We start from the raw sequence: 129,406 nt of genomic DNA, 5'->3' as shown, positions 1-129,406 counted from the left end.
GGATGCTGGGAGACCACCTGCTGTCCTGCGCCCACAGTCCCCTGCAGCTCTGCCTATGTTACTGCCCGGGGGATCACGGCTTTACCACTTTGCAGAAGAGCCTCAGTGAATGTGTATTACCTCTGAAAAGCAAGGAAGCCTGAACTGTTGGCACCAGTGCCACGGGATCCAGCATGAAGACTGGGGGTCAGGAGGGGTCTCTCTTCCGACTCTGTTAGGCAACACATACATGGGTCAGCCAGATACTTTATAAGAAGTACCGAGCAGCCAACAGCGGTCACACCACACCTCAGGCCTGGGGAAGTCAGGACAGGTGCTGTTGCCAAAGATGAAACATTACCCCTCTTTCAGTTGTCTGAGGTGGCCTGTGGGGATGAACATGTTTCTCAGGCTGCCGACGCCGATCATCAGACGGGAACTTGGAGAGAGCACTGTGGCTGCAGACTTGAAACATTCCATTTCTCCTCTCTCTAGCTTGATGAAGGTTTCCAGGGTAAAGTATGGTGCAGTATTTCAAATCAATTCTATCGTCTGGAGGACCGAGGCCATCAAAGGCTTCTTGCTCATGCCACCTAGCGGTCAGTTTTCACCTGCCTGGAAAGAGCCGCTTGGATCCTGACAGATAGCTCTCAGGGGCCTGTCTGGCAGGGTGGGAACTCAGCTGTGCTGGGGGTGAATCAGCGCCTGGTTCTGTCCTAAGAAAATGGGTGGAAAGAGGGGCCTGAGGCCCAGGAGTCCCTACCAGCAAACAATGTATTGGGAACAATAATGCATTCAGTTTTCAAAATCTCATGAGGAAGATGTATTCTTTGTTTTATGCCCAACTAACTAAATTGGGGCTTGGTAGTTAAGTAACTGAGGTCACTCAGCTAGAGGTAGTTGTGTGCTATTTTAATAACCAGCTCACTGGAAATGAATGCATTTAACTTACAAATGTTTCTAATAAAGGATGCATAGAACACAACATAGAAATAATAATAAAATACAGAATACTCTATTGTCAATTCCCTCTAATGATTGATTCTTACAGACAACTTTGTTTTTTTTAAGGTTTATTTTATTTATTTGAAAGAGCCACAGAGAGAGGTAGAGACAGAGAGAGAGGTCTTCCATCTGCTGGTTCCTCCCCAGATGGCCGCAACAGCCCGAGTTGCGCCAATCCAAAGTCAGGAGCCTCCTCTGGGTCTCCCGCATGTGTGCAGGGACCCAAGCACTCGGGCCATCCTCCACTGCCCTCCCACGCCATAGCAGAGAGCTGCATCAGAAGAGAAGCAGCTGGGATTTGAACCGGTGCCCATATGGGATGCCAACATTTCAGGCCAGGGCATTAACCCACTGTGCCACAGTGCCAGCCCCAAGAACGGCTTTGTTGATTCTCCTCAGAGCCAAGTTGAGATGAACAAAAGGGGGAGATTCTGGTGTGAATATTGTTGTTTTATTGCAGTAATGATTAAGATGAAATCAGAACAATGAAAGTATCTGTCAGAACATAACTCTTTGATCAGTCAGGGAGTCAATTTGCTGAATCACACTGCCATGTTTGAATGTGGGAAGAAAACTTCCCCAGTTTTTTGTGTTATTTGCGAAGTAACCACTCCAGGCATCATATTGCTTTAAATTCAGTCTGCATGATTGTTTTCTTCATCACTTGCTTAAATCTAAAAGATCACATGAAGGCCTGACTTGTAGCACTTTGCTCTTCTCACGGTCCAGATGTTCGCATTGTGGCCGATACCGAGCAGCTCTGGAGAGATCGCTGCACAGGGAAGTTAGGCAGAGGTGCACAGTGGCACACAGATCCTTTCTCCCCAGTAGAAACCACAGAGGTAAATAACCTCAGAGCACAAAGAATCCTAGAATGTACAGTAGGTCCTAGTGATTTGTGGGTTCCATAACAAATTACCTACTTGCTAAAATTTATTTGCAACCTCAAGGTCGCTACTCACTGTGTCTTGCAGCCATTTGTGGAGATGCACCAAATAATAAAACATTTGGGGCTGGTGCTGTGGCGTAGCAGGTAATGCCACCACCTGGGAGGTCACCATCCCACACTGGCACCAGTTCGTGTCCTGGCTGCTCCACTTGCAATCCAGGCCCCTACTAATGCACCTGGGAAAGCAGCAGAGGATGGCCCAAGTGCTTGGGCTCCTGCATTCATATGGGGGACCCTGATGAAGTTCCTGGCTTTGGCCTGGCTCCACCTGGTTGTTGTGGGCACTTAGGGAGTAAACCAGAAGTTGGAAGATTCTCTCTCTCTCTCTCTCCCTCCCTCTCTCTTTCTCTCCCTCCCTCCCTTCCTAACTCTGGCTTTCAAATAAATAACTAAATCTTGACAGGAAGGAAGGAAGGAAACATGTGAGGAGCAGCATTGTGGTACAGCAGGTTAAGCCGTTGCCTGCAGTGCCAGCATCCCATATGAGCACCAGTTTGGGTTCCAGCTGCTGCACTTCCAATCCAGCTCCCTGCTAAGGTGCCTGGGAAAGCAGTGGAAGATGGTCCCAGTACCAGGGCCCCTGCCACCTACCATGAGAGATGCAGCTGAAATTCCAGGCTCCTGGCTTCATCCTGGCCTGGCACCAGCCCCCTGGCTATTGCAGCCATTTGGGAAATGAATGAGCTGATGGAAGACTCTCTCCACCCCCCTCCTTTGTGTAACTCTGTCTTTCAAATAAATAAAATAGATCTTTAAAAATATATATTTGAATTGCCCAACATACATGTTCCCACATTAAGTCAAGCCAGGAAAGCCTCTGCCCTCTGGTTTCAGCTCTCCTGTAAACGTGTATCTCTGTTGCACTCTGTCTGCATCTCTGTGCTTCCTGTTGGCCATCTTTCTGTCCAAGCGGTCTCCAAGCATGGTGTTGCAATGCCGTCTGAATTCCTAAGCCTGAACAGACTTAGGTAAACTTTATCCAGACATAATTCAGAGTACTGTTGACTGTAAGTTTAATGATAATGAGTTGACAATATGTATTATATATTAACTATATAAATTAAACATATTAAATGTTAAATATACACTGTATACAAGAACGTCTATTAAATGAGATGTCATTGAATAGAAACACAAGAAACTAGGCTGTGTGTGGAAGAGCTGGTGGCAGTGTTGTGGCCAGAGGCATACAAGAAGCTCCTGTGGATAGGAGCAATGGCTCAGGATTGCACTCGATAGCACATGACATTCCAGAATTCGCCTGGAGGAACTAATTAGGAAGTGATTCATTTAAAGTAATTATCACCTTTGTTCTTAATACAATCACTGAATTATAAATCGGCAAAATCTAATTCTTAATAATAGCTTAAACAGCTGACCTGCAAAATCCCTGAAGCTCTGGGGCATCACTCATCACTCCACTCCAATGTACCCCTGGCTCAAAGAGAGCAATACTTGAACAGCAGTCTGCCTGACTACAAACCTGGTCTCTTATTTTTTTCCAAGCATTTTTATTTTGAAGTCATTTTAGGTTTACAAATTGCAAATATAGAATACACTTCTGTACCCTTTGTCCAGCTTTCTTAATGTCACTATCTTGCAGAACCAAGGGTCAGAGTGTGAGCTAAAGCAAACCTTATTCCCTCTCTCCAGCTTTTCCAATAAGTATATATTTAATACGAGCTTACGTTCTTTGTTCTTTTAAAAATTAGAAAGTGCAACTATAAAAAGAGGGAGAAATTCATGATTACAAAAGCTACCATCTAGACATAACTACAGCTAATGTTCTGTGGTTTGTCCTGAAATACTGGAGTAGCTAATTCCAGACAGAGAAATGCTTATGTCTAATTCTCTCTAAATTCTGCATTGTAAGTGGCCTTCTCCATGAACAGTTATGGCTCCAGCTCATAATTTTATTTCATTAAGATTTTTTTATTTATGAAGCTTCAAATGGAAACCTCTAATTTAGACAGAAAAATCTAGGTGAAATTGCTCACCAGAGGGCAGGCACCTGGCACAGCTGCTGAGTCACTGATTGGGATGCCTAAATCCCTTACCAGAGCACCTGGTTGCCTGGTTCATGTTCCAGCTCCTCTGCTTCAGATTCAGCTTCCTGCTCGTGTTCACCCTGGGAGGCAGCAGGTAAGTACTTGGGACCCTGCCACCCATGCAGGAGACCCAGTTGGAGTCCAAGGCTCCTAGCTTTAGCCTGGCCCAGCCCTGGCTGCTGCAGGCATTTAGGAATGAACAAGTAGATGAATGATATTGCTTACTCTCTCACTCTCTCTCATCTCTCTGCCTTTCAAATAAAAATGAAAATAAATAAATTTTCTAAGTGTAACGAATATGAAAAGTGAAAGTCCAAGAGGGCTATATGTTTCAAAAAGAGAAAGAAAAAAATTGCTTGCCAGATTTTAATGGTAACCCAGGTGCAACATGGGCATTGTTCACTGGCAGAAGAATCAGGTACCTTTTCTTGGTGCAGACCTAGCCACAAGATTTGGGGAGAATTTATGAAATTGTGCCTGCAACCATGCCAGGAGATATGCATCGTCATTTAAGCGACGGTGAGCCTGGGCATAGTAAACTGGCACAGATACATGGAAAAGCAGTAAGATAGAGCCCCCAAGAAAATGAGAACAGAACCAAAGAGAGAGAGCGCGCATGCTCATGGAAATGGAGCCCCAAGTAAGACAAACTCCATAGGAGTGCCTGTGTTGCTCCTCCTGGACGTGTTGCTTTTACAAACCTCTGTAACTGGAGGACAGGAGGATACAAATGATTGAAGTAACAGTAATAGAAATATGTGAGGATGTTCTTACCATTTTGAAATTCCATGATTTGGGCATTTGCTATTTTCATACAATAAAACAAATTGAAGTTCTGTGTGGGGGCTTTTATGACAAGTCCTGGCATCACAGAGAGCCAGTTGAAGTGAGCTTGATAGTTGTCAGGATCCATGAAATAGGAGAAGGCAGTGGCCATAACACATGGGGGAGGGAACCAGCTAAACCTGTCCAGAACTGTTTTTAAAGTTGTAAATATAAATATGTGCAAAAAATACCTGGCCAATGTTTGCATCCGTGTTGGTGTTGGTGTTGGCGTTCTGGTACCTGCAGAGAGGCTAATAATTCATGTAAGACCATTTGCGTCTCAGGATGAACAGGAACTGCAGAGTCTGAGAATTTAGGACAGGAAAAGCTTTGATCTCACACTGGAGGGAACTGAAGCCTGAAGCCACAGTCATTGAGATGACCTCTGCTGCAGGCAGTGGTTGACCCCAGGGAAGGGGACCCCATCTCCTGGCGCTTGGCCCTCTGTACCCTGCTTCTCCACCCCCTCTCCGCCAGCATCCACATTCTGCATACAATGGACACTCTAGCATTAAAGTCTAAGGTATTGAAAGGCACTGTAATGATTTACGATTCCAGAGTTGTACAAAGTACCCTGGACTTGGCAGGAGACCTGGCTGCCAGAGGTGGCCCTGGTGATCAGACCCTGACCTCTCAGTGCGCAGGGAGGAGCGTGGAGTTCCTTGCTCTCCACAGCCTTCTGGATGGCTTGAGTTCAAATAAGACAATATTATGTTTCCTTGTAAACCATAAATCACAAGTAGAATTTCATACTTATTTATTGTTTGCATCTGAAAGTTCCCTAATCCTGTGGCTACAGGGTTAACAGTGGTCACATTTTTTGGGTAATGCCAGCTGCTTCTCAGCTTTTTCAGAATAGTAGACAAAACAGTAGAATCTTATTTCCGCATTCTGATTGCCTTCTACAATCAGAACTCAGCTGACTCACAAGTGGGAGGTTTTGCCAGTTGTTGGTGGCCACCCATTAGGCTCCATGTTGGTGCTGCCTCCTTACACACCAACCCAGAAACATATGCAGTAGTCCCCCCCCCCCCATTCTTAGCAGATATGTTCCAAGGCCCCTAGTGATGCTGGGAACCAGACATAGTGCCAGATCCTTTATAAACTATTGTTTCCTATACCTAAATACCTATGATGAAGTTTGTAAGTTAGGCGCAGGTAGAGATTAACAACAACTAATGATAAAATAGAACACTTACAGTAGATTTGATAGCCAACGCAGTTGCTAAGTGACGAATGGGCAGGTAGTAAGTCAGGACACAGCAGGATGGCACAGGATGTCATCAGGTTACTCAAGGGTGCACAGTTTAAAACTTCTGAGTTTATTTCTGGATCTTTCCATTTCATATTTTTGGGCCACAATTAGTAGCGGGTAAGTGGACTAAGGGGTGGGGGAGCCACTGTAAATACTTACAAGGCTTACCACATGCTAAATAGCTTGTGATTGCATGTGGTCCAGTGTCATTATTATGGGAGATGGGGGAGGTGGGGAATGCCAAGTGTGATAATTTATGTGTGGATCTGTCTGAATCAGGTGTTACCAGATACCTGGCCCAACGTGATTGCAGGCTGTGTCTCTGAGGGGGTTTCTAGACGAGATCAGCATTTGATTCCATGGTGCAGTGCAGTAGGTGGTCCTCCCCAGTGCGCATGGGCAACATCCACTCCATTGAGAGCCTGAGTAGAGCGAGACACAGAGAAGGAAGGAAGGAGGCCCCTTTCCTCTGCCTCGTGCTGGAGCTGTGCGTTCTCCACTCATCTCCTGCCCTTGCACTGGGGTTTTCAACAGCAGCTTCACTGGTCCTCAGCCTGCAAACTCACACTGAACTCACCACCAGCTCTCCTGTGTCTTCAGCCTGAAGATGGCAGGTTATGGGACTCCTCAGTCTTCCTTATGAGGTGAGCCAATTCCTAAAATAAATCTCCTTTTACACAGGTGACCCACTGGGTGTGTTTCTCAGAAGAACCTTGACTAGCAAAACTAAGAAGTGAAACAAGGGAACCAATCACAAAGGGCAGAGTGAAGTGGTAACCCCAGCAATTTTCATAATTTTTTTTCATAATTCAGGGTGTTGCTTTCTCACAGCTGCCCTGTTTATGCAGCTCAGGGAAGTGTGTGAACCCACTTTGCCTACAAAGGCACTGCAGGATGGGGTCTCACCAGGATTTACACCACAATCCCAATGCTTTGCCCAGAAATGTGATGTTCTCTGTGCTGCACCAGCTGCTTCAGGGAGGTTAATTCCAGAGATGGTAACAGCAGTTAACACTTACACATCCTGTGACTCCGTGGGGCTATGGATTTCCTTCTCACTGTAACTAGTGAGATCAGTACTTGTGTCATCTCACAGACAAATGCTCTCTCACTCTCTCTCTCTTTCAAATAAATAAAACAAATCTTTAAAGAATGTAAAAAAATAAAAATTAGTGTTATTGTGCCATTTTCTTATAAAACTAAAAAAAGATTTCCAAGAATGCTAACATTCTAACAACTAATATAACATTTATAAAATTTTTCTCGGGCCCGGTGCCATGGCTCACTTGGCTAATCTTCCGCCTGCGGCGCCGGCATCCCATGTGAGCACCGGGTTCTAGTCCCGGCTGCTCCTCTTCCAGTCCAGCTCTCTGCTGTGGCCCGGGAAGGCAATGGTTGATGACCCAAGTGCTTGGGCCCTGCACCCACATGGGAGACCAGGAGGAAGTGCCTGGCTCCTGGCTTCGGATCAGCGTAGCTCCGGCTGTAGCAGCCATTTGGGGAGTGAACCAAAGGAGGGAAGACTTTTATATATATATATATATATATATATATATATATATATATATATCTCACTCTCACTGTCTAACTCTGTCAAATAAATTTTTAAAAAATTTTCTGAAATGTGATAATAGTTCCTGCTGTCCTAAATGACCTCATGAACCTCAGAAAGTTGACCTGATGCCTACTCCCTGTGGGAGTTTTGAAATTCTATGACATAGGTCACTCTTTGAAGCCAGAGAAGATAGGAAAGTTGATTAAAATAAGGTCAAATGTCTGGAAGTGAGAAATTTCGTGTTTGATACCAGGAGACATACAAAGAGGCATAACAATGACGACTTGGAAGTAGATGATAGCTCAGATTGCATTGGACATCAATTACACTTTTCTTTAGAAGATGCCAGAAAGATCCTCATTTTGCAGGCCCTACCGAAGGAGGAGATTTGCCTTTTTCTGAACTGGATGGTAAGCAAAACCTGAAGAGGTGGATCTCGGAGAAGGAGCAATGTGGAACAGAAATGATTCTTGGCCATGAGGAAATGTGAGTCTGATTTGAAAGAGTTGTTAAAGAGGTCATTATTCTACAATATTGCAGCAAGGGCCTCCCAATCATTAGTGGAATAAGCAGCCAAGGATAGGGCAAGCTTTGACCCAGTGGTTAAGACTCCCGTGTCCCATTTTGCACTGAGTGTGGTACCCAGCTCTGGCTCCTGGCCAGCCTTCCACCAGTGCAGACCTTGGGAGGCAGTGGTGATAGCTCAAGTGGGTCCTGCCTCTCCCACTGAAGATCTGGATTGAATTTGTGGCCCCCAGCTTTGGCCCTAGCCCAATTCCAGCTCTTGTGGGCATCCGGAGAGTGAACTAGCAGATACGAGTGCACTATCTCTGTGTGTCTTTCTCTGGCTCACTCTCTGCCTCTCAAATGAAGAAAGAATTTTCTTTAAGAACCCAAGGAAGTCATCATGAACTATAATTTTAAGTTATGTGAGCATCAGTTTTCCTTCCATATGAAGTATCAAATTACAGTCATTCCTTGTACTCTCTCAAGAATACAACACGTGGTTTTAAATTTTCTTATTGGGCTAATAGAAGAAAATTTGGACCTTCAGGAAAATGTTACAGGTGGAAAAGTAAAACAGTCAGATATATTCTCAGAGACACATCTATCGAAGAAGTGACACAAGTGTCCAGCTAAAGTGTCAGCACACTGAGGGTGAACACCAAAAAGGGAAAAGCAATTGCTTCTAGGGAGAAACTCGGTCTTTCATTCTGGTCATATTCTGAGACTTGCACAGCTGGAGATGGGAGAAGAGGAGGACAGAAAGAGATGATGTGCTGCGAGATCAGTAGGAATACCAGCTGAAAACATGAATTTACAAAATTAAAGGAACAAGTTACTCCCCCATGTGGTGACTTTGATCTTTCCTGTGTTTACAAAACAAGTAAGGAGCAGGCATTTAGCCTAGCCTTTAGGGTGCCCACATCCCATTTCAGAGTGTCTGGGTTCAATGCCTGTCTCCAGCTCCTGACTCCAGCTTCCCAACAGTGCAGACCCTGGGAGGCAGCAGGTGGTGGTTGAAGTAACTGGGTTCCTGCCACCCACATGGGAGACCCAGATGGAGTTCCAGGCTCCTGGATTCAGAGTGGTCCAAGCCATGCCACTGGAGCATTTGGAGAAAGAACTGGTGGGTTAGAGTTTCTATCACTCTCTCACTCTCTTGCTCTCATTTTATGTTAAAGTCAGGTATTTCATAGACGAAAAGCTGTTAAGTTTTCTCTAATCTCTTTTCCTTTACAGTCTTACACATGCTACCAAAGTGATGTTTCTTTTCATGTGTTTAAAGAGAAATGTGCTATGCCTCTTTTTGGCAAAGAATTCCAAGAAATGAAGGTACCCACAACAGCTGTGTTTGTTACCATGGCACCCTAGCTGCAATGATTGGCTCAAGAAGCAGCCAGAGTTCTTTTCCTTAAGCTGGAACTGAGAAAGGTAGGGTTGCTGGTACGTGAATGTCCAGAGTTCTTGGCAGTCATACCCTCACCATTATCTGTGCTACCATAGTAACTTCCAATGATGGTCCTATTGGGCTCAGGGTAGCCATGAGTAGGCACGTTCCCTGCAGAGCCGATGGGAGCCTCCTGCAGGGGTCAGGACCCTGGCTCTAATTGCTTCAGTAGCACAGCACTGCAGCTGTCGTTTTTATAATTTTAGTATTCATTCCCTCCTTCCGTTACTTAAAATGCCTTATTAGGTGGCCTTCCAATAAAGTCCGCTTTGTTTTCAGCTACTTCAAGCTTGCTACTAGTATCTAAAAGAGCCCAGAAATAAAACATTCTACTAGCCCAGTGTAACCCAACGATAAGTTTCTTGTTCCTGGTTACAAGCCTCTCGGCGGGGACAGGTATTTGGCCTGGCAGTAAGAATCTGGCTAAGATGCTCCATCTCATATTATAATACCTGGGTTCAATTTCTAGCTCCTGCTCCCAGTTCCAGCTTCCCACCAGTGTAGACCCTGGAAGGGGTCCCTTCTACCCAAGTGGGAGACCCTACCTGGGTTCCTGACTCCTGGCTCTGGCCTAGACCCAGGCCTGGCTGCTATGGATATTTGGGACATGAACCAACAGATGGGAGCTCTCGTGGCTGTCTGTCTTGCTGTCTGCCTCTCAAATAAACAAACAAAACTATCTGATTTTATTTTTCAGGTGCAACCATAAGCAATTGCAAATGCTTTCCCTGCATGCCTCACAAGGGAGGCTGCCTCCCTGCAGCAGTCTCCATGCACAGCCCCCCTTACCCCCCAACCTCTGCAGGGAGCTGCAGTCAAGGCCTCTGGCCTTTGCCTGAGAGCTCCTGGCTGTCGCAGGCCTCTAGGGAGTGAGCTAGCTGACATGAAATCTCTGTCTCTGTAGGTATCTCTGTCTTTCAAATAAAGAAAGTAACTACACAAAAAATTAAAATGAAATGGACGGGGCCTATTGTTCAGGGATCCCTGGGTAAGGTAATCCCCACATCCAAGCTGATCCACCCGATCCTCACCTGGCACCATTCCAGGAGGAAAATGGAACCTGGAGCCGGTGCTGGTTCCAGTTTAGCCTCCTGCTATACCATCTGAGTAAGCAAGGAAAGGCTCTCCGTTCGCTTGTGTCCAGTGACTCCTTAAGCCCTGGCACTCAGCTCTCTCCAGCTCAGTTCTGGAAGTAAGCAAGACAGTGAAAATGAGATAGTTATTTGCTTGTGCTTGCAAAGGCAAAATGCAGTGTATACTTCTAGAAGTTTTAAACCTGACTGCTGTAGAAGTAGATGAATGTTTTCATCATAAAGTCCTATGTAACGCTTCTGCCCAGTCATTACACTCACCGTAACAAAACCAGATATGTTGCTGCACTTTTTATGTGCTCCACTCTAGCAATGAGGACTAAAGTGCATTCTTGACTTCTCTGCCTTTGAATTACCGTATTTTCTCATGGTAGATATAGGGAAGGTACAAAAGAATCCTGAACTTTACTGCTGAACGATAATAAAGTCATTCTCTAACTCAGTTCATTAAAAACAGATGAAGAGATCCTCTGATTAACAAAGAGTGAGTTTTTAATTCATTAGTCTTTCAGGTCCTTTATTTGTGTTAATTTGGTTTTTGTCTTTAATTCATTTGAGAGAGCAAGACAGAGAGAGAGAGAGTGCCCTGGAGCTCCCATCCACTGATCCACTCCCCGATGCCCACATTGTGAGGGTTGGGAGGCTCTCAGAGAAAGCCAGTCCTGGGAACCCGGCCTATGTCTTTCACAAGGGTGGTAGGAACGCAACCACTTGTGCTGTCACCACTGCCTCCCAGGATCTGCATTAGCAGGAAGCTGGAATCAAGAGCCAGAGGCCCGCATCAAACCCTTGTACTCCGATGTGGGAGTTGGATATCCAACCTGGTGGCTTAAGAACAAGGCCATATGCCTATTATAGGTAAGGAGATGTTCAGGAATCAGAGAAAGAGCAAGAAGAAACATGTCACCACACTCTTCCCCAGGGCTGCCCCAAAACTCCCATTGCCAGCTAGCCACCACCCAGAACCAGTGCTGGCCAAAAATATCCAACATGGCTGCTAACTACAACCCTGCAATGGCCTAAAGCCTATTTTAATAAAATCACCATGGCCAACACTCCCACCCCCATCATGCACCTGACACCATAATGCTTCTGAGACTTCCTTAAAAGGCCAGAAATTGGGCAGTCATCAAGTTTGTGGAAATCCCTGCGCCTCCTGGAAACCTCTGTCCAAAGTGCCAACTCCTGTGCCTCGAGACCACATGAAGGGATGACCCTGTAACTTGTAGGGTACGGCGCACTCTAGGGTCTGCACACATGCTATCCTGGCTGTGCACTTTCACTTTGCTATAAACCTTATTCCTCTGCTAACCTTTATCTCCATCTTATCTTTGAATCCCTTTGTGTGTCAAAGGTAAGAACCTAGACTCGCCCATCCCACAACCCACCCACCCCCATTTAATAGTTTTTAAACTATTTTTACTTTCTTTTTTCTTTTTTCTTTATATAAAGGGGACAGTTTTAATATACTTCATATATAGAGTTTTAAGAGCATAATGATACTTCCTACCCTACCCTCCCTTCTCTTTCTTTTTCTTATTTTTCTTTTAATTTTTGCAATGACATACTTTCAATTTATAATCACAAGCATAATCCTCTATTAAACAAAGAATTCAATAAGTAGTAAGTAGGAAAAAAATTATTCCTCAGAGTATAGACAAGGGCTTTCAAAAATAAATCTCATAATGTCAATTTCACTCATATACATTACAGCTTTGTAAATTAATTTTTAAAAATCTCTTTTTTTCAGTCAGTGCTGGCTCACTAGGCTAATCTTCCACCTGCGGCGCTGGCACCCCGGGGTTCTTGTCCCAGTTGGGGTGCCGGATTCTGTCCCGCTTGCTCCTCTTCCAGTCCAGCTCTCTGCTGTAGCCCAGGAAGGCAGTGGAGGATGGCCCAAGTGCTTGGGCCCTGCACCCGCGTGGGAGACCAGGAGGAAGCACCTGGCTCCAGGCTTCAGATCAGTGCAGCATGCCGGCAGTAGCGAACATTTGGGGGGTGAACCAATGGAAGGAAGACCTTTCTCTCTCCCTCTCTCACACTGTCTAAATCTGCCTGTCAAAAAAAATCTTTTTTTTCTAGCTTAGATTCTTAGGTTCTTTTAAGCCCTAAATAAAGTCATGTGTATACTTTGGCAGGTACTTCCACAAACCTGGTTAGAGAAAAATCCATTGTGATTCTCTGATTGCATCTTGCCTTATCTTACAGCAATGTTAGCCCTAAAGACAGAACAGAAACATACAACCAACTCACCTGACCCAGGCATCTGTGGATGCCAGTCACAACTCCTATGTTACCAACCCGTGCCTTCTCTGCTGCTACAAAGCCCAGGCTGACTTTGACCTCAATCCATAGGTAAATAGATGAGTTATACAATGGTGGTCAAGAAAGGTTCAAGGACGAAGTGAGGCTTGGACTTGTTTTACAAAGTCAAGTCTGGGGACTGGCAGTGTGGCATAATGGGTAAAGCTGCCCCTGGCAACACCAGCATCCTATATGGGTACTGGTTCAAGTCTCTGCTGCTCCACTAACAGTGCAGCTCCTTGCTAATGTGACTGGGAAGGCATTGGAGGATGGTCCAAGTGCTTGGGCCCCTGTACACACATAGGAGATGCAGAAAAAGCTTCTGGCTCCTTGCTTGAGCCTGGCTCACCCCTGGCTGCTGCAGCCATTTAAGGAATGAACCAGCAGATGGAATCTCTCTCTCTCTCTTTTTTTTTTTTTTCTTGCTCTCTCCATCCCTCCCTCCCTCTGTTACTCTGACTCTCAAATAAATAAAGAAATCTTAAAAAAAAAAAAAAAAGTCAACATTTTTGGAGACAAGTGAGGAGAAGAGGCATCAGGAACTCAGAGTACAATGAGGTTGTCATTCAATCTTATTTGTCAGAACTCAGATATCCAATCCCAAGTAGGATTTCCCTGAATGTCTGCTATTTTTACCTAAGACACTAGAAAGATAGACCTAGATGGAGAGCTGAACTGAACCACACATGCAACTCAGATTTTTCAGCTGAACTCCAGTTATTACAACTGAATTGTATTTTATTTTATCCTTGGGCCATTAGCTATTAGAGGATGGTGTCAATTGTGTGAATCAGAATCTCTTGGGTTCTGGAAATACCATATTAACAATGATTTTTTTACTTTGAGAATAATCTCTAGACTAATTAGAAAACATGCCTTTTGATCAATACTTTTGCTTCCTTCTCTGTCCTCAGAGGCCTGTGACATTGACCTGCCTGAAGAACTCAGGATTCTGGAAACCGAGTTTCCCTGCGGTGGATGAAGTCACCACATTCTCAGTGAGATTATTCACAAGAACGATTGTCTCTTCTGTTCCTTTGACAAAGTCACTCCCGGTTGTTTCAGTATGTGCAGCTCTAGATGAAATCTTATCATTGTACTTTTGGTATTATTCATGTAGATAGCGTGCTAATTACTTGTGATTCCAAATGTAATCAACCCAAATATCAGGTCTGTAAACTGCTGAAACGGATGTGGGAGCCTGCATGTGGCCTAACAGTTAAGATGCCAGTTGGGACACTCACATCCCATAGTCAGTATCTGGGTTCCAGTCGGGCTGCACTCCAGACTCCAGCTTCCTAATGGAGTGGACCCTGAGAGGCAGCAGGTGGTGGCTCCAGAGGTGGGAGACCTTGACTGAGCTCTTGGCTTCAGCCTTTTGTGGGGGTGGGGGAACATTTTATCTGCCAAGGGCCATTTGGGTATTGATGACAACATTCATGGGCCATACTTAAAAACTAGCCTGCTATAGATTTATTGAATTTCAAGTCTCACATGTGACTGCCTTGGCAGGGCCACACCGAATGGTTTCACGGGTCTTATATGGTCCACGGGCCAGATGTTCCCCACCGCTGGTTTAGGGTATTTGGGAAACAGTAGATAAGAGCTATCTGTATCTCTCTCTGTCTTTCTCTCTCTCAAATAAATAAATAAATCATTTTAAAATAAAGAAAATGGATTTGAATGGAAAATTCTATCAAGAGCTTTCTATTCACATTCTCCATTTAAAAAAAAAAAAAAGGAGGAAGGAAGGAAGGACGGACAGACATTCTTGGTTAGGTTGTGGAATTCCTGACCTCTCCTTGTAAGCAACCAGTCCTGTAGCTTTGTTTCCAGTTAGAATTTGGCCTTGGACAGCCAGTACACCAGAGACAAGAGCTGACGCCAGGAGACAGATTTACTCAAGAGGCCAGCTTAGTGAGGGCAGAGCAGACGTGCTTAGTCTCGGAAATGCTTTTCCCCTTTTGCAAGTTGGCAGGAAGACTTTCAACGAGAGAGGGGAACCAGGGCAGCTTGTCAGGTTTCCAGGATTGGTTCTGGTAGGGATCCACTTAGGTGGAGGCTTCTCTGATATGAAGCTTGGCTGTTCGGGGCTGGTGGCTTAAATTCTTTCCTTCTCTGAGGTTAACCCCTGACATTCTTAGGTCAGCATCTGCTGAACAGTTAGCTCTTGTTCATTGCAATGTGACAAGGAAAGGAGGATGCATTTAGTACGGTCATAGCTGCAGCGTTTGCTTCTGTGGAAGGTATCCCAACCACTGCACCAGGAAAGCTGCCGACGTCCAAGGGGAGCTGGCTCTGGGACTCAGTCTGGCCCCATCAATGGTTTCAAATCGGAGTAATGAGGACAAGGTTTAGCGTTTATTCTATCGCTAGAATGAGGGGGTAGCAGATAGATGTCTCAAGAACTGCCATCCTCCCAGATGAGGATGGTTCAGAGTTTTTAAGAAGTTCAGAAGGGGAAGCTGACTAATAACACATCAGCAATTAGAGATAGGGGCTCAGGAGTTAACAGCCAAACAATCAAACTGGTTACAAGACTAATAGCAGGATTGTTTTATAAATCCCAAACATCAGAACAATCTCTAGATAAATATGCTGAAGGAGAATTGATGGCTTGATCTTAACATGGGTGAAACGGAACAGCATGTTCTGCATGAGTGAATGCTGCAAAACAGTGTTTGGCTGGCATCTGAATGAGGCAGAGCACTGTTAAGAGGTTCTAGTGTTTCATTAGCCATAGTAAGGCCTGCCTCCCAGAAAGCCCATGACCAGTGAGGTTTACCATGCCCTTAGTCACCGACACCCCTCTATACGCTGTTTAGTTCCCTGCACTCCGTTACACCCTGCCACAATTCCTTCCCACGGAAAATAAGACTGCCATCCTTGATTCACCTAATAAGCATACAGTTTTACCAAGGATATGGAGAAATTAATGGTGCAGGTAGATAAGACAGAAGACCTCAAAGCCTGTATATGAAACTCTTCCTACCCTAGAGGATGACTGAGTTTAGGCTTAATTCACACTGGAAAACAAGAAGGGAAAAGAACATTCTAGCTTTCACTTAGGATTGGATACTAAATTGATGCAGACAGGCAACATGCTTCTCCCTTTGAACTGTCTGGGATCACACATTTGAGATTAGAGAGAGCATCCTTGAAAGACAAATCTCACTGTTAGAGAATATTATGCCACGGAAATAATCAAAGGAGAGTATCAGCTATTTCTATGCCAAAGAGGCAACAACACACAGAGTAGGGATGCCTCTTGCTAAGAAACATTGGTGCCACACATGGCAGAGTTCCCAGACCTGGTGGAGGCCAGATGCAGATTTAACTACAAGCTTCTGCCTTCACTCTTAAGAATGAGTTAGGGGGCTAGTGCTGTGGCGTAGTAGACTAAGCCTCTGCCTGCGGTGCTGGAATCCCATATGGGTGCAAGTTCAAGTCCTAGCTGCTCCTCTTCCAATCCAGCTCTCTGCTGTGGCCTGGGAAAACAGTGGAATCTGGCCCAGGTGCTTGGATGGCGGGCACCCAACCTGGATGGAGTTCTGGGCTACTGTCTTGGCTGGGCCCAGCCTCTGCCATTGAAGCCATTTGGGGAGAGAACCAGCAGATGAAAGATTTCTTTCTCTCTGTTCCCCCCTCTTTCTCTATCATTCTGCCTTTCAAATAAATAAATTTTTATTTATTTATTTATTTATTTTGACAGGCAGAGTTAGATAGTGAGAGAGAGAGAGACAGAGAGAAAGGTCTTCCTTCCTCTGGTTCACCCCCAAATGGCTGTGACAGCCAGCACGTTGCGCGGATCTGAAGCCAGGAGCCAGGAGCTTCCTCCTAGTCTCCCATGCGGGTGCAGGGCCCAAGGACTTGGGCCATCCTCCACTGCCTTCCCAGGCCACAGCAGAGAGCTGGACTTTTTTTTTTTAAGTGGGGGAGGTAGGGGCAGCACTGTGGCATAGCAGGTAAAACCACTGCCTATAGCACTGGCATCCCATAAATCTGTTAAAAAAAAAAAAAAGATCTAATGGAGAATCAGACATGATCACCAATCAGACAGGCCAGAGACTGAACTTTTCACCAACTTACAATTTTAGAATTATAAGATTAGGGGCCAGCACTGTGGCATAGCGGGTAAAGCTGCCGCCTGCAGTGCCAATATCCCATATGGTCCCCCTTTCAAGTCTCAGCTGTTCCACTTCCAATTCAGCTCTCTGCTCTGGCCTGGGAAAGCAGTGGGATATGGCCAAGTTCTTTGAGCCCCTGCACCCACATAAGAGACCCGGAAGAAACTTCTGGCTCCTGGCTTCAGATTGGTCCAGCTCCAGCTGTTACAGCCATTTAGGGAGTGAACCAGTGGATGGAAGACCTCTCTCTACCTCTGCCTCTCTGAACTCTGCCTTCCAAATAAATAAAAAATCTTTTTTAAAAAATTACAAGATTAGATTTTTGTACTTTTAAAAACTTTTTTTCTTCCTGGAAGTATGCATTCAGAGTAATTAAAAGACCTGAGTATATTTGTCTTTTAAAATGTAGGAAAGGATTTTGAATTTTTTTTACCATAAAGAAAGGCTAAATATTTGAGCAGATAAATATGTTGACCCTGACTGGCCATTATGTGAGTGTTTGCATGTCTATGAGCATTGTGTGGTACCCATAAGTATGCACAATTTTTAGGTGTTGATTAAAAATAAAATAAATATTTGCAAAAGCGAAGCATTGGTTTGGCTATAAGCAATCATTGTAAACGTTGTGAATAGTGAATTATTTTCCTGGAAGTAGGAGGACACAGCCAACATTGTGAAGGTATCATATGCATGTCCAGAGTCCAAAGCATAGGCACAAGTGATGCGATTGCTCTTTGGATTTGCTCTGAGGATCCTTGCAGCCAGTGGTGAGGCAGGAAAATCCATTCCTTTACAACTGTCATCAGTTAGGGAAAAGGATGCCAGTACTTCTGGAAAGCCCATTCAGGAGAGTGCACTGGATTCCAGAGGAAGTTTCTCATTTAGCACTTTTATAGAGAGCCTATCGCATCACTTAGGGAAAATACACTTAACAATAATCAAATAAAGTGACCAGCAAAAAAAAAAAAAAAAAAGGGAAAACTATAGACGTGGGTGGGATGGCAGACATGATGTCATAAGGTGTCCTTTAGGAAAGCAGAGGTTACCAGCAGGCATCTGGCCCAGCTGTGAAGACACTGGGTGGGACACAGGCATTGCATGTTACAGGGCCTGGGTTCAAGTCCAAGCTCCACTCTCCGTTCCAGCTTCCTGCTAACACAGACCTGGGAGACAGCAGGTGATGACTCAAGGAATTGGTTCCTGCCATCCACGTGGAAAACTCAGTTTGGGACTCCTCACTCTGACCTGGCCCAGACTTGGCTATTGTGAGTATTTGAGGAGTGAATCAGTGTGTGTGGGGGGGGGGGGGGGGAGATCTCTGTCTCTCCTTTCTAATAAATTACATAAACAAACAAACAAACAAAATCAAAGACCAGGAAAGAATAAAGCCCAGCTGGCAGAAGGATCGTTCCAGATTAAAACACGGTGCTAGGCATGCTGTCTGAATTTGTTTATAAGCCAAATGATAATGACTTTATTCTTGGTGTCCTTAAGTAGAGTTTGATGTTCTACATTTCCTTTTCATTATTCTTCTGCTTAGATCTTATTCTGTAAAGATACAATTCTGTGTGACTCAGTTTTTGGCTTCCTGCTCCATTTATTTTTTTCCTTTTTGATTGACCCAGGTCATGATGCTTCCATAAATATGAGTGGGGAGATGAAAGAACTCAGAAAGAGCTGTGTGAAAAGCAGGCCCAAGATGGTCACTTCCTTTAGCGCACATTTGTAACATCTAAGGAACAAACAGATGGTTTTCAATGATGCTTATTTTCCCCATAATTTCTTTTCAAAAAAATGTATTGTGAAGCAGTGAGTTAGGCTACCAGCTGCAGTGCTGGCATCCTATACGAATGCCTATTTGAGTTCTGGCTACTCCACTTTCAATCCAGCTCCCGCTAATGTGCCTGGGAAAACAAAACAGTATAGCCCAAGTGCTTGGGCCCCTTTCACTCACATGGAAGACCTGGTTGAAGTTCCAGGATCCTGACTTTGGTCTGTCCCAACCATGGTCATTGCAGCCATTTGGGGAATGAATCAGCAGATAGATGATTCTCTCTCTCTCTCTCTCTTTCTCTCTAACTCTGCCTTTCAAATATATCAGTTTTTTTTTAAAGAATTATTTTATTTCTTTGAAAGACAGAGTTACAGAGAGAGGTAGAGCCAGAGAGAGAGAGAGGTCTTCCATTCGGCTGGTTCACTCCCCAAATGACTGCAATGGCCCGTGCTGCGCCAATCCGAAGACAGAAGCTTCTTCTAGGTTTCCCACGCGGGTGCAGGGGCCCAGGACTTGGGCCATCCTCCACTGTTTTCCCAGGCCATAGCAGAGAGCTGGATTGGAAGAGGAGCAGCTGGGACTTGCGCCGGTGCCCATATGGGATGCCAATGTTGCAGGCTGGGGCTTTAACCCATTGCACCACATTGTCGGCCCCATAAATCAGTTTTTTAAAAACATTATTTGAGAGACAGAGATCCTCCATCTGGTGGGTCACTCCCCAAATACCTGCAATAGCCAGGACTGAGACAGGCTGAAACCAGGAGCTCTGAGATTAACCCAGGTTTCCCACGTGGGTGACAGGGACCCAAATGCTTGGGCCAACACCACGACATCTCAGGGTCCACATTAGCAGGAAGCTGGAATTGGAAGCAGAGCTGAGATGTGAACTCAGGTAGTCCAGTATGGCTTTGGGCATCCCAAGACTCATCCTAAGTGTTGTCCATCCCCATAATTTTTTTTTTATTTCATTTATCTATTTGGGAGGCAAAGCGAAAAGGAGATGGAGAGACATAACAGACAGGCAGACAAACCAAGAAAGCTCCCATTCGCTGGTTCACCACCCAAATGCCCACAATAGTGGAACCTGGACCAGGCCAAAGCCAGGAGCTGGTAACTGGCTTGCAGCTGGAACCAATCACTTTGAGTCATCACCACTTCCTCCCGTGGTCTGCATTAGCAGGAAGTGGGAGTCAGGGATCTGAGCTGAGAAATGAACCCAGGCTCTTCAGTGTGCAGTGCACTAAGCTAAACACCCACTCCTCCATTATTTCTATTGTGTCAATAATCAGAGCAGCTGGCTTTAAAATTATTCTGAAAAACATTGGAGTCTGTGAGCGGGGAAGCCAAGCAGGCCAGGCAGAACCTTCCAATCTTTATTGATTTATACAAAAGTACTTTTTAAAAGTTCCCAAGAAAATGGAATTAAAAGATAAACTTATTTTGGTACAAAAAAAATTGAAATCGTATATATGAGTATATTGCAAGTTTGCACAACCACAGCTTTGAAAATGACCCTCCCCCCCCCTTAAAAAAATTAGGCAGGAGCAGGGCCAGCGCTGTGTCACAGTGGGTATAGCCATGACCTGCAACACCGCCATCCCATATGGGCACCATTTCGATTCCTGGCTACTCTGCTTTTGATCCTACTCCCTGCTAATGCTCCTGGAAAAGCAGTGGAAGATGGCCCAAGTCCTTGGGCCCCTGCACCCACATGGGAGACCTGGAAGAAGCTCCTGGCTCCTGGCTTCAGCCTGGCCCAGCCCTAGTTGTTACAGCCATTTGGGGAGTGAACCAGTGGATGGAAGACCTCTCTCTCTCTCTCAACTCTGCCTTTCAAATAAATAAAAAATAAATCTGTAAAAAAAAAAAAAATAGGCAGGAGCAATAGAGAAGGGCAACAGAGACTTGTTCTTAACCAGTGACCTAATTATGCTTGGGATAAAAAGTATCTAAAAGACAGAAATGGGAGGGGGTGGAGGATGATGGACACACACCTAAAGCAGAGCCATTTCCCAGCATGGGCTGTGGGCTTCCTGGGAGAAGGGGGAAGGGGTGGGGAGCCTGGGTTCACTGGTATCTTCTGAAGTAGCAGCAGGATTCTACATTGGTTCTCAAGGTTAGGGTTCGAGAGAGTGACCTTTCTTTTTTTTGTTTTTTCTTTTTTATTTTTTAATAGGCAGAGTTAGACAGTGAGAGAGAGAGAGAGACAGAGAGAAAGGTCTTCCTTCCATTGGTTCACCCCTCAAATGGCCTTTACTGCCGGCGCGCTGTGCCGATCCGAAGCCAGGAGCCAGGTGCTTCTTCTGGTCTCCCATGCGGGTGCAGGGCCCAAGGACTTGGGCCATCCTCCACGGCACTCCCAGGCCACGGCAGAGAGCTGGACTGGAAGAGGAGCAACCGGGACAGAATCCGGCACCCCAACTGGGGCTAGAACCTGGGGTGCCAGTGCCGCAGGCGGAGGATTAGCCTAGTGAGCCGCAGTGCCGGCAAGAGAGTGGCCTTTCTGAGGCTGAGCCCTTGAAGGGATTCTAAAAATTAACCTCAGCCACTGCTCTGAAGGCTGGAACCCGAGGACTGGGGGGAAAGCCATAGAGAGAGGGAGTCACTGCTTCCAGATCTGGGTCTGATGGTTTGGTGTCATCCCAGGGGGCCAGAGGCCCTCTGAGGGCCCTGATCCAATCTGCTCGTTGGCAGATTCAGTGTACGGTTAGACCGAGGCTGGGTTCACTGTCACTATATGGGCGACCTTCAGCAGGGCCCAGCCCAAGTGGAGTCCTTTCAAAATGGATATTCTCCTCTAAAGAATTACGCTGAGAACCTATAAACTCAGAGGCTCACAGGATGTAACAGGTGGATTTTTCCCATTCTGTTTGCCCCACAGACGAATTCTCTGGCACCGTCTGTCCAAAGCACTCAACACTGAAGGTAATGGGGGGAGGGGTGGCTGAAGAACATCTCTGCACAAGCGACATGTTGCTGTTTTTAACACGAATTTGCATGGCCTATTCCCCATTCCCTTGACTGGAGAACGTGGGTGAACTCTGATAAGATACTTTCCTGTTGAGGAAGGGTTAAGGGTAGTCCGTCTTTAGCCTCCTTGTTTATCTTGCCTTCTCTTGCTCAGATCTTCAAAGGCTGAAGTAGCCGAGGAGAAAGTCTATAATAAGAGTGCAGGTTGTTTTACTTTATTCACTATCACTTGCTACTTAACAGTAACTTCTCAAGGACCAACTATGCAATAAGCGCTAAACGAAGTCCTAGGGATAGCAAGGTAAATGGTAATTTTAAGTTCTGTTTGTGGCTATCTCGCCTCATTGGGATCATGAAAGGGGAAAGTATTTCATGCTGTAAATTGCTATGGCCAGGCTGATGTTTAGCACTCAGAAGAGAAATGTGTTCAGACGTTCCCTGGACTGGTCTGGTTGGCACAAGGCATTCCGAGCACTGTGCTGAGGCCCAGGAGGGATGAGCATTGCACTCGTGTAGAAAAAGGAAAGGGGGGTGAGGACAGGCCGTTCCGTCCCCGTCCGCAGTGACAGCCCTGGAGGCCCAGTGAGAGTCCCTGAAGGAGGAAGAAGACGAGTTCTCTGGGGGGCCGGGATCCAGGTGGGGCTGCTGTGCTGATACCCTGCTCACTCAGGCCCAACCTGGCCCTTCGGGACCTCCCATCAGGACCAGAGAGCACTGAGAGTGGAGACGCGCAGCCAGCCGGGACCTGACTTCAAGTCCCTGGCTTTGCCACCCCCTTCTCGGGTCACATCGTTCCTGGAGAGAAAGGTCTAGCATTGGAGAACCTTCTACTGGAGGCCAGGCCTATGAAATCAGAGTTGGCCAATGTCTGCATTTGCAGCTTTTATGTCTTCCCTTTATTCACATACTTAATAAATAGGCCTTAAAAAAAAAAAAGGCTGATATTAAAAGGTGCTTCATTTGATTCAGCCACCTGGGTATAGGAAAGGACTGAAACTGAATGTTTGCAGATTATTCACATGAGTCCCCAGAAGTCACCTCCAAGGCACTGCTACTCTGAGGAATGCCATAACAGAGCTGTGTGGCGTGCGCTAGGTGATGGCTCACTCTGTCACAGTTATTTAAAGAGAGAGGGAGGTGTGATTTGAGCTGTCGCTACAACAGGTAATTTAGAAAATGTTGATGAGTGTAAACCTTCTTTCCCCATCTCTAATTACCTACAGCACAAAGGATTTGTTCCACTCACAGCCAGACACAAAGAACACTCTCTTCCTGGTGGAACAGAGGGTGTTTAAAAATAAGACTTGGGACTGTGGCGCTCTCAGGTCCTGGGGATGAGCCTTGGGTCTCCCTCTGCTGGAGAATGGCAGAGAGGAAGGCAGTATCAGATGCACAGAGGTGCCTGATGGGGCAGAACTCAAACTTTTTATAAAGACGGAAGCTGCCATTCGAATAGCCTGCCTGCTTGTGGGGGCAAACATTTAGCTCAGCTATGAAGATGTTGGTTCAGGCGCTCTTGTCCCACATGAGTGCCTTGGTTCCAGTCCTGGCCCTGGCTCCTGATTCCAGATTCCTGCTAGTTGCAGACCCTGGGAAACAGCAGTGATGGCTCAAGTAGTTGGGTTCCTGCCACCTAAGTGGCGCTGACCCCTGCCCAGCCCCCACTGCTGCAGGCATTTGGTGACTGAGCCAGTTGATGAGAGGTGCGTGTGTGTCTCAAATGAATAATAAAAATAAAATAAAATAAATGTCCTTCTTCCTTACAGTGACTAAGTGCAGAGATCCACCTAGGCTGTTTTAGTTCTTGGAAGAATTTAAGTTATATAAATAGTTTTCATTGTCTTGGGAGAAAAGTCTGGTAGGACTTTTCATCTTTGCCTTGACAAAATTGTCTTCCCAGGGAGTGGTCTGACCTACGTAAGGTGCTTCAGGCCCATTGGAGAGTAGAGACCCACAGCCCGGGGCCCTTCTCCCTGGTATTTAAAGTGAGGGAAGCCTAGAAAACAACCACCTAGCAGTACAAGGTTGTAAGATCCGTGAAGTGAAATAACTATGATCACTGAAAGAAATGAGCCCAGTGAGGAGGCCATGGCCCTGCGTCAGGTAGTCGAGTTCAGGCAGGAGTGGTCTGTCCAGGAACTGGCAGAATCTGTGTGAGGCAGACACACACCCGGGAGTGGTTGCCTGGGCAAGTTCTGACTGTGGCCCCTTCGGTCAGCAACAGTGGGGAAGAACAGAATTCCCCCACGGCAGCTGTGACCCACAATTCCTGCTCTGAGAGCAGAGAGGGCTGTTCCGAAGCAACCAGCTCCCAGGAGGTATGGAAATGCTCTCCAGCACCAACGTCTAAAATGTCCTTTTAGCATGGTGGGGTGGTAGTGGACGAGTCTGGGGCCTGGGGGTCCTGGCCTCACTGGGGCACCAAGGGGTTCAGAGAGGGTCACAGGTTAGACTTGCTCCTACCTGTCATATGCAGGGTGGGATAGGGACCAAGACTATTGTTTCGTCAAGCTGGATGAAAACGTACATTTTCTGCAACTCCAGAGACATAGAGCGGGAGATGTACAGTGTGTATTGTCTCTTACGTAATGCACACCTGGAAATGCGGGATGCGAGGAGAGGGCGGGAGCAGATGCAGGCTCAAGCTCAGCCCTTCTTTGCAGAAACATAAAACCTGAGGCACCATGAGCAGAGAGAGCTGTCATTCCCAGCCCTAGATGCCTGTCTGGGAGCAGAAAGATGACCTTCACAGGCTGATGCCACTGTGCAAGTGGCAGCCGGGCTACTCCCCCTGTGACACCTTCTTTTGCATGGGCTTCTGCTATAGTGCTAGACATTCATGAGTCTCCCCAGGGACTCATTTGTGACCGGGGACAGCACTGGTAGGATGACTCACCTGGAGGAACCAAGGAGACTAGATCCTAGGAGGCCGACTGCACCTGCTTGGTAATGTCCAGTCGCCAATGGCAGAGAACTTGAGGACCCTCACACTAACTAAGGCCCCACTTAGGATTCTTGGCCCTGGCCTATGAGAAACCAAGGTTGAGAATCCAGAACAGCAAGGGGGAAAATAATCTAAGATAGAAGATAGAAGAAAGGAGCTAGGATCAGGTTTTGATATCCAGAATAAAAGTTAGATGCCAGCTGCCAGATGAGGGTAAAGAGAAAAGCAAGCAGTTCAGAGACAGGAATGAAATGGCCTGATTTACTAGTGCCAATTCAAGGAGTCAAGGCTGAGCCAGGGCCTGGTTAGGAGACCTGACTGCTCAGGCAGGAGGCCAGACCACAGGACTGGCTGACCTGCAGGCGGGAAATTGGAGCCAGCATTTCTGTTGACCTCAGCAGTTCAGTATTCTGTCCATTACTAACCTGAGAATCAAGGACAGCTCAACCCAAGGTTTGAAAGATGTCATAGTCTATTTTGTGTTGCTGTACCAAAATATCTGATGCTGCTAATGTATAAAGAAAAGAAGTATTGACTAAATTGATCCGAACGTGGCTGGAGAGTGAAAGTTCATGTTCATTGAGCTAGCCAAACTGAGGATTTAAACCTGGAAAACAGCAGTCAGTTCCCTGAGTTTGATTATAGATTTTATGTTTTTCTTACACAGTGGGTAAATGCATTGAATCAGATGTAAACAATGCAGGTTCATGTGGTTATCAATTACATGGAAAATCAAAGAATACCTGGTAGTAGTTAGCAGACTTGATTATTGATTAAAGGGGACACACTGTCTTCCCACAATCAGTGCTGTCTACATCCACGGAGAGGCAGAGCAGGAGGTCATCAGTCACTCCTCCTATCTGGTCCTGCGGTGTGAAGTTTACGCCCTCTTAACAAACAGTGAACATTTCTTTGGTCTTGTCACCTGGGAACCAGGTGCAGGGCTTCTTCACAGCACGGACAGCAGCCCAGTTGACGTGGGTCTCTGCACTCACCAAACCATTCCAGTCTTTACCTGACAAGTGTCTCCGGCTGTATCACAGCTTCGTGGAGAAGCAGACCTATGCAGAAATATCATATGGAAAGATGGAATGCAAGAGAGCAGAGGGATAAGGATTGCTCTTTTTTATCTTTTATTTGATAGACAAAGAGACTGGGGCAGGGGAGAGCATGGCTCCTACCCGCTCTTCATTCCTCTAGTGCCTGCAATGGCTAGGGCTGGGCCAGGGCTAAAGCAGAGACCAGGAACTCAATCCAGGTCTCCTGTGTGGGTGCTAGGAACCCAATTACTTCAACCATGACTGCCGCCTACTGGGCTCTTTAAAAAAAAAAAAAAAAAAAAAAGATTTATTTATTTATTTCAAAGTCAGAGTCACACAGAGAGAGAATGAGAGGAAGAGAGAGAAAGGTCTTCCATCTGCTGGTTCGCTCCCCAAATGGCCACAATGGTCAGAGCTGTGCCAATCCGAAGCCAGGAGCCAGGAGCTTCTTCCAGGTCTCCCACATGAGTGCAGGGGCCCAAGGATTTGGGCCGTTTTCTACTGCTTTCTCAGGCCACAGCAGAGAGCTGGATCAGAAGTGCAGCAGCCGGGACTCAAACCAGTGCCCATATGGAATGCCAGCACTGCAGGCGGCAGCTTTACCCGCTGCACCACAGCACCGGCCCTCTGGGGTCTTTATTGAAAGGAAACTGGGGTCAGAACTCAGAACCAAGAATCAAACTCAGGCACTCCAATATGGGATATGAAATAATGGAGATACAGAAAAATTGATCCAAGATTGACTGCTAAATCTGGGGGGTGGGTTATCTTGACATGTACACCCCCAATAACTATTCTGCCATGCCCCCAAAATGCCCAAACTAAGGTAGGGTGAAGGTATGCACTCCAATCCTTTCCACAAAGTATATGCAAATAACAAATATACCAACCATCAACTAAATACAGAAAGATGTGTGACATCATCAAGAGAGATAATCTTAAAGTAAAGTAAAAATAAAAAAGCTGCCTCCTTCTGTTATATCATTAAGGGAGGTACAGACGACACATACACACAGAGGAAGGAGCAGATGGGGAATGACTCTCCAATGCCCACACGCCCCATGCTTCTGGCTTGCTGAGATTGCTATGAAAACTCTAAATGTCTCAGCAGTCCTTTTCAAACATCACTGTTTCCGTGGACAGATGTGGGGGTGGGGGGCATGTTGGGGAGGCTGAGAGATGGCATGTTGACGTTGAAGATGGTGGAAGGTGGGAGTGTGGTGGCCTTTAAGCTTTGAATTTCTTAACATTTAGAGAGCAGTTCATTTTATCACATTATCTAAGTATTTTCCTTAAGAGTAGGCGTGGTTTTCAATACTTCCTCTAAGGAGTTGCATGTAGTTGAACATGGGGACTTTTGTGTTATTCCTTTTTGAAAATACAGTATTCTTGGGGTTTTCTCTTGAGAGATATAAGAAAATTCTAGAATTGTGCTTCACTTCTGAAAGGCCGAAGTGCTATTCTGATTGGGATGGTCATCTGGCTCAGACCTTCCAGAGCTCTCCGATGGTCACGGTGCTGGATGGCTCCCTCTGCCCGCGCTGCAGTCCTGGTCTCCTCACTGCCTTCTGGACAACTGAGTCTCAGACTCAGATCCCGAGGCTTTCTGGCTGCAGTGCCCTCCCTCACCTCTACTCCCCAGAGTCTCGAAACAGACCAGCCACAAGGGCCACCTCGTGTCCCATCCCTTCTTGAGCCCTTAGTCTGCCTGCTGTTGCTCTGAGGCGGGGTCATTTAAAAAGAACCAAGATTTGCTTCTTACACTTCTAGAGGCTGGGAAGTCTGAGATCATGGACCCTACTTGGTTTTTTTTGTTTGTTTGTTTTTAATGAATGTTTATCTTCATCTGCTTGGATGGTAGAACCAGAGTGGGTGAAGGTGAGGGAGTGAGGGGGAGAGAGATCTTCCATCTGCTGGCTCATTCCCCAATGCCTGCAACAGCTGGGTCTGGGCCAGGCTGAAGCCAGGAGCCCAGAACTCCATCCAGGTCTCCCATGTGAGCAGCAGGGGCCCAAGCCCTCGAGCTTTCATCCACTGCCTCCCCAGGAAGCCAGGAAGCCAGATCAGAAGCAGAGCAGCTGGAACTTGAACCAGCACTCTGATATGGGATGCAGGCATCCCAAGCAGTGGCTTAGCCCGTTGTGCCACAATGCCCACCCCAGGGCCTATATTTGGTGAGGATCTTCTTGCTGCATCATCCTATGGCAGAAGACAGAAAGAGAAGAGTGCATGGGGGTGGGGGCAGGATGCACACTCGCACTTTAACTGGAAATCCACTCTTGCAATGAGGGCACAAGGTAGAACCCTGATGATCCCATCACCTTTGAAAGGGTCTGCTTCTCAACACTGTGGTGTTGGGAGTTAAGTTGCCATCCCATGGTATTTAGAGATGCATTCAAACCATCTCATGCCCCTTCCATACTTATTGCTGGGCTATTTCCCTGCTAAGCTGCTTTAAAAATATACAAGAGTACTTCAAAAAGTTTGTGGCAATGCATATTGTGAAAAAAAAAAAAAAAACCTATACATGGATTTCAAACATTTTTTGCACCAAAACAAACATCTTTTAATTCCATCTTTCCACAAACTTTTAAAAATACCCTCTTATTTCTAACTGTGTGTCCTGCCACCATAACAAGATTACAGGCCTAGAAAGCAAGCCATGTCTCATTGTTCCCTTCCTTGTCCCTCAGTATACAGCTGCAATGTCCAGCATTTTATTTGGTGATTAGAAAACTTTGGTTAAAATCCTCGCCCTGCTATTTCTTCCTTTTTAAATGTTCATCTATTTATTTTTCTTTTATTTGAAAGATACCGATCTTCTATCTGCTTGTTCATTCCCCAAAAGCCTGCGACAGCCAGGGCTGGGTCAAGTCACAGTTCCATCCACGTCGACCATGTGGGAGGCAGGCACCCAAGCCTCTGAACGGTCATCGGCTGCCCTCCAGGATGCATTAGCAGGAAGCTGGAGCAGAAGCCTAGGTAGGTGCTGGGACTTGACTCGGCCTCCAATACAGGATGCAGGCATCCCATGCAGTGGCTTCATCACGAGCCTTACACCCGCCCCTAGCACTGTCATTTCACCCATGCCCTCTCTGGACTCGCAGCTACTGGACATTATGGTTTGTCAGGGTCAGGACTGTGCATGGATGGGGAAATGAGAAACTGATTCAGGTGTGGCTGCCATTTTCAAGGTGCTGTGGACTTAATGGTGCTCCTCCCTCCTCCCAAACTCATATACTGAAGTCCTAGCCTCTAATAGAGCTGCATTTGGAGGCAACGCCTCTAAGGAGGTTGTTAGGTACAAGAGGGGTTATGCTGGTGGGCCCTGGTCTGATAGGATTAATGTCCTTACAAGAAGAGACACCAGAAAAAAAGGAAAAAGGGGGAAAAGAAAAGGCAACAGAGCTCCTTCTCCTTCTCCTTCCTTCTCTCCCTCTCTCCCTCTCCCCCCGACCTCGCCCCGAGTCCCCCTAATGTTCACGCACATAGGAAAGACAGCAAGAAGGTGGCTGACCACAGGCCAGGAGGGGAGCCCTCACCTGCAGCTGACCCCGGTAGCATCTCCATGTTGGACCTGCAGCTCCCAGAACTGTGAACAGTAAATGTGGTTTAAGCCACCATTTGTGGTATTTGTTTTAGCAGCCAGAGCTGACCAAGCCATAAGCAACAGAGGCAGGTGAGTTGTGTTGGGCAGGGGTTTGGCCTGTAGAATGCATATCAGCCGGCCAGGAAATGACCCAGCCCCATCCGCGAGGAAGAGCATTAGGCTGCTCCGAGTTCCCCACGTCCCTGGCCTCAGTACCAATCAGCTCTCGGGGCTTTTTCCAGAAGACCTTAGGAAGCCCCTAAATCAAGGCCTGCCCTCCGAAGTTCTTCCACGCTTTAGGAGCCAACCGCAGGCCTAACCTAGCAACACCTGTAGCAAGTCAGTCCTCCCCAGAAATTCAAAATAGAGAACGGAGGATCACAAAACAGCAGAGTTCAGCCAAGGGAGGCGCTGAGGCCTCAAACCTGCACCGTCCAGCAGATCTCCAAGGTACAGGGAGCGAACAAGAACAGCTGGGCCGCACCGTGGTCCCTGACCTCCGCTTGTCCGGTCTTGCCTTAGGTGTCAGGAGATTGGGGATGGATGTTCACTGGAGTGTCTGCTCCACCTGGATATGGCTTAGCTTTTCTCTAAGCCTCTTTCTCGTGCGCTTGCTTTGATTTTCAATTTCTCTTTCTTCTGCTGAGCGAACCACAAAGGCCCTGTGTTGCTAGGTCCAATCCCCAACAGAGAGAATCTGATTTGGCCTTTACCCCCTCTTTGGGCCTGCTTTCCCATGGGGCCACTTGGAGGTCCTGCCAGCTTGTAGGCAGGCAGCCCTGGGGTCTGTGGGCAGGACCTTTTCCCTCCATGGAGGTAGTGAGAATCCCCGGGGAACCTACCCTAGCTACACTGTCTCAGCCGCAAGGCACAGAACGTCCACCTAGGGACCCCAACACTAGGAAGTTCTTTTCCCCACATTGCAAGACGCGTGCAGGTGCGTGGTCAGAGAGCTCCAGAGCTCTGTCTCCCCATTTAAGACTTTCCCTTCTGCCAACTGGCTGGACCGTGGTCATGTTACCGGAGAATGGCAGGGTTCTTGTCTTGCGCAAGAAAGAATTCAGGCATGAGACAGAGAGTAGTGGGAGGTAAAATAGCAAGGTTTATTAGGGAAGGGACATCCGTAAGAACGGATGGGCATCTCTCCAGACAGAACCTGAGGGAGAGTGCCCAGTTGCTTGGACTGGGGGTTGGGGGGGAAGGAGCGAGGTTACATGGTTGAGTAGAGAGAGTACACCTGACCAGGCCAAGTGGGCGGCTCAGCAGAGAGGCTGAGGACTGAGCGCGCAGTCCGGTTGAGGCCGGGGGGTCTTTAAGGAGATGGGTCTTGCTTCCCCACCTCTGCTCCTCTTGGAACAAAGGACTTTTTGGGTGTAAATAGAAAAGTTTCTGAGTTTTCCCCTGAAGGTACCAGACGGGAGGAAGGCTAGCTGGCGCTGCCCTGGGTTTAGAGGAAGGGTGAGCAAGACCCCCTGGAGAATCGGGATCAGAGTAGGGTGTTTGAAATGCAGATCCTGGGCTGCATCTGGAAGGTTATCAGGCAGAAGGGGTGGGCGGGGACCCCCACCTGGCAGGTTATCGAGTGGGAGGGGGCAGGGCAGGATGCAGATACTGGGCTGCCCCTGAAACATTGTCAGGATGACTTTGAGATGCAGATGCGTATGCTGGACATAGATGTCTTCTCTTTAGGCCTTTGTCACACACATAAGCTCATATCTGACTTCCTACCTAATAGTCACAGCAGTTGGACGGCCAGGTCACATTTTGCAATTTTCCTCATAACCCCTGGATGCCGTATTTTTGTCTCATCAACCAAAGGAAAGCACAGCTTCATCTCCAGGTGTGAGAGGGGCTGGGAGAGTGAGCAGCTGGCATTAGCAACAGGGTAAAGTGTTGCTTACCTAATGACGAAGTAGAGGTGGAATGTTGTGTAGGCAAGTGTTGGCTCTAATAAATCAACAGGCAGCCATGATGCAGTACTGGGAGTGCTATGATAATTTGCTAAGATACTATTTTGGAGGAATTACATAACCTCTGTGAGGCTTGGAGTCCTGAAATGCAGAATGAGACTGATAATACCTACATCACAGAGCTGTTACACGGGTTACTATGAAATCATCTGTAAGAAAGTCTGCTTCCATGCTTGATACATACTCAGTGTGCACTTGCTTCTTCCTCCCCCTGCTCCCATCCCCGACAGAGTAAATGAGCGATAAATACTTGATAACCATAAACATTGCTCATCTGGAACACTAGCCTCTTGAATTTTGTTGGATATTTGTCAAAAGGAAAAAAAAAATCAATTGAACATGCCAAAAAAAAAAAGTAAACATGAAGAATTCCAAAGCTGGCACGCTAGGAATTAATTTCAAATGCAATCATGCTTCATTGTATTTAGAAGAAAGCACAGTAACAGCATGTAAGTATCTGATTGCCCATTGTTACCCTCCCTCAGGCATTCCTTCCTGCAAGTGGAGCAACTCAGACGTTGTTTGTGTTGTTATGTATTTGCTACACTGCAGTGTCCTGAGGGATGGTTGGGGTCATTTCTCACCTGAAATAAAACCCAAAACTGGTGGTTTACTCCCCTTCTTACACATGGTACCACACACTGTAGTTAAAATCCATTTCTCTCACCTGCCTCTTTGACAGCAACATCAGCAGGTGCTTCTGCAGTGGATTCAACATGTTCACAGACGATTTTGAGACTCTTCATCAAATTATCCCTGATTTTGCCACCTCCTAGTTCCATTTATGGATCTTTTCCCTGCCAATTATGCAAAAGATCTTTGGTTTCCTTCTTTCTCCTGCAGCTTCTCACTGGAGGCACCTGCTCTGTAACCCCCAAGATCCAAGAATTCTTCCTCTAATTCAAAATCCATCCAAGAGCCTGCCTCCTCCAGGAAACTCACACCAGCAATGGTGTGAATTCGTGTCAGTCCCACATAACAAGACCATCTGAACGTTTGGTCTTCACCAAGGCTGAGAACCCAGGAGACAGTGATGAGCCCTTGTCCCTGGCTTGGAAGCTCTTCCATGCTTGGTATGATGCCTGGGCTGGACTCACCCTATACCTCTATGATGTACCTGGAAAGAACTCCTGCAGAACAGCCTCTCCAAACTAGTTGGAGGTGTTGCTTTAGAACCCCCAAACCTCAATTCACTCACCCTATACACAGAAGTCAATCACTGATGTCAGGTGGTAGAAAAAAAAGTGTATTTGTTTGCAATACACATATCAAAGAGTCAGGAAGTTATTGTTTAATTCCCGCCTCTCTGAGGAGTTGGTGTTGAAGGTTCTTCTAGATTGAAACTGGGGCTGAGAGGTGCATGTTCAGTTCACATCCAAGTTCCTGGTCGGTCAGTGGTCCCCATGACCTGCTTTTGATTGCTTGGTGACGCCGTGCTGTTCAGGGAATTTATGATGGGCAGGTGGGCTCCAGTTGGTCCAGGAGGTTACATGCAGGTGGTGGTTATGTTCTGTCCCAGACCCAGAATCCCCCGACACAAATCCCTCCTGACACTACAGGCCAACAGGGTTCTCTCTACTGGAGAAGCAAATGAGTCTGGTGATTAGAACCTTGTAGGGCCAGCTGTTACCACTCCCTTAGTTCAGTGACTTCCTTTTGATCAATGACAGGTAAGGACACATTGGGCTAAGGGAGACAGAGAGGCTGGGTCCTTCTTTTACTTTATGGGGTCTTAAACCTAAAGTACTTTCTCTGGCATTGTTACAGAATACCCCCAAAACAGGTTGGAGAAGTTGCTATAGAGCCCTGCAAGCTGGGCCCACTTACCCAACACTCAGTAAGCCAGCTACTGACACTGGGGTGGTTGAAAAAGGTTCATTTATTTACAGTGCACAGAGCAAGGAGTCAGGCAGCCATTGCTCAATGCCTGGACTCCACAAGGAATCAAAGGCAGAAAATCTTACAGTTTGAAGTGGTTGAGCAGTGCATGGTCAGCTTGTGTGTGGGCCTCTGGTTCGCCCACAGTGTATGTGGCCTTCCTAGGATTGGTCAGTGTAGGGGCCATATTTCCTTTCAAGTGGCAAAGGTGGTCCCTGGTTTGTCTGGGTCTAGGGGTAGGTTGGGAATTACATCAGTCAGGTCCTGTGAGTTCCTACAGAGTTCTCAGAGAGAGGTAGCACTGAGATGTTAACTATAGGGGCATTTGGAGCCTTTCTGACTTAGGACCTTGGCTCTAGCTTTACCCTTGTGTTGCTCCCTTAATTTAATGAGTTACCCTTTACAGAAGGACTGCTAGTTGAGGAAGCACAGTGAATTATGTGCAAAGATTCTGAGTTGTAAAGCCACGTGGAATCCTTATCACAGAAATGCAAAGAGCTGGATAAGCTTTTGGCCTAGTGGCTAAGACACCACTTGGGTTGCCTGTATCCCTTATTGAAATGTCTGGATTGGAGTTCTAGCTCCACTCTTGATGTCAGCTTCCTGCTAATGCATACCCTGGGAAACAGTGGAGATAGCTCAAGTAATTGGGTCCCCACTACCCACAAGGGAGACCTGAATTGAGTTCCCAGCTCTTTGCCATAGCCTGGCCCAGCCCTGACTGTTGTAGGCGTTTGTTATATAGAATGGACAAGTGGATGGGAAATCTCTGTCTCTGTCTGCATTTCAAATAAATAAATTTTAAAAGTAAAAATAGGGCAGGCAAGAAATAAAGGTCAAATTGGGTCAGAATTGGATGATTTGTTTACCAGGCTATGGAGTTTGAGTTTTGTCCTGTAAACAATGATGAACCATTGAAGGATTTAAGAGAGTAAAACTATCAAGAGCAATAAAGCAATAAAGGTTGAGGCAGGTGTTTGGCCTCCAGAAGTTAAGAAACCAATTATGACACTTCCATCTCATATCAGAGTGCCTGAGCTCAGGTCCTGGCTCCACTCTTGGTTCCAGCTTCCTGCTAATGTGGACCCTGGGAGGCATTGGTGATGGCTCAAACCATTAGGTTCCTGCCACCCATGTGGGAGACCCTGGACTGAGTTGTGGGCTCCTGGCTTTAGCCTAGTGCCATGGTTGGGAGCACATGCTCTCAGTCTCTCTCTCTTTCTCTCTCTCTCTAATAAGTATAATTAGGGTGATTTGGAAAGTAAATTGGGTGGGAATGAAGAAGGTAAGAGATGACAGAAACTGGTGGAAGTTAGCTGCATTTGCTTTGGGTGCGGAAAGAAAATACATTTGAAAGATTTAAGTGGCAGGCTCAGGAAAACTTGGTAAATTGTTGGTTTGGGTTGTAAAAGTAAGCAGGTAGCCAAGAAAATCTGGTTTTTTTATTTTAAATGACTAGATGGATAATGTGCTACTGATATTGAAAACTAAGGTGAAGAAGGAGGTACATATGTTCTCTTGAGGTTGGGCTAGGTGGGATCTGTGAGTGATGCACAGAGGTTTTGGACATGTTGATATAGGTGTCCACAGGATATTCAGAATGGAACAGGCTGATGGGAAGACAGACGAGGTAGCACATGTTAGGTGGGGGGATAAGTGGACACGTGTGCCTAGGAGAGGAGGGCTGGCTCCCGGGGCCATGTGGACTTGAAGTGGAGGAGGCAGAGCCCTAGTGGGCACGCATGCCTCCCCAGGACCAGCAAAGGATGGAGGGATAGAGAGAACTCGAGGCTGCCCCACAGCAGCCATTCTCTCTGAGGAAGGACAAAGCCCTTTCCCTAATCCTCCCCCAAACCCTCCAGCCTCAGCAGCTCCCTCCCAGCTCTTTCCCCACCCAACCCATTAACCCATTAAGCATCTTTGATCTTGTGAAAAGCAGACATTTCTCCCTCCAAACAAGTGCTCCTGTCTTTCCTCTCCACTTGTTCAAACCCTCACCTCCCAGTGGCACTTTGTCTCACATAATCAGCCTTGGCTTCCATGCCCTTGTGATTCTACGCCTACACTGACAGGTGGACCCTTCCTGTAAACTCTGTCCTCTGAACCATGCAGTATTTTCCTTCTTCTCTACCAGGCACCTGGGTTTGCCACTGTCACCTCCTAGGCCACCACTCTGCCCACCCCTTCAATTCTGTGTTTTCCAATGCTTCATCTTTGTTCTCTCCTACCTGTCTCTCCTCTCCTATTCGGTGGTAATCATCCTCAAAGAGCCTCTTGAGAAAATAACATGAATATTACGCAAAGAACTGTATGTGTGTGCTTAGAGTCTTTTTTTTTTTTTAAAGATTTTATCTATTTATTTGAGAAGCAGAGTTGCAGACAGTGAGAATGAGAGACAGAGAGGTCTTCCATCCACTGGTTCGCTCCCCAAATGGCTGCAACGGCCAGAGCTGGGGCAATTGGAAAGCAGGAGCTAGGAGCTTCCTCTAGGTTTCCCATGTGAGTGCAGGGGCCAAGCACTTGGGCCATCTTCCACTGCTTTCTCAGGCCGTAGCAGAGAGCTGGATTGGAAGAGGAGCAGCTGGGTCACAAACTGGCACCTATATGGGATACCAGTGCTGCAGGCAGAGGATTAACCTACTGTACCACAGCGCCAGCCCTGAAGAGGAGCAGCCGGGACTCGAACCAGCACCTATATGGGATACCAGTGCTGCAGGCAGAGGATTAACCTACTGTACCACAGCACTGGCCCCTAAAAGGTGTCTTAAAAACCATATTGTTCCCTTCTTTTCAAGGTAACATCTCTATGAATAGCCATACACTTGCTCAATGACTTTTCTTTGTTTACTTGGCCTCAGCTGGATCCTTTAGGATGAGATTATTTGCAGCAGCTCTATATTTGGAACCTGCTGCACTGATCAAGAACACGTTGGTAATTAGGTTTGAAATCACAATCAAAGCTTATAACTAGTAGAGATTTTGTAAATCTTAGAATATCAACATACAAGACTTTTTGATCTTTATTTATTTATATTTATTATTTGAAAGGCAGAAAGACAGAGACCAACAGAGATCTTTCATTTTCTAGTTCACTCCCCAAATGTCCCCAACAGCCAGGACTGGGCTCAACTGAAGCTGTGAACCAGGAACTCCATTTGGGTCTCCCAGCTGGGTGACAGGGATGCGTTAGCAGGAAGCTGGAATTGGAAGCAGAGCTAGGACTTGAATGCAGGCATTCGAGTAAGACTTCTTGTATCAGTCAGAGTCTGTTCGGAAAAGCAGAATTTCTAGAGTGAGTGTAATGGACAGGAGTAAGACCGTACATAATTGTGAATGCTGAAATTCTTGGGGAGCAATCTATGTAAGTTCTTGCAGCTGCATTGATTCTTGAGCCAGGAGTGGCTGCAGGTCAGTCAGCACTGCAGACAAGAAGGGAAGGTGGGTGGGGGTCAGGACACGCTGGGGGCCTGCAAGGAAGAGCTGGAGCCCATGCAGGACACCTGGAATAACTAACTGGAACGAGCATCTCTCTCCCATGCCAGTCTTGCTGCCATAGCTGGCATGCAGAAGCTGACACCCCTCTCAGCACAGCCACACATACACCTGGCCCGGGACTCTCGGAGCTGATGGAAGAGGTCTGGCCAAGCTGGAGGAGGTGTGGCTCTGTGTCCTATCCCCTTGCCTAGAAGGTGAGCCTCAAGGTGATCAACAGCACGCTTGAGCTGCCCGATGGCTGGCGCCCTCAGCCAACTGTGCTGTCTTACTTCCACTTCCGAATTTCATACAAAATATCTTTTGGAGCCAGAACAATATGGAAGGGAAGTCTGGGAAGTGTAGTTGCAGCTTCGCTAAGTTGACTCAAGAAAACTACTGCCCCTCTGACTGGAAGAAGCCTGGGCGTCAGCCTTGCTTCCTCCTTTTCCTGTCCACCCACACCCAGCACTCCAGTACACCCGCAAGTTCTATCAGATTTCTTGGCACACAGGAAGTACTCAGTAATATATAAATGTTAGAACCTTTTTTTTTTTTTTTTCAAAAGATAAGAAGAAATATAAGCACACAGAGTTAAGGTAATTGTTTTGAAGTTACACCGCTAAAAAGTGGCTGGGCCAGAATTGACTGCCAACCTGGTGCCCCCAACCACAGCCTTCTCCAGGTTTCCTGAGGGAGGCTCTGTTTATGTTGACATATGCTTGCTAAGTAAAAATCCAAACACCGAGAATGTGCGCTGCTTTATGAGCTGTTTGAGGTAATCTACAGGAGGCAAGGGGACCTGTGTCACATGAGAGATCACGAAGGGAGGAAATACTAGGAGGGGACTTCAACAAGTTTGTAGAAAATGCAATTGAAAGATAAGTTTATTATGGTGCAAAAAAAAAAATGGTAACAGGACATTTTGCTCGAATATCTCTACAATTAGACTATGAGAAAGTGTTGGGTTGGGGCAGGCACTGTGGCACAGTGGGTTAAGTCACTGCTTGGGACACCCATGCCCTGTACTGCAGTGCTTGGGATCGAGTCTCGCCTTTGCTTCCTGGTGATCGTGCCTGGGAGACATCAGATGATGCCCAAGTGCTGGGCCCCTGCCACCATTGTGGGAGACCCAATAGAGTCCCTGGGTCCTGGCTTGAGCCTGGCATTGCCCCAGCTTTTTCAGACATTTGAGGAGTGAACCAAAGGAAGGAAACTGTCACTCTGCCTTTCACATAAATGAATCTAAAAAAAAAAAAAAAAAAAAAAAAAAAAGTTGTTGAGCTTGTCAACACAGGGAGAGATGGGGTGTAAGATAGATTCATTCATTCATTCATTTAGCAGGTTTCAGTGAAGGGGCCCCTGAATTCCAGGCACTGGGGACGCAGATATACGTAAATGATTTATTCAGGAGCCAACAGCTTGGTCACGAATGATGGAAAACAGGGAACTGCTTGACCAAGAAGATGACATTTGGGCTGTGTCATGGATGAGGGAGGGGAAAGCAAGGAGGGTTTTGCAGGCTGAAGACCAAGTGATACTAAGGAAGTGCCTGGTGTATCCGGAGACTGGAGAAGAGATCCCAGGGGAGAGCAGAGGGCTTGGGGTGTGGGCAGTGGATTGGATTGCTCCAAAGCTAGCATGGTCTCTGACTCAGTGCAGCCCTCTTTGCTTGCTTCTCCTTGTCTCCCCACTCTTCTGTCTCCTCCTCTCTTGGTTTTCCTCCATTTCCTTCCTCTTCCTTCTCATTGTCATAATCCACTCTCTGATGCCATCACAAAATACTTAAAACTGTGCAATCTATAAAGAATAGAAGTTTGTCTGGGGCCCGGCACTGTAGCACAGCAGGTTAAAGCTGCTGCCTGCAGTATTGGCACCCCATACGGGTGCCAGTTTGTGTACCAGCTGCTCCACTTCTGATCCAGCTCCCTGCTAATGTGCCTGGGAAAACACAGGAGGATGGCCCAGGTCCTTGGTTTCCTGCACCCATGTGAGAGACCAGGAAGAAGCTCCTGGCTCCTGGCTCCTATCGGCTCAGCTCCAGCTGTTGAAGCCATTTGGGGAGTGAATCAGCAGATGAAACACTGCTCTCTCTTTGTCTCTACCTCTCTCTGTAGCTCTTTCAAGTAAATAAAATTTAAATTAAAAAAAAAAAAAAAGAAGTTTGTCTGGCTTGCAGTTCCAGAGGCTGGGAAGTCCCAAGAGGATGGAGCCAGCATCAGGTAGGAGCCTTCCTGCTGCACCCTAATACAATGGAGGGCACCACACAGTGAGAAAGACTCTACATGTAGTTTGCTTTTCTTATAAAGCCACCATGCTCACATTGAATCCTAATGACCTCCCAGGGGCTTCACCTCCAAATACCATTAAAATATGAATTGAGGGATTAGGTTTGCAACACATGAGTTTCAAACCATAGTTCTTCACTTTTATTACTATTTCCTTTCTCCTCCATCTTTTCTTACTGGAAGGCCAAGAAGCCCTAATCCTGGACAGGCTACATATAATAGATTCTTTCTTGCCTCCTCTAGTACTTCTAGTAAAAAATTCTGATGAAACCGTGTGCTTACATAATATATGGTGGTTGTTAATAAAAGAACTAATAGAACTAATCTGTCCCTTTTTTCCAAGATTTATTTATTTATTTGAAAGGCAGAGAGAGAGAGAAAGAGCAGGAGAGACTGAGAGAGAGAGAGCGATCTTCCATCTGCTGGTTCACTCCCCAAATGGCTCCAACAGCCTAGGCTGGGCCAGGCTGAGGTCAGGAACCAGGAGCTTCTTCCAGGTCTTCCATGTGGATGCAGGGACCAAAGGACTTGGGCTATCTTCTGCTGCTTTCCCAGGCACATTAGCAGGGAGCTGGATCAGAAGTAGAGCAGCTGGAATATGAACCGGCACCCATATGAGATGCCAGCACAGCAGATGGCGGCTTAACATGCTACACCACAGCAGCAGGCCCCTAATCTATACTTTAGAGATCGCATAGTCTCAGGTATTTCGTTATACCAACAGAAAAGTGGACTATGGCAATAGGTAAGAAAAAAGGAGGAAGAGGAAAACCAAAAGAGGGAGGAGAGTAGGAAAGTGAGGGGAGACAAATCTTTTTTTTAAGACTTATTTTATTTTTTGGTGAAAGTGACAAAGAAAAAGGAAGGGAGATCTTGCATCCCTTGGTTCACTCCCCTGCCTGCAGCAGCAAGAGCCAGGAACTCCGCCTGAGTCTCCCACATGAGTGACAGGAATCCAAGCACTTGTGCCATCGTCTACTGCCTTCCCAGGGGTGTCAGCAGGAAGCTTGATCAGAAGCAGAGAAGTCAGGACTCGGACTTGCACTCTGATGTGGAATGTGGGCATCCCGAGTGGCAACCTAACTCACTGTGCCACAGTAGCCTCCCCAAAGTTAATGAACTTTGGTAATGTACTATCCAGTATTGCCTTGGAAACAAAACTTGTATCACCACTGCCTCCCAGGGTCTACGTTAGCGGCAAGCTGGGATCAGAAGCCAGAGCCAGAAGTTGAACCCAGATACTATGATGTAGGGCATGGATATCTTGAATGGAAATCTTAACTGCTAGGCCAGATGCCTAACCCAAATGATATCTATCTATCTATCTATCTATCTATCTACCTACCTACCTAGCTACCTACCTATCTTCTTAAATGTTCATTTTATTTGGAAGGTAAAGGTGGGGGCAAGGGGCAGATCTCCCATCTTCTGGTTCACTCCTCAGATGCCTGCATCAGCCAGGGTCAGGCTGAAACCAAAAACTGGGAACTCAATCCAGGTCTTCCACATGGATGGCAGGGATCCAATCACTTGAGCAAACATCTGCTGCCTCCCTGGGTACTCATTAGCAGGAAGCTGGAATTAGAGGCAGAGCCAGAACTCCAGCCCAGGCACTACAATATGGAATGCAGGCAACCCAGATGGCATCTTAACCACTGTGCCAAATGCCCATCCCGAAAGCCTCTCTCCACATAAGAAGTTTGTCAAGCAGTGTGTTTTCAAGGTGACTATCTAGAATTAAGGCACTTTTCAACTTCTAAGACTCTTTTAAAGTTTATTTATTTGAAAAGATTGTAATTTGAAAAAATGATAGAGACAGAGGGAACTCTTCCATCTACTGGTGCCTGCAATAGCCAGGGCTGGACCAGGCCAAAGCCAAGAGCCTGGAACCCATCCAGGTCTCTCATGAAGGCGCCAGGGACTCAACCACTTGAGCCACCACCTGCTGCCTCCAGAAACACATTAGTTGGAGCTGAATTGGGAGCAGAGTAGAAAGGACGTAAACCAGGCTCTCTGATAAGTGACGCAGGCATCCCAGGCAGGAGGTTAACCTGCGGTGGCCACCCTGCTTCGAGCTTCTAAGTGAATATGCTTCTCCCTGTGATTGCAACAGCTCTGCATCTCTAGTATTTTTGACTGGCATCACCCTCAAGCTCTAACTTGTCTTAGGGCAAGACAGACTCACCAACCCTGAAATTGATACTGCAGCTAATCTGCAGTGCTCACTGTGGTCCCACCCTGCTGGTCCAAACAAGGATGAAAACCTTTCAGCAGAGTAACCTGAGCAGAGGGTGAAGATTACCCAGAGTAACCATGAGATGTGCTTTTCAAATACATGGGTTTAGTTTATTTTTAAACTTAAAACATTTGTTTTTTAATCTTTTTTGAAAGGGAGAGAAAGAGACAGATCAATCATTCTCTCTACTGATTTGCTCCCCAAATGCCCCAAGAGCTGGGACTGGGCCAAGCCAAAACCAGGAGTCCAAAACAGACAAGGTCTCTTGTGTGGGTGGCAAGGACCCAAATATTTGATCCATTACTGCTGCTTCCCAGGGTCTGTGTTAGCAGGAAGCTGGAATTAGAAATGGAGTGGGAACCAGAACCTAGGCATTCCTATGGGATTCAGGCTTTCCCCAAGTGGTACCTTAACTTGGTATCAAGTGCCTACCATTATTTTAAAGTTTTTATTTACTTGGGAGGGAGAGAGAACTCCCATCTGCTAGTTCAATCCCACAAATGCCTGCAGAGGTCAGGGTTGGGCCTGGCTGAAGCCAGGACCTGGGGACTCAATCCACATCTGCTGTGTGGGGCGAGACCTAATTACTTGAGACATCAGTGCTGCCTCCCAAGGTTTGTATTAGCAGAACACTAAGTCTGGAGCTGGAGCCAAGTATGGACCCCGGGTATTCCAGTGTGAGACACAGACATCTTAACTAGCGTGTTATCTGCCCAGCCCAAATGCACAATTTTAAAGGAAAGAGTATAATTACAGGGTTCCTCAACAAGTAGAAATGGAGGCTTTTTTTTTTTTTTATAAGATCAAGTGAAACATAAGTCTGAAACAGATGGGCTGCCAGGAATAGTCAGTACTTTGTAAATGCAATGGTTTTTGGTTTTGTGAGCGCACAACAGAAACTGCAAACCACTGGCTTGCCATGGGTCTTTTTCACATCTACTCAGGTAAACAGACAGTAGTCACAATTGCTAAAAATGACTCAATCTTTAAGATTTTCTTTTGGTCTTTGCTTTTCCCTCAGTTTGTCAGTTAGTTACTGCTGCATAATAAAATACTCTGAAATGTAATGACCTAAAACAATGACCACTTTCTACTTCTCACAAGGATCGGGTGGACTGGAGGCTGATCTTAGCAGGGCTCCTTGTCTGTCTGGTCGGTGGTGACTGCAGACTGAGAGTCCAGGGCCTGGGCTGGCAGGCTCCACTCTGCTGCACATCTGGCCAGCAGGCTAAGCCGGGCTCGGGCTAACGGTTGGGAAGTGTTTCAAGAGACAAAACAGAAGCATTCAAGGTCTTGTTCTGTCACCCATATGTCTTAATCTCTCTCAATTTCCCATATTTTTATTTCTCTGAACTGCATTCTGGGCCATTATGTTCAAATATTCTTGAGATCAAGTACTATGTAGTATCACTTTACAGCTAATGTGTAGTACTCCTCCAATGACAGACTGTCTTATGTAATTTTTTTTAGTACAATTAAGACATTTGCAAATTTGTCAAAGCATAGTCTATTATGGATAACAGTAATAAAGTCTATCCCTGTATTATATGTGGCTTTAAAAAGTTTATTATTGTTCTGGCCTGAAACATGTACTTTCTGGGGCTGGCATTGTGGTACAGCGGGTTGAGCCATGCCACTAGCACACTGGAGTGCTCCTTGGAGTCCTGGCTGCTGCCCTTCCCATCCAGCTTACGGCTGGCGCACCTGGCAAGTCAGAGGAAGATGGCTCAGTTGCTTGAGTCCCTGCCACCCTTATGGGAAATGGAGCTCCTGGCTCCTGGCTTTGGTCCGACCCAAACCCAGCTATTGTAGCCATTTGGGAAGTGAACCAGCAGATGGAAGACCTCTCTCTTTCACCATCTGACAATCTGCCTTTCAAACAAATAAATACATCTTTTAAAAAATCAGATTAAAAAATAAAAATGTACTTTATAAGCAGAAACAAGAGTTAAATGTAAGTCTCTGGTTATGTATTTTTAATCTATCTATTTTACTTGAAAGTCAGAATTAGAAAGAGAGAGAGAGAAAGAGAGAGAGAGAAAGTCTTCCATCCACTGGTTCACTCCCCAACTGGCTGCAATGGCCAGAGCTGCGCCAATCCAAAGCCAGGAGCCAGGAGCTTCCTCTGGGTCTCCCACATGGGTGCAGGGGCCCAAGGACTTGGCCATCTTCTACTGCTTTCTCAGGCCACAGCAAAGAGCTGGATCAAAAGTGGAGCAGCCAGGTCTCAAACTGGCACCCATATGGGATGCCAGCACTGCAGGCGGCAGCTTTACCTGCTACGCCACAGCGCCAGCCCCTCTCTGGTTATATTTTAATTTTAGTAAAATTATATCAGCTCAGACTCATTAGTCTTGCTGCTATAAAAAAAAAAAAAAGAGAAAATAGCAAGTGTCGGAGAGGATATGGACAGACTTGTGTAAAGTTGGTGGGAATGTAAAAATGCTGCAGCCATTATGGAAAACAGGGTGGCAACTCCTAAAAAAATTAAGCATAGGATTATATGACTCAGCAATTTCACTTCTGGGTACATATCCAAAAGAATTGGAAGCAGGGTCTTGAAGGGATATTTCCACATCAGTTTTCCTAGCATTGTCAATGGTCACCAAAAGGTAGAAGCAGTCCAATGTTCATCAGTGGATGAACGGATAAACAAAATGTGGCGTGTGTATAATGGAATATTATTTAGCCTTAAAAGGGAGGGAAATTCTGACACATGCAATACTGTAGTTGAACCTTGAGGACCTATGTTTCGTGAAATAAGCCAATCACAGAGGCCGGCGCCGCGGCTCAATAGGCTAATCCTCCGCCTTGCGGCGCTGGCACCCCGGGTTCTAGTCCCGGTCGGGGCTCCGGATTCTGTCTCAGTTGCCCGTCTTCCAGGCCAGCTCTCTGCTGTGGCCAGGGAGTGCAGTGGAGGATGGCCCAGGTCCTTGGGCCCTGCACCCGCATGGGAGACCAGGAGAAGCACCTGGCTCCTGGCTTCGAATCAGCACGGTGTGCCGGCCGCAGTGCACCGACCGCGGCGGCCATTGGAGGGTGAACCAATGGCAAAGGAAGATCTTTCTCTCTGTCTGTCTCTCTCACTGTCCACTCTGCCTGTCAAAAAAAAAAAAAAAGAAAAAAAAAGAAAAGAAAAGAAAAAAGCCAATCACAGAAGAGAAATACTTTATAGCAGCCATCTAAAAGAGTCAAATTCATAGGAAGTAGAATGGTGATTGACAGGAGGAAATGGAGAGGTTAATAGGTTGTAGTTTCAATTTTGCAAGATGGAAAATTTCCAGACACTGGTTATCCAACAATGTGAGTAGGCCAGTACATAACACTACTAGATGATAAAATAAAAAATGGGTAGGGTGGTAAACTTTATGTTGTGTATTTTAGCACAATTAAGAAAAACAAAAACGTGTTCCAATATTATGCTTAAATAAAACAAGGCCAATAATATACAAACAAGGCCTTACATCTGTAATGGAGACGAGCCAGGCAGACTAGGAGTTTCCCAAGGGGCTCTTGAACATACTGGCAAGCACTTTTCAGTATTCCTTTCCCCCAAATAAACTTGGATCTGAGATTCTGGAAGATGCCACTTGGTTCCAATTCTCCAAACTCTGGGAATAAGCCAGGGAAAGAAGCATAAATACTTAGGAACAGAGTGAGCTCTGTCAATGACAATAGGATTTAGGTCATCTGTACACTCTTTCTTCCTTCAAAAGACCAGTGCTGAGAAACATTTGTATCATATAACACTTCAGCCCAGGACCATACAGACGTCTGGATTAACTTCTTTCTATCCTGGGGAGCAGATGCTGGCTGTTTGGTTTCTCCTGTTTAACTGGTTCTGAAGCCTTCATTTTATTTCTCCAGGATTATTTGTTTTCACATGCTTTTGTAAAAAACAAAAAAAGTGGCTCTTGGTGAAAGCTGCTGGAAAATTCAAATAAAGATGTCTCCTGACTTGCCCTTGCCTTGTATTTTTGAAACTCTTTCATCAGGGGACCCTTGTCACACGTTACAGAGGCTGAGCTGACGCTTGCTCCTGGTCAGGTTCCTGGTTGCAGTTACCCAGTTTCAGTTCCTGGAGAAGGACTGCAGTAATCTCACTGACCCGTGTTCACCTTCATTAAAAGTTTAAAACCAAAGGCCATGCGTACCTTTGTGCTTCAGAAATTGCTGCAAGTGCAGCTGGTGCTGTGGCCCAGCAGCTTAAGCCCTGGCCTGGGACTCTGCACTCCAGCATCCCATATCAGAGTGCTGGTTGGAGTCCCTGCTAATGTGCGTGGGAAGACAGCTGAAGATGGCCCAATATATTATAAATAATGTATATTATTATATGATAATAATATATTACCTGCGCCCCAGCCACCCACGCATGCAGGAGATCAGATGAAATTCTTGGCTCTTACCTTCTGCCTGGCTCAGCCCTGGCTGTTGCAGCCATTTGGAGAGTGAACCAGTGGATGGAAGATCTCTGTCTCTCCCTCTCTCCTTCTGTCACTGGAGCATTAAACAAACAAATAATAAAGTCTTTAAAAAGATTCAATTGTTCAGAAACAGAACAACTGCGATTTTCAAGGATAAAATTGCTTTCCCATCGTGCATTGGCTCCATTTGCACTTTTTAAAAAAGATTTGTTTATTTGAAAGACCCAGCACCAGAGAGAGGGAGACAGAGAGCTCTTCTGTCTGTTGGTTCACTCTCCAAAAGGCCACAAAGACCAGGACCCAGCTAAGCTGAAGCGAGGAGCCAAAAACTCCATCAGATCTCCTGTGTGGGTGACAGGGACTGCAGTCCGTGGGCCACCCTCTGCGGCCTTCCCAGGCACATTAGCAGGGAGCTGGCTGAGAAGGGGCCAGCCTGAACTTGAGCCTGCATGCTGTGGGCGTGTTAGCCCCTGCTCCTCCCACCACCTGCACATCTTACAGAACCTTCTCTGTGCTCAACAGCAAACAGCTGAAGGCTTTAAAATCGCCCTGTAGTTTCCATTTTCAGGTGTTTCCACTTCATTGCATTTCAAAGGCATCGTTTGGGGGAGGGGGAGGGCCTTGGGAGAATCACAAAAAGCTCCCAATATCTCTGCAAATAAGGGACCCACACAGAACATTTCAGGTGGCTTTTTTTTATTATTATTTGATAGTGTGAGAGAGAGAGAAAGAGAGAAAGGTCTTCCTTCCGTTGGTTCACTCCCCAAATGGCCGCCACGGTCGGCGCTGTGCCGATCCGAAGCCAAGAGCCAGGAGCTTCCTCCTGGTCTCTCATGCAGGTGCAGAGCCCAAGCACTTGGAGCATCCTCCACTGCACTCCCGGGCCACAGCTGAGAGCTGGCCTGGAAGAGGAGCAACCGGGACTAGAACCCGGCGCCCACATGGGACGCCGGCGCTGCAGGCGGAGGGTTAACCACGTGAGCCACGGCACCGGTCCTCAGGTGGCTTTTGAAAGTCTCCTTTTGCTCCCCAGCAGCTCCTGAGAGCCATCTCACCACCGCCTTGGAGAAACCACCACGCAGACTTCCGGGGGCCTGCCAGGGCCTCTGAACGCTGCGCATCTCCGGAAAGCAACGCTGCGCGCAAAACGCAGCCGCCAACGGGCGTCCGCGCTTCCCGGCCGTGGACTCGGCGGTCCCTCGTGGCGCGCTTCCCTCTGCGGCTCGCCGTGTCCAGGAGGCCCTCCGCGCTCGCTCGGAATCCAGGTCATGACTTTCACTTAAAACCCTGCAGCCCCCGGGAGCGGACACCGTCCCCTTCTCCCTCGGGCTGCCTTTTTGCGTGGCGTCCGGCGAAATAACGGGCAGCTCCGGACTTTTCCGGCTGCATTTTACAGGGCTGCAAGGCGGGTGGGAAAGTCCGGAAGCGCCTCGTTTGGACTTTTTGGTTTAAGAACGTTTTAGATGTCTTCAGATAAATGAAACGGAATTCTTAAAAAGCGAGGGGGCGGGGAGAGCTGGAACTCACTGACCGCGGCACGCCTACGCCTGATAACAATCCCTGCCCAAGGCCTAGAGCGCTCCGGCCCTGCGGACATGGAAAATCGCGTGGGCTCCACGAAGATGTCCAGAATGCCCACGCACAGGACTGCGCGCCTGCACGCTGCAGCCTGGCGTGCAGAGCCCGGGACCCAGGAGGGAGGCCACCGCTCGGACGCGCCCCGCCCCCGGGCCGGCTGTGGGGGCGGGGCGGGGGCGGGGCCGGCCGGTTCGGGGCGGGGCCGGGCGCGGCGGGCGCGGCTCCCGGGCTCCGGAGCCGAGCAGCACCGCGAGCTGCACTAGAGGGAGCTGCCGCCGCGCCCGCCGCCCCGAGCGCCGCCTCCCCAGCCCGCGCCGCCGCGATGGCGGAGGACAGCGAGTCTGCAGCCAGCCAGCAGAGCCTGGACCTGGACGACCAGGACACGTGCGGCATAGACGGGGACAATGAAGAGGAGACTGAGCACACCAAAGGGTAGGAGACGACGCATGGGCGCCCCAGGGTGAGACCGCGCGCGCTGAGCCGCTCCGGCTCCCGGGGTGCGGGGGACCCTCGGCCGCTCTGGCCCGCGATGGCGTCGCTTCGGCCCCAAGACCATTGTGAGGTCTGCGTGGCGTGGCTCTCAGGGGAGCGCGCGGTGCGGGCGAGGCCCGGGGTGGGCGGGGAGGCTGGGGCCCCGAGCCCGGGACCGGCGCCGCGGCTGTCACCTGCCGCGCGCCCCCGCTGGCGGGCTCGCCCATCCCCGCCGGCGGTCCGGGCCCCGTGGGGGCGGCGCGCCGCCCCCGCCCGCGGGTGGCTCCGGGTGCGAACGGCGGAGAGGCGCGCCGCCCTTCCCTTTGTGGCAGCCGCGGCGCGTGGGATGCAAGTCGTCTTCCTCTGATCCTTGCCATCCCTCCTGAAGTCCTTTCACGCCCTCCCCCTCCCCGCAGCCGCCGCGGCCACCTGGAGAGAAAAAAAAAAAAAATACGTGCTGGGGAGTGGCGTGGAGCGGCGCCCCTGGGGGCTTCGGGTCTGCTGGCGGCGAACTGTGCAAAGTTCTGCGCCCCTGGCCCGGCGAGGGGCGCCGCGGGGCCCCGGGCTCTGCGCGCTCCTGGGCGCGGTGGCCTTCGCCGCCGCCACGCGGGTCCGCCGAGCGCCCCGGAGCTGGGCTGACCCGCCGAGCCGTCCGGCTTTGCCTGGCTGGCGATTGATCTCCGGAGTCAAAGGCACCAAGTGTTTTAACACTTGATCGGGTTTCTTAACGCTTTGCGCCGGCCCTCCTTTCTGCGCGGCGGACTTGGCTCTCCTGTTGGAGAGAAAAGATTGCTTCAGGTCCAGGCCGGTATTGAAGTTGCCTTTGTAGAGGCAGGGGGTGGTTTTAAATAAAGACTGGTGTCATGTTATCGGTGGTGTTGGCGTCGCCCTGCTGGACTGAGACGGTGCGCTGGTGCGGAGCCGTTTCTGCTGCCCCCTTAGAAGTGAGATTTGGCAAACCTGGTGACCGTGTCGAAGTGGGTCATCCTAAAAACATTAGACGGAGGCCTGAGTCACAGGGAGCTGATTTGTTCCCTTCACTGAAGAGATTCTTAAATGATTGAGGATTGGTGGCGTCGAGTATTTGCATTCTGTTTAGTATCTACTTTAAGATTTATTTTAAAAAGGAACATTTATTGACCTTTAACGTGCTATAAATTATTAAATAAGAGATAAAAAAAAGCTGACTGCATGTGTCTGTCGTTTGCAACGGCTTTTTAAAAAAATTTCTGCATTGATTACTTCAGTGGCAGCTGCAAGTACTGAATGTTATTCAAATCTAGAAATTTTTTTTTTTTGAGAGGAAATTGTGCAGAAATCTGAGCCCAAGTTCCGTTTGTGCAATGATGGAGATTTGCCTGTGATACGTAAATATAAATACATGGGAACTTCAAAAAGTTTGTGGGAAATGGCACTAAAAGATAAGTTTATTCCGGTGCAAAAAATTTTGAAATCCCTGCATACGTGTTTTTGAAACAATAGCTCCATTGCTGGAAATGGGCCCAGATCCAAGTATGATAAATTACCGGGATAACTTCAGCACAGGTCTGCTAACCTTTCTGGTGAGACCCTGCATGTCTCACATCTTCCTGCGATTTGTGCTTATTGTTCTTCGTGTGATTGACATTCTAGGTTAATTAGGGCTCCATTTTTGTGCAAAACAACAATGTCCGTGGTACAAAGAATTCATCATGAATGCACATTGATCGGGCACAGTTCCCTGCTGTCTTGCTTGAGGCTGTTGGAAGTTCCCAGAGTAGCACCCATAGGCCTCTTTCGAGGGTTACAGTTTTGAACATCGCTCGTTAATTATGTGTTAGCACAGTTACTCACAACTTAGAGATGCGTAGTGGACTGCGTTGTTGTAACCAAGACTAGATAATCTGGTGGCAATTTCTAATGGGAAAAGGTTATTAATGTATTTATGTGGTCTATTTAAATGTAAGGGAGTTAGTAAAACTCCAAGCTGCTGCTCTTGTTGGATTGCTTTTTGGGATTTGACAATCGCAGTGTTTTGTAGAGTGATTTTATTTGGCTCATGTACTGATGATAGTGCTTGGTAGAAACTTCCGGTTTTGTTTCAGTACTTCAAGTTGGAAAGTGTTAGAATGTGAATGACTTCTCTCTCCTACAGGTGGCGTCTTCATTGTCCTCTAACTTGAGCGAGTAACAGATAGTGAGCTTCTGGAGAAATGAGTGGGCGTTACCCTTCACCTTTGCAGGGCACACTGTCCGGCCACGCAGCTAGCTCAGCCGTTAAGATGCTTCTGGAGTGGCACAGGGGTTAAGCCACCACCTGGGACAGTGGTATCACTTAATGTGCTTGGGAAGCAGAAGAAGATGACCCAAGGACCTGGACCCCTACATGGGAGACCCAGATGGAGTTCCTGGCTCCTGGCTTCTGCCTGGCCCAGGCCTGGCTGTATGGGCACTTGGGAAGTAAACCAGCAAATGTATCATCTCTCTGTCTCTGTCTCTCTCTGTCTCTCTCTGTCTCTCTGTGTCTCTCTGTTGCTCTGCCTTTCAATTAAATTAATAAATAAAATCTTTTTTTTTTTTTTAAATGATGCCACTTGGGATGCCTGCATCCCATTATCTGAATGCTTGGTTTGAGTTCTGGCTCCTTTGCTTCTGACCCAGCTTTCTGCTGATGTGAACCCTGGGAGGCGGCAAGTGATGGCTGAAGTACTTGGGGCCCTGCCACCCATATGGGAGACCAGGATTGAATTCTAGGCTCCTGGCTGGAGCCTGGCCCAACACTGGCTGTGTGGGTATTTGGGATGGAAGATCTTACTCTCTATTTCTGTCTCTCTCTCTCTCTCTCTCTCTTTCCCTGCCTTTCAAATAAAATGAAAGTAAGTAAACAAAAATTTAAAAGGAAGGTTGTTGCTTTGAGGCCACTGGTTAGTGATTAGCACATAGAGTAAGAATTTTCTGATTAGTACCCTGGTGGTTTGAAATAATTAATTTACCATACCATTCACTGTAGTATACTTGCTAGCTGTTTTTAGACACACATAAGTTAAAAGTAGAGCCTCAAGTAACAGGAGGATATCTAATTCTTGCTTTGCACCAAAATGTAAAAATTGCATATGCTTTTGTTTTCATAGTTTTCTTTATGGATTAAAAAGGATATGTTGTCTTAAGGAAAACGGCAAGTGTCCATTAATGAAATATGAGTTATTTTATGTTTCATTGAGAGCAATAGCGTAGGCATTATAAAATCCTTGGCTCTCACTATCTTTATGTGTTATTTTTGATGGAAAATGTGCTCTTTGCTTAACTTTTTGGCTCACCCAAGTGTGGAAGTGGCATACTGTTATAAGAATTCCATGAATCCCCTTGGGCCAGCGCCGCGGCTCACTAGGCTAATCCTCCGCCTTGCGGCGCCGGCACACCGGGTTCTAGTCCCGGTCGGGGTACCGATCCTGTCCTGGTTGCCCCTCTTCCAGGCCAGCTCTCTGCTGTGGCCAGGGAAGGCAGTGGAGGATGGCCCAAGTGCTTGGGCCCTGCACCCCATGGGAGACCAGGAGAAGCCCCTGGCTCCTGCCATCGGATCAGCACGGTGTGCCGGCTGCAGCGCGCCAACCGCGGCGGCCATTGGAGGGTGAACCAACGGCAAGGGAAGACCTTTCTCTCTGTCTCTCTCTCTCACTGTCCACTCTGCCTGTCAAAAAAAAAAAAAAAATTCCATAAATCCCAAAAAACATAGTGGAGAGGAAGGATTGCCAGTTTTAATCTGTGGGACTGTATTCAAAAAAATAAAGTTTTGTTGTTTTCAAACAATGTGAAACAATTAGAAGCAGGCTGACCGAGGATTCTCTAGAAAGAGCTTTTCTAACACTTGATTTACAGGAATAAGTACATTCGTCTTTGTAGAGAGCTTGAGGGAGCTGGAAAACTTACAAGCAAATGAAAAGTTGTAAGATTTATACTTTCCTTTTTTAAAAATTAATGAATGAATTTGAGAGGCAGAGAAAGAAAGAAATCTCCCGCCCACTGGCTCCTCCCCAGTGCCCACAACAGCTGGGATTGGGCTCTGCTGAAGCTGGGAACTGGGAACCCTGTCCAGGTCTCCGACACCGGCAGCAGGAACCCAGGGAAGCTGGAATTGGGAGCAGAGCTGGAACCCGAAGCCGAGCAGTCTGCTGTGGATGCGGGTGTCCCAGGCGGCGTCGTTTTTGTTTTTTTTTTTTTTTTCCTTTTATGATTTATTTGTTTATTTATTTGAAAGTCAGAGTTACACAGAGGAGAGGCACAGAGAGAGAGAGAGAGAGAGAGGGAGAGGGAGGGAGAGAGGGAGGTCTTCCGTCCGATGATTCACTCCCCAATTGGCTGCAATGGCCGGAGCTGTGCTGATCCGAAGCCAGGAGCCAGGAGCTTCTTCCAGGTCTCCCACGCAGGTGCAGGGGCCCAAGGACTTGGGCCATCTTCTACTGCTTTCCCAGGCCATAGCAGAGAGCTGGATCGAAAGAGGAGCAGCCAGGACTAGAACCAGCGTACATTGGGATGCTGGTGCTTCAGGCCAGGGCATTAACTCGCTGTGCCACAGCACCGACCCCCCAGGTGGCGTCTTAACCACTGTGCCCGACTCCCAGCCCATTTATGTTGCTTCCTGGCAGAGACAACTTCTTAGATGAATTATTAGAAAGAGTCCACACTACTGGAGATTTTTGTTCCACTATAGGTAGCCAGGTTATTTACAAGATGAATCTCCTAGGAGCTTAGGTAGATATGGGTGGATCTTTAATATTTAATACTCTACCCATTATCATTATTATTTGAGAGACAGAGTTCCCATCTTCTGGTTCATTCCCCAAAATGCCTGCAACAGCCCAGGCTGGGCCAGGCAAAAGCTGGAGCCAGGAACTGCATCCTGGTCTCCCACCTGGGTGGCTGTCACTGCTGCCTCCAGGATCTGCATTAGCAGCAGCAGGAATAGGAGCTGGGGCCAGGACTTGGACCTGGGTGCCCTGGTGTGCCGTGTGGGTTTCTTATCCGTTGGGCCAAATACCTGCCCCAGTACTCTTAGTCATTCCTGGTGGGTTTGTGCTTTCTGTTGGTCTTCTGGGGGGCCTGGGGACATCACTGAGGGCAGGGCACACTGCTGAGGAACTGGCTGACCCTCACTGCCTTCTTGCCCTTGCCCAATTGATGGGCATCTTCTCTGCTGGCAAAATGCTCCTGCGAGTGGTCGTTATCTCGTAGTCTGTCACCCACAGTAAGCAGGTTCAGTGCCACAGAGTCGCACCATCGGCCTCCGATAAAATGAGTGTTTAAGTTGGTAGCAAAATCAAATCTCTCTTCTTGCTTTCTCCACACTGCCTTTGAGAGTGCGCATGTTCTAGACAGATTGGTGATTTTCATCCCCTTTCCACTAAGAGAGCTTTTCCGTGAATATTTACTCTGGTAAAATAGGAGGCAGCTATTAAGACTATGTAAGGGGATAAAAATAAATATGAATATGTCTTCATTGGCAGATAAGTGACTGAATTAATCAGTCTCTGGGGAAGATAGGGAATAGTTTTAGTATTTGAGAGTTAAGATTTTTTTAAAAATTTACTTATTTATTTACATCTTGAAAGAGAAACGGAGAGAGAGGGAGATTTACTCCCCTCAATGCCTGCAACAGCGAGCGCTGGACTAGCCTGAAGCCACCAGCCCAGAATTCCATCTGGGTCTCCCAAGTGGGTAGCAGGAGCCCAGGTACTTCAGCTGTCTGCTGTCTCCCATGATGTATTAGCAGGAAGCTGGATTAGAAACTGAGGCACTGGGACTCAAACCAGGCACTCCAAAATGGAATGCAGGTACCCCAAGCTCTGGCTTAGTCCACTGCACACAATGCCCAGAGAAAGAAGATGGCAAAGATATTTTTATGACATTTTTTTTCCTTAGAAAAATTTAAAAATCTGCTATTTGGCAAAGATGAAAGAAAGCTTTGGAATTCTTCAAATTCTTCTGCCACTCCCCATTTAGGGGGGGAAATGGAAGCTATGCTGTGTGCAGCATGTTGTTAAATATGACTTTGTCAATTATTGGAACTGACTGTGGGAACCTCCCCTTAGTCTACTCCACGGAATTGGTGGGAAAATGCAGAAACTCCCTGTAACTCTCCATGGGCTTTTCTTGTCCTGGAAAATTCAGGGGATAATTCAAGACTGCCCCTTGTGAAATTTGATCTGGTGTCAACCCACTCTCAATGGAAAGATGTATTCACACCCTTACCCAAGGGACCTCTTCAATTCAAGAAATAGAGTTTGAAATAATCAAGTATCTGCTAAGACTTGCACCTGAAATGATGACATCACCCTTTGGCCAGAACAAAGTTTTTCCTGAGATTGAATAAAATACGGAAAATCTCTAGGTAGGTATAGGATGCATACTTTGCGGTCTTTCTTAGCACCAGTGTATATTATGCATCTACATTAGATAAAATCACCTTATTTAAGCAAAAGCAAGTTCTGTTCCAAATTCTGGAAGGAAGGTGATTGATTGGATTGTTGTTATTCAGTTGAAAATATGCTAATGGCTTCTACTGATTATAAGAGTGAAACGTGCTTATTAAAAATTCAAAACAATATGTAGAGTATGTAAAATAGAAGGTGAACGCCCCTAGTTATCTTTTCCCCTAGACATGCCAGTTTAATTAGCAGTTTAATGAACTCATTTTAATCTGTATGTGTTGATAGTAAGTACAAACATACTTTACATGGGTTCACTTGTTACTGTGTATTTTTCACTGCCTCTTAGTGTTGTCTGGTAGAACTTTCCAGGATAATAGAAATGTCCAGTCTAATAGTCATTAGCTTTGCAGAACTTGAAATGTAGCTAGTGTGACTGAAGAAATGACATTTTGTTCAGTTTTAATTAATCTTAATTAAAACAGCCCTTTGTGACCAGTAGCTGTCATATTGGACAACTCAGCTCATGTCTTTTTTTTTTTTTTTTTTTTTAAGATTTATTTACTTATTTGAAAGGCAGAGTTGCAGAGAGAGAGAGAAAGAGAGAGAGAGAGGTCTTCCTTCCTCTGGTTCACTCCCCAAATGGCTGCACCGGCCAGAGCTGGGCCAATCCAATAAGCCACGAGCCAGGAGCTTCTGGGTCTTCCATGTGGGTGCAGGGGCCCAAACACTTGGGGCCATCTTCTACTGCTTTCCCAGGCCGTAGCAGAGAGCTGGATCAGAAGTGGAGAAGCCGGGACTCGAACCGGTGCCCACATGGTATGCTGGCACTACAGGCAGTGGCTTTACCCACTACACCACAGCACCAGCCCCTAGTCCTTGTTTTGCCTTTGAGTTTTGTTTGTAAGCATTCACAGTGCTGAAAGTACTTCTTTTCCTGTCTTTTGTAGAATACATCACGTTTCTTTCTTTTTTTTTTTTTTAAGATTTATTTATTTATTTGAGAGGCAGAGTTATAGACAGAGAGAGGGAGAGAGAGGTTTTCCACTAGCTGGTTCACTCTCCATATGACCACAACAGCTGGAGCTGGGCTAATCAGGAGTCAGACTTCTTCTGGGTCTCCCACATGGATGCAGGGGCCCAAGCAATTGGGCCATCCTCCACTGATTTCCCAGGCCATTAGCAGGGAGCTGGATCAGAAGTGGAGCAGCCGGGACTCAAACCGGTGCCCATATGGGATGCTGGCGCCACAGGCAGAGGCTTAACCTACAACACCACAGTGCCGGCCCCTAATATATCAAGTTTTAATTCTTTTTTAACCTTCTAGAAATGCTCATGAAATTTCAAACAAGAGTATTTTTAATGTATATTTATGAATATCAAAAATTAACCACTACCTCCAATATTTAATACCTCACGGCACAAAAATGTGTAGAATGTTTAACTCCTCCTTGCTTTCATTTCCTAGGTTTTGCTGAAGTAACCTGATATTTTAATTGCATGTGGCTTCTTTGAATTTTTTTGCCCTTGTATCCATAAAGACTTTTTTCCTAAACTTTTCCATTCTGTTTCACACCCATGTTATTAAAAGCCAGCTTTACTGTTTTTAATGCCTGAACACTGTGTCGTGTAAGCCACACACTTTCCTTTCAATACTTTCTCACTTAATTTTCCCCAAGAGTCTACGGATGATGTATTTCCTGAGTTCTTGGGTCTGGGGATGCCGGTCATGGGCCCCTGCACGGGAACCAGCTGTTTTCCTTCAGGTGCCACACACACAATTTTATTGTCTTCTGGCTGTCAGTGGTGCACGTGTCTTCTCTCTTTCTTTGTAGATAACCTTATTCTTGGTCTCTGATCTGACTTGTTTTCAGTCGTGAAGTTTCTAGGATTTTATCCCTGCCCTCTGAGCAGGGAGCTTCCATGGCCTTTACCTTCTTGGATGACCTTTGCTTTCATATCTACACAAAATAGCTCGAGCTAATAAATACATGTGAGGATTTCTGGGAGACGGACATTCTCATGGTCCTCTAGCCCGTCCAAGCTGCAGCCAACTTCCCCACGTCTCCGGGCTCCACCTATTTTTGCCGCTTCCTCAGCCTTTGTCCCTCTCCCGTCTCCCCCTGAAGAATCACTGTTGCTGTGCACACTGTGTGCCGATGTCTGTGTAGACAGCAGCAGAGGGGAAGCTATTGTAGCGGAAAACAACTGCAGATCCCGTGACAGGCATCATTGCTCACCTACGGGAAGTTGTTACCGTCCATGCCCCTCTGGGGCCAGTGCTCCCGCGGTGTCCTCTGTCCCCCAGAGGACGTTCCACCCATCTGGCGGTACCTCTTCTCCAAATGGAAAGTCCAGCTCCACTGTCCTTTCTGTCGTGATCTTATAGCCTGAGGCGACCCCTAGCAGAGGCCCTGCAGCCCACTCTGTACTTGACACCGGTTCCTCCCCTTGTCGTCTCCCAGTTACCTGCTCAGGCTCCAGACCCTTGATCTGCTCCCACAGAATCTGTAGCTCCTAGAGATAAGTGACTTGTCCATCAGGTGGCTGGGAGTTGGGAAACAGAGCTCTTTGCACCTGCTGTTGAATGCCTGTGCATCACGTCTACAAACTGCCTCAAATAAAAGAAGATTTTATTAAGCATATCAGAATAAGGTATGACTGGCCTTTACTGGAACCCGGGACCAGCATGTTAGCAGCCCAGGGTTTCTGTCTCTCTCCAGCCTTTTCTCCCTCTCTGCCTCCTTCTCTCAGTCACTCGCTAACTGTCCAGAGATCTGTCAGATTCTCCAGACTGGTTTCTGGCCGACAAGGGAATGATCCAGGCTTGATCCAGTCAGCAGGAACTGACCAAGACATATGTCAGAACGTGTCTACACACACCGGCATGTGTGTCCCTGTCTGCACACACGTAGATTACAGCACGGAGACCACATCTTGCGTCTGAGACCCATCATGTGTGGTTCATTGCATGCACTGGGAGCTTCATGAAAGTGTGTTGTGTGGATTGCAGTGATTCTAAGTGACCACTGGCTAATTTCTGACTTTTAAAATGTCCTCCTGTGTACGTTAGAAACATGAGAAGGATTTCCTTATTCTGCTTCTAATTCTTATTCTACTTAGACTGTAGAGTTTTAGTTGAGTTTTATGCTGGATAGGCCCCAACATGGTAAAATAACATTCAGTTTTTAAATTTTTATTTATTTATCTCATTTTTGTGAAACAGAGAGAGCGAGATCTTCCATCCACTGGTTCACTCCCCAAATGTCTGCAACATCTGGGGCTGAGCCAGGCCAAATCCAGGGCCCTGGAACTCCACCTGAGTCTCCCACGTGGGTGTCAGGGACCCAAGGACTTGAGCCATCACCTGCTGCCTCTCAGAATGCACAGTAGCAGGAAGCTACGTCAGAAGTGGAACCAGGAGTACTGATACAGGATGCTGGCAATCCCATGCGGCAACTTAATTGTGAGCCAGGTGCCCACCAGTAATTTGTTTATTGTTGTTTATTTGTTTATTGTGGTTGTTTATTGTTCTCTCATTGAATCATTTCCAAACAGGCAAGCAGAACGCATCTTAGCATAGCTTGAGTGACTTGCCCCAGCCCACTTTTGATTCAAACTTGGGTCTCTCTGTGAACCTGTGCCCTTCTAGTAAACTGTCTGGTCTCGGGGACTCTCAGTAAAGATTAGTTTGTTTCATGTTCCACTCTCATCTCCCTGTAAATCTTAGGTTAGCAGCCTGAGCACCTTAGGTCTCTTAAATGACCACTTTTAACCAGGCCATCAATAAAGTTCGCAGTAAGATTTTTTTTTTTTTTCCCATGGCTGGATCATCCCCACTTGGGCCATCTTCGTCTGCTTTCCTAGGCACATTAGCAGGGAGCTGGATCAGAAATGGAGCAGCCAGGACTCAAACCCGTGCCTGTATGGGATGCTAGCGCTGCAGGCAGAGGCTTAACCCGCTACACCACAGCGCCGGCCCCAGTATGTGTTCTTTGGTGTCTAAGAAGAGCTCCAAGTCCACCTTTGTGACTCCCGATGTGCCATTTGCACAGCCTCACCAACTTGGCCTGATACCTTTGATCTTATTCATAGAGATTGTTCCCTCTCTCTGGTCTCTGGCCTTTGCTCTTAGGCGCATAGCACAGGCTCATTTTTCAGTCTTTCTGCCTTGGATCCTCCATGCCATTTTCTCTTATCTTTTTTTTTTTTTTAAGCTTGTTTTTCTTTTCAAAACCATCTGCGGCTCTTTGTTCTGGCCACCCGTTTGCTGGGTTCTCATGACCTCGTAAGCCATGGATCCGTCTTCGTTGCAGAACTGACCAGTCTTGTTTTATTGCAACCTCGTGGCTCTTTCCTCGTGGGTCTAACTGCAAAAGATGATGGCTTCCCTTCGATAGCATGCAAGTCTTGCCCTTCTTCCCAAGATTTTTCTGGAGAAAAAAGCATATCCTGTAAGGATTTCATACAAATATGGAACATTTCTGTAATGAAGTAATTGACTAGCTCCATGATCAGCATTGAGATATATTTTTAAAGGGCATAAGAAATGAAAATTTGGGGCGGGTGTTTGGCCCTCTTAATTAAGCCATCAGCTAAGATGCCCACATCCTACATCCCAGTGGCCTGGGTTCAATGCCAGGCTCCTGACTCCAGCTTCCCGCTAACATGGACCCTGGGCAGCAGCAGTGATGGCTCACGTGGGGAGATTCCTGTTACCCATGTGAGAAACCTGAATTACATTCCTGGCTTCCGGGTTCAGACTCCTGCGCTGTGGCACAGCGGTTTGCTACCACCTGCAATGCCAGCATCCCACACGAGTGAAAGTTTATATCCTGAATGTTCCCTGCTAATGTGCCCGGGAAGGCAATGGAAGATGGCCCAAGTGTTTGGGCTGCTACCACCCATGTGGGAGACCTGGATGGAATTCCAGGCTCCTGGCTTCAGCCTGACTCAGCCCTAGATGTGACCACTTGGGGGATGAACCAGCGGATGGAAGCGCTCTCTTTCCGTGTCTCTCCTCTCCTTCTGTAACTCTGCCTTTTAAATAAATAAAATAGGCCAGCGCCATGGCTCACAGGCTAATCCTCCGCCTGTAGTGCCAGCACCCTGGGTTCTAGTCCCGGTCGGGGCGCCGGATTCTGTCCCGGTTGCCCCTCTTCCAGGCCAGCTCTCTGCTGTGGCCCGGGAAGGCAGTGGAGGATGGGCCAAGTGCTTGGGCCCTGCACCCCATGGGAGACCAGGAGAAGCACCTGGCTCCTGGCTTCAGATCGGCACGGTGCGCCAGCCATAGCGGCCATTTGAGGGGTGAACCAATGAAAGGAAGACCTTTCGCTCTCTCTCTCCCTGTCTAACTCTGCCTGTCAAAAAAAATAAATAAAATGAAATGAAATAAAATAAATCTTTTAAGAAAATGTAAAGGTTAGAGGTAAGAGAGGGATCGTCTCCTGGGGCAGGAAGCCCAGGGCACATCCTCAGCGACTTCACTTACTAGCACTTTCCCTCTGCACCTGACACAGTGCTGAGCCTGTGGTAGATTTTCAGTGAATACTTGATAATGGGTGTTGGTAGGTTTCTTTTTCTTTTTTTTTTTTCTTTTTTTTTTTTTTGACAGGCAGAGTGGACAGTGAGAGAGAGACAGAGAGAAAGGTCTTCCTTTTGCTGTTGGTTCACCCTCCAATGGCTGCCGCGGTAGCGCGCTGTGGCCAGCACACCGCGCCGATCCGATGGCAGGAGCCAGGTGCTTCTCCTGGTCTCCCATGGGGTGCAGGGCCCAAGCACTTGGGCCATCCTCCACTGCTCTCCCTGGCCACAGCAGAGAGCTGGCCTGGAAGAGGGGCAACTGGGACAGGATCGGTGCCCCAACCGGGACTAGAACCCGGTGTGCCGGCGCCGCAAGGCGGAGGATTAGCCTAGTGAGCTGCGGCGCCGGCCGCTGGTAGGTTTCTGATAGGTGGACTTCTGCATCAAGGCTATAGGGAAGTATAGCTTTCAACTCCTTTTTAAATTTTGTTTGTTTGTTTGTTTGTTTGAAGGCAGAAAAACTGAAAGAGGGGAACAGAGAAAGTCAGACAGAGATCTTCCATCCATTAGTTCACTCCCCAGATGCCTACAATAGCCAGAGCTGGGCCAGAGTGAAGTCAGGAGCCTGGGACTCAATCCAGGTCTTCCCCCTGGGTGGCAGGGACCCAACCACTTGAGCCAGCACTTGCTGCCACCCAGAGTGTGCATTAGTAGGAAGGTGGAATTAGCAGTGGAACCAGGACTGGAACCCAGGCACTGCAGCGTGGGTTGCAGGCATCCCAAGTGGCATCTTAACAGCAGCACCAAATGCCTGCCCTGCTCCCACTCATCAGACATGTGTGATTAATATCAGCTAATGTAGGGCATCAGAGACTGAATGAATTCCTCGGTCACACACACACACACACACGTTTACGTAAGTCACACAATGACAATACAACATATTTACCACTTCAGAAGATGCCAGCCATGGGAACATTGAGGGAGGAAGGCCTAAAATATTCCTACTCCCAAAGCAGAGAATTTACAAAACCATCCGTGTCCCCCAACATATTTCTAGCCTCTGTACCTGCCTGTGATATGTTTCTGTAAGCCCAATTGCTAGTCAGATATTTTGAGCATCCTTGGTCGCCAGATGATTTAAAATACAAACATCACGGTAGCACAGATTTGATTCTCCTGATGAAAACAAGCCGCTCGTTTCAGGGTAGAAATGCGCTACTATTTTTAAACCTGTAGGATACCATTTGACAAGGTCTTAATGAATCTTCAAAAATGAGCACGTGTTCTATTTGAGGACTAGGAACAGGGGAATTGGAATCTAGAGTTCAAGTGCAATTTCTCAGAGTTACCCTATCAGATGTATTTTTCATATTTTGACTTCACAGAAGAGTGAATTGTCCATTTAATTAAATTTTCCCTTTTAGAGGAGAAGCTCAGTGGCCATTGCTAATTGGGTTCCTTTTCTTTAAAAAAAAAAAAAAAATTGTTAGGCCTACTACAACAAGCTGGAGTGAACCCGCGAGGCCTTGCTCCTAGTAAGCTCTGGCAAGTGGACGTCACCCACATTAACTCCTGTGGTGAACTTGTTTGTCCATGTGGTGGTAGATATTTATTCAAAGGCTGTATTTGCAACAGCCCAATCTGGAGAAAAGGCTAGTAATGCGATAAGGGCGGTTAAATCAGCCATGCTGGTCCTTGGTGTCCCCTGGACCATAAAGACTGATAACGGGCTGGCACTGCGGCTCACTAGGCTAATCCTCCGCTTGCAGCACTGGCACCCCGGGTTCTAGTCAGTTGGGGCGCCAGATTCTGTCCTGGTTGCTCCTCTTGCAGTCCAGCTCTCTGCTGTGGCCCGGGAAGGCAGTGGAGAATGGCCCAAGTGCTTGGCCCTGCATCCACATGGGAGACCAGGAGGAAGCATCTGGCTCCTGGCTTCGGATCAGTGCAGCACGCCAGATGTAATGGCCATTTGAGGGGTAAACCAATGGAAGGAAGACCTTTCTGTCTGTCTCTCTTTCTCACTGTCTAACTCTGCCTGTCAAAAAAAAAAAAAAAAAAAAGACTAATAACGGGCCAGCATATACATCACAGGAATTTAATTCCTTTTTGAGGTCTTGGAACATACAGTCTGCCACAGGTATCCCATACAACCCACAGGGACAGGCAATCATTGAAAGAACTCATAAGACGATTAAAGATCTCTTACAAAGCCAGAAAAACAATCATATGCCTCCAGACCCACAGCTTGCTTTGACTGAGGTCCTTTTCACTATCAGTTTCTTACTTTTGATTCCCAAGGGGTCAGCCCAGCTTATAAACGCCAGGGATCCTTTCTATCCCAGACCCCAGCCCCTATGGTTAGGTGGAAAGACCCCCCGACAGGAGAATGGAGGGGACGACACCCTCTGCTAACCAAGGGCCAAGGATATGCTTGTGTCTTTCCAGAGAACGTGGGACAGCCCATTTGGGTACCAGCCAGAAACATCAAGCCTGTAACTGACAGCCAACCAGAACCAGCTGAACAAGACTGAGAGTCCAACTTGTTAGCAGACGCACCTGCCCCATCATCCTACCCTATCATCCTACCCTGAGAAACTGCCCATAGCCACACCCGCTACTTCTTTATACCCCACTTAGCTCTGGTCAGCCACTCAAATGGCCCACAGCCTGCGTGTGGTCGTGCCATTCCTGGTTACCATTGTTCCTCATTCCTACCCCTATCTGAGCAAGCACTCCTGTGGTCTCCCGTTTGAACACTGGTTAGTCAGTGACGGGTAAGATCCCCTGGGGGACAACCTAAGACAGGCACAGCGGTGTATGGAGACCACATGGAAACGGGGTCAACAATGGTATGGCCAAGAGTCATGCCTCCCGTTGCTCAAATAGAAACGAAAAGGGGGAATTGTGGTGGAATGAGAAGGCCATGCCAAGATGGCCGCTGGCAAGTGAGCGTCAGTTACTTAGGAATGGCTTCGGAAATCCACTGGGAAACCACCTGGCAACAGAGCCTGCCTGGCAACAGGCTGTGATTGGTTAGGGCATAAACTGCCCCTTGACTGGATTGGCTGCCTCGGCTATATAAACAGCTGTACCAACTTAAATAAATGAGTCTACGGGGCCTGCTCACCTCTGGCCCACTTTCACCCGACTCCTGGGGTCTGTGTGGTGACTCTGCGCATTTTGCCCCCACTGTGCTCCTCATCTCTGAACGAATCCACAGCAACAATGGATGATCAGTGTCTCGCTCTTCCTTCCTTTGTTTCATTTAAGATCCACCCATGAGACAAAAGTCATACGCAGGACTCTTTGAGATAAGCAGTTTTGGGGGAGAGATAATTAAGATTCTTAGGGGCCCTGTTGTTAGAGGGAAAACAGGCAAGGCACATCCCTTAGAAACTCAGAGGGCCTTGGTTCAGAGGGTCCGTTAGATCTTCCTGAAGTCTTAACCAACGGTCTGACAGCTCTACCCTGGATTTGATTTTTTTTTTTTTTTTGTCCTAAGGCCGTTTCTTAATTTAATGCTAATGCATTGCTCTCTGGAGATGGAGATGGGAAGCAGATTTATTTTTGAATCTGACAACTATGGGCTGGGTTTATAGTTTCTGTAAATTCAACTCAGAACCTAAATCATCAGTCTTTAATTAATCTCTCTTCTCTCTCATTTTATTGTGGGCAGCCAGAAGTGGCCAGCATTTTCAACACCTTTTCCAGAAATCTTTGCAGTTATATCATCAAATCCATTAGGCTTGTTGTCTATTTTTCACATGTTCTCTGGGCAATAGTGTTTGGGGTTTTTAGGTTTATTCTTTGTTTATTTGAAAGGCAGAGTGACAGAGAGAGGAAGAAACAGAGAGAAAAAGAGATCTCCCATCTGCTGGTTCACTCCCCCAAATGGCTTTTTGGTTTGAGCCAAAGCCAGAAGCCTCGAACTCCAATCAGGTCTCCCACATGCCCAAGTTCCTTGCCTCATCTGCTGCTTTCCCAGGTGCACTAGCAGGGAGCTGGATCAGAAGTGGAGCAACTGAGACTTGAACCAGAGTTCTGATATGGGACGCTGGACCTGTGTCATAGGTGGCAGCCTAATCTGCTGTGCCACGACTCCAGCCCCATCTTGGAGATAGTTTTATAAGCATTCCTCTCCTGCACCAGAGACATCCTTTCCTTGGTCTTCCATGCATTTGCTTTATTCTTCTTCGCACCATCAGGCCTCTCCAGCCAGTACCTCCTATCTGGGTTGTTTATCACTTTCAGACACCAAATTTCTGCTTCAGGGTTCATTGCTACAGAGCAACAACTGGGGGACATAAAGCAATGCTCAATTACTATGCTTCCAGATTTGGTGGGTCAGGAAGTTGGCGAAGGCAGACTGACACCTGGGATCTCAAGACAGTTGCCGTCATACCTGGGGCTGGCATCACTTGCACATTTGCCTAGGCCGATTGCTCGCTCATGTCTTGATTGATTCTGTCTCGGTGCTAGCAGTTCCCCCTGCAGCCAGCAAATCAGCTGCACTCTGGGGGGCCTGTCCACTAGGCTGGAGGTCTCAGAGCCCACCTGACTTCCCTCAGACCTCAGACAGAGAGCCTCAAGGGAACAGGTGGAAACTGAATCGCCTTTTGTGACCCCGCCTGGGAACTCTCAGGATGTCACTTTCCACATGCACAGGGAGAATCGCAAGCCTCCACTCCCACCCCACTCTGCAGGAAGGGGAGTGGACCCACCTCTTGATGAGAGAGGTATCAGAAACTTTGTGGACATGTTTGAAAACTGCTCGCACCTGGTGTAATTGTCCAGTGAGTGAATATGTAGCCAGGAAGTGGGCTTGTCAGCCTCTCTGCTTGTTAGACTTGGCACAGTGCAGTGTGGCACTGTATTAGCAATTATGTTTTGGTGGAACTTTCTTGTGTATATAATGTATTTTTGAAGAGTGGGGACATGGTACAGTACATTTACTCCAGCTGGGTTAGAAAGCTAACTTTTTTCCCCAAAAATTTCATTAAAATACTCGAATCAAAAAGCAGAGGAGGATATTTATGTACTTTTGGGATTGGAAAGGCCTTTTAAAGCAAGATTTAAAAGCAGGCCGGCGCCCTGGCTCACTAGGCTAATCCTCTGCCTGCGGCGCCTGCACACCAGGTTCTAGTCCCGGTCGGGGTGCCCGATTCTGTCTCGGTTGCCCCTCTTCCAGGCCAGCTCTCTGCTGTGGCCTGGGAGTGCAGTGGAGGATGGCCCAAGTCCTTGGGCCCTGCACCCGCATGGGAGACCAGGAGAAGCACCTGGCTCCTGGCTTCAGATCAGCGCGGTGCGCTGGCTGCAACGGCCATTGAGGGGTGAACCAACGGCAAAGGAAGACCTTTCTCTCTGTCTCTCTCTCTCTCTCTCACTGTCCACTCTGCCTGTCAAAATAAAATAAAAAAAAATTTTAAAGCAAAAAAGCCACAAGGGAAATATTTTAAATGTTAGACTACATTAAAAACCTTAAATGTCTGTATCAGAAAAGAAATTGTAAGTAAAGCCAAAAGGTTAAAAATAAAATGTGTGAAATATTTACAGTCTAAATAAAAGACAACCAACTAGGCCAAGTGACATAAGCATACAGTAGTATCTGTCTCCTAAGGCTGTTGTGAGAAATGAGGTTTAGTACCCAAAGCAAATATTTAATAAATGGCACACCCCAGGAGGCAGCAGGGGATGGCTCAAGTGTTTGGGAGACCTTGACTGAGTTCCAGGCTCTTGGCTTCAGCCTGGCCCAGACTTGGCTGTTTCAGGCACCTGGGGAGTGAAACAGTAGGTGGAAGACTGTCTGTTGCTATCTCTCTGCATTTCAGATAAATTAAATAAATAAAAATGTAAAAAGATGTGCAGCCTCACTCCTGATTAAATAAGTGAAAAGTCAGTCTACACTGAGACTGGTTCCACCTGTGAGAGTATCACAGATGAAGGAGATTATTTCAGTGCTGGCTAAGATGTGGGTAATTTGATGCTCTGATTTTCTGTTGGTGGGGGAGAAATTTGGACAGTATTTCTAAAAGCAGTCTTTATTATTTAATAAAACCAAGAATGTGCATGCCCTTTGACCTAGTATTTCCCCGTTTGGACATAGCCTGTGGAGTACGTAAAGATGAAAGCACCAGAATATTTTTTTGTGGTAGTCTTTTTAATATAGGAACAATAAGTAAAATCTGATCCATCTACATGGTGAAAAGCCAGCCAGTTGGTAAAGGGAAAGGCAGTAGTTCAGTATATTCCAACGCAGAAAGAATTCCAAGATCTACAGTTCAGTGGAAAGGTAAGAAAAATTTCGAAATGGTATGTCCAAGATTCAATTTTTTTATCTAAAAATCATTCATCATGAAAATGAGGACATGCTTTGAGAAGAATGACAGTTTTGGAAGCATATTGGTTGCCTTTGAGGGACAGTAATATAAAGGAATTAATTGATTAATGACGTCGGGATCTTGTGCAACATATTTGGCATGTCATAATTAGGTACAAATTCAAGAAGGAAAATAGGGAGAGGTAAATCTGATTGATTTAGAACAATGGCCCACAGCTAATTGTTCCCGTCACTTGCTTCATCCTGGACAATAACGCAGTAGTAACTCACACCCAACTTTTAATTCACCCTCTGGGAGTTTTGTGGTAGAGTAGACCAGATGAATGGGAAACCTGTCTCCTCGCGTCCGTTTTCCCCGCTTCCTCTTTCAAAAGGCAATAAGCCTTCCGACCAGAAACGGTTACAGTTTGTTGTTCTTAGCCCTGCTAGTAAAAGCCTTTGCCAGGAGAGGTTCCCTCCTCTGCATTTTTGAAAACGCGTGTTGCAGAAAAGCACTCTGATTGCACTTTTTTTTTTTTTTTTTTGACACGCAGAGTGGACAGTGAGAGAGACAAAGGTCTTCTTTTTCCATTGGTTCGCCCTCCAATGGCCGCTGCGGCCGGCGCACCGCACTGATCCGAAGGCAGGAGCCAGGTGCTTCTCCTGGTCTCTCATGGGGTGCAGGGCCCAAGGACTTGGGCCATCCTCCACTGCCTTCCCGGGCCATAGCAGAGAGCTGGCCTGGAAGAGGGGCAACCGGGACAGAATCCGGTGCCCCAGCTGGGACTAGAACCTGGTGTGCCGGCACCGCAAGGCAGAGGATTAGCCTATTGAGCCATGGCACTGGCCGCAGAAAAGCACTCTGGTTAGTTCTGTTGCTCCGGGAGTGGTGCTTGGTTGTATCCAGAGATGTCTGTGATGGAATTTTTTTAATGTACCGCTCCCTGAATAGGCTAACTTTTGAAATGTAGAGTGAGAGAGCAGGGGTACTGAGGGGATGGCGTCCAAGCACCGGACTCGGTGTGGACTGATGTTTTCCTGCTTTGTCTGTTCGTTTCTTAGTCTGTGTTTCATCTCCTGCCCACAGCCTAGGGTGGGTTTTCCCCGGTGTGAAACACACATGTTCCCCTGGATGCCTTTTTTGTGGCTTGTTTTACCCTGTTTGTATCTCCTGCAGGAGTCCTGGAGGGGATTTCGGAGCCAAGAAGAAAAAGAAGAAGCAGAAGAGAAAAAAGGAGAAACCCACCTCTGGAGGGGCCAAGTCTGACTCGGCGTCTGACTCCCAGGAGATTAAAATCCAGCCGCCTTCAAAAGTGAGATCCCTGCTTTGCTTTCACTGTGTGTTCCCCTGGCTGGGAGTGGCTTTGTGCCTGGATGCGCAGTCGGGGTTATGTTGAGACTGTGTGCTCAGTGGCACTGGGAGCCACGGCGTCTTTACAGCTTCCCTAACACTGACTTTGGCACCCCAGTAACGAAAGAGGAACAACCTGTGCTTTGTGTGTGTGTGTGGATACCTGCCAGATACCTCCCTGATTTTCAGGGACTCGGGGTTTGGAATTAGACTGTAGTTACAGAAGTCAGTGTGAGCTGCTTTTTTTTTTTTTTTTTTTTTTTTCCCCAAGTTACACTTCATGTTTGACTACTTCTCGTTTGGCACATATTGACATTTTCATTTTCTGGGTGTCTGTCTAATTACCTGGGTAGCACACCGCCATCTCCACCGCGGGTAAGTCTCACGTTGATTTTGGATCAGACCGGTTGCCAGTGGCCATTCTTCATTCAGTTGCAGGGGTAGGGAATAGCTCCTGGTGAAGAAACAACCCATTTAGACCAAACCACACAAGTTGTCCCGCTGGGCCCCGTGTTGGCAGGGTGTGCTGCGTGGGCGTGTGGTGGTGCAGATGGCAGTCACCCCTGTCCACGAGCACCTCCCCCCACTCCTGTCACCTTGGCTGAGAACACAGCCCTTGTGTGCTGGGCTCTGGGAAACACTGAAGCTCTCTGGGTGCAGGAATTCAGTGCATGGCAGGATGAAACTGGAAGTGTATAATGAGATAGAGGTGATTCTGATTGTAGCTACAAATAGGCTATCCTGGATGGTGTGTGTCGTGGAAAATACCTTGGAGACTTTGAACTTGGTCCTGGCTCCATTGTTCGTGAACTGTGTGCCTTCCTTCATCTCCTTACGTCTTCCCTGTAAAGTGGAAATGATGTCTTTCCATCTCTCAGGGCTGTTTATGTTTAAATGAGGAAATGAGGCCTTTTTTTTTTTTTTGGACAGGCAGGGTTAGAGAGAGAGAGAGACAGAGAGAAAGGTCTTCTTTTCCGTTGGTTGGTTCACCCCGCAAGTGGCTGCTATGGCTGGCGCGCTGTGCTGATCCGAAGCCAGGAGCCAGGTGCTTCCTCCTGGTCTCCCATGCGGGTGCAGGGCCCAAGGACCTGGGCCATCCTCCATTGCCCTCCCAGGCCATAGCAGAGAGCTGGACTGGAAGAGGAGCAACCTGGACAGGATGCTGGCGCCGTAGGCGGAGGATTAGCCAAGTGAGCCAGGGTGCTGGCTGGCCATTTTTATTAAACGGCTTGTGTAATGTGAAGTACTGTGTGCATGGTAGTTATTACTCTTAGGTAAGTTTTGTGGGTTTTTATTATACAGGATGTATATTCTGTCCCATGAGCTGAGTCTTGCAGGTAGTTTTGTTGTTGTTGTTGCCTGTTTTACACAAAAGGACCAGGAATCACTGAGAGGGAAAATCACTTGCCCCTCTTTTTTACTGACTGGCTTTTTGGATGAGAAGAGACTGCAGTCTTCTTTCCAGCCTGTCTCTCACGTAATCAGTATTCTACCCATCAGCCATAATTTCCAAGGTAGCTCATAGGAGAATACCACTGTCGGCTTGCAGAGTATCTTCCCATCTCTAAGTGTTGCTTCATCAGATAGGCAGGTGTCACTCAGCTGCAAATGTGGCTGCCCCCTCATTGCTGCTGCCACCACCAACATTCCTATACCCCTATTATACCCCATTCCTATACCCCTAGTAACTTTGAGCTATTCCCTCACCTCTACTTTCTTGTAAGAAAGTAAGGCCCACCAAGGCCGAAGGCACTGGTAACATTACATGGTAGAGACCTTCTTTTAATTAGGAGCAAGCCAACAGTGTTTGTTTGTTTGTTTGTTTTTAAAGCTTTACTTGAAAGACAGAGTTACAGAGAGAGGTAGAGCCAGAGAGAAAGAGAGGTCTTCCATCCACTGGTTTATTCCCCCAAATAACTGCAATGGCCAGAGCTGAACTGATCTGAAGCCAGGAGCCAGGAGCTTCTTCCAGGTGCAGGTGCAGGGGTCCAAGGACTTGGGCCATCTTCTACTGCTTTCCCAGGCCACAGCAGAGAGCTGGATCGGAAGTAGAGCAGCTGGGACTCTAACCCGTGCCCATATGGGATGTGGGCGCTGCAGGCCAGGGCTTTAACCCACTATTCCACAGCACTGGCTCCCACCAACAGTGTTGTAATGTGAGCTTTTCACCACTGGATGTTTTTTATTTTCGTTTTATTTGAAAGACAGAGAGAGAAACAGAGACAGGGAGATAGATAGAGAATGATCTTCCATCAGCTGGTTCACTTTCCAAATGCCTGCAACTGCCATGGCTGGACCAGGATGAAGCTAGGAGCCAGGAACTGCCACACTGAGGGCATGGACCCTAGCACTTGAGCCCTCATCTGCTGCCTCCCAAGGTTCACATGAGCAGGAAGCTGGATCAGAAGTGGAGTAGGGGCCAGTGCTATGGCACAGAGGGTTAAAGCCCCAGCCTGCAGTGCCGGCATCCCATATGGGTACCAGTTCGAGTCCCAGCTGCTCCACTTCTGATACAGCTCTCTGCTAATGTGCCTGCAAAAGCAGCAGAGGATGGCCCAAGTCCCTGAGCCCCTGCACCGGTGTGGGAGATCCAGAAGAAGCTCCTGGCTCCTGATCTGCTCAGCTTCAGCTGTTGCAGCCATTTGGGCAGTGAACCAGCAGATGGAAGACTTCTCTCTTTCTCTATCTTTAAAATAAATAAAATAAAAATCTTAAACACACACACACACACAGAAATGGAGTAGCCAGGTTGCAAACCCAGCACTCTGATATGGGATGCTGGCATTCCAAGCAGGGACTTAAGCTGCTGTGCCAACTGCCTGCACCCACCATTGTGTTTTTAAAACTTAGGGTTCTTTTCCTTTAAGCTTCTATTAGTTCTAGATAATACTATAGTTTATAGTGAACTGAATTTTAGTGAATATTCTGATCAACCCTCAAGAATCAAAATAAAAATGATTTTTTGTCTGTATTCTTTTTTTTCTTTAAGATTTACTTATTTGGGGCTGGCGCCATGGCTCACTTGGTTAATCCTGAGGTGCTGGCATCCCATATGGGCACCGAGTTCTAGTCCCGGTTGCTCCTCTTCCATTCCAGCTCTCTGCTGTGACCCAGGAAGGCAGTGGAGGATGACCCAAGTACTTGGGTCCTGCACCTGCATGGGAGACCAGGAGGAAGCACCTGGCTCCTGGCTTTGGATTGGCGCAGCGTGCTGGCCATAGCAGCCATTTGGGGGGTGAACCAACAGAAAAGAAGACCTTTCTCTCTGTCTCTCTCTTTCTCTCACTGTGTAACTCTTATCTGTCAAAAAAAATTATTTATTTGCAAGGCAGAGAGAAACAGGTCTTGTATCTATTGGTTCACTCCCCAAATGGTCACAGTAGTGGGGGCTGGGTCAGGCTGAAGCCAGGGGCCGGGAACTCCATGTGGGCGACAGGAACGTGGCTACTTGAGCCATCATCTGCTGCTTCCCAGGTGCATTATCACAAGCTGGACGGGTGTGGAGGAGTGGGCACTCTGACTAGCTCTCTGATATGGAATGCCTACGTTGCAAGGAATGGTTTAACCTGCTGCACCACAACACCTACCTCTGTCCGAGGTTAGACGTTTGGTTTTTATTCATATCCTGTATTTTTTTTTATTTTAAGGTGAGCACATTTCATGTATTGCATATATACAGATTTAGAGCATAGTGATACTTCCCACCCTACCCTTCTTCTCACCCATACTCCCACCCTTCCTCTCTTATTCCTTCTCCTAATTTTTAAAATGATCTATTTTCAGTTTATTTATACTTATAAGATTAACACTACACTAAGGCCGGTGCCGCGGCTCACTAGGCTAATCCTCCGCCTTGCGGCACTGGCACACCGGGTTCTAGTCCCAGTCGGGGTGCCGGATTCTGTCCCGGTTGCCCCTCTTCCAGGCCAGCTCTCTGCTGTGGCCAGGGAAGGCAGTGGAGGATGGCCCAAGTGCTTGGGCCCTGCACCCCATGGGAGACCAGGAGAAGCACCTGGCTCCTGCCTTCGGATCAGTGCGATGCGCCGGCCGCAGCACGCCGGCCGTGGCAGCCATTGGAGGGTGAACCAACGTCAAAAGGAAGACCTTTCTCTCTGTCTCTCTCTCTCTCTCACTGTCCACTCTGCCTGTCAAAAAAAAAAAAAATACACTAAGTAAAGAGTTAAGCAAATAGTAAGAAGAAAAAAAAAGACTTTTTTAAAAAAAAGATTTATTTATTGGGTGCCAGCACTATAGTGTAGTGTGTAGTGGGTAAAACCGCCACAGGCCTGTCCTATGTGGGCACTGATCTGAGTACCGTCTGCTCCACTTCCAATCCAGCTCCCTTCTGGTGTCCGTGGGAAAGCAACGGAGGATGGCCAAAGTGCTTGGGTTCCTGCTCCCATCTGGGAGACCCGGAGGAGGCTTCTGGCTCCTGGTTTCAGACTGGCCCAGATCCTGCTGTTGAGGCTGTTTGGGGAGTGAACCAGCAGATGGAAGTCTGTCTCTCTCTCCCTCCTTCCCTCCCTCACTCCTCACTCCCTGGCTTGCAAGGCTCCGCTGGTTCTGGCCTCAAATGGGTGCAGTAGCAGAGCTGGGCCAGCCTGAAGCCAGGAGTCAGGAGCTCCATCCTGGTCTCCCACGTTTGTGGCAGTGGCTCAAGCACTTGGGCCATCTTCCATTGTTCTCAGGTGCATTAGCAGCAGCTGGACTGAAGTGGAGCAGCTGGGACCTGACCTGTCCCTCTGGAATGGGTTGCGTCATCTCCAGCTGCAGCTTAACCTGGTGTGGCATAACACCAGCTCCTTCTTTAATGACTTCTTAGTGGCAGAAGACTTGGATGCTTTTCCAAGGTAGTAAACTTGAAAAATAATTGGTAAAGTGTATAGTCGATGTTCAGTATTTTGCAAGGAGTAGGTATATAAGAAGAATACCCTAGGAGTATAGTAGTGGGAAGTCAAGGCAGGACTGTTGGCCATTCTCACTCTCTTGACACTCAGTCCTTTCTCCCCAGGTGGTGCTACTGTTCTAGGTGAATGGGTAGGGTTAAGACATCATGACTGACTTTTCCTTACTGCTTTGCCGCTGTGAATTTCAGAACTGTACTTACTTGAATCTGTTTTCAGAAAGCATTTAATAGCTAGCAGTGGGATCTAGCTATTTCACAAATGGTGACCTCACGTGGAGAATGCTGGGTAACCTGATGCACCTGGGGAGGTGAGGTAGCGACCACTCTGAGCTGTGACTTGTAGAGCTGGGATACCATTGGCTCCTTTGGAATGGAGATGCTTATTCACTGTTACAAAGTCATTCGAGTTTGATGTATTAGTGTTAGAAGATTTAACCCAAATCTCAGGAAAGAAAACATGCCATGAGAAATTTAATATAGACACTGTGGATATATATTGGTGCATCTGGGCTCCATAAGACTTGTCCAACATTATGAGTTGAGAGTACTGTGACTTCAGCTCCTGTTTGAGTTGTGGGCCCCTGTACAGATTGTGTTTTGGGATTTGAGTGGATGTAAATTTTGCTTTGCTAGAAACCAGTTACTTTTAATGTTGGAGGAACTCAGAGACCCAAGCAATAAAAATGATCCAAAAATAAAACACATTAGAGCAAGAAATGTATTTTTTTAAATTTCTATGTGATGTTAAGGTATGCCCCCTTGGGATCTGGAGCTCAATCAAAATGTGAGTGTAACAGCTCATGAAAGCAGGCAGTTCTGGGCTAGACGGCTACATTTCTAAGGGGAGACATCAAACCTTCAACATGCCTCCAAGTGGCTTCACAACTTTGTTTCCTTGAATCACTGCAGTGTCAGGAACCCCAAGGAAACCTAGGGACACAACAACCGCAGGATGGCCTGTGTCAAGTAAGCCCTGTTTTGGGCTGTGTCAGACAGGTTAGCTCCCCAGGTTAGGATTATTTACTCCAGACCACAGATTTCAGATGCAAAGTGGAGCAGAAGTCCAGAGTCACTGTTTACAGGCCACCCAGGGTCAGTTGTACCTTACTTAGCCTATGGCTGGCGGCTGGTGATGGACAGCGGAAACCAAGGGCTCCAAAATGCCTTTGAGATGACAGCAGAGGTCATTCTTTGTGGGACATCAGGCTTCTCCCACTTCCCGGTTACTTTGCATATTGAAAAGTCTCTGATCTCCACTTTCAGTCCTATGCTCTGCCCTCTCATTTTAAGTATAGTTTTGTGTCCCATAATTTGAGGAATTAAAAGAAAAAGAGCTGAAGAGTCCTCCAGAGATGATCAGTGTACTGGATTTGAAAAAGCAACTTTAGAATTTAAAGGTATTGCCTGGAGGTTGGAAATGTGCTTTGCCTAAAAAAGAGGCTGGAGCCAGCCCTGGACTGGGGAGAACAGGTGGTGGTTGCCAAGCGTCTGAATGTACAGAGGACGCTGCTGGCCCTGGTGCTCGGAGGGTTTTGTCTCCCTGGAGGGTTGGGGGGATTGGAAGAAGGGCAGGATGTTTCAGGGAGGGGCATGGTTTAAGGTTTCCTTTCTTGATCATCTCCTTCCCAGCTCAGCACTAAGTTCAGGTTTTTAAAAAATTTCTTTAATGAACTAAAATTCCCTCCTGTCCACTTAGCTACTGTTGTAGAAGCTATTTCCTTCATGCACCCATTGCTACTACTACAGAGCATAACCCTGGCAGTGCTGCCAATGCGCGTGCCCCTGGCTGCTGCGTGATGGTGAGGCTTGGGACGCTTCTCCTCCCAGAAGCGCGGTGTTGGGCACTGTCAGCAGACGGGTGGGAGACGGCGGCAGAGTGTGCTTCGATTTGCTTCAGTTTTCCCAAACTGCCACAGCCCCCATCCAAACTATAGAGCTGTGTGACCATTAACAGACTGTGTTTGCTTCGAGCTGAACGTGTTTGCCCGCTTACGCCCGTGGCCTTGACCTGCACTGGAGGAGGATCAGTTTTTAGTGACGAAGTCTCCAGGGCAGATGCACGTGCATTGGCCCCGGCTTCAGGAGCAGTGGCGGCTTCCTCACGCCCGGTGTCTTGTGTCTTTGCTGCTCTAGAATGCTGCCGTTCCCATGCAGAAGCTGCAGGATATGCAGAGAGCCATGGAGCTGCTGTCCGCGTGCCAGGGCCCGACCCGGAGCATTGATGAGGCCGCGCAACACAGATACCAGTTTTGGGACACACAGCCAGTGCCCAAACTAAGTAAGCTCTTTTGCTTTATTTTTTCCCCCAAAAATCAAAAATGAAAGAGATTACACCACTTGTATCTTTGTCTCATAGTAACTAACACGTTACTATCAGGTAGTTACATCGGCTGTCAGTGACAACAATTTTGGCCTAATTTCTGTCCCTATTTCCTATTTCCCCACATGTGGAACGCTGGTGGGGTTCTTTCCCACTCTCATTCTTTGCTTCTGAGCTTCTTGGGATTGTTTTTGCTCTACGTAAATTTTTAGCAGTTTCAGCCTTCGGTTAGTTAAAGTCTCAGAAACCATCCCTGTTTCAGTCACGTATTATAGAAATGGAAAGTTTTGTGCTATTGAACCCTGGGGTGTGCACACCTGCCAGTGGTGCTCATTGGCATCAACTCGGTAATGGCCTGGTGCCCTCAAGGATTAGGGGCATCTGGTGAAGGCCTAGGTAAGGGCTTTGGTTCGCAGAAGACACTGCCACGAGGCCTCGTCCCTTGGTGCTGCGCCTGCCCCCTCCTAGCTCACTTAGGCTTTTACCTCTTAAGTTGCCATAAACGTAACCTGATTGGCCCTCCTTCACACTCTGCAAACATGAGATGGTGTTATAATTGCCATAGGGTGATCAAAAATGTACTGCAACTTGGGTGTGTATGACAACAGACTATCATATCATCGTTTCTGCTTTTTTCATCCTTGATTATTCAGGTTCTGAATCTGTAGCATATCAAGGGTTAAATGCTGTCAAAACTTAATAACCCAGCTGTGACAAGCAGTCTGTTTTGTCTAATTAGGAAGCAATCCTTTTCAGTGTCTTCAAGTATTGGTTCTCAAACTGTTCTGCTGCTCCTGCCCCTTTCCAACCCACGCCCACCTCAGATACCTGAAAAGGAATCATTTCTGAGTGTGGAAGACAGAAATGATCTTCGCTTACTTTTTTTCTCATGGGCTTCAGAAATGTATTTTGTGATGGAGGAAGATTCTCTTGAATTGGCAGGCCTTTAAATGGCAATGAACCGAGTGACCATTAGCTACGGGATCTAGATCTGTGGGTCTAAGTATACTGGCTGCCGCTGAATGCTGCTAGATGCACTTCTGGTCTACCCACGTCGGGGAGTGAAAGCCACTTCCAGCCAGCACCTAACCCCAGGGTGCTTCTTGAAAAGACGGCCCAGGCACTCACTGCACTTTGCCTCTCCCCCTCAGTCTTTGCGTGATTCTCTCGTCCCTTGACTTTTTGGTGCACACTTTAGTTCATTCAAAGGCCAGAACCAGTTGGGGAGAGGGAGCCAGCTTGGTGGGGGAGGAGTAAGCCTGTAGTCAGGGAGGACATTCGGAAGTCAGGAAAACTGTGCTTGCCTGCTCGGTCCATCTGTGGGGCATCCAATTGCAGTCCCAACACACCCAGCTGTTCAGAGCTGCCTGGGACTGTCCCCGGGATGCTGTGTGAGAGCCAAGGTCCCCAGGGACCCTGTAGGGGCGCAGTTAGGAGTGTGGCCACCTGGGCTGAATTGAGGAAGCTAGAGGCACTTCTGTGGAGCTGAGCTGGTAAAGTGCAGATAAGGTAAGAATGACCACGTTGGGTTATACCAAAGCAATTGGAGGTGGCACATCTCCTGTGACTTGTACCTATACAAAGGTCACGTGATGGGAAGAACCAGCCCCTGGTTCTCCGTTCAGCAGATGTTTGCTGAGTGTCTGCTCTCAAGCACCGGGCACAACGTGGGGTGCATGCTGGGGAGCCAGGTGGAAAAGTAGAGAGACGGTGGCCAGGCTGGGCATCTGTGAGGACACGCTTCAGATAGGACAGGGAGAGATGCTGTGAGAGAGCGGCGGCTAAGCCAGTACCTGCCTGAGAAGTTCCCTAGGGCCAGCCGTGTGAGGAGCAGAGGCCCGGCCCCAGAGCTGCCCTGGCGGGGGACAGGTGTGAGGGAGGTCCGCACGCTGAGCACTGGCACTGAAGGACGGCGGAGCGCAAGACCGGCAGTGGCCCTGGAGAAGAGCCTGGGTTCCATTCTGACCACTTTGGGAAGTTTCTAGAAAACGAATTGGAAGAAGGCACCTAGGTGGAAATCACTAGAAACCATTATGGCATGGACTCCTCTGCTAGCAGGACCAATGGAGAGAAGTCACCAGTCTTGAAATTAATTTTGGGTTTGTTGCTGGGAGGGGTCGAAGGTCACTGCAGCTCCCAATTCCACCCCCAGTTTGCAGATACAAGGTAGAAAAATAAAACATTTGTCAAACTAATGGTTAAGAATATTATACTCCTTAGTTTTAATGACCTGTGATTACTTGGGAATTTACGGTATCTAGGTGAAATGGTCATTTTTCCACTTGATGATCATTTATAGCCCTTGCCTACATGTCTGCTAAACCAGGACCTCCTTGCTTTCTACTTGCTGAACTCTTTATTTGCTGGAGCTTTAAGCCCTTGACTGTTTTGTGAGTTAAAGAGATGTTAGCTCAGATGTGAAGGGGAGAGGTGGGGAGGGCGGAGGGAGGGAGGGAGAAAAGGAAAAATCTTGTATTCTTAGAATGTGCCTATGAACTGTGCTGAACCTGTTAAAAACTAAATATATAGACGTCTCTAAGGCTGTTGTATCTGCAGCCTGCCGCTGGGACTGAGAAATTGCCATTGTTCTGTAAAGTCACCGTCCTCACTGGGTGATAGAAGATTTCTCCTTTTATTTAATTGATGAAATAGCAATGCCTTGCTTGCCTGTCTTAGTCCACAGGTGGCTGAAGTAATAGCTTGGTTTTCAAGAGTACGTTAAACCCAAGGCCCCTAAATAGGATTTTGTTTCTGTCACTGACTGTTTCGGATTGTCCGAATACTTCTGTGATTGAAAATTCTGTCCGGCCGCTTCTCTTCTGTTGCAGATGAAGTCATAACGTCCCACGGTGCAATTGAACCAGATAAAGACAATGTCCGTCAGGAGCCGTATTCCCTGCCCCAGGGTTTCATGTGGGACACTTTAGACCTGAGTAATGCCGACGTGGTGAGTAAAACTCCTGCATTCAACCTGACGTTGCCTCCGCAAAAAAGTGCTCCTGAGTTGGGTCTGAGCACCACGGACAGGACGCTTGCTGTGTCTTGTAGCTCAAGGAGCTGTACACGTTGTTAAATGAGAATTACGTGGAAGACGATGACAATATGTTCCGCTTTGACTACTCGCCCGAGTTCCTGCTGTGGTGAGTCGCGCCCGTCTCGGAGGCCGTGGGGCTGGGAGGGCTGCATCTGTCCCCGCGTTCTTGGACACTCACTTGGTGCCTGGTTTTCTGGTCTTTCCTGACTTCAGGGCGCTGTGCCCCCCAGGCTGGCTCCTTCAGTGGCACTGTGGGGTCAGAGTGTCTTCAAATAAAAAACTCGTGGGATTCATAAGTGCCATCCCCGCAAACATCCGGATATATGACAGGTGCGTCGTGAGTTCTTGTCAGGGCCAGTTGTTGCGTTTCCTTTCCAAGAATGGCCGTTAGAAGCGGCTCGTGTGTATGTGCCTGTGTGACTGCATAGGCTGCGCTTTACTTAGCAGTACATTTGGAAGAAGATAAGGCAACAAGGCGGTGATGAGAGGCTTTTAAACATTTAATGCAGGCTCTTGATAGTGGGGGAGGTTGTGCATGTGTGGGGATGAGCTGTATGGGATCTCTCAGTGCAGTTCTGCGTGAACAGAGAACTACTAAATAGTAAAGTTTAGGGGCAGGCATTTGGCCTAGCAGTTAACACGTTGGCTAAGATGCCCACCTTCCATGTCAGAGTACCTGGGTTCACATCCCAGCTCAGCTTCTGATGCTAGCTTTCTGCTAATGCAGATCCTGGGAAGCAGTGGTGATGGCTCAAGCAATTGAGCTCCTGCCATCCACACAGAAGACCTGGATTGAGTTCCCTATTCGGTTGCAGCCTGGCACAGCTGCAGCCATTGAGGGCATCTGGGGAGTGAACCAGTAGACAGGAGGAGCTCTCTTTCTCCATGTCTCTCAAATAATTAAAAAAAAATAATAAAGTATATTAAGTAGTTAAAATAATTTGGATGGAGGGGACTGTGAACTAAGAAAAATGTTTTCTCTCTCTCTCTCTTTGTTTTTTTTTTTGCTCTACCTAAGTCTCATACAGGCACACTAATATGTGTTATGTGTAAATACAGACACATAGAGGCTATGTGTGTATCAGAATAAACAAGCCCATAAAGAGGTATTTCACATTTATTTCTAGGTAAGAATACTATAAAAATTTGAAGTGGGATAAAAACTGTCTCTATAAAGTAAATATGTTGTATTTTGTTTAAAACATTTATTTATTTACTTAAAAGGCAGAGTGACACACAGTGAAAGAGATCTTCCATCTGCTGGTTCACTCCCCAAACAGCCACAATGGCTGGCACTGGTCCAGGCTGAGGCCAGGAGCCTGGAACTCCATCTGGATCTCCCACATTGGTGGCAGGGGCCCAGGCACTTAGACCATCCTCTGCTGTCTACCCTGACACATTAGCAGGGAGCAGAAGCAGAAGCAGAGTAACGAGGACTTAAACCAGCATTCCCATATGGGATGCTGGTGTCACAGGCGGCAGCTTAGCCCACTGTGCTACAGCGCCAGGCCCCAGTATATTGCATTTTTGCTCTGTGTCTCCAGCCCGGAAAGTCAAAGACCCAGCTGTGAAAGTCAAAGATCAAATGCATTCTAGGTCTGTTTGCATTCCTGCATGTTGGGTTAACTTAATTACTGCTAAAAAGCATTTGATCTCCAGGAATAATGTCTGCCAAACAAAATGACGGCAATCCTGGAGGCCGACCTGGGAACAGGCTTTGAGGCTCGGGAGTGCTTATGGTAGCTCAGAAAAGCATCAGAGCTGGTCTGGTCAGGGCCTTTCTCAGGGATCCTAGGAATTTGTGTCATATCACAAAGTGACATCTTTTCTGATTCTGCACCGGGCTGACCCAGTTACTGCTGTAATTATATACATTTCAGGAAAAACAGATAAACCTTAAGAGAACCATCTGATCCAGTTTGTTAACTAACCATTTTGGCCCAGGAGGATGGGGAATAGCGTTTTGATTGGAATCTGTGAAAAGTCTAAAGAATAGAAAATTTTTTTAATGTGTTAAAGGATGTCTTTCATGTACTTATTCTTAAAAAATGTTGGTCTTACTTTTGAAAAGTATGTTTGTCTTGTGTTGGCTCTAATTTTCAACATCTTTATTTCCCAGTGTGAAGAAGATGGTAGAAATCAACTTTCTTTGTGTGCACAAGAAACTGAGGTCCAAACGAGTAGCTCCAGTGTTAATTCGAGAAATAACTAGAAGAGTGAATCTGGAAGGAATCTTCCAGGCCGTGTATACCGCTGGGGTAGTTCTTCCTAAGCCGGTGGCCACGTGCAGGTAACAGCCACGCTACTCAGCTCCTCCCACCCCAAACTAATGAGAACCATTTTTCTGGAAGCCTTTACCCTCAGGAGTAACTCAGAGGGATTTTGGCTTACTTGTGATTATGGAGTTTCTTGGTAGTGGAGATTAGACTGGAACCTAGAACCACTGAGTCCAGTATTCTTTGCAATATAATATGGCCATCTGGTAATTTTAAAATGTTTTAGCTCGTCCCCTCTGGTGCTTCTGGGTCTGTGTTTTTGTTGCTCTTCTGCTTGAAAGACCATCGTTATGGATGCATGGGGAGACCTAAGCACTGTGATCTTGAAGAGGCCAACATCTACCCTTGGCTTCCTCCCTACCACTTGGTTTTCTGCTGTGCCTCACAGCGCTACTGAATTATTCCAGAACCCCACTTGGTCGGTCGAAGAGCCATGGCTGTACTTGGTGGCGGAGAGTAAGGTGGCAGCTTCAGCTCTGTGTTTGTGACTTGATCCATTCTAATCAAGCTTTCAAAGGTTACTCCAGGGAGAAGCCAGTCAGGTCGTCACTGGACTAACCTGTTTCTGAAAGATCAGGAAGAATTCATCTGTCTGTATTATTTTTATTGACTAAGGTGAAATTTAATGTAACCATAGTATAAAAGGTAAAAGAGTACAACTACTATATTCTATTAAATTACTATACTCATAAACTAACAAAAACAAAGACTCCACAGCTGTATTTTAATTCAAATCATTTACCCTAGTTCCTAACCTGGAATCACTTTAGAAAGTCAAGCTGGTTTCTTGAAGAGTTGGTTCCCTTGGTGTGTATTCTGTGGAAGTGAAGAAGACTATGGATGTAGGAGAAGCACTTCCATGTTTTTAAGCTGTTCAGTTTGCCTTCTTAGTATCAGTGGTAGTCACTGAAGGCGTGCAAACCTCGGTCTAAGATTTCTTTTGTACTTTTAAGATTCTTCTTTAGTGAAGATGAAAGGTCACCAACTCCAAAAGAACATTAACTAGGAATGCAAGACATATTTTAGGGATTACAAAGTTGGCTGGTAAAATGACTGCATGGGCAGAGGGCCAGCATTCAGCACTGTGCCAGGCACAATGTGAGCGTTCAGGAAATGCTCACAGAGCAGCTGAGCTGAGCTGAGGAGTGAGGACCTGTGCACTCAGCAGTCAATTTGACTTCAACACCTTTATTGTATTCCAGATACTGGCATCGATCACTAAACCCCAGAAAATTGGTAGAAGTGAAATTTTCTCACTTGAGTAGAAATATGACTTTACAGAGAACAATGAAGCTATACAGACTTCCGGATGTAAGTAAGAATGATTTGCAGTTTTCTGAAGCTGTAACAGCTGAAGCTTTTAATGCAGAAAAGAATTATTTGCAGGAGTCTAAAAACAGTCTGAAGAAGTGAACATGTGACTAAAAAGACTGCAGAGAGCTAAGGAGCTAGGCAAAGTAGGAGAGCTTGATGTGGAAATACCAGTCTTTTGCTTTGTTTTGATTTTAAGACTTTTTAAGTTCTTTGGTTTATAGTCGCATCAGGTTGAACTCAAGTAAGTTTTCAAATTTTGAGTTTTTATGGTCTGTTAAGTAAGAGGGAAGGCAAGTTCAGGCTGCTGCTTTCTTCAAACAAAGGAACCGAGTTTAGAGGAGAGACCCAGGGACAGGAAATAATGTCTCATTAAATGATCATCTTTTTAGAGCTAGCAGATTTCCAACAGGAAAAAGTTGTCATACTTCATAGGGGAAGATGTAAATACGCCTTTTAGTCTTAGCATTATTTGGGAATTGGTCGGTAAATTCACGGTTGCTGCATGACAGACCATCACACAGCGAGTCAGCCGCCCGGGCCCTGTGTAGCTGAGTCTTGCTGTCAAGGTGTCAGCCAGGGCTGGGTCTCCTCTGAAACTTCCGGAGTACGCGTGTTGTCAGCAGGACGGAGTTCCTCGCCGGCTGGTAGACTGAGGGCCTTCCTACTTTGCAGGCTGCCTTCAGTTCTTTGCCATGTGGGCAGCTTGTTCATCGAAGCCAGCAGGAGTCAAAGCCTCCATGAGAGGGAAAAGTCAGAGAGCCTTGTGCAAACCAATTCCCCATCTGTCAGTCCGAAGCAAGACGCATGCCCCGCCCACGTGCCCTAGGAGCATATGGAAGCAGGTGTGACCTCCTGAGAGGTGTGAGCCCTGGGGCCATCATACAACCTGTTTGAAGTTCTGCTCTATGAGAACTGAAATAAAAACTTCAGACATGCCTGCTTTTTTCACTAGGGGCTAATGCTGCTCTGCTTTGGTTCCCCCGGATTTCAGTGTATTGAACCTAAAGCAATATACCTTATGAGTAAGGAAGACACACACTTACCTGTAGGTTGCCTAAAATAGGATGAAGAATAAGGAGTTTTGATATCAATCATTGGCTTAGTCAGGATGATTAGAATTTAGGATGTTAAAAATATTTTTGATGTGACCTTGGCAATCAGCCTTTATATTTTTGTCCAACAGTCAATCTACTCATGGATGAAAACAATTTTTCTTCTTTTCATTTCATTTTATTTTTTAAAGATGCATTTACTTATTTGAAAAACAATAATATATCTCTATCTATCTATCTATAGAGAGACAAATCTTCCACCCACTGGTTAACTCTCCAAATAACTTTAATGGCTTGAGCTACTGATCCAGGCCAAAGCCAGGAAACAGAGCAACCAGAACTCAAACTGGTGCTCTGATATGGGATGCTGGCATCACAGGTGGCAGCTCAGCTCACTACACTGCGATGCTGGCTCCTGGATGACAAAGTTTTGACAAGTTGGTAATAAATCCCTGGTCAGGCGCTGGTACTAAAACTGGATGTTGGCATCTTACCTATAATTGACCTATGCCCTATTCTAGCCATGCTGTTGTAGTGACTGCCTTTTTCCCCCCAGTAACATTTTTCCAACACATTTTCACACTCATTATTCAATTTCATGTCAACCTTCTGAGGTTAGTGCTTCTTTTCTCCTTTATCCAGATGAAAAAAAAACTGAGGCCAAAGGCATTATCACTAATAAGTAGAGGACTTGGGATCCAAGCCCTCATGTCTGTGTTTCCTCTTTTAGATCCCTTTGCTTCTGCCATCACCTCTAGCACAGCCCCCGTCGGGGCACCATGACCCAGTCCCACCACATGGCCTGCTGTGCAGCTGTCACAAAGCAGGTTAGGACAAAACAGGACAATGGTCATGGTCCACTCTCGACCTGTTCCAGTTCCTCTCCTCCTTTTAAGTCATAGAGAGAGGGTAAAAGAGACGAAAGTACAGATATCGGGAAGCTGGGAGATGCCAATGACAACTACTTGGGTGTCTGCCTCTTAAGTTTAAAGCTGGACAGTGCAGCACCATCACCACCACCACAGGTGGACGATACCACCACTAGCAATCAAGTCATTAATGAACATTTTTGTACCGTTCAGTGTAAAAGAAGCCTTTTGAATGCAACTTTTGCTTTGTATATCAATCTTACTTCCTGATGCCTCATGACTGTCTCTTCATGTAGTTTCCTACTTTACATCTTTCTCATAGACTACTGAATAAAGGAGTGAACATTTAATGTGGCCAGCCTGATGCTAGACATTTAGTGTCCATGGTCAATCTCATTTATGGTTCATAGCGATCCCAGGAGGGCATTATCCCCAGTGTCTGTCACAGCACAGGACATCAAAGCACAAGGTTGACTGGCCCAGAGTCTGCTAGGTAAGAGTAGAGCTATTGCAAAGTCCACACCACTGGCCACTGTTACCTAAAATGCTAAGACTTGGTATAGGTGTGTGGATATAGCAATTAATAGCTGGTGAAGACACCGTGTCCCACATTACACCCTCTGGGTTCCATTCTTGGCTCAGGCTCCTGATTCCAGTTGCCTGCTAGTGCAGAACCTGGGAGCCAGTGGTGGTGGCTCAAGTAGTCAGGTTCCTAACATCCACATGGGAGTCCTGGATCAAGTTCCCAGCACCCAGCTTTGGCCTCTGGTCCAGCTCTGTCCATTGTGGATATCTGGGGAGCGAACCAGCATATGAGAACTCACTGTCTATTTCTGTCTTTCAAAATAATTAAAAATAAGATAAGATACTAAGGTTTTCTTAAGAAACAAGTCTTACCATGTCTTAATATCCTTTCCACCTTTTTTTTTTTTTTTTAATTTTGGTGTTGAGTTTTCCAAAGTTGTGTGTGTGTGTGTGTAATGACCTCAAACGTAAAGGCATTTGAAGTAGTTAGGAGTCAGAAATTAATCTTCTGAGGTCCTTACTTGGTCTTACAATAAGGATGTTCTTGCTAAGACATGTTCTAAGACACACAGATGTTCCATAGCATTAGATAAAAATTTTTTTTTAGTGTTTAGCATCTTCTCCTTTTTAAATCATATAAACAACCATAATCATTGTTTACATCTCTACCCTGGAATGCCAGCGCTACACAGGTCAGGCCAAGTGGTTTGACAGATAACAACACCCTTCTGTTTCTCACAGGGCTTCAGGCTGCATTTCCTTAGGCGCTGCTAAGCAGGTTTTTCACAGATGTCATTATCTATGCATAGAGTGCAACGAGTAATGGGATAGAGGGAGGCAGTGGGAAGGTGTATCTGATCCAAAGATAGAGTTTGCTTATGGAATCAGAGATATTCTCAGTTACCGAAAATGTTTCTTTGCTTTTTATTAAACTCAGAAGACATGACCACTTTACTCAAATTATACAAAAGCTTATCGTTTTTATCTAAGCTTAACAATCTTTCCACTTATCCCTGAAGACAATAGTTATATTTTGAGTATTTTGTATTTAAAAAAATTCTTTTATCACTTTTCAGCCTTTTGGCTAAGATCAAGTGTAAACATTATTCTGTAGATTGTCAAGCCATTGCTAGTCAGTAAAATAAATAACTGCCTCATTTTCTAGGATCCTAGATGTTTTTATAGCCGGTAGTACTCTGATGATGTTCTCCTCTTCTTAATGCCTCTGCTTACAAATTGCCAGGTTTCTGTTATTTTCTGTCTGAGTCTTCCTTGTCGAAATTACTTATTTTTCTGAACTTCTGAGACCTAAGACAGTCCCTGAGTTCTTTCTGTGAAGTCAACACTATTTTCCTAACAACACTACAATGAAATTTTGCATTTTTCGTTTTCGCTGTCTGCGTGCTTATTTAAAATGTTCTCAGGTTTAATTTCTAATGCAATTAACGTGGATGCATGTAACCCTCATCAACAAAGCCCTTTGGGGTCTTCAGTGATCACTGGGAGTGGGAAGGGGACAGTGGAGGTCTTCTGTGAGGACGTCTGCTGGGCTCACGGCACACTCTTCTTAGGAAGGGCACAGTCTGCATATTAAGTGCAAGAGAATTCTGTTCCAGAAGGATATTTTGCTCTGATAGAAGTTGGTAAACTTTTTCTTCATTTCTGAATGTTCTCTATTAACAGATTTTTAGATCCTTTTACTTCCACTATTTAATGTAATGGCTTGATAATGTAGATGTTTACAGATCCAGTTAACAAAAGAGAAAACATTCCGATATGGAGAAAGGCTATTTGAAATCTATCAGCTGAGGTCTGCCTCACAGAAGAAACGCATCTTTAATAACTGCAACATGGTGTTTTCTGTGATTTTGGTCTTCATACTAGCATTTAGGAATACATATTTATTTCATTTACTTCCAACTAGGACCTGGGTTTCTGGACTTGCTGGCTTTGAGAGCCATAAAAAGAATAAAAGAATGAGTTGTCTATTAAATAGTAAGAACTTCAATTCTCTAAATTTAGATTATTAAATAGTATTTTAGCTGCAATCTTATGTCTTTATAGATTACCTAAGTCACGATTGAATGGCGCATAGTAAATAGCCAGGGACCACTGGGTCTGCATTGCCCGATGCCACGCCCCCATGCTCATCAATAATCAATCAGCACTGGTCATCATGGAAACTTTGGAACCTCAGCACACCTACTGGTAGTCATCAGAGCTGGCACTTGAAAAATACCTGTTTTCCCCCTGGGATTCTACCTAGGAATGTGCAGGAGTTAGAATGATCTGATTCCATGGGAATTTTTTTATTTGAAAATATTTAAAAATCATTTAGAACAGAAAAGTTAGAGTGGCAATATTTGTATAAGTTATTAATCCCCTAAAATGTATCTAGTATTTCTGCCAGAGCGGGGGGTGGGGGAGCAGGTCAAGTTTCCCTGGGGAAAAAATGAGGCTATTTTTCTCAGCTTTTACTTTTTGTTGGTCAGGCTTTCTCATTCTGGTCTCAAGTGTCTAGTCTAGACAGTCTGTAGAAAACCAAGTGATGCCAGGAGCTTTTTTTTTTTTAATACGAGTAGTTGAACAAATTCAAATGAGGACCTGTCCTGAGCTGCAGGCTTTTTACAAGTCCTGTGGTCTCTGTGTAAAATTGTGAAGCTCTGGAATGGTGACCAAAACACCTGCTCTGATTACCTTGTAATCCAGCGACCTTTAGGAAATGCTAAGCTATTAAAATGCTTGCCTTTCCATCCTGACCAGTATGGTTCAACTCAAACTGTCTTTGTTAAAAAGGACAAGATCATGATCTTTTTTCATGGGCTATTGAAGAAAGTAAGTTTCTCCACTGTGTTTTTCCGGATGTCAGACCTGGCAGTTTTAAAGGATAATATTCCAGCAGTCATGCTAGACTGTTATGTTCTGTCTTGTATAATGCTAACGTCCTTGGCATAGGCATACAAATCAACTGTGACAGTCCTCCCTATCATTTTGTTTGGGTCATGGCCAATACTGACCAAAGACCAGCCACATAGACATTACAAGAAATGACACGTTATCCAGCACATCTTCTGACTCAGTGCCTCTCACACTGTATGCAGGAATCACTTGTGGGCTGAAGTGGGGTGGGAGTTGTGTTGAATTGCAGATTCTGATTGGCTAAGGGCTGGGGCCCAGCCGAGATTCTGCAGTTCTGACAAGCTCCCTGGTGATGCTGATACTGCCCATCTAAGGACCATGCTCTGGACACAAAGTTCTTATTCCCCTTACATTTAAACTCCTGAATTTGTCTCGTTTTCCCTCCAACAAGGTTACCAAGACTTCAGGTTTGAGACCGATGGAACCAAAAGATGTCAAAGCAGTTCGAGAATTAATCAACAGCTACCTGAAGCAGTTTCATCTAGCCCCTGTGATGGATGAAGAGGAGGTAGCCCACTGGTTCCTCCCCCGGGAGCAGATTATCGACACTTTTGTAGTGGAGGTAAAAACAAGGTGATACGATACTACCGACAAGTGTGCAGAGCCTGTGCATGGAGTATTTCCCAGAAAGATCGTGGAGTGCCTCTCTCTTTCCTCTTCCTCCACCACTCACTGCTCCTGGAGCAGATTTCCACCACCCCTTCTTCCAACACAGTGTCTCATCCCAAAAAGAGCATACCTTTTACTCCCGATTAATGGGAAACCAGGATGCTTCTCTGTTGTTACCTGCATTGTTAATTGCTGTTCTCATTTCTGAAAAGGTCGATCTGGATGACCTCACCCAGGTGGGTGTGTCCCAGATTCTTTTGCTTGGGGAAAACTGGTAGTTACTGAACTGCCTTGGTTAAGAGGGCAGTTAACCCCCGTGCTCCAGGAAAGGAAAAGAGGAGGGAAAACTGACAGCTTGTGATTATTGGTTAGATTAATTTAACATAGTGCTCTTTCAACCTTTTTTTAAAAGCTTGAAACTTGTTTGTCTCACTTGAAAGCTCTTTTGGTTGAAGTGGGGTTGCATTGACAATTTGGGATTTAATTTGTTAAGTACTTGGAGGAAGGAGTTGGGGTGTTCAGCAAGAAGCTACCATAGTGATCTGATTGCATCCACTGTAAACACTGAACAGCAGTGTTCCTCAGCACTGTCAAGCCTTGTCTGGATGTAGGATCACAGGTCCAAGCAGGGCACAATGGTGGGAGCCAAGGGGTGGGGCTGAAATGCATGCAAAGAACTTTTCTAAACAACAACTGAGCGAGCTTTGTCTCTAAATTTGTTTTTGCAAAGCACTGCAAGTATGAACATCTTCATATACACATTTCATCTCTGTGTTTCTTTAATGTATTTGAGAGGCCGAGTAAAGCTCCCATCTGCTGGTTCGTTCCCTAGAAGCCTACTATTACTGGAGCTTGGTTGAAGCCAGAAGGCAGGGACTCAGCCAGGTCTCCCACGTGGATGGCAGGGACCCCATTACTTGAGCCATTGCCTGCTGCCTCTCACCCATTGTACAAATTATTATGCACTTGAGTAAGTTTCTCCTGGGTAGCTGTTCTCAAACTTTTTAATCTAGGACTCTTACTCTGAAGAATCATTGCGGAAAGAGGTTGATGCCTGGCCTTGTGGTTCAGATGCCTGGCCTTGTGGTTCAGATGCCCACATCCTGTAACAGTGTGTCTGAATTCAAGCCCCTGCTCTGCTCCTGATTCCAGCTTCCAGCTAATGTGTACCCTGCGAGGTAGCTGGTGATAGCTCAAGAAGTTGGGTCCCTGCCAGTCATGTGGGAGACCTGAATGGAGCCCCTGGCTCCCAGCTTCAGCTTGGCCCGGCCCCTGCTGTTGGGCATTTGGGGAATGAACTAGTAGATAGGAGCTCTCAGTCTCTCAAATAAATAATAAATTTTAAAAATGATTGAGGACACCAAAGAACTAGCAGATATTTACTGTAATAAAATTTTAAAATTTTAACATTTTAAGAACAATATAACACTAGTAAATGCATTCCATGTTTCCTAAAGATCATATTTTGCTATGAAAACCACTGTTTTCCCAAACAACAAAATTAGTGAAAGAATGCTATTGTGTCATATTTTTGCAAATTTCTTTAATGTCTGACTTTAATAAAAGAGAACTAGATACTCATTGCTTCTGCACTGAATTTTCTGTGATTTTTTGGTTAAAATACATGAAGAAAATACTTCATATGAAATGAAGATGTAGAAAAGAATGAGTATTTGTATAGCTTTTTCATATAGTTATGAATATTCTCTTACCTGAAATCATCAGTGAACTTTTTATATTCTATTACATTAAAAACCCATTGGTCTGCCTGGTCCTTAGACTTACCTATATACAAGTTTCTAACATCATCTATTGGTCACTTGGAAAACAATTGGGGGCCGTTGCTATGGCGCATAGCGGGTGAAGTTGCTTCCTGCAGTGCCAGCATCCCATATGGGTGCTGGTTCAAGTCCTGGCTGCTCCACTTCTGGTCCAACTCTCTGCTGTGGCCTGGGAAGGCAGTAGAGGATGGCCCAAGACCTTGGGCCCCTGCACCTGCGTGGAAGACCCAGAGGAGGCTCCTGGCTCCTGGCTTTGGATCAGCCCAGCTCCAGCCACTGGCTACCTAGGGGTGAACCAGCAGATGGAAGACCTCTTTCTCTCTCCCTCTGCCTCTCTATAACTCTGTCTTTCAAATAAACAAATAAATAAATCTTTAAAAAAAAAAATTTGGTTCACCAACTTACACAGAGCTCCCAAATAGTGACATTTCATATAAGATACCAAAAGTTAGAATATTACCACCATTGTTATCAGAAAAAGTTTATAATATAGCTTATACAGATTTTTCAAAGCTTTTAAGCTACACTTGAGAGCTGAAACTTTATCAGAGGCAACCAATTCTCTCAGTTATTCAAGTGGCAGGCTTATATAATTTGTTTCCAAGAAAATATGCCAAATACCCAAGTCTGAATGACCATAATTTGCCAGTCCTACTTTTAAGTAATGGGCCATGGAAAAAAGTGGCTAGTTGAGCTTACAACCCAGTTGCATAGAGCTTCTTAAGATGATCTTTATGTTTCATGTGCAGCAGGAGCATTTATGCATAACTTTTTCCCATTTTATGACAGAGTATTAAAAAAGCTGAGAGTAAAATAATAGTAAGAACACAACAAGGACATATTTACATCAAATTTGCTTTTTCTCATATTTTATTTTAAAGATTTATTTATTTATTTGGAAGTCAGAATTTCAGCTGGCCCTGTGGCATAGTAGGCTAAGTCTCTGCCTTCAGCAACAGCATCTGGTATGGGCACCAGTTCGTGTCCAGGCTGCTCCTCTTCTGATCCAGCTCTCTGCTATGGCCTGGGAAAGCAGTAGAAGATAACCCAAGTGCTTGGGCCCCTGCACCAGTGTGGGAGTCCCGGAAAAAGCTCCTGGCCCCTGGCTTCAGATTAGCACAGCTGGGATGTTGTGGCCATTTGGGGAGTAAACCAGCCAATGGAAGACCTTTCTCTCTGTCTCTCCCTCTCTCTGTCTGTAACTCTACCTCTCAAATAAATAAAACAAAAAATCTTAAAAATAAAAAAAAAAAGTCAGAATTAGAGAAAGAGATCTTCTATTCACTGATTCATTCCCTAGATGGCTACAATGGCCAGGGCTGGGCCAGGCCAATGCCAGGAACCAGAATCCTCATCTGGGTCTCCCACGGGGGTGGCAGGGGCTCAAGCACTTGGGCCATCTTCTGCTGCTTTCCCAAGCCATTAACAAGGAGCTGGATTGGAAGTGGAGCAGCCAGGACTTGAGCTGGTGCCCATGTGGGATACTAGCATCACAAGTAGTAAGTGGCTTTACCTGCTACACCACAATACTGGCCCCCAGATTTTTTTTTTTTAATTTGAGAGGCAGAGAAAGAGAGAAAGACAAACAGACAGGCAGTGAGGACTGTCATCCGAAATGACCACACAGATGGGGCTAGGCAGGGGCCAAAGCTGGGAGTCAGGAGCTGGGAATCAGGGACCCATCAGCAGCCTCCCAGGTCTGCATTGCCAGGAGACTGGAGTCCAGACCATGCCGTGGGGTAGGGGTGTCCTAGGCTGACTGCCCACTCCACGCTGACTTGTCTTAAAGTGTGAGGGTGTTGTGCAGAATATGGCGACTCCTGGTACAGCTGGTGCTACAGCCTTGATTTGTGCTAATGCACCAGCAGCTGTCCGCACCATTGCTTCTCCACTATCAGTGCGGTGAACAAAGCAAATACTTTCTCAGTGTTAATTATAAAAACTGTTTTAACCCCATAGATTTCTGAAAGGTTCCTGGGTACCCCTCTGGTTCACAGACCACATTTTGAAAACTGTTGCCCAGGGGGCATAACTGGAATGGGTCAGCCCCATCTGTAGCATTCTCAGATGGCCTCGCGGCTCACCAGAATATCTCCGCATGACCTCAGACTTCCTGTTTCCTCACGTCCTCACAAGCAAGTGGTTATTTTCAGGCTTAAAATCTAGTCCTGTTTGATGAGTTTGAAACACTTCCTTGTTTTTAATTTATATTTTCTCATTACTAATACATCTGAACATCTCCTAAATCTGTTAGCCATTGTTATTTCTTCTTCCATGAATTCGCTGTTCATATAGTTTGCCTGTTTTTCTTTGTGACTGTAATTTTATTGACTTGGGGAAGTTGTGCTAGAAGCTGAATACTAATGCTTTAGAGTTCTATTTCTGAGTTCCTCTGTGCTATTCTGTAGATCTCCGTCTGTCCCTCCACGAATGCCATGCTGGCTCCAATACTACAGCTGCATAGTAAGCCCTAATGTCAGGCAGAATAATTCTTCTCACTCCAATTTTGTTAGTCAGGATTGTTTTAACTAATTATTTCCTTTGCCTTTTCATGTAAACTTTAGAATAAACTTGTCTTTGTCTCTGTCCACCTTGCTGGCCCTTGATAGGCATTACATTAAGCCTATGGATTAATTTGGGGGAGACTTGAAAAGTCTAACAATCCACGAACATAGCATATCTCTACATTTATTTAGTTTTTTAAAGTTTCTGTTATCAGCACTCTGATTTTCAGCATCCAGATCTAATGCATGCTTTTCTGAGTGTATTCCTAAGTATTTCTGTTTTTTGGAGTGACTTCCGTGGTATTTTGTTTTTAGTTTCAGTTTCTGATGTTCATAAAGAAAGGCAGCTGCTTCTCCTGAGATGATGGTATATCCTGCAACCTGTTGAGATTTCCAGGAGTTTATGTATAGGTTGCTAACAGTTTCTGAAGTATATATTGAGTTGATGAGAAATACTGGTCTAGAGGATTTTCCGTTTTTTGTTTTGTTTTGGTAATATTTTTTGTCTTGTTTCAGTTCCAAGATAATGTTGGTCTCATAAAATAAGTTGGGAAGTGTTACCTCCTTTCTATTTTCTGGAAGAGATTGTATAGAGTGCATATTAATTTTTTAAATGGTAGAGTTCTCTGTTTGAAACCATACATTTTTGAAAGTTTTGAGATAGAAATTAAATGTGTTTAATAGCTGCAGCACTGCTCAGATGATCTCTCTCCTCTTGATAGAGTTGTCATAGTTGTGGGTTTTGAGAAGCTGGTTCAATTTTTTCTACATTTTAAAATTTGAGTGTCAATCGTTTATAATGTTCCCTTGTTACCACTTGGATGGCTGTAAGGCCTGTGGTGACATCTGTTGTTTCATTCCTGATACTTGTAATTCATATCTTCTCTGTTTTTGTCAGTCCTGCTAGACTCGTATTGATTGTTTTTCTAAAGAACCACACGTCTGGCTGCTCTCTGTCGTATTCCTGTGTTCAGTATCATGAATTTCTGCTCTCGTGTGTATCAGCGTTCTTTCTTTCTGCTTGTTTGGGGTTTATTGTGCTCTTCTAGTTTCTAGAGGAAGGGGCCAGCTTATTGATTTGAGACCTTTGTTACAAGTATGCACTTAGTTCTGTAAATTTCCCTCTCTACACTCTTCAGCTGCAGACAACATATTTTAGTATGTTGTATTTTCGTTTTCATCGAAGGTTATATATTTTAACTTTTCCTTTGAGACTTCCTTGTTGACCCATGGCTATTTTGAATTGTGCTATTCAATTTTGGTGTGTTCAGAGATTCCATTTTTATGTTACTGTGCTGACTTATGTTACGAATAAAGGACACACTGGGAGTGGTTTCAGGTATCCTAAGCTTCATGAGGTTTGTTTTATGGCTTAGGATATGGTCTGTGTTGGTGAATGATCCATGAGTGCAAGAAATGTATATACCACTGTTGCTGGGTAGAGTGTGCTGCTTCTGTCTGTTACATTCTGTGGACTGAGTGAGTTATTCAGATTTTCTGTGTTCTTGTTGCTTTTCTTTCTAAGTATTTTGATCTGTTAATGAGAGGGCTGTGGACGTCCCCAACTACACTTGTGGATTTGTCTATTTCTGTTTCTACTCTGTCCGTTTTTCTTGTCTACTAGTCCTTCTTTTGATCCCTGCATTTAGACTAATTTCATTTCAGATAATTATTGATATGTGAGATCTCAGCGTCTGCTGCTGTATTATTTGTTTTCTGTTTGTTTGCTCTGGTTCTTGTTCCTCTGTTTCTTTTCTTCTCTATTTACAATGCATTTGGGTGAATTTGTTTGGTTTTCTGCTCTGGGTGTTGCAGTATACCTGTGGGACTCAGCACAGTCTGTTGAAATCAGCATTTTATCACTTTGAGCAACTTTACTTCTATTTAGGTCTCTTTCCTGTCTCCATTTTAAAACATCATTGTCACAGCAGGTGTTTAGCCTGACAGGGAAGACACCTGCATCCCACATTGGAGTGCCTGGGTTCGATGCCCAGCTCAGGCTCTTAACTCCAGCTCCTGCCAGTGCAGACCATGAGAAGCAGCAGTGATGGCTCAAGTATAACAGGTTCCTGTTGCTGTGTGGGAGACCTGCATTGTGTTTCCTCCCCTGGCTCCAGCCCCAGTCTAGCCCCAGCTGTTGTTGTCCTTTGGGGAATGAGCCAGCAGATGGTAGCTCTCTTTGTGGCTATCTGCCTCTTAAATAAATCTTTAAATTTACAAAAGTAAAATGTCTTAAGTATCAAATGGTACTGTAATTTTTACGTCAATTATCAAGTATGATTTATAACACTCAGAAGCGTAGTTTATTGTTTGGGCCCAAATTTCTGCTCTATTCTTTTTTCCTTCTGGTACTCCAAGGTCCTTTCTTACATTAGTCTTTCTTTGAAGAAATTGCTTTAGCCAATCTGCTAGTGACACATTTGTTTAGAGTTTTCCTTTATGAAAGAGACTGTCTCTGTTTCCCTGTTATCCCCAAAGGGTGGTTTCATCAAATATAGAACTTGTGGTTGACAGTTCTTTTTCTTTCAGCACTTAAAAAACAAACATACGCCCATGGGTGTTTAGCCTAGAGGTTACACATCAGGTGGCTGGGTTCCACTCCCTGGCTCTGGTTCCTGACTACAGCTTCCTACTGGTGCAAACCATGGCAGGCAGTGATGATGGCTTAAGTAATTGGTTCCTGCCACCCCTGTGGGAAACCCAGATTGCATTTCCAGCTCCCTGCTTCGGTCCTGGCCAAACTCTGGCAATTGTGGACACTGAGCCAGTACACGGGAGCTCTTTATTTCTGTCTGCCTCTTACATAAATAAAGTAATAAGAAAATAAAAAAATTATTAAAAAAAAAAAAAAACCTGCTCCATTTCCTCTGGCCTCTGTGATTTCAGCCGAGAAGTCTGCTGTCATCCCCTGATTGAAGACCTGCTTTCAAAATGTTGGCAGTTTCTTTGGATTTGTCTCATTAGGGTTTGCTCAGCTTCTTGAATGTGCAGTGCCAAACTTGGGGAGTTTTCAGCCATTATTTCTTCAAATACTCTGCAGCCCAACACTTACTCCTTTCCTCCCAGAACCCTAAAGGTAGGGAATCCCTTTTGATACTGACCAACAGCTACCTGAGGCTTAATTCATTAGTATAGGTCTGTTTTCTCTGTGTTGCTCACAGGTAAAGTCTAATGACCCTCCTGCGTGATCCATGTTTGTATCCTTGGTCTTCTCTCTTCTGTTGAGCCCATCCAGCAATTTTTTTTTTTCTGTTGTGTTATCTTTCAATCTGTCACTTCCCTTTCCTTGCTGAAGTTTTCTATATTTGCATTTAAGATAATTCTGCATTAACTGAAGCAAAAGCATTGCCTTACAGTCCCGACAGGTCATTCCAACATCTGATCTCATTGTTGGCCTCAGTTGGAATCACATTGGAATGTGTTGGGATTGCCATCTTTTTCAAGTTGTGGTTTTCCTATTGTTGGTGTGACAGGTGATTTTCAGTGTTATCTAGACATATTTCCTGTTGTGTAAGGAGACTGGGTCTTAGTTAAATCTTAGATTCGCAGATTATCACCCTGTTTATGTGAGTGTGTAGTTTCTGGCCTGATTTGGTGACTGTTTTTCCAATAACAGTTTGCTATTTGGAGCCGTCAGAGTATTATTTTGGTCTCCTTGGTTTATCTGTGTCTTTGGGATCCTCACAAGAGTACTGTCTAAAGGGTTGGCAGTGGTTTGCTGGGGTGTGCTACCCTGTCTCTCATTGGGGGAGGGGAGTCTCAGAATTGTGGCATCAAAATGGCTTCCTGGCTGGGCACCTCCTATGTCTTGTTCCCACTGCCACTATGGGCTCCCTAAAGGGATTAGGGCTTGGAGAGTGTCAGGCCCAGCAGAGGCACAAAGTGATTTCTGGGTCTGAGTGGTTGTTGTGGTAGAATCTCCCCTGCCAGTTCACCTGACTGTCCTAGCACTTCCTTCCTTACCTTATCTTTTAGTTTTGTTTCTAAGGACATTTTAGGTTAAGTACATTTTGTTGTAATTGAAATGGTTTTTTAAAAATTATTACTACTTGGGTCCAGCGCTGTCTCTCACTTGGTTAATCCTTCACTTGTGGCGCCAGCATCCCATATGGGTGCCGAGTTCTAGTCCCAGTTGCTCCTCTTCCAGTCCAGCTCTCTGCTGTGGCCCAAGTGCTTGGGCCCTGCACCCGCATGGGAGACCAGGAAGAATCACCTGACTCCTGGCTTTGGATTGGCACAGCGCTGGCTGTAGCGGCCATTTGGAGAGTGAACCAACGGAAGGAAGACCTTTCTCTCTGTCTGTCTCTCTCGCTATCTATATCTCTACCTGTCAAATAAAAAAAAAAGTTTAAAAAAATTATTACTACTTTCAGATTCAGTGAAATCAGTGAATACTAAGATTTTTTGTGTATTAATCTCGTGTTTAAAAAACTTGCTGGACTCTTATTGGCTCTAAGATTTTGGTTGGATTATATTATGTGCCAATACTTTTATACTTTAAATTTTCTTCCCAATTCTTATAAGTCATGTATGCTTTCTTTTAGTCTTGTAGTTGACAGGTCCTGGGGTGCGTCTTAATTTTGATCTGGACTTCAGCATTTAGCTGTTAAGATGTTTTTGTTACAGATGTTTGGTGGATGTTCTTTATCTGGCTAATCATGATCCTTTCTCTTTCCTAATTTGCTAGTGGATATTTGAAAATCATGAATTGGTACTGAATTTTGTTTAAACCAGTTTTATTGTTGTAGAATTCACATCAAGTGTGCAGGGTTTTTTTGTTTTTAAGATTTATTTTATTTATTTGAAAGACAGAGTTACAGAGAGAGGTAGAGACAGAGAGAGAAGCCTTCCACCCGCCAGTTCCCTCCCTGGTTGGCTGCAATGGCCGAAGCTGCACTGATCCAAAGCCAGGAGCCAGGAGCTCCTTCCGGGTCTCCCATGCAGGTGCAGGGCCCCCAGTGCTTGGGCCATCTTCTACAGCCTTCCCAGGCCATAGCAGAGAGCTGGATTGAAAGAGGAGCATCTGGGACTAGAACCAGTGCCCATATGGGATGCTGGTGCCACAGATGGAGAATTAACCTACTGCGCCACAGCACTGGCCCCTAAATTTGCTCTTAAATACATGTTACCTGTTGATATTGTACTGTGTATTAACTTAGTAATTTCATCTTATACTTGCTTCTTTGTACTGTATAGAAATACTACTGATTTTTATACATTGACCTTTTATACTTCAGCCTTGATAGATTTATTATTTTTTGTAGTTTTTTTTTTTTTTAAGGATTCTTTTTCTACATAGATGTCATCTGAATAGACAGCTTTATTTCTTCTCTCTAGCCTACTTTTATTTGTCTTACCCTATTGCAGGATTCCCAGTTTGTTTTAATAAGAGAGTGGACATATTAGGCTTATTAACAGTTCTAGGGATTTTTTTTTTAATTTATTATTCCTATTTCTTTTAAAGAGTTATTTATTTGAAAAGCAGAGATACAGAGAAAGGGAGAAACAGAAATCTTCCAACTGCTGGTTCACTCCCCAAATGGCTGCAACGGCCGGAGCTGAGCTGATCTGAAGCCAGGAGCCAAGAGCTCTCACACAGGTGCAGGGGCCCAAGCACTTGGACCATCTTCTACTGCTTTCTAAGGCCATTCGCAGGGAGCTGGACCAGAAGTGGAGCAGCCGTGACTTCAGCCAGTGCCCACATGGGATGTGGGTACTGCAGGTGGCGACTTTACCTGCTCTGCCACAGCGCTGGCCCAAGCACCAGGGAGTTTTGTTCAGTATTGCACTATTTTGTATGTTAGCTGTAGGGCTCTTGTAGATGCCCTTTCTCAAACTGAAGAAGTTGTCCTCTGTTCTTAGCCTGTTGAGAGCTTTTAACCACACATTGGTATTGAGTTCTATTCCATATTTTTCTGCTTCTGTTGAGATGATGTGTTTAAATTGTGTGTGTAATGGAACCATTATTCTTCCCTCAGGGACAATTTATACATAAGGCTTATTTGTTCCTTGAAAGTTGTTAGGAACTTAGTTATAAATCACTGAGACACAGCCTTCTATTTGAGGGTAGTTTCTTTTAAAATCAGTCTTTACATTGAATTGATTATGAGGAAAAATGGAAGGCACCAAAGTCAATGAGTATCCCACACTTTCTTAAATATTTGATAGTAGGTGCCATCGCTGTGGTGTAGCAGGTAAAGCTGCTGCCTGCAGTGCTGGCATCCCATATGGGCGCAGGTTCATGTCCTGACTGCTCCACTTTCGATCCAGCTCCCGGCTGATGGCCTGGAAAAAGCAGCAGAGGATGGCCCAAGTGCTTGGGCCTCTGCTCCCATGTGGGAGACCTAGAAGAAGCTTCTGGCTCCTGGCTTCAGATTGGCCCAGCTCCAGCTGTTGCATCCATTTGGGGAGTGAACCAGCAGAAGGAAGATCTCTCCCTCTCTCTGTGTGTAACTCTGCCACTCAAATAAATACATCTTTTTTAAAAAGTTTGATAGTACTTCTGGTAACATTTTAGTAGGAAAAGGGGAAAGAGTAACCCTGAAGAAGTAGTTTTCTAGAAAGCAAATGATGAAAATGGGGCTGGGGTAGCCAATCAGAGTTGATGGGTCCTTCAGTAACCTCTGCATGTGATACTGATATTGGTCTATTCGTAGGAGAATGTAAAATCCCTAACAAAGTGTGGGGCTTTAGTTCTTCTCCAATACTGGGCTGCCTACATAAATCAATAGAAAAATCCCGGCAGATTAACCTCTTCCATTTCTTAATGTCTGAAGAGAAGTTTAATGAATCAGAAGCACTCAAAAATCAGATAACACATCGCTCTGGAGTTTTCTGCTGAAAGGAATATTAGCAACAACATGCATTTGGTCTAGCCTCCTCAGCCAACAATTAAACAGACTGTGCTCCAAAAGAAAACAAGAACACAACCCGAACGCTGCTGGCTAAAGGTTTGCCAGTGATGGTGAAATGCATACCATCTGTTGCGTCCCTCTTTGCTTCTGACAGTTGTAAAATTTCCAGTTATTTTTTCCCATTATGTGTATTTTGGTACAGTCCTAAGACCTTTTACAGGCTTCCAAAACACAGCTCCCCACCTCTACCCAGCTCTGCTGTAAGCTGATAACATTCTTGCCTTGCACTAACAAAGTGTGAGGTATCAGACGGTATCTTCTAGATGCAGAAGGCAGCCTTCTGATCCTTAGAACTGTTATTTCTGCCAAAACATTGAACTACTTTTAGCACTGTTCCATAAGTCTACAAATTTGACGCAGTAGTCAATGCAAAGGAGGTTTCCTATTCAGAAGGGCTTCTTCCCAAGAACTGTATGTGAATTGCCAACCAGCATTTGAGCTAAAATTCCAACTCCATCCTCTCTACCTGGTGTCTACTCAACTTCCGATCAGAGGGCCTCCAGATAGGACTGCCAAGGAAGAGGTAGGACTCGACGCTTTTCATTTAGCCAAAAGTTACAGTGCAGGTCAGGATCCCAGAGGGAGCTTAGCTGTGAGGATGCAGTTTGTTCAAGGGGATACTCACCGGCGTGGCCTTTGCCCTCCAGAGCTCCAGTGGCAGACTGACAGATTTCCTGAGCTTCTACACGCTCCCCTCCACGGTGATGCAGCACCCTGCTCACAAGAGCCTCAAAGCTGCCTACTCCTTCTACAACATTCACACCGAGACACCCCTGCTGGACCTCATGAACGACGCACTCATCATAGCCAAGCTGGTAAGTGCCTCAGCACTTTCTGTACTCTTTGGGGCTCCCAATATGTATGCCAGAATACAGAAAACATCCTACTCTATTTTTTTAATTTTACGTAAGTTATACAAGTTTCATGCATTTCATATATACAGAATTAGGAATATAGTGACATTTCCCCTCCACCCTCTCTCCCGCCCATGCTGCAACCCTTTCTCCTCCTCCCTCTCACATCCTTACAAAGATCATATAGTTAACCCTACACTAAATAAAAGAGCTCAACTAGTAGTATGAAAGAGAAAAAAAAATGTTCCTCAACAGAACAGATAAGGGCTGCAAGCAATCATCAGATCTCAGAGTATCTATTTCACCCCAATACATTACATTTCAGGTACTCTATTAGGTACTGCGGATCAGGGAAAACATAGGATATCTTTTGGGGACTGGCTTATTTCACTAAGTATAATGGTTTCCAGTTGTAGCCATATTGTTGCAAAAGACAGGATTTCTTTTCTTTTTTTTTTTTTTACAGCTGGAGTAGTAGTATTCCACAGTGTATATTTTTATACCATAATTTCTTTACCCAGTCAATAGCTGATGGACATCTGGGTTGATTCCATATCTTAGCTATTGTGAACATGGGGTTATAGATAACTTTCATATGCTGATTTCTTTTGTTTTGGGTAAATTCCCAGGACTGGGATGGCTGGATCACATTGTAGGTCTGTATGCAGATTTCCATACTGTCTTCCATACAGAGGGAAGTGGCTGCACCAGTTTACATTCCCACCAACAGTGGACCAGGGTACCTTTTTCTCCACGTCCTCACCAGTGTGTGCCATTTGTTGATTTCTGTATGTGAGCCATTCTAACTAGAGTGAGGTGACACCTCACCATGGTTTTTTTTTTTTGATTTGCATTTCCCTGATGGCTAGTGATCCTGAGCATTTTCCTGAGTGTCTGTTGGCCATTTGAATTTCCTCTCTTGAAAAATGCCTGTTTAAGTCCTTTGCCCATTTCTTAAAGTGATTGTTTGTTTTGTTGTTGAATTTCTTGAGCTCTTTACAGAGTCTGGATGTTAACCCTTTATCAGCTGCGTAGTTTGCAAATATTTTCTCCCATTCTGTCACCTCTGTTTTCTTTCACACAGATAGATCTCATCTATTAACCAACAGTCAATGGAAGAATCTCAGTTTTTTTATTTGACAGGTAGAGTTATAGACAGTGAGAGAATGAGACAGAGAGAAAGGTCTTCCTTCCATTGGTTCACTCCCCAAATGGCCGCCAAGGCTGGCACTGTGCCAATCCGAAGCCAGGAGCCAGGTGCTTCTTCCTGGTCTCCCATGCGGGTGCAGGGACCCAAGCACTTGGGCCATCCTCCAATGCCCTCCCGGGCCACAGCAGAGAACTGGACTGGAAGAGGAGCAACCGGGACTAGAACCCGGCGCCCATATGGGATGTCGGCGCCGCAGGCAGAGGATTAACCAAGTGAGCCACGGCCCCGGCCCCAAGAATCTCAAACTTTTAAAATTTTAGTGACTATTTTCATCACTAATTTTTTTGCATTTTAATAAAAAACAATTTATACAAATCAAAAACTACCCCTGCATATCCATAATATAAGGAAATAACCTAAGAAAAAGACATGTTTCCATAATAAAAGGAAAATACCTGAGTAAATATTTGTGTTGGGTTGAATAATTGACAGTAACAAGTTTTTTTGATTCAAGTCTGAATTGTAAAATGAAAAGAATTACAGTCCTCCCTATCTGTGGGCTTTAGATCCCAGGACCACAGAGGATATAGAACCCTCTATACCAGCACTGTGATTCTGCACCAGGTGACATGGTAACTGAGACGGTTACTTAGTGACTCAAGAGTGGGTAACACACACAGCATGGATAAGCTGGACAATGATTCACATCCTGAACAGGAAGCACAAGATTTCATTATGCTACTCAAAGTGGCACACAGTTTAAAACTGATGAATTGTTTGTGTCTAGAACTTTCCATGTAGTGTTTTCAGTTGCCTGGGTAACTAGAAGTTTAGAGATGCGGAAACTACTGAAAATTCAAAATGTACCTTATGGTATCTGTTATTCTCTATCTCTCGGTCTGGAAATTATAAGAATTGTTAAATTCTTGTTTCAGATAAACATTTCCTTTAAAAAGAAATTTAAATAACCTGGCAGATAACATTTGGATAATATGTTGATGATGGGAAAATAATTGTTTATGAGAAATTGGAAACACATCAGAAGTGTCTTCTTGCATTTCTCTAGAATTTGATCATTAAAAGTACTGTTTTTTAAAATTGATTACTTTGGGGGCAGGCATTGTGGCCCAGCAGGTTAAGCTGCCACTGAGGATGGCCTCATCCCATATCAGAGTGCTAGTTTGAGTCCCAACCACTCCACACTTCCTATCTAGCTTCCTGGTAATGTGCTTTGGGAGGCAATGGATGGTGACTCAAGAATTTGGGTTCCTGCCACCTCTGTGGGAGACCCAGATGGAGTTCTGGCTCCTGCCCCATCCCTGGCCATTGAGGGCATTTGGGGAATGAAACATTCGATCAAATACATCTCTCTGTCTCTCCCTGTCATATACCTTTTTTTTTTTTTCTGTTTTTAGATATTTTTTCTTTGTCATATGCCTTTCAAATAAATAAACAAATCTTTTTTAAAAATATATTATTTATTGGCCGGCGCCGCGGCTCACTAGGCTAATCCTCCGTCTTGCGGCGCCGGCACACCGGGTTCTAGTCCCGGTCGGGGCACCGATCCTGTCCCTGTTGCCCCTCTTCCAGGCCAGCTCTCTGCTGTGGCCAGGGAGTGCAGTGGAGGATGGCCCAAGTCCTTGGGCCCTGCACCCCATGGGAGACCAGCAGAAGCACCTGGCTCCTACCATTGGATCAGCGCGGTGCGCCGGCCGCAGCGCGCTACCGCGGCGGCCATTGGAGGGTGAACCAACGGCAAAAAGGAAGACCTTTCTCTCTGTCTCTCTCTCTCACTATCCACTCTGCCTGTCAAAAAAAAAAAAAAAAGCAAAAAAAATATATATATATATTATTTATTTTGTTTGAAAGGTAGAGAAACAGATATTCCATAACGCATCTTTTGAAGATAAACTTACCCTTTAAAAATTTATATATTTGAGAGAGAGAAAGAACACTCGCATCCACCGATTCACTACCCAAATGCTCACAACACCTGGAAGCTGAGAACCTAATCAAGGTCCCCAGCGTGGGTGGCAGGGACCCAACCATGTGAGTCACCAGCTGTCACCTCCCAGGAAGCTGGAATCAGGAGCCAGAATCTGAACTTGAACCCAGGCACTCTGACATGAGACGGAGGCATCCCAACTGCTAGGCCAAATGCCTGCCCTACACTTTTCAATTTAGCATTTCTGAATTTTCTGGCTGACTCCCTCAGATTCACTGCTAGTTTTACGAGTTTTGAACTGAATTCATAACATATTCTATTACAGACATTAAACTATTATAAATGCATAATCATGCTATTAATAGAGGAATTAAATGTTATACTCAATACATAAAGCATTCTAGTCCTTTGTTTCAAATTTTAAATCCTTGTTATGTTGGCAGAAAGGATTTGATGTATTCAATGCACTAGATTTGATGGAAAATAAAACATTCCTGGAAAAACTCAAGTTTGGTATAGGAGATGGCAATTTACAGTATTACTTGTACAACTGGAGGTGTCCAGGAACAGAGTCTGAAAAGGTGAGTTGTAAGCTCCATGAATCTACCCAGACAATCCCATTCTTGCTTCCCTGAGATTTGGGTGTCTCTTAGAAATACAGACCTGTTGTACTATACCAGTGAATCTCTCAGCTGCTTGCTCTTACTATTCCATTTCTTCCTTCCCTTTAGGTTGGACTTGTACTACAATAAATGGATATTTTTATTTCTAAAAATCGGACATCATCGTTTCTTAATATTCTATGTAATGATACCTGGAATTGCCATTCCAAAGAAAAATAAAAGCACAACTTTAAGTGAAATTGAAGTAGTTGGTAACCATCAGAAAAGATGAAAATACTTCCATATGTGACCAATAGTACACATTCTAGCTAAATCATTAAAATGCACCCCTTATTCATTGTTTACCCATTTATGAGGGATGATGGGGTACAGAGCACATTTCTCTAATTTTCAAACTTTTGGCTATCTTGCTGAAGAGAGGGTGTTTTTCCACTCTAGGAAAATAACCATTTTTCCTATGAACTGAAGAAATAACGCTTGTATAAGGAAATCTTTGCTATTGTATGGAGACAAACTGCTACACTTCTGTTTGATGGCATGTTTGTGTAGGAGAATGAAGGATCCATTGGGAAAATTCTCACTGCTGTCACCTTACCTGCTATCACTGGGAACACCTAAGCGTGGACTTGACACTTCCATAACTCAGTGACAGACAAGGCACGGCTGAGTGTGAAAAAACATAAAGATGTACTGGGGACTGGTCCCTTTATTTCTCCATAAGCAACACTGCCCAATCCATAGACACCCAGACTTGTACTTTGGTCTTCAGCAGGTCGGTGAATTGTTTGAAAAGCAAAGTTGTGTGCACACGTGAAGTGTGCTCTCTGAAAGAGCATATGCCCACGGCCAGACTTTTCTGCTGCCCCACATCAAGGACATGGGAGGAAAAGGAAATAAAGGCTCTAAACTCAAAAGAAACGCCCAGTGGGATTCGTTAGTGCTATCAGGACCTTGATAGTCTGAATGTTTTATTGCTTATGCAAAATTGCACATATTCCTTTATGCTGACTCTTAATTTATCATGAAACTGTCATGCTAATGGAAAATGTCTTATTTGTAAATAAGTATTCATAATTTTGTTACTGATGGTGTTTTTATCTAGAATTTGAAAACTCGTTTCACGGTGTACATATAAGTGTATATATTGCCAACAATCCAAGGGACAAATAAGATGCCAAACGAGGCCATATAGACTGGCCTAGACTAAAGTACCACTAAGCAGACGCGTGTTCCTGCCTGCACTGTGCCAGTGCCTCAGCTGTGCTGTCCACAAGTGAACCCTCCTGGACAACATGATGGCATTGCCAGTGAAGCCAGCCATCTTTTACCAGGGAGGGTCAACAATCCACAGCCCAGCGCCCATCTGTGTACAGCCTAAGAATTTTCTTTTTCTTTGAATTGGTGGGGGGGGAGTGGGGAGGTCAGAATCACTTCGTGACATGTGAAAATTCTATGAAATTCCCATTTCTGTCTCCATAAATAAAGTCGTACTGGAACACTGCCACACCTTCACTCATGTATTGCCTGTGGCTGCTTGTTGCTACAAAGGCAGGTTGGGTGGTTCTGACAGCCCCCACAGCCTACTAGATCTAACACTGACCGACTGACCCTTCACAGAGAATGTCTTGGGGCCGTGATTTAGTCGCGAACCACAGCTGTGGCATCCCAAGACTACCACTAGAGGGACACCACGGCTAGAGTGTTCTGAAGACAATGGAGAGACTTCTTTCATGGCTTCAAACCCAGTGCATTTCCTATGCTCTCACCAGAAGGAGAAAGCCTTCAAGAAACAAAACTATACCGATTCACTGGAACACTGAGATACCAGCATAAGGTAAATGAGATTTTAACTTAATCTGGAATCCAGGCTGAAGTTAAGAACTTAGGCGCACTTGTTTTTATGGCAGAAAGTTAATATTTGTACAAAATAGTTTTCAGATCACTGTAGAACTGCCAGATATTTTGTCGTAAGTTTACCTCATGAGATGAACCAGATAGACTATTCCTTTAGATTCATTTACATAGTTTCAGTTGACTCAGAATTCAGTTTTAATTTTTAAAAAATTTTTTTATTTGACAGGTAGATTTATAGACAGAGAGAGAAAGGTCTTCCTTCCGTTGGTTCACTCCCCAAATGACCACCACGGCCGGCACTGCGCCAATTTGAAGCCAGGAGCCAGGTGCTTCTTCCTGGTCTCCCATGTAGGTGGAGGGGCCCAAGCACCTGGGCCATCCTCCACTGTCCTCCCGGGCCATAGCAGAGAGCTAGACTGGAAGAGGAGCAACTGGGACTAGAACCCAGTGCCCATATGGGATGCCGGCGCTGCAAGTGGAGGATTAGCCAAGTGAGCTATGGCACTGGCCCCAGTTTTAATTCTTAACTACATTTTTCTCTTTATAACTTAAGATTACTAATGAACATTTTAAAATACAGAATCAGTAAATCTGTTTATAAAATAGCTATTAAAACAATTTATATACAATATATAGAATTTGATTCAAAAAAATTATTGTTGTACACTCTTTGTGTATAATGAAAATGCTCTATAAGGTATCCCTTTTGCACAAAATGAAATGGAAATGAACAGAGCTGGCATAATCCATGAGTCCACTGGAATTTAGGCTGGGAAAAATGTTGGGAATCCAATCCCTTCCTCACCAACTGTAGAAAGTGATTTTTCTGAACAGCAGACACTCAGACACAGAGCATGGACCAGGCTCCATTTCCCAACCTGAGGGACTCCTGCAACACAGACCCACCTGAGAACCTACCCCTTGGTTTTAGCCTCATCCTCCCATATTTCACCTAATCTTCATCATCATCTTGTTTATGTGGAGTAAATTTACAATGAAGTTAACCATGTACAGTGGGCAACTGCTAACTAGTCAAATATCTTAGCTTTTTGTGTGAACATCAAGCCTTTCTCCCCAGCCTATGTCTAAGTCTGCCTACAAGGAAGTCAAATTGACATGAAGCCAAAAAGGATATATTGCTTCTGAAACAATGCATTGCTTTGCGTTTACTGTTCTTCCTTTAAAACTGATAGTGCTTCTCCAATCCACTTTCACCTACCCTACTACCTGGGAGCATGTTTCCTTGGCACATTTTCCAAGTTGGATGGAAAAATGTAAGTACTGTAGGACTACAGATGTTCTTGCATATAAGCATTATGACCAGCCTTTAAAAGGTGCAATTATAAAAGCATGGACATTATTTCTAATAAGTTTTGATTTTTATATTTTAAAATATTGTCTGCACTGAGTGTTTTTAAACTTTGATATATCCATGCCATATGGTTACAAAAAGTAGGAATCTTATTAAATAGGATCTTAAGAACATACATAAATTAAACTTATTTTTATTGTTTCAAGGCATCTTTACAAAACGTCCTTTGAAAAATTGTATGAGATGACAAGCTTACACAAGATTACTTTGAAGTTGTCTTTTTACTTTTGGGTGGTTTCCTTTTCTTATTAGGGTTTGCAATCAGTTTCTTTATTTTAAGGGGCTGTAACGCTACAGCAGAGGCTGGCTGACCTTCTGCAAGTTTCCTCTTGGGTTTTGAGAGGTCTTCAAATGAAGTTTCCAAAATCTCTCTGCCTGGCTTTTCCAAAGCCTCCCCGGAACCTTCAGTTGTGTCTTGAAGCCAGGGTACATTTAAATCGGGTACTCTGGGGATGATGGCACTGACTTCGTCCGCGAAGTCCGTGGAGTTCTTTTTAAACCCCAAGGCTAGGACACATTTCAAGCCAATGACCGGGGCGATTCTCTCACTGAGCCGGGGAAGCTGGCAGGCAGGCACGGCTCTGCTCACACTCAGCTGGATCAGGTGAGAGGTGATGATGGCAGGCTTGGCCGACTTACACACCAGTACCAGCAGCAGCTCGCTCCTCTCCAGGGCTCTGGTGACCTCGTTGACGCCGATGGCCAGCTGCTTCCTGATGTGCACAGGCGACCACCCCGAGGCTGGCTGCTTAGCGTCTGCCTCTCTCTCCTCTGGATCCTCGCCAATATCGGCATCGAGGTTGCATTTTTCTCGGCTTTGCTTTTTGACACAAGTTTTTTTCTTTTTCTTCTTATCCTCAATCTTCTGAAGTCCAGTTGATCTAAACCTGTCTTCCAGGGTCTGCAGGATGAAGTGTACGTGGTCTCTGTCCAGCTCACTCCAGCAGATAGCATATGGGTTGTTCAAGGACGTCTTTACAACCAGAGGCCTCGTCTTCCGGACAGATCCCCGTGCTGGGGCTTGAGGGGCCGCAGCCATTGTGGAAAATCCTTCAGACGCAAAATGACAATGGAAAATTCATGTTAGCTAGAAATGCACGCCTTCAGAGTACCTTGGTTGTACTGATTCTTGGTAAGCTGTAGCAAGCCTGTGTATGTAGGCCAATTAGGTGACCACACATTTAACCTCTTTCAAGATTAACTTTCCCCATTTGTCTCATGACTTTGTCTTTATTCACAGGCAAATGTGAATGTTCTGCATGGTTGTAATCGGTGAAATTCCACTTGTTGATTCATTCAGAATGTTCATAATTCTCTTTGGGGACTGTATGGCATTAATCTTATAGATTTGTTTCCATTTTCTAAAGTGCTCTCTAGTTGGGACTCCTGTTCACTGAGCAGTGTGTGGATGGAGTTCTAGGCCCTGGGATTCATGGGGCCCAGGAGACCTCTGCCATTCATAATTAACCAGCTGTGACTCTGTCAAGACCTGAGCGGTGTGCTCCCTTCTGTGACTGCCTTCCTCCTTGCATCGTTGCTTGTATATCCGTCCTGAAACACTGGCTGCACAGGCAGAGGTATACTTGTATCTCCCCTGCCCCTCCCCATACGATTATTCCAAGCTGACTCGCCTCCCTGGCAACTTTACAAAAAATGGGGAAACGTGGTGGTGAGACTTAAAGACATTGTTCCAGTAAGGAAAAGCAAGAAGAGGGATCCTTAATGCTGGGATCCACTGGTCTAGGGCATACCCTCCCTATCCTCAGGGCGACTGCCTAGGCCTGCCTTTCCTCACCTTCTATCTGGCATTCAGTTGAGAACCATGGGCACCCTCGTGGCAAAGCTAAAGGAAGCTACGTGCTCTCCGACAGTGTGTGTGCAACATGTCAGAATGTACAATGCCCCTGCTGCGTGTGCTCCTTGATTCTCAAAACATTCCTTCAGAACTCCCCAAGGTGGGAGTGAGGAAACAGACTCACTACACCAAGTCACAAGTAGTTTTCCAAATCCGAGTTTTCTGCTTATTCAGTCCTAGCTGCACCTCAGAAATAACCTGTGGCTTTAAAAATATTTATCCAGATAGTTGGTCTTCACCTAGAATCTCTGAGAATAGGGCCAGGGCATCTGTGTTCGTGAAAAGCTGCCCAGGTGAACCTGACAGAACCAGAATTAGCAACTGCAGGTGTGGGAGAGGCCGCCCTTCCACACCAGCAGCTCTGAGAAATGGCCCTCACCTCTCAGCTGTGACACTCCTCCCAGTCACCTTCCCACAGAAAAAAAATTCCGCTCCCTGGGGTCAGAGATCAAACCCCAGTCGTGTCAGTAGTGCCCACGCTGGGCATTGCTGCCTAGGCTGCTTCCTTCGGGCCCACCACACTGCCCTCCCCAGCATCCCCACAAGCTCAGGGATCTGGGAAGGAAAGTGATTCTTCCAGATCCACTGAAGTATTGCTAACTGCTGGCATCAGGTTAAAGTTGGTCAGGAAGGGGAAATAAGTGAGGAGCAAGACAAATGCAACTGAACAGGGCTCTTGCCAAAACACAAGTCCCTTAAGATGTGTCAGCATCTGAAGAGCAGGGGTAGAGACTTACAATTCTGTGTTCCGGAGGGGTAACAAGAGGCGTTAACTTCTGAATGCAGAATCTGGTGGGGGAGATAAAAAGGTGTAAGTGGCTTGGATAAGCAGAAGTTCATGCAGTATAATCCAGAAACAAAATACTGTAAGAATAGCTTGGGAAAACAGACCTTGCTGAGGTGCCTTCCGAACTATGTCTCCGAGCCTCTACTTCCAATAGAGTCAAGGCAAACCACCCAGACAAAGAGGGTTCTTATCTCCTGGTTCCATCTCCAGATGGCCGGGCAGGGGCTGGGGCTAAGCTGGGCTGCATTTGGGGCTGGAGCCAGGAATACCATCCGGTTTTCCCAGGTGAGTGGCAGGAGCCCCAATGACTTAAGCCATTACCATTTCAGGGATCCCAGTGTTTGCATCAACAGGAAGCTGGGGTCTGCAGCTGGGTTTTGAACCCAGGCACTCCAGTGTGGGGCACAGGCATCTCAGCTGCTAGGCTAAATGCCCGTTCCCCAAGTGCAAACTGACGGCGCCACAGAAGGCCCTCCACGCTCTGACCCCATCTCTCACCTGCCTTTCTAGGGTCCCCCAAGCACATTTTACACTCAACACCAAACCACACACATACTCACTAAGCCATCAGTTTCTCCCCTCCCTGTCTGTACTGCCTGGAATGCCACGCCTCCCTTCAGCCCCTCACCCCTACCTTTCTCACTTCAAACATTGATGGATTTCCTGTGATGTATGTACCAGGTCACGAACAAGGGAAAAACAGTCCCCGGCCTTCGTGAACTTAGGAGTCCATGAGGAGGATGTATTAGCAGGTAACACTGTAAAATCTACGCCTTCTAGGAGCCGGGAACAGGATGCTAAGGGAGCACACCGCGGAGCCCGCCTTAGTCCAGGGTCCCAGGAAAGCCTAGAAGTGCCCTTTCAACCCACCAAAGGGAGCCTGAGGCCGAGAAGGATATTTCGGGAACAGCAGTAAAGGACGTTCAGTTCTTGGGGCAGAGTTGCTAAAGAGTGGTGAGACACCAGGAGGGGCAGGTCAGTGATGCGGATGCACAAACCTGACAGAAGCAACACGAACGTCAGCAGCAGAGGAGCGGCGTGCTCAGCAGGGCGGCACAGGGAGACCTTTGTGGATGCCGGGCAGGAAGGGTCCTTTGCAGACTGGAAGCAGCCAAGAGGACTCCGGTAGTCCAGGTAAAAAATGATGGTGGCCCGCACTTGGAGGCGCCACGGAGGGGATGGACGGACACTAAAACAGGAGATCAAGCTTCCCGACTGATCACTTGGGAGCGGAGCCTAGGAAGAACTAGGACGACTCCGGTTTCCGGATGGCGGCGCCGTTCCCGGGGATGCGCCCCGGGCCCAGAGTTGGCCGCTCCCCCACTGGGTGCCGCCTCGCTCCCGCCACCTCCGCACTTCAGTGCACGCGGAGCGCAGAAGGGCCAGGGTGGGGTTTTATCTCTGGACTTCCCCCGCCCACCAGGTGCGGTAATCCAGGCAGCCAGAGGAGCCCAAGTAGAAGCGCGCGCTGGTCCCGGGAGGTAGCCGGAAACCCCGCGGGTGCGCGACAGGCCATCAGGAAGCCCTGGCTACCGTGCGTGGCCGGGGCTGCGACCTCGGCCTCCGGACCCAGCCGGAGACCCAGGCTCGATTCCACCCGGACCGGGGTCCTTCCTCCCCAGCCTGGGTTCCCCCGCACCCCAGCTCAACTTACAACTCGCGTCTCCCAGCGGGGCACGGCGGCGGCTGCACGTGCGCCTGCGCCGCGCGTGCGCACAGTCCTCGCCTGCCAGCAGCGCCTTCCTCTCGCTGTCGGGGCTGGGCGGAGGTGCTGACCGCGCTACGCGTTTGTTTACTCCGCCGTAAGGATCGTCACCCGAGGTGAAGCACCCCCGGGCTGCGGGGAAGCCACAGAGCGAGGCCTCCCTCAGCTTTGGACGGGGAGCGGAGGCTCCGGCCTGTGCGCGGCGCAGCTTGCTTCTCGCGAGATCTTAGGGTTGCCATGGTGAGCGGCCGCCGCGTTTTCCACAGCCTGCGGGTTGGGAGACAACCGGTGAAACTCCCCGGAGGCTGGTTCCCTCAGGGCGTCTTTGCTCCTGTCTGCACCCTCCTCCTGCTAGCTCAGTTTCCTTCTTCCAGAGCCTTGTCGTCTTAGCTCGCTCTTTTCCCTCCTTCGGGACGCAACACCCCAGCCCTTGCTGCCCCAGTCCCTCACTCTCCGTCGGATCCCTGCGCACGCCCCACCGCCGTGGAAATAAGAGAAACGGGTGGGGGATGGATGGGTTGGGTGAGACACCTCCCAGGCAGTAATGCAATCCTGGGAATAATGAAGAGAGGAAGGAAGAGTGGGGCTTTTCGCCTCCCGGAACACTGCATCCTCTGCGGTGGCTACTGCAGCCAACGCAGAGGGCAGTTAGGAGCGGACTCCGGGGTGTCGCGGGCAGTCGGTGCAACAGCGGGGGGAGATGTTAAGGTCAGGATTCTGAATGTGTGGCTCTACACTTGGCTGTACGCAGCACACGTCAGTAGGTTGTTCATGAGCTGCTCACCCCCGCCCCTTCTCCTCTTCCGCTTTAACCTGAGCCACCATCCTGACCCTCTCATACTGGAGATGCTTCAAAAAGTCCTTGGAGAATGAAATTAAAAGATGAGTTTATTGTGGTGCAAAATTTCTTTTTAAATCCATACACACGAGGGTCTTCAGAACAGCCATGAAAAATGAGTATCATGAAGAAACCGCATAGATTTCTTTCTTTAAAAAAAAAAAATTTCATTGGCCGGCGCCATGGCTCACTAGGCTAATCCACCGCCTGTGGCGCCGGCACCCCGAGTTCTAGTCACGGTCTGGGTGCCGGATTCTGTCCCGGTTGCTCCTCTTCCAGGCCAGCTCTCTGCTGTGGCCCAGGAGTGCAGTGGAGGATGGCCCAAGTCCTTGGGCTCCTGCACCCGAATGGGATACCAGGAGAAGCACCTGGCTCCTGGCTTCGGATCTGCACAGCGCACCGGCTGTAGCGGCCACTTGGGGGGTGAACCAACGGCAAAGTAAGACCTTTCTCTCTGTCCCTCTCTCACTGTCTAACTCTGCCTATCAAAAAAAAAATAATAATAAGATTTTATTCATTCGACAGGTAGAGCTGCAGACAGTGAGAGAGAGAGCGAAAGTCTTCCTTCCGTTGGTTCACTCCCCAAATGGAAGCCAGGAGCCAGGTGCTTCCCCCTGGTCTCCCACGCGGGTGCAGGGCCTCCACTGACCTCCCGGGCCACAGCAGAGAGCTGGACTGGAAGAGGAGCAATCAGGACTAGAACCTAGCGCCCGTATGAGATGCCGGCGCTGCAGGTGGAGGATTAACCAAGGGAGCCACGGCGCCGGCCCCAAAACCACGTGTTTTTTTTGCACCAAAATACAATCTTTTAAAAAAAAATTATTTCTGCCAGCGCCATGCCTCAATAGATTAATCCTCCGCCTGCGGCGCCGGCACACCGGGTTCTAGTCCTGGTTGGGGCGCCGGATTCTGTCCTGGTTGCTCCTCTTCCAGTCCAGCTCTCTGCTGTGGCCCAAGTGCTTGGGCCCTGCACCCGCATGGGAGGCCAGGAGAAGCACCTGGCGCCTCGGATCAGTGCGGTGCGCTGGCTGCAGCGGCCATTGGGGGGTGAACCAACGGAAAAGGAAGACCTTTCTCTCTGGCTCTCTCTCTCACACTGTCCACTCTGCCTGTCAAAAAATAAATTTTATTTCTTTGGAAGACAGATAGAGAGACAAGAACCCAGTCCTGGTTCACACCCCAAATGCCCACGGTGGCCAGAATAAGGCTGGTCCAAAGTCAGGAGCTGGAACCCAGTCTAGGTCTCCCACATGGGAGGCATAGCACCATCACTTGAGCATCACATGCTGCCTCCCAGGGTGTGCATTGATGGGAAGCAGGAATCAGGTTGCAGAGGAACCAGCTGGTGTCTGAACTGCTAGGCCAAATGCCCACCCCGGCCTTTTAATTTCATTGCTATGAACTTTTTAAAGTATCCTCGTACATATTTTCTTTTTTTGCAATCTATGCTCTGCTTGTTTCCCATTTTGGAATCTGGTTTATATAAATTTTGATAGCCTACATAGTACCTAACTGGCCATAAAGTAAACACTACAAAAAAAGGCATTGCTTTTGGTCAAAAATTGCAAGTTACACAAGGTTAAAGTATAATCTGATTTTTATCACATATAGAAAGTTGAAAAAGGACAGGGTTGGGCAGCATTGTGGTATAGTGAGTTAAGCTACCTTCTGTGTTGCCAGCATCCTGTATCAGATAGCTGGTTCCAGTCCCAGCTGCTCTGCTTCCAATCCAGCTCCCTGCTAATGTGTCTGGGAAAGCAGCAGAAGATGGCCCAAACACCTGGGCCCCTTCCACCTATGTGAGAGACCCAGTTGGAGTTCCATGCTCCTGCCTCTGGCCTGGTCCAGCTCATGGTAGCTATCTGAGAAATGAACCAGCAGATGGAAGATCTCTTTGTAACTCTTTTAATCACTCTGCCTTTCAAGTATATATTTAAAAAAAAAAAAAAAGAATAAGGTTACCATGAGATTGAGTACAACAACAGGCTTTTGTTTCAGAAAATGGATTATAGTAGTTCATTATGGTGAATTAAACATGAGATCCTAAAAACAGAGACACACAGGTCTAATTGAAATACTAGAATAATGGGAAGAAAATTTGTCTAATTCTTTGTCCCCCTTAAGGTTCCAGATTTATAATTTGAGCATCATCTTAGTATTTATTAGCTGGATAGGGATTATCAGTGGTTACATGTCTCTGGAGCCAGGCTACCTGGTTGAAATCCTAATTTCATCACTGACTAGCTATAACCCTAGGCTACCTAATTAACCTCCTCTGTGAAGTGATAAAAATAGTACCTGTTTTGAGGATTAGAGGAGCTGATCTGTGTAAGAAGCTTAGCACAGTGCCTGGCATATAGTCTTGGCAGTCCTAATAAATAGTTTTGTAATGAATACAGTGACAACCTGGCAGAATTAAGTGAATGACAATTAAATGTAGCTTCTTTATTTCAGTGTTTGTATTAAGACTAGTGATACAGTTTCCACAATAATTTTGTGAAAATGAACATTTCAAAATTAGTTTCTGTCCCATTTGTATCACACAAGCATGACAACAAAAAAGTAGAATTGTTTCCATGGCCCTGTAATCTCCAAACATATTTCCTTTCTGCACTCCCTTCTAATTTGTTTCACAATATGTGTGCTTTAATATGAGTAATTATAAAGGTATGTAAAAAGTTTGGAAGAAATGAAATTAAAAGAAGTCTATTTTGGTGGGGAATTTTCTGAGGGCAGGCATTTGGCTCACTGGTTAAGATGCGAGCTGGGATGCCTGTATCTCCTACTGGAGTGTCTGCATTGTTCCTGATTCCCACTTCCTGCTACTGCATGTCCTAGGAGGCAGCAGATGATGGCTTCTAAACATGGATGCAGAAGCAAGGAAGGGAGGGAGGAAGGAAGAAGAGGGAGAGAGGAAAGAAAGAAAAAAGAAAAAAGGGGGCCAATGCTGTGGCACAGCGGGTTAAAGCCTCCGTCTGCCGTGCCGGCATCTCATATGGACACTGGTTCAAATCCCGGCTGCTCCACTTTCGATCCAGCTCTCTGCTATGGCCTGGGAAAGCAGTGGAAGATGGCCCAAATGCTTGGGCCCTGCCCCTGTGTGGGAGACCTGAAAGAAGCTCCTGGCTCCTGGCTTCAGATTGGCACAGCTCCAGCTGTTGAGGCCAGTTGGGGAGTGAACCTCTTTCTCTGCCTCTCCTTCTCTCTCTGTGTAACTCGGACATTCAAATAAATAAATAAATCTTAAAAAAAAAAAAAAAACAGTAAATGGTAATGAAAATTCTATGGGAAAGCTGCATGCAGGCTTAAAAAAAATTTTTTTTGTAAACCATCCCGTTGAAAAGATCAAGGGAGAAATGTTACAGTATCACTGAGACTTTTTTTTTTTTAAAGAAAAGCTTTTTTTTTTTTAATTAAACTTTTATTTAATGAATATAAATTTCCAAAGTACAGCTTATGGGTTACAATGGCTTCCCCCCTCCCATAACCTCCCTCCCGCCCGCAACCCTCCCCTTTCCCGCTCCCTTTCCCCCTCCATTCATGTAAGGATTCATTTTCAATTCTCTTTGTATACAGAAGATCAGCTTAGTATATATTAGGTAAAGATTTCAACATTTTGCCCATATAGCAACATCAAGTGAAAAAACTACCATTGGATTACTAATTATAGCATTAAATAGCAATGTACAGCACATTAAAGACAGAGAACCTACATGATTTTTTTTTTCAAATTAATTAATTTTCTATGCCATTTCCATTTTAACACCAGGTTGTTATTATTTTTTTTTCATTTCCAATTCTCTTTATATACAGAAGATCACTTCAATATATAATTAGTAAAGACCTCATCATTTTGTGCCCACACAGAAACGCAAAGTATAAGGATAAAGTATTACATTGTATATCTAGAGTCAGGACAAAAGCTGATCAGGTCATTGTTTCTTATAGTGTCCATTTCACTTCAGCAGGTTTCCCCTTTGGTGCTCAGTTAGTTGTCGCCGATCAGGGAAAACAAATGATATTTGTCTCTTTGGGACTGGCTTAATTCACTCAGCATGATGTTTTCCAGATCCCTCCATCTTGTTTCAAATGACTGGGTTTCATTGTTCCTTACTGCTGTATAGTATTCTATGGAGTACATGTCCCATAATTTCTTTACCCAGTCTACTGTTGATGGGCATTTGGGTTGGTTCCAGGTCTTAGCTATTGTGAATTGAGCTGCAATAAACATTAATGTGCAGATGGCTTTTTTATTTGCCAAATTAATTTCCTTTGGGTAAATTCCAAGGAGTGGGATGGCTGGGTTGTATGGTAGGGTTATGTTCAGGTTTCTGAGGAATCTCCAGACTGACTTCCATAGTGGCTTAACCAGTTTGCATTCCCACCAACAGTGGGTTAGTGTCCCTTTTTCCCCACATCCTCTCCAGCATCTATTGTTGGTAGATTTCTGGATGTGAGCCATTCTCACCGGGGTGAGGTAAAACCTCATTGTGGTTTTGATTTGCATTTTAAAGAAAAGCTTTTGATCAGATTCAGCATCCATTCATATTAACAATCCCTATGAAATTACAAGAGAAATTAATTTCTTTAACATAGTAACACACATCAAAATCTCACCACAGCAGTAAACATCACATTTAATAGTGAAACATTGAAAGTATTACATTTAAGGTATAAGAATGCTCATATTACTGTATTTTTTAAAGATTTTTTTTATATATTTGAAAGATGGAGTTACAGAGAGAGGTAGAGGTCTTCCATCAGTTGGTTCACTCCATTCCAACAGCCGGAGCTGAGTCAATCAGAGCCAGGGACTTCTTCCAGGTCTCCCAAGGACTTGGGCCATCCTCCGGTGTTTTCCCAGTTACATTAGCAGGGAGCTGGATCAGAAGTGGAGCATCTGGGACTCAAACCAGCACCCATATGGGATACCAGCACTGCAGACTGGGGTTTTAACCCGCTGGGCCACAACACCAGCCCCTGCTAATATTATTACTACTGTTATACTAGATTATAAAGGAAAAGAAAGTTGTGAGGATTGGAGAGGAAAAAATGAAATTGTCATTATACGGCTCACTAGGCTAATCCTCCGCCTTGCGGCGCCGGCACACCGGGTTCTAGTCCCAGTCGGGGCGCCAGATTCTGTGGCGGTTGCCCCTCTTCCAGGCCAGCTCTCTGCTGTGGCCAGGGAGTGCAGTGGAGGATGGCCCAAGTCCTTGGGCCCTGCACCCGCATGGGAGACCAGGAGAAGCACCTGGCTCCTGCCATCGGATCAGTGCGGTGCGCCGGCCGCAGCACGCTGGCCGTGGCGGCCATTGGAAGGTGAACCAACGGCAAAAGGAAGACTTTTCTCTCTGTCTCTCTCACTGTCCACTCTGCCTGTCAAAAAATAAAAAAGAAAGAAAGAAACTGTCATTATAGACTGCTAGCTATAGACCAAAAAATAAAAATAAAAATTGCCCAAAAAAGAATAAAGAGACTCATCGGAGCCATTGGATATAATATACAAAGGTCAATTCCCTTTCTCTACTGCAGTAACAGATACACAATGAAATTCAAAAAACAAACTCCATCTACATCATGAAAATCACAAAGTAACAGAAGTAAATCTACAGAAGTTGTGCAATACCTTCAGTGGGGAAGAGTAGAAACTTTATCAGAAAACATGACAACTATTGAGAAATTCATGTAAGGGTCATGCATAGTAAATCTGTATCATAAAGCTCAGCCCTGATCCTCATCCAACCGACAGAGACTTTCAGTGCAAGTCCAAGAAAAAGTAAAAGTCATTATTCTGTGGGACTTGATCCATGGATCAAGTGTATCTGAAAGGACACAGTGCCAGAATCCTTCCTGAACAAAACGGGAAGCATTTAATAAGTAGGATAATGTGTGTGCCACAGGTGGAGGGATAAGCAAATAGAAAGCCCATGAGACTACTCTGTTATACTACACTATTCAGGAGCAGCTGCTCCTGGCATTCTTAAGCCCACTGCAATCAGGCTTTGCTCCCCGCCACCAGTTAAACTTCTCTTCAGCTCATCAGTGACCTAGAGCCAACTGTTAATCCTCAATCGTTATGTTGCTTGAAATAATTTCCCGTGAGAAGCTTTTTTGACTTGATTTCTAGCATACCACATTCTCTGCAACTTCTTCCTCTTCTCCCCAGCTCCCTAAGTTTGGAGTCCCCCAGGGTTCAATCTTCAGTTCTTTTTTCTCTTCTATATACACTCATGTTCTAGGGTCATCAAGTCTAGAATTCTAAATACTGTTCCTAGGTTGGTAACTTCTAAATCATATATCCAGCCCAGACTGAACCGGGATATTCAGCTGTCTGTGTGACTTCACTGATGTCTCAGAGGTAACCGGGCCAAGCTGAACAGATCTTTGCACCCCTCCAAACCTACTCCATCTATGGCTCTTCTCATCAGGCTTGGGATTACACATCATTCCTCTCTTTCTTTCACAGCCCATGTGAAATTTGTCAGCAGTTTCTGTTAACTCCACCTTCAAAATACATCCAGAATTTGAAGTACCCCTCACTACTTCCACTGCTGCTACCTGAGTTGGAGACATCCGTAAGTTCTCCCCTAGATTACTATCACAGTAAGGTTAATTGTTCCTTTTCCCCCTATTGTCTGTTTTCTTTTATTTTTAAAATTTATTTATTAATTTGAAAGACAGAGTTACAGAGAGAGGTAGAGACAGAAAGAGAGGTCTTCCATCTCCCCAACTGGCTGCAATGGCCGGAGCTGTGCCAATCTGAAATCAGTAGCCAGGAGCTTCTTCTGGGCCTCCCACATGAATGCAGGGGCCCAAGGACTCGAGCCACCCTCCACCGCCTTCCCAGGCCACAGCCACAGCAGAGGACTGGACGGGAAGTGGAGCAGCTGGGACTCGAACCAGCGCCCATATGGGATGCCAGTACCTCAGGCAAGGGCTTTAACCCACTGCGCCACAGTGTCGGCCCCACCTGTTGTCTATTTTCAAGGTAGGATCAAGAGCAATCCTGGTCAGATCAGGTTCAGTGCTCTACTCCCACTAAAAGCCAAATAAACACTTTTGGACCAGGCTTTATACGATCTGACTTCCATCTCTCGCTCCCTGCCTCAGCCACACTGACCTCCTTCCTGTCCCTCCCTCCTGCCCAGGAAGTCCAAAATCGTCTCAGGGGAAACTCTGCCTCCAGGGATCTGCCTGGCCATCTCCCTCACCTCATCAAGTTTTACTCCAACTGCTACTTTCCAAAGAGACTAAGCCTGACTCCCTACTTGCAACTGCCAGTCACCTCCTCATTCCCCACATTCCTCGGACTTGTCCTCTTTTTTCTGCTCCTTTTAAAAATAGGACTTTTCACCCATCTGGTAATAGACTATGTAATATGCATATGATGTGTTTATGATCTGTCATCCCCTACCAGAATAATACTGGAAGAGAGATTTTGTTTCTTTGCTTGACGGATATTTCTCAAGAACCTAGGACAGTGTCTGGCTCCCTCAGGCACTCAGTGAATATTTGCATGAATAAATATGGGAGGATAGGATGAAATGGAGTTGGAAAATCCCAAGGGGCTTCAAAACTAAAGGTAATCTTCTGTTTCTTAATAGAAAGTGACTCCTAAGTGTGCCTTTCATTGTTTTAAAGCTTTACATCTATATGTATGTGTATAACCAACTTTTAATAAAACAGTAAAAAAAAAAAAAAACTACTCTATTGTGTGTCCAAGCTGAGTCCCTTCTAAAGAGCCCCCACGAGCTGACATGGCACTGAGTGGGGAATACTATTATGGATTCTTGGAGGACAAGGATTCCGCTGGTTTGCTTCCTTCTTGCTTCCTGAGAAAATGCCACAGCTCTACCAATCTGATGGGGGAGGACGACCCAGGAAAAGAAATATTTTGAAAAGAGTGTTTTACAGAATATTCTAGACTTAGAGAATTAAACAGAGCACAGAGTACCTCCCGCTCTCCTTTTCTGGTTTTGTTTTCTTTTAATATTTATTTGTTTTCATCTACTTGAAAGGCAAAGCAACACATTTTGCATCTGTTGGTTCACTCCCCAAATGCCAGCAACAGCCGGGGCTCTATCCAGGTCCCTACCCAGTTCTCCTACATGGGTGTCAAGGGCCCAAGGACTTGAGCCACCATCTGCTGCCTCCCAGGATGCATTAGCAGGAGGCTAGATAGGAAGTAGAGAAGCCAAGATTCAAACTGGCACTGCAGTGTGGGATGTGAGCGTACTGAGCAGTGGCCTAATCCCTTATTCCAAAAGGCCTGCCCCCTCCTGGTTTCTTGTAATTATCATGTCAAAGGTAGCTGAAGAGGACATTGAACTTCAGTGCAGAAACACTGAGAGGAGTTTTCTACCTTTGGCTGGACTAACCTAGGGTGTTTCTTCTCTTCTCGTTTTTAGGTATCACTGAATTTTTATTTTAACAAAGATAAGGCATTTATGGTTTGAAATATTATTTTATTATCATTTATTTACTTTTGACAGAGAACACATTCTCCCATCTGCCAGTGGTTCACTCCCCAAATGCCTGGGGCTGGGATGGTGATAGCAATTCTGGAGCCAGAATTCAGTTGTACCTCCCAAGGTGGGTAGCAGGAATTCAGCTCCTTGAGCTGTCACCACTACCGTCCACGGTCTCCATTAGCAGGAAGCTGGAGGCGGGAGCTGGAGCCGGGAATGGAACCCAGGCACTCTGACAGGGAACACACATGTCTACTGTCAGGTCGAACACTGGCCCCCAGTGCTCCCCGTTCTGAAGCTGCCACTGTGCATGTCCCATTGTCCAGGACTTTTTAAAAACAAAAACCAAGAAAATGGCCCAGTATGTTTTTCTAACATTTTCCTTTACTTGGAAATAGATTTATTTCCATTGATTTGCTGTTAAGGAGAGAAAACAAGCAAAACAAAACAAAACAAACACCAAAAACCAAATAACAAAAAAACAAGATTTACATGAGAACATAGCAAACCTTTCAAAAACAAAAACAAAAAAAAAAACAGGCCAGCGCCGCGGCTCACTAGGCTAGTCCTCCGCCTTGCGGCGCCAGCACACCAGGTTCTAGTCCCGGTCGGGGCACCAGATTCTGTCCCGGTTGCTCCTCTTCCAGGCCAGCTCTCTGCTGTGACCCGGGAGTGCAGTGGAGGATGGCCCAAGTGCTTGGGCCCTGCACCCGCATGGGAGACCAGGAGAAGCACCTGGCTCCTGCCATTGGATCAGCGCGGTGCGCTACCACGGCAGCCATTGGAGGGTGAACCAACGGCAAAGGAAGACCTTTCTCTCTGTCTCTCTCTCTCACTGCCCACTCTGTCAAAAAATTAGAAGAAAAAAAAAAACCAAAAATGCAGTATTGTACAAAAACAAGCTCAGATGTTCTGAGGGCCTCCCCCCCACCCAGCCCCATCCCTGGTTCAAATCCAGTACCCTCTGAAACTGAGTTTCTTTGCTCCCAGTCCCTTTCTCCACCACGAAAAACGAAGACCGGAAAGCGAACCACCCGTGCGCCCAGGGACTGTGTCAGCTTCGGGGAAGGCACTGAGACGCGGCTCACAGCCCGGTTCTGCGCGTCCGTAGCCTCGCGGGGCGTGGGGTGTGCACCCTGGAGAACCGGCTCAGGCTGCCCAAGCTCGCAGTGCTGGGCCTTGCCCATAAAGAAAAGCAAGTTAGGGTAGTTTTTGCGTCACAAAGGGGAAAAAAGGAGACAAACCTCAAGCCCCCTCTCACCCAGCGTCCGCAGACTCTGGGGAGGTGACTCCCATGCAAATCCTCGTCGTCAGCGTTGCACACGGGTACAGAGGCGGAATCCCAAGTGAGCTCCACGTCCTGCAAACAACCTCCTGAGAAAGACCAGAAATGCGAGCCAGGAGCGGAGAAGAAATACTTTAAACTCCCTTCCTTTAGCCTTTCCACTGACTGGGATTCGAGCTGCTGAGAACCGCGGAGGCGGCCGGGGAGCCCCCGCGAGTCAGCGAAGCGCTCTCCCCTAGCCCCGCCCTCCAGCGCCTCCGGCCAATAGGAGCCGGCTGGGCCGGGAGCGCGGCCAATGGGAGGGCCGAGGGAGGAGCGTTGCCTTTAAGAAGCGGCGGCCGGCGAGGCAGAAGCTCAGCAGCAGGCGGAGAGCAGGTGTGCCTTGGTCTTCGCCAGGATGTCTCTGCAGGTAAACCAGCGGGTGAGGGGTGCGCCGAGAGGGAGGCGCCCGAGCAGGGGGCAGGGCAGGCGTGGCGACCCCTTGCAGCTGCCGCCCACCCTCCGCGCCTACCCCGAGCATTCCAGGTGGTCCTGAGGGCATCCCCACCCCTTCCCGAGGGCAGCACTTTGCCACCTGTTTACCAGGAGCGGGGACTGCCCATGGCAACTTCCTGGACCCCAGGGACTGATTAAACCGCGTGAGCGTCAGAGTAGGTGCAGTCCCCGAGGAGCTCGACCACAACCGCTGCTGATGGACGGGATGACTTCCTTGTATGTCATTTTCCGTGTGTGCCCCTTTGCAGCTGCACAGAGGTGTGCATTTGAAGTATGCACGCCTATTCTGTTGCTTTCTATAGTTTCGGCCTTCTACCTAGTACTTAGTATTTAGCATTTTCTCACTATTAAATATTCTCCGAAAATATAGTTTTTTAAGTGCATACGACTGGATAGAATGAACACAACTAAATGTGTTAACCGTTTCTTCATGCAGGAAGTTATGTGGGTTAAAGGTGGACACTGCAGTCACCTGGGTTCAGGTCTGTAAACCTCGCCCCCTCCTAGCCTGTAAAACAGTGACTTTACCTCCACCACCTCCCGTTCCTTCTCCCACACTGGCGTAGGAACACGAACGCGGTCAAATACGCCGCATCCATAGTGTGTATAAAACAGTGCCGGGCTTGCGGTAAGAGTCGAGGCAACATCAGCTGCTCGTTGAACACATAGATCTTTTTCTCTTGTGAATGACTTAATGTAATCCACACTGAACTTTTCCCGAAATAATCAAAACTTGCATCGAAGATATGAGAGTTTCCTTTGAACTCCGTGCAGCCTTTATGCTGAACCCTGGCAAATTCTGTTGGCCCTGCCTGGAGCGGCTGCCCCTGCCCCGCCCCCCCAGGGAACGAGGGGAAGGAGGACCCTCCCAGGCTGAGCAGAGCACCTGCTCATCGCCTCCGGAAAGGACTCGCACCCTTCCCCGCCCTGTTCCCAGAGCCGCAGCGCCCTCTCTGCTGCACGTCTCAGGGCTCGCTTGCCCCTGGGACTCGGGGCTGCTGCGGGCCGACTGTCCTGCGCGTGCATCCAGGCCGGTCACCGCGTGTTGCTGTTCGGTGCTGAGCTCTGGGAGCCCAGTGCTCACAGCCACGTCAAGAACGTGTGCCCTGGGAATCGCGTGGAGTCCTAACACCTTCCTGCCCAGATGCTCGGTGTCTTTGGGAAGCTGCACTTCGGAGGAGTTCGCTTCTCGCAGGGGTTCCCGTGACAGCGTGCCTCACAAAGGTCTCACAACCCGGGGTGCGGTGGAACAGCCCCGCACAGCGGGAAGGTCGTGATGCATGGTGCCCGGAGGTGCCCGCGAGGAGGAAGCTGGGCCCTGCCCCACAGCGGGGTGCCTGTCCGGGGAGGGGCAGCCTGGGAAACTTGGTCAGGGCTTATCTCTTCTGTGGAGAGGGTCCAGGACTTTCCTTAGCTCTTTAATTTTCCAGAAACTTCTTCCTAGAAGGCGAGGCCCTCTCACAGTTTTTAAGACGGCTTAGAATTCTGCTCAAGGCTTGGCTCCCAGCAGGGAATTGAGTGGACATCCCTGGACCGTGGCAGGAGATTTTACAGCAAACAGAACCCCTGAGATGAGTGAGGAGCCTGAGGAAGAAGACCCCAGCGCCTCTATCTGAGCAGCCTTGCCTTGAGCGGCCCGGGTCCCTCATGCAGCCTTTCTATTTTCTCATTATAAACACAGTACAGGCACATTACAGAACGTTTGTACAGAATGTATTTAAAAGCCAGGAAACTTACCAGTATCAAAGGCAGTTACTGTTTGTATCTGTTAGTGTGTTTCTTTCTAGTCTTTGTTTTTTCTACACAGTTTACAGGGCTGAGTTTATAAAACAATTTTGTGGTTTTGGTTAAACCATAATCTCAGCATTTTTAAAGTCTTGCTTCATTGTGAATATTTATATCAGTTTCTTCTAGAGCTAGGTTTTCTCACCAAGGAACCTTAAATAGAACAGAAAATAGCTAACCGTCGTGGACCACTCACCATGTGCCGCACACTATTCTAAGGACTTTGCGTGTATTAACTGATTTAAATCCTTCTGCCCCCTTGCGAGTGCTGCTCCTATGGTGTGACACTCCAGGTGAAGGACGACATGGAGAGGTTCTGCAGCTCGTGAGATCCTGCAGCTCTTGCGTGGTTATGCTGTGATCCAAACTAAGGCCGTCTGGCTCCTAACACTAACCCCAACCCTAACCACACTCTAACATTATGTGTAAAACAGCTGATGGTTTCCAAGCAGGAAGAGGTGCCCTTTGTCACAGTGTTGCTTTAAGTAGAATATAAAATACAATTAATCCTGTGGCTGTGAATGTAATAATTAAGAGTATCTGTAAGGGTGCAGGCTTCCTTCTCGGTCCCCTGTAGGAACTGATCAGGAGGCTGGGCCATGTTCAAGGTTACGTAAATTAGAGACCCTGGTCGCCAATTTGCAGGTGATTTCTGTCTGTCACAAACAACAGTTCTAGTTGTGCTTTTGTCCTGTCTTCAGGGTTGGAAGGAAACTTAACCCAGAAACTGCTATGATCACAGAGTTCTGAGGTTACCATGGGGCTATCCGCTTTCCCTCCTGGGCCTGTGGACCAAAGTGGAGCTCTGACATTGGAGAAAGAACTATGGAGGGCAGGGTTAGAGTGCCTCCTTGTTAGATATTCAGGCCTCCGACAATTCCTGCTTACTTCCAGTTTAAAACAAATGACATGAGGTAAAATATAGTTTATTTAAAGAAAAAGGATTTAAAAAGTCTGTTCATAAGAATAACCACTAAGGCCCTTTGCACAGTACAAACCTGGAGGTTAAAAGAGGGGAAAGGATAAGGCCCCTGAGAGTGCTGTTCCCTGGAATACAGTAAGGGGTGGCTGCTGGCTGCTGGCTGCTTCCTGGGCTGTGGGCCTGGGTCAGCCCAAGGTTCCTGGGGAGTTACGCAGGCTGGGGTGTCAGAGTTAGCTCAGGAGAGAACCTAATCCTCAAGCATAGTTAGAGTGAACCTTTGCTAAGTTGGCTACACAACTTCTCTATTCTGTAAAGCAGTTGACATAAATCTTATGGGTTTTGGTTGAAAGGAATTTATATGAGCAATTTGACTAAATCAGGAATATTTTTAAAGATTGTTTATTGGGGCCGGTGCTGTGGCAGCTGCTCCTCTTCAGATCCAGCTCCTGCTAATGTGCCTGGGAAAGCAGTAGGAGATGGCCCAGGTGCTTGGCCTCTTTCTTCCAGGTCTCCCATGTGAGTAAGCTCCTGGATCCTGGCTTCAGATCGGCTCAGCTCTGGCTGTTGCAGCCATCTGGGGAGTGAACCAACAGATGGAAGACCTCTCCTTGTCTCTGCCTCTACCTCTATAACTCTGCCTTTCAAATAAATAAATAAATCTTTAAAAAAAATTACTTACTTATTTGAGAGGCAGCGTTACAGAGAAGAGAGAGGTAGCTTCCATTTGCTGGTTCACTCCCCAAGTGGCTGCAACAGCTGGGGCTGGGCTGGGCAGAAGCTGGGAGCTTCATATGAGTCCCACACATGGATGGCAGGGGCCCAGACACTTGAGCTGCCTTCCGCTGTTTTCCCAGGCACATTAGCAGGGAGCTGGATCGGTTGTGGAGCAGCTACCACTCAAACCAGTGTTCATAGGGGATGCCAGTGCCACAGCATGAACCCACTGTGCTGCAGTGCCAGCCCCTAAATCAGGAATATTGATTGTCCTTTGCACCTAGCTGGTCCATGCACAGGTGTCAGTGATACTGTTGAAGAACAGGGGCATGTGGGCGCTGGGGGAAGAATGTCCTGCCCGATGGCATGAACTGCTAACCCAGTACCTGCGTGCAGTGAGATGTGGGCTTGAGAAAGTAGTGTCACATAAAGAAAGCGTCACTGAGTTAATGCCCTTTAAAAGCCAGATGGCCCAAGTGTTTGGGCTCTGCACCCCATGGGAGACCAGGATAAGCACCTGGCTCCTGCCATCGGAACAGCGCGGTGCGCCGGCCGCAGCGCGCTACCGCGGCGGCCATTAGAGGGTGAACCAACGGCAAAAAGGAAGACCTTTCTCTCTGTCTCTCTCTCTCTCTCTCACTGTCCACTCTGCCTGTCAAAAATAAAAAAAATTAAAAAAAAAGAATTTGATTTAGTTCTGCATATGTTGTCTGAATATCATACTTGGAGAAGTGTCCATGAGTTCAGGAAATTGGGATAATTTTGGTGGAAGCAGAGCAGTAATAACTTCATTTTTAAAAATGTTTGTTTTCACCTACTCTAAAGGCAGAGCACCAAAGAGGGAGAGAAATCTTTCATCTTCTGGTTCACCCTCCGCATGCCAACAATAGCCAGGGCTGGGCCAGGTACTGGGAGCCTGGAACTCCATCTGGGTTTCCCATGTAGGTGGCAGGGGCCCAAACACTTGAACCATTCTCTGCCGCCTTCCAAGATGCATTAGCAGGGAAGTGGATCAGTGCCCACATATGGGATGTGGTTGTCCCAAGTGCAGCCTAACCCACTGTGCCACAGCACTGCACAATAGCTCACTTCTAATTGAAACCTTCCTCCTCCTCCTCTCTGGATTCCCACTCCCTGGTGGTAAATGTCTTCAAATGAAGATGGCCTGCCTAACATTAGCAAATGCACTGTGTGTCTTTTGTTTCCGTTTTTTCCCCCTTTAGGCTGATTTTGACAAGGCCACCAAAGACGTGAGGAAGCTGAAGGCGAGACCCAGCGATGAAGAACTGAAAGCACTCTATGGGCTGTACAAGCAAGCCATCATTGGCGACGTGAATATTGGTATTGCATGGCTGTAGAAGAAAGACTAAGTGTGAACTTGCTTTGAACAGTGTTTAAAGAAGCACGCAGTGCACAGAAAACCTGAAAGTATCTCTCCTTCTTTTGGCAGCCTGTCCAGCAATGTTAGACTTAAAAGGCAAGGCCAAGTGGGAAGCATGGAGCCTCCAAAAAGGTGTTTAATTCTTTAACAAGTCCAAAACAAGGCTTCTCAACCTCCCTGAGCAGCAGTCCCTGACATAACCTGCTTGTGTCTTTTTAGGATTGTCGAAGGATGATGCCATGAGTGCCTACATTTCTAAAGCTAATGAGCTGATTGAAAAATACGGGGTTTAGAATTCAGCAGGTGAGAAATTTTTCCTCCTGGAGCCTTCGTGGCGAAGGTAACATAACTTAACATTGAGTGTGGAAAATGTGCTGTTAACCCCATGTATCAGGTTTACTTTCACTATTAGCATGATATACAATATTTAATTAGGAATATGCTATCACTGCATAGCTGATTAAATCTTACTTGATTCAACCAGGTGAGACTTGAGTTATTTTTAAAAGTTATTACTCTGATGGAATGTACACAGAAACTTTAACCATTGTTTGTTCTTGTGGTTTATCTCTGCTACAGTGAGTTGGTGTCAGTGGTGTAATAAATGCAGCTTGTTAAGAATCAGTAGCAAGATGATTCATTGTTACACTGTGTGGCTTTGGGCTCACCTAGACGTGGGGACTGTGGAGTCACAGAATCGCCTGGTCCAGGTCTTCTGTGACTTATGAGATGACCTGGGGCAAGTTAGTTAACCTTGCTAAGCTTCATCTGTGTAGGAAAGAAAATAATATCACTCTCACAGAGTGGTTGTAAGATTTGAATGTGCTAACTATAATCATCTGGCCCTCATATTACAGAAAATGCTATATACAACATAACAAGTATTTTAAAAAATTAACTCAAGTGTGTATCCATCAGGGCCGGCACTGTGGCATGGAAGATTAAGCCTCCACCTGTGGCACTGGCATCCCATAAGGGTGCTGGTCCCAGTCTTGGCTATTTCACTTCCGATCCAGCTTGCTGCTAATGTGCCCGCCCGAGAATGCAGCAACAGTCCTTGGGACCCTGCACCCACGTGGGAGACCCGGAAGAAGCTCCAGGCTTTTGCCTGGCCCAGACCCTGCTTTTGCATCCACTTGGAGAGTGAACAAGCAGATGGAAGACATTCTCTCTCTCTTTCTCTGAATCTCTGCCTTTCAATTATAGTCTATCCATCATTCTTCAAAAAAAGAAAAGAGCTGCCATGAAAAAGTCTTCTATTTTTCTTTACATTTTTAAATTTAAGAAAAAAAAAAACACTTGAAAATGTATCTAGTGGGCTGGCACCATGGCTCACTAGGCTAATCCTCTGCCTGCGGCGCCGGCACCCCGGGTTCTAGTCCTGGTCAGGGCGCCGGATTCTGTCCCGGTTGGTCCTCTTCTAGTCCTGCTCTCTGCTGTGGCCCAGAAGGAAAGTGGAGAATGGCCCAAGTGCTTGGGCCCTGCACCTGCATGGGAGACCAGGAGGAAGCACCTGGCTCCTGGCTTTGGTTTGGTGCAGCGCGCTGGCCCTAGCAGCCATTTGGGGGGTGAACCAATGGAAGGAAGACCTTTCTCTCTGCCTCTCTCTCTCTCACTAACTCTGCCTGTCAAAAAGAAAGAAAGAAAGAAAGAAAGAAAGATAAAAGAAAATGTATCTAGTGCTAAATGAACCACTACTGTATACTTATGTTTGGTATCATCAGAGTGAAAATGTAAGTCTGGAATATTGACCAATTATTTAGTTTCTGGCCAGTACACAAGTTCTTTGAAAGAGGATAGTAATATTTTAATCTGAAAATTTATTTGAGATACCATAGAATAAATGCTTGTGAAAAGGGTGTATCTATATCGTCTTTGTAAGAGTTCAAGTTGAGTGTGGTATGATCAGAGAAATAGATTAACTTCATGTTTGTTTTTGTTTCTGTTTTTTTGACAGGCGGAGTGGAAAGTGAGAGAGACAGAGAGAAAGGTCTATCCTTTCTGTTGGTTCACCCCCCAATGGCTGCTGCGGCCAGCACACTGCGGCCAGCTCACCACGCTGATCTGAAGCCAGGAGCCAGGTGCTTCTCCTGGTCTCCCATGGGGTGCAGGGCCCAAGGACTTGGGCCATCCTCCACTGCCTTCCCAGGCCACAGCAGAGAGCTGGACTGGAAGAGGAGCAACCAGGACAGTATCCGGTGCCCCAACCGGGACTAGAACCCGGGGTACCAGTGCTGCAGGTGGAGGATTAGCCAAGTGAGCCGCAGCGCCAGCCAACTTCATGTTATTTTTAAAAAGTAATTTTTTTTTGAGAGAGAGAGCTCCCATCCTCTGGTCCACTCCCCAATTGCCCACAATAGCTGAGGCTAGGCCAGGGCTGCAGTCAGGATCCAAGAACACATCTCAGGGCTCCCATTGGAGAGCCAGACCTGATCACTTACTTGGGCTGTTACCTGCTGCCTTCCAGGGTGCTCCTTAGCAGGAAACTGGAATCAGAAGCAAAGACCAGACTCGAACCCAGGTACCTCAGTGTGGGATGTGTGTGTCCCAAGCTGTGTCTCAACCACTGCATCAAACACCTGCCCCAGTGTGTTGAATTATTCTATTGGGGCCTCAAAAAGTTAATAAAAAACGGAATTAAAAAGCAAGTTTCCTTTGGTATAAAAAATGTTTGAAATCCATGCATAGTATTTTCATAATTTTTTTTTGTAAAACACAGTCTCATAATACACAATTTCCATGAACTTTTTGATTTTCCATATTCAGTTACTATATTTAAAATGGTAAAATTACAAGCATTAAGTACAGGATAATGGCTGCCAGAGAGGAGGAAAGCAGGTGTGGCTGTCAAAGGGCAGCAGGAGAGGTACTGTGATGTTGGGTTGTTCTGTATCTTCACTGCAGCCATGGCAGCTTCCTGATTGAGATGTTACATTTCAGTTTTTACAGTGTTGTTACCAAATGTACAAATTGGGTAAAAGGCTCTGTGGGATGTCTGTATTTTTTTTATAACTGTAGGAATCTAAAGTCA

General features: G+C 46.4%; 3 protein-coding genes across 7 annotated transcripts; 2 read left to right on the top strand and 1 right to left on the bottom strand.

The window, feature by feature from the left end:
* Positions 1-47,535: 47,535 nt before the first annotated feature.
* NMT2 (N-myristoyltransferase 2) lies at positions 47,536-104,437 on the top strand. 2 transcript variants are annotated; one of them, XM_062210497.1, is made up of 12 exons: positions 47,536-47,683; positions 67,143-67,278; positions 74,356-74,500; positions 77,371-77,489; positions 77,591-77,682; positions 77,790-77,906; positions 79,696-79,866; positions 81,055-81,163; positions 86,923-87,093; positions 98,987-99,154; positions 102,732-102,869; positions 103,020-104,437. In XM_062210497.1, the coding sequence occupies exons 1-12, from the start codon at positions 47,574-47,576 to the stop codon at positions 103,038-103,040; spliced, it is 1,497 nt and encodes a 498-aa protein (XP_062066481.1). In that variant the 5' UTR covers positions 47,536-47,573; the 3' UTR covers positions 103,041-104,437. The 2 variants fall into 2 exon arrangements, with proteins under 2 accessions (XP_062066481.1, XP_062066482.1); XM_062210498.1 differs by having other exon boundaries at positions 47,568-47,711.
* A 555-nt stretch (positions 104,438-104,992) lies between these two features.
* RPP38 (ribonuclease P/MRP subunit p38) lies at positions 104,993-110,684 on the bottom strand. Of its 2 annotated transcripts, XM_062210495.1 has the most exons (4): positions 110,434-110,684; positions 109,778-109,968; positions 108,730-108,781; positions 104,993-107,187 (listed from the first exon to the last, which is right to left on the bottom strand). In XM_062210495.1, the coding sequence occupies exon 4, from the start codon at positions 107,174-107,176 to the stop codon at positions 106,340-106,342; it is 837 nt and encodes a 278-aa protein (XP_062066479.1). In that variant the 5' UTR covers positions 107,177-107,187; positions 108,730-108,781; positions 109,778-109,968; positions 110,434-110,684; the 3' UTR covers positions 104,993-106,339. The 2 variants fall into 2 exon arrangements, with proteins under 2 accessions (XP_062066479.1, XP_062066480.1); XM_062210496.1 differs by lacking the exons at positions 109,778-109,968; positions 110,434-110,684 and adding an exon at positions 108,884-109,764.
* A 10,764-nt stretch (positions 110,685-121,448) lies between these two features.
* On the top strand, positions 121,449-128,390 carry ACBD7 (acyl-CoA binding domain containing 7). Of its 3 annotated transcripts, none has more exons than XM_062211351.1 (5): positions 121,449-121,487; positions 126,218-126,335; positions 126,445-126,507; positions 126,595-126,678; positions 128,333-128,390. In XM_062211351.1, the coding sequence occupies exons 1-4, from the start codon at positions 121,476-121,478 to the stop codon at positions 126,666-126,668; spliced, it is 267 nt and encodes an 88-aa protein (XP_062067335.1). In that variant the 5' UTR covers positions 121,449-121,475; the 3' UTR covers positions 126,669-126,678; positions 128,333-128,390. The 3 variants fall into 3 exon arrangements, with proteins under 3 accessions (XP_062067335.1, XP_062067336.1, XP_062067334.1); XM_062211352.1 differs by lacking the exon at positions 128,333-128,390 and adding an exon at positions 127,294-127,329; XM_062211350.1 differs by lacking the exon at positions 128,333-128,390 and having other exon boundaries at positions 126,595-126,800.
* The last annotated feature ends 1,016 nt before the right edge of the window (positions 128,391-129,406 follow it).

The sequence above is a fragment of the Lepus europaeus genome, chromosome 14 (genome assembly GCF_033115175.1).
Source record: "Lepus europaeus isolate LE1 chromosome 14, mLepTim1.pri, whole genome shotgun sequence".
Classification (NCBI taxonomy): domain Eukaryota; kingdom Metazoa; phylum Chordata; class Mammalia; order Lagomorpha; family Leporidae; genus Lepus; species Lepus europaeus.
The sequence above is the reverse complement of the archived record's forward strand: the minus strand, read 5'-3'. Positions and strand labels throughout refer to the sequence as shown.

Coding starts and splice junctions, on each gene's coding strand:
- NMT2 (XM_062210497.1), top strand. CDS start 47,574: ATGGCGGAGGACAGCGAGTCTGCAGCCAGCCAGCAGAGCCTGGACCTG. Junction 47,684..67,142: donor GAGACTGAGCACACCAAAGG/GTAGGAGACGAC, acceptor TATCTCCTGCAG/GAGTCCTGGAGGGGATTTCG. Junction 79,867..81,054: donor AAGCCGGTGGCCACGTGCAG/GTAACAGCCACG, acceptor ATTGTATTCCAG/ATACTGGCATCGATCACTAA.
- RPP38 (XM_062210495.1), bottom strand. CDS start 107,176: ATGGCTGCGGCCCCTCAAGCCCCAGCACGGGGATCTGTCCGGAAGACG.
- ACBD7 (XM_062211351.1), top strand. Junction 126,336..126,444: donor CATTGGCGACGTGAATATTG/GTATTGCATGGC, acceptor TTCTTTTGGCAG/CCTGTCCAGCAATGTTAGAC. Junction 126,508..126,594: donor AGCATGGAGCCTCCAAAAAG/GTGTTTAATTCT, acceptor GTGTCTTTTTAG/GATTGTCGAAGGATGATGCC.